Source organism: Dasypus novemcinctus, chromosome 23 (genome assembly GCF_030445035.2).
Source record: "Dasypus novemcinctus isolate mDasNov1 chromosome 23, mDasNov1.1.hap2, whole genome shotgun sequence".
NCBI classification, from domain to species: domain Eukaryota; kingdom Metazoa; phylum Chordata; class Mammalia; order Cingulata; family Dasypodidae; genus Dasypus; species Dasypus novemcinctus.
This window is the reverse complement of record NC_080695.1, coordinates 13,806,726-13,950,904: the sequence shown is the minus strand read 5'-3', so window position 1 is coordinate 13,950,904 and position 144,179 is coordinate 13,806,726. Positions and strand designations below refer to the sequence as shown.

The 144,179-nt window shown below is 43.5% G+C and overlaps 1 protein-coding gene across 7 annotated transcripts; it reads left to right on the top strand.

The window, feature by feature from the left end:
* Positions 1-33,193: 33,193 nt before the first annotated feature.
* Positions 33,194-142,928, top strand: SMURF1 (SMAD specific E3 ubiquitin protein ligase 1). Of its 7 annotated transcripts, none has more exons than XM_058285806.2 (20): positions 33,194-33,511; positions 115,030-115,068; positions 116,237-116,345; positions 117,519-117,652; positions 117,797-117,862; positions 119,107-119,182; positions 120,828-121,069; positions 121,712-121,796; positions 122,437-122,514; positions 123,369-123,515; positions 124,520-124,718; positions 126,517-126,620; positions 128,711-128,743; positions 131,766-131,880; positions 132,943-133,121; positions 134,268-134,405; positions 135,162-135,282; positions 136,340-136,541; positions 138,056-138,140; positions 139,728-142,928. In XM_058285806.2, exons 1-20 carry the CDS (start codon positions 33,457-33,459, stop codon positions 139,825-139,827), a joined length of 2,307 nt encoding a protein of 768 aa, XP_058141789.1. In that variant the 5' UTR covers positions 33,194-33,456; the 3' UTR covers positions 139,828-142,928. The 7 variants fall into 7 exon arrangements, with proteins under 7 accessions (XP_058141789.1, XP_058141790.1, XP_058141793.1 ...); XM_058285807.2 differs by having other exon boundaries at positions 33,310-33,511; positions 138,065-138,140; XM_058285810.2 differs by lacking the exon at positions 122,437-122,514 and having other exon boundaries at positions 33,310-33,511.
* The last annotated feature ends 1,251 nt before the right edge of the window (positions 142,929-144,179 follow it).

Below are 144,179 nucleotides of genomic sequence, written 5' to 3'. Positions count from 1 at the left end.
GATGGATCTGGGTATTGGGGTGAGAGGAGTAGGGGTATCTGTCCTGTAACTTTGAAAGTATTTCAAAATAAGAAGAAAAAAAAAAAGATTTCCATCTAAAATTGTTGCCGCCTTTCTCTACCCCTCCTCCCCTTTCAGCCCCCGCCGTCCTTCCCGCCAGTCCCACCCTTATTGCCAACCTGCCCTCTTCCCCAGTAACTGCTTATGGCAGACCACCACAGATCTGCCTGCCTGCCTCAGCCTATCTACAACCACCCCGTAGCCTGCCCTCCCTTCATCACACTCCTCCCTCGACCCAACCCTATATAACTGAGTGTACTTCCGCAATAAAGCAGACCTGTTCCTGCGCTCAGGCGGTCTCCGTGGTTCTTTCCTAACTGCGCGTCCCCCACGCCTGGAGAGCCCCGGGGCTCTATCCCTGGAGCACCCCCCGCCGGCGGTTCGGTAGGAGCTGACCCCCCCCCCCGACTCTTGGGCCTGAGCGAGACTGAGACCTCCCCGCTCAGCAACAACTGGCGCCCCCAACATGGGGCAGCTCCTCCCCTGGCCCCTCTCTGCTGCTGCTGCTGCTGTAATCGGCGATCATCCTCCTCTCCAGGTAGGGACCCCTCGCCGTTGTCCCGTTCCTATCCCGTCATGGGCGCCTCTTTGTCGCTGCGTCAGGCGCCACAAGTCAGGGCCCTTGCTGCCCTGCTAGATGCCAATGGAGTCCGCGTCTCTTTGCGGCAACTCCAAAAGTACTGGGACCTCTTACTCCCCTTTAATCCATGGCTCGCCACCTGCCAACTCTGGAGCCCGGATACATACTCACGACTCATAGATCGAGTCACTTCCGCCATGGAGCACGAGAAACGCGCCTTCCCAATGGGTCTCTTACCCGTTCTCATTGCCATTCGCGCTTGTCTCCTCGGCGCTCCGACCGAGGCCGTTTATGAAGCTTCTCCCAAACGGCCTCTAGACTGTGATCCCGATGAGCCCGCCGACACTGACTCTCTGTCTGACCAACTTGCTGCTGCTCTTGAGCGCGAACCTCCCCACCCGAGCTCCCCGCAGCCGACAGAAACCACTCCTGCCGCTCCCCAAGATGGCGGACTTCCGCCTTCTTCCCCCACTTCTGCCCAAGATGGCGCACATCCGGCTTCTTCTCCGCTGGTATCCTCCTCCTCCCGCCTCTACCCGCCTCTTCCTGCCCAGTCAGCATCCGGTTTGGGCCCGGAAGCTGCGTGGTAGCCATCTTCCACTAAACCGGAAGCGCCCCTCATGCCATTTTGTCCGCCACCGGATGTGGCTGGTCCACCATCTTGGCCGGCGCCCGGAAGGGTCCCGCCGCCATTTTGTTGTCACCCAGAAGCCGCTAAGTCACCATTTTCTCACCCGTGTTCCGCTTATCCCTCGCCGCCGTCATACGGCAATAGCCCTTCACCTGCCTTGGCTGCTCCATCAGTCCCCAGTGCCGCGCCTTCTCAAGCCCCCCAGCTATATCCGTTGAATCCTCAGCCCACACAGCAGCGACCCCAAACTTGGTTACCCTTTACAGCAGAAGAGGTCAGAACCCTCCGCAAAGCTGTAAAGGAAGACGGGATTGGCAGCCCTTATGCGCAACAACTACTTGAGGAGTTGGGGACCCAACTCGTTCTCCCATATGACTGGATTGCACTAGCCCGTGCCATCCTGACGCTGGGTCAATTTATTGAATGGCGCGCCCATTACCAAGCGGCTGTTGACCGGCAAATCGTGGAGAATGCCCAAGCCAGCGTCCTCGATCCCTCCGACTCATACACGGGTACCAACAATTATGCAAACCCTCGTACTTATCTCGAAATTGACCCAGGGTTTTGGCATCGGGTAAAAGTCCTCGTCCAGCGGTCATTCTCTCTAGTTTCCACCAAGCAGCCCACCAAGCTCGCGCAGCTGCTTCAGGACCCCAGTGAAACTTTCCCAGCGTTTGTCGCCCGCGTCCTGGAAGCTTGTCAGCGGAAGATTTCCAGCGAGGATGCCCAGTTTGCGCTGGCCAAAGAACTTATTATAGATGGGTGCCTTGCGCCGTTCCGGGCTGTAGTCCTTCCCATACGCGACAAAGCTCTGCACGAATGGGTCCTTGCTTGCCGTGACGTCGACCCACAAGTCAAAACACTCACCGCTGCCTTTGCCTCTGCCATGGCTGTTTCATCCGGCCCCACTTCTGTCTGCTTTCGGTGCAGCCAGCCCGGCCACTTCGTCCGCGAGTGCTCCCAGCCAGGCCCAGCGCCTCGCTCAGACCCGCCGTTGTGACGGCCAAAGGGCCCTCCTACGCCGTGTCCGCGCTGTGGGAAAGGATATCACTGGGCCCGCGACTGCCGTGCCGCCCAAGGTTCCCAGCAGGCTTTAAAATCCCAATGGGGCAGGCCTCAGCCCCACCCTCAAGAGGCCCCCAGGAGAATTCCCAAGCCATAATGTGGACAATGCCCATCACGCGCCGCCAGAAACCCTCATTAGAGCTTAAGATTAATGGGCAATGGCTTGATGGGCTTCCGGATTCTGGCGCTGAAGTCTCCTGTGTTCCCTTCGAGATCGCTGCATTCAATCACTGGCCCCTCGAAACCGGCCCTCAAGTCATCGGCGCCACAGGAGCCGCTGCCTCCTGGAAAACATCCCAGCCTCTGCATTGGAGTGACCGAGAAGGCCACGAAGGCCAAATTCGTCCACTCGTCCTCTCGTCAGTCCAGACCATCTTATGGGGGAGAGATGTCCTCAGCCAGCTAAAGGCCCGAATCACCACAGAAGCCTTCTCAGCTGCGCTGCCCCCCCCCCCCCTTCTAGGGGCCACTGCTCCCATCTCAAAACCTGACCCTATCCCTCTGGAATGGGACACAGAGGAGCCCATCTGGGTCGAGCAGTGGCCCTTGCCAGCTCACAAACTGCAGGCTCTCTCTGCCCTCGTCGAAGAGCAGCTACAAGCAGGGCATATAGAGCCGTCCACTAGTCCCTACAATTCACCAGTCTTTGTCATTAGCAAAAAGAACACCGGCAAATACCGCCTTCTCCACGACCTCCGTGAGATCAACAAACATATTAAGCCTATGGGGTCACCTCAACCAGGATGCCTGCACCCCACCGCAGTCCCCCAGCATTTTCATGCGGCAACCATCGACATCAAGGACTGCTTTTTCTCTATTCCTCTTCACCCCCGGGACTGTCCGAGATTCGCATTCACGGTTCCACGCATCAACAACCAAGGCGCAGCTCAGTGATTTCAGTGGCGCGTATTGCCCCAAGGCATGCGCAACAGCCCGACTATGTGCCAACTGTATGTCAACCATGCTGTTGAGCCGCTGCGCTCCAAGTTCAATCCGGAGCACACATACATTCTCCACTACATGGACGACCTCCTTTTAGCAGCGAGCTCCAGTGCGCTCCTCAATGATCTGCTCTCGGCAATAATAACAAACCTCTCCAGCCTCGGGCTTACTGTGCAGTCTGACAAAATAAACCTCCAGCCTCCTTTCCAATTTTTAGGCTTTCATTTTCATCGGTTTATCCAGCCCACAAGCCCAAAAATCCACCTCTCTCCGAAGATGACATTAACTGAGCTCCAACAGCTCTGCGGGCAAATCAATTGGCTTCGCTCGGTGCTTCCCATCACAACAGCGCAAATGCAGCCTCTCTTCGAGCTTTTGCAGACAAGGGACAGCCCTCCAACAGCGACCACTCACAGCATCATCATCACTCCTGAGGCTCGAGAAGCCGTCCAACAAGTCAGCGCCGCCCTGCAACAGTGTCGCCTAGAGCGGTTCTCCCCCACCCTTCCAATCTTGGCTTTAGTTCTGCCAACGCCAATCACTCCCACAGGTCTCTTGTGGCAAGATGGCCCTCTCCTTTTTCTGCATACGTCAAAGAGCAAACTCCCGAAAATCTGCCCTTTTATAAGGGCCTGGATCGCGTTGGCCACTGACTTAGTACTTCTCTCCATACAAACGTATGTTATCCCGCCACACACCATTGTTTGGCCTTTAGATGCCAAGGAAGTTACCTCCCTCATCATGAACAATGCCCAAATGCAGAGCCTGGTAGAGCTCTTTCGTGGCTCCTTTGACAACCACTATCCTCATCACCGATTGCTGCAGGGAATGTCTCAATTGGCGTTTTCCAACCTGTTCCGTCCATTGCCCGCACGGAACCCGATCCCTTCAGCCATCACTGCCTTCACAGATGCCTCAAAAACGGCGTTTGCTGCCATCATATACACTCCTGGGAATCCTGAGCCACGGCAACTGCTGTTCGCAAATGACTTTTCTGTTCAAGTGGGCGAGCTTCTAGCTGTCGCTGCAGTCCTCAATCTCCACCCAGACCAACCTCTCAACATCTTTACTGACAGCCTGTACACTCTTCAGGTGTGTCGCAGCCTCCCGCTTGCCACTTTCCTACCAGGTGACTCAAACATCGATCGGGCGCTCGCCTTCGTGCAGCGGCTGCTTGAAGAAAGGCAGCAGCCCTGGTTCATCGCTCACATTAGAAGCCATTCTGGCCTACCAGGGCCTCTGGCTCAGGGAAATGACCTTGCTGACGCTTCAGTGTCCACCCATCGAATAAACCCAGTCACGCTTCATGAAGACTCTACCGATGGACCGTGGCTTGGAGACTTTGTCAATCAAGCCAAGCTCTTGCATTCCCAATTTCACTTCTCTGCGCGGTCCATCCGAAAGCTCTTTCCAGACATACCCATTGAAACTTGCAAGCACCTTGTGCATGCGTGCCGAACTTGCGCGCCCTTGCTGCCACTTGGACCTTTACAGCCTCAGGGCGTCAACCCCCGCGGCCTCCGCCCAAACTCGAGATGGCAATTAGATGTCACTCATGTCAGCGCCTTCGGCCGCCTCAAATATCTTCATGTGGCAATTGACACCTTTTCGCATCTGTGCTATGCAGTTCCTCTTGCGGGGGAGAGCGCCAAACATTGCATCAAGGCACTTCGCCAAGCTATTCTGTTCATGGAAATTCCATGGGATCTCAAAACAGACAACGGACCTGCCTATCGCAGTGCCGCCTTCGCCAGCTTCGTGCAGATGTATCACATCACGCATCATTTTGGCATTCCATACAATCCACAAGGGCAAGGAATCGTCGAGCACACTCACCAACAGCTCAAGCTACTCATTCAAAAAGAAAGGGCCTCCTCTCCCCACAAGGCCCCAGCCGACGTCGTGACTGCCTGCCTCATTCATCACAATCTCCTAACCTTCGATGACCGTGGACTCTCCCCCACCTATAAGCACTGGGGACCCATGTGGCACCCCTCACAAGTCCCCCTTGTCCATTGGAAGGACCCTGCCACAAATCACTGGCAAGATCCGGCTCCTCTCCTAGCCCAAGGGAGAGGTTTTGCTTGTATTTTTCCTGACTCGGAGCCACAGCCGCTCTGGGTTCCTGGGTGCTGCATCCGGCCGGCCACTGACCCACTAGTTCCACTGAACGATCAGCACCCTATGCCTTCCGTGAGAGATAATATCGACAGTGGGTATGGCCCAGATGTCGCCCCGTTCACCCGGATCCAGCACCAGCCACCATCCAAGAACGCCCCCTCTTAAAACGTTTTCAAGCCCTTACCCCGTTCTCCTTGCCCCTTTACGCTGCCCGCTCGCCATGCGTGGAGAGCGAGGAATTTTCCCTAAACTCCTCCCACCCCAACCTCACCCGGAGCTGTTGGCTCTGCCTCTCCCCCTCCCTTCCCGTCTATGAGCCTGTTGCCGTTAACTTCACGTTCAATGAATCCACTGCAGACAACCCAGACAAGTGCAACTGGAACACTTCCTTTGTTCCCCTAACCTTCCAATCTGTTTCCTCCACAGGGCACTGCGTTCATTCCCGCCAAGGTTCTCATCCTCTTGTGCACGCCTGCTCTAACTACTCCTCTCCTAGCGCTTCCGCCAAATTCTTAATCCCCCTTAACACCTCCCAGTGGCTTTGTACCTCCACGGGATTAACCCCCTGCCTCAATGTTGCCACCCTCAATGCCACCAATGAAACTTGTCTGCTCATCCTTCTCGCCCCTCGAGTCCTTTACCACTCTGACACCGATTTCTTCCGCCACTTGCTGCGCAAACAAACCTCTCTCCAATTACAGAGGAGGGAGCCAATCACTGCAGTCCTAACAGTTGCTTCCCTTCTGGGTATTGCGGGAGCAGGCACAGGGATCGCCGCCCTCGCCACACAGTCCTCTGCCCTCTCCTCTCTCAGGCAGGCCGTTGACGAGGATATCACCTATCTTCGTAATGCTGTAAAATACCTAAAAGACTCTCTCAACTCTCTCTCTGAAGTAGTTCTCCAGAACCGCCGCGGCCTCGACCTCCTCCTTCTTAAAGAGGGGGGTCTATGTGCCGCCCTTGGAGAAGAATGCTGCATATACGCCAACTCCACCGGCCTGGTCGAGGACAACGTGAAGAAAGTCCAAGAGGGACTAGATAGACGCCGCAAAGAGCGAGAAAACGCGAACTATTTTTCCAGTGTTTTCCATACCCTCCTCCCATACCTCCTTCCATTCCTAGGCCCACTCATCATCATCATCTTAGCCCTCACTGTAGGACCTTGGGCCGTAAGAAAAATTGTCCGCCTTGCCAAAGACCAAGCCAATGCAGTGTTCAGCTCCTTTGTACAAGTCCACTACCAACGCCTCGCCACCGCTGAGTCCCCCCCCAGCCGTCCACCACGCCCCTTCCGCCCACGCCACCTACTCCAAACCGCACGCCTGTAACCTCCTGTCCCTCTCCCTGCACCTCTCCCCGCCTTTTCTACCCGTCGGGCAGGGGTGTTCAGGGACATCGCGGGCCCGTTTCGCTGGCAAGGCTCGGCGCGCGCCAGGCGCCGGCGTGCGCCGACCCTAATGGCGGGCACATGCGTCCTGGCCAGATGCTATGTCGTCCGCTCACGGCCGGCCGGTCCTCGTGGTCTCCCCCCACCCCTCGCCCTATCCTAGTACACGTCCCTATGATCCCCTTTTCCTCCTCCTCCTCATAATCCTTGTCTTTTGTTGCTGTGCACGCTGAGCCATTCCCACCCACCGTGCACACCAAAACTTGTTGCTTCAATTTCCTTTTAAAACAGAAGGAGCAATTGTTGCCGCCTTTCTCCACCCCTCCTCCCCTTTCAGCCCCTGCCGTCCTTCCCGCCAGTCCCGCCCTTATTGCCAACCTACAATCTGCCCTCTTCCCCAGTAACTGCTTACGGCAGACCACCACAGATCTGCCCGCCTGCCTCAGCCTATCCACAACTGCCCCGTAGCCTGCCCTCCCTTCATCACACTCCTCCCTCGACCCAACCCTATATAACTGAGTGTACTTCCGCAATGAAGCAGACCTGTTCCTGCGCTCAGGCGGTCTCCGTGGTTCTTTCCTAACCGCGCATCCCCCACGCCTGGAGAGCCCTGGTGCTCTATCCCTGGAGCACCCCCCACCGGCGGTTCGGTAGGAGCTGACCCCCCCCAACTCTTGGGCCTGAGCGAGACTGAGACGTCCCCGCTCAGCAACATAAAAGAATAAATTTAACCAAGGAGTTTTAAGACTTGTACACCGAAGACTATAAAACATTACTGTGGGGGGGTGGGGTTGAATGGGACCTCATATATATATTTTTAATGTAATATTATTACAAAGTCAATAAAAAAAAAGAAAAAGAAAAAAAAACATTACTGAAAGAAATTAAACAGGGCCTAAGTAAATAGAAAGACATCCTATGTTCATTGGTTGCAAGACTTAATATTGTCAAGATGCAATACTCAACAACCGTCTTCAGATTCAACAAATTCCCTATCGAAATTCCACCACCTTTTTTGCAGTCATGGACAAACTGATCCTGAAATTCACAAGGAATTTCAAGGGACCCTGAATAGCCAAAACAATCTGGTATCTCTCCTTGGCAGGGGAGATACCAAGACCACAGAAGCCGTTTTCCAAGGGCAAGGCTGATCCATTGCCCTCTGGACGTGCAGACTCCTGCGATGGGAAGCTTGACTGTTTAAATCGTGGTAGTGGAGGACTGTGTTTCTGCTCCCCCCTTAAAAAAAAGAAGGAAAGAGGAAGAACAAAGTTGTAGAACTCAAACTACCTGATTTCAAAACTTACTGCAGGGAAACAGACTTTGGCCCAGTGGTTAGGGCGTCCGTCTACCACATGGGAGGTCCACAGTTCAAGCCCCGGGCCTCCTTGACCCGTGTGGAGCTGGCCATGCGCAGAGCTGATGTGCACAAGGAGTGCCATGCCATGCAGGGGTGTCCCCCGCGTAGGGGAGCCCCATGTGCAAGGAGTGCACCCATAAGGAGAGCCGCCCAGCGCGAAGGAGGGAGCAGCCTGCCGAGGAATGGCACCGCCCACACTTCCCGTGCCGCTGGCGACAACAGAAGCGGACAAAGAAACAAGACGCAGCAAAAAGACACAGAAAACAGACAACCGGGGGAGGGGAATTAAATAAATTAAAAAAATAAATCTTTAAAAAAAAAAAAAAAACTTACTGCAAAGCTACAGGGATCCAGACAAGTGTGGTCCTGTTTTGAAGACAGACATATAGATCAATGGAATAAAATTGAGGGTTCCTAAATAAACCTTTGGTTTACCGTCCATTGATTTTTTTTCTTCTTTGAGGGTCTGGGGGACGGGAATTGAACCCAGGACCTTGTATGTGGGAAGCCGGCACTCAACCCCTGAGCCACATTGGCTTCTTCTGAGTTAGTTTTTTTATTTGTTTAGCTTGTTGTTTTTTCTGTTTTTCAGGAGGAACCAGGAACCAAACCTGGGACCTCCTATGTGGGAGGTGGGTGCTGAATCACTTGAGCCACATTCACTCCCTCAATTGATTTTTGACAAGGGTGTCAAGACAATTCAATGAGAAAAGAACCATCCTTTTTTTTTTTTAGCATGAAGAATTCTTTTCATAAAAAGTGATTGAAGTATATGATTCGTACATGAATATGCATAAGCAATAAAGGTATAATGAAAGTTGTGAGCTTTTATTATACCTCACCCCACCACCAATACCTGGCATTGTTGTGGAACATTTATAACAAATTATGAAAGAGCTTCCTCAAAGTATTACTGCTAACTACAGTCTATCCCTTATATGTGGTGTATTTTCCTCCCAACCCACCCTATTATTTGTTCATAAGTCATACAATTTATCTAAAGTGTACAGTCAACGTATTTGGTATAATCACAGAGTTGTGCATTCATCACTTCAGTCAATGTTAGAGCATTTTCATTGCTTCAAAAAAAGAGGAAAAAATCAAACAAACCACCATCATACCCATATGTTAGCATTACAAATTACACATCCTATGTTGTGCTTTCACCATTTCTATTCATTTCCAAGATTTACAAAAACGTTTTTACCGGTTCTGTACAGATTTAAACCTCAGCTTTCCATTCTCTAACCACATTCTATTCTCTGGTGACTTACATTCTAGCTATTAACTCCATGAATTTGCTGATTAAATTTAGTTCATAATAGCAAAATCACACGGTATTTGTCATTTGTGTCTGGCTTGCTTCACTCAATATAATGTCCTCCAGGGTTCGTTCATGTCGTCATGTGCTTTACAACTTCATTTCTTCTTACGGCTGAATAATATTCCATTGTGTGTATAAACCATGGTTTGTTTATCTATTCGTCAGTTGACACTTGGGTTGTTTCCGTCTTTTGGCAACCATTAATAATGCCTCTATGAATATTGATGTGCGGATGTCTGTTCCTGTCTCAGCTCTCAGTTCTTCTGGGTACTGGTATTGTAGGCTCACGTGGCAAGTCTATATTCAACTTCCTTAGGAATTGCCAAACAGTCCTCCCCATGGCTGTATCATTCTGCATTCCCACCGATAGTGAATAAGTGTTCCTATCTCTCCACATCCTCTCCAATGCTTGCAGTTCTCCATCTTTTCAGTAGTGGCCATTCTAATAGGTCTGAAATGCCAGCTCATTGTAGCTTTGATTTGCATTTCCCTAATCACTAGTGATGTTGAACATTTTTTCACGTTTTTTGTTTGTTTTTTGCCATTTGTATTTCTTCTGTAGAAAAATGTCTATTTGGGTCTTTTGCCCATTTTTTAATCAGGTCATTTGTCTTTTCTTGTTGAGCAGTAGGATCTCTTTATATATCATTGGTATTAGACCTTGTCAGACATGTGGTTTCCAAATATTTTCTCCCACTGAATAGGCAGCCTTTTTACCCTCTTCGAAAAGTCCTTTGAGGTGCAGAAGTGTTTGATTTTGAGGTGGTCCCATTTATCTATTTTTGTCATTGTTGTTACTCATGCTTTGGGTGTAAGGCTTAAGAAACTCCCTCCTACCCTCCTACCACAAGGTCTTCTAAATGTTTCCCTACATTAACTTCTAGGAATTTTATCATCCTGGCTTTTATGTTTAGGTCTTTGCTGCATTTTGAATTGATTCTTATATATGGAGTGAGATAGGGGTCCTCTTTTATCCTTTTGGTTATGGATATCCAGTTCTCCCAGCACAATTTGTTGAAGACACTGCTCTGTCCCAGAAAGGTGAACTTGGTGGGCTTGTCAAAACCAGTCAGTCGTAGAGGCAAGGGTCTATTTCTGGACTCTCAATTTGATTCCATTGATCAATGTGTCTATCTTTATGGCAATACCATGCTGTTTTGACCACTGTAGCTTTATAATATACTTCAAGGTTAGGAAGCATGAGTCTTCTGACTTCGCTCTTCTTTTTTAAAGATGTTTTTGGCAGGAAGCGGACTTGGCCCAGTGGATAGGGTGTCCGCCTACCACATGGTAGGTCCAAGATTCAAACCCAGGGCCTCCTTGACCTGTGTGATGAACTGGCCCATGTGCAGTGCTAATGTGCGCAAGGAGTGCTGTGCCATACAGGGGTGTCCCCTGCGTAGGGGAGCCCCATGCACAAGGAGTGCGCCCTGTAAGGAGAGCAGCCTGATGCGAAAGAAAGTGCAGCCTGCCCAGGAATGGTGCCATACACATGGAGAGCTGACACAGCAAGATGACACAACAAAAAGAAACACAGATTCCTGGTGCCGCTGATAAGGATAGAAGCGGTCACAGAAGAACACATAGTGAATGGACACAGAGAGCAGACAACTGGGGGGCAGGGTGAGAGGGTGGGAAGGGGAGAGAAATTAAAAAAAAAAAATCTTTAAAAAAAAAAAGATGTTTTTGGCTATTCAGGACCCCTTTTCCTTCCAAATAAATTTGGTAATTGACTTTACTATTTCTGTACAGTAGGCTATTGGAATTTTTGTTGGGATTGTGTTGAATCTATAACAAAGTTTGGGTAGAATTGCCATCTTCAGGATGTTTAGTCTTCTAGTCCATGAACACGGAATGTCCTTCCATTTGTTAGGTCTACTTTGATTTCTTTTAGCAGTGTTTTTTAGTTTTCTGAATAAAGATCATTTACATTCAAGGTTGAGTCTTTTTGTTACCATTGTAAATGGAATTTTTCCTTGATTTCCTCCTCAGGTTGCTCATTACTAGTATGTATAGAAAAACTACTGATTTTTGCATGTTGATCTTGTATCCTGCCACTTTGCTGAACTCATTTATTAGCTTCAATACCTTTGTTATATTTCAGAATTTTCTAAATATATGACCTTGTCATTTGCGAATAGTGAGAGTTTTACTCCCTCTTTTCCTATCTGGATACATTTTTTTTTTCCCCTTTCTCTAATTGTTCTAACTAGAACTTCTAACACAGTGTTGGATAACAATGGTGACAGTGGGCATCTTTGTATGGTTCCTGATCTTAGAGGGAAAGTTTTCCACCTCTCTGCATTGAGTACTATGTTGGCTGTGGGATTTTCATATATGCCCTTTATTATGTTGAGGAACTTTCTTTCTATACCTATCTTCAAAAGGTTGTTTTCTGTTGGTTTGTTGGTTTGTTTTGTTTTATCAAAGGATGCTGGATTTTGTCAAATGGCTTTTTCTGCTTTAATCGAGGTGATCATGTAGTTTCTTTCCTTCAATTTTTTAATGTGGTGTATTACGTTAATTGATTTTCTTCTGTTGAACTATGCTTGCATACCAGGAATAAAACCCTCTTGAGGAAAGCGGGTGTGGCTCAGGCTTTTGGGTGCCCACCTACCACATAGGAGGTCCCAGGGTCAGTACCTAGTGCCTCCTGAAAAAGAAGGCGAGCAGACAGCAAATGCAAACAAACAGGGGCAGAAATAAATAAATAAAATAAATCTTAAAAAAAAAAAAAACTTCAATTTTGGTGCATAATTCCTTTAATATGTGGTTGGATTTGATTTGCAAGTATTTTGTTGAGAATTTTTGTATCTATGTACATTAGAGAGATCTGTCATTTTTATTTCTCATATCTTTATCTGGCTTTGGATTTAGGGTGATATTGGCTTCATAAAATGTTGGGTAATTTTCCCTCCTTTTCAATTTTTGGAAGAATTTAAACAGGATTCTTCTCAAAAGGTTTTGTAGAATTCACCTGTAAAGCCATCTGCTCATGTTGGAAGATTTTTGATGACAGATTCAATCTCTTTACATGTGATTGGTTTGCTCAGTTCCTGTATTTCTTGCAGAGATAAAGTGAGTTGTTTGTGCATTTCTAGGAATCTGACATTTCATCTAAGTCATCTAATTTGTTGGCTTACAGTTTCTCATAATATCTTCCTTTTTTTTATAATAATAATTTTTGTCTTTATTCATTTTTTTAATATTACATTTGAAAAATATGAGGTCCCCATATACTCCCCACCCCCCTCACCCCACTACTCCCCCCATAGCAACATTCTCCTCCATCATCATGACACATTCATTACATTTGGTGAATATATCTCTGAGCATCGCTGCTCCTCATGGTCAGTGGTCCACATCATAGCCCACACTCTCCCACAGTCCACCCAGTGGGCCATGGGAGAACCTACAATGTCTGGTAATTGTCCCTGCAGCACCACCCAGGACAACTCCAAGTCCTGAAAATGCCTCCACATCTCATCTCTTCCTCCCATTCCCCACACCCAGCACCCACCATGGCCACTTTCTCCACACCAATGCCACATTTTCTTCGATTACTAATCACAATAGTTCATGAATAGAATATCAGTAAGTCCTCTCTAATCCATATTCTGTTCCTCCATCCTGTGGACCTTGGATTGATTGATTGTGTCCACTCCACATCTATATCAAGAGGGGGCTTAGATTCCACATGGATGCTGGATGCAATTCTCCTGCTTTCAGTTATAGGCACTCTTGGCTCCCTGGTGTGGTGGTTGACCTTCTTCACCTCCCTGTTAGCTGAGTGGGGTAAGTCCAATAAACCAGAGTGTAGGAATTGCAAGTCTGTTGAGGCTCAGGGCCTGGCTATCAAATGGTCAGTCCAGACATTCAGGTCCCCTGGGTATACATTAAACCCCAGCACCAACTACAGTTCCGATAAAAGTAACAGGAGAGGCTTGTCAACAAAGATCATATCTGAGTCCAGTTCCATCACACAGAAACACAAACTCCAAAGTAGGGCCAACTGACATGGCACTGAACTCCATCTGCCATGACCATAGGACCTGTGGGTCTCTGTAGCCCTTAGAAGAACCAATACCTGGGGCTGTATCTACTTTATCTGTCTCTGGGACTCTGCTCAGGTGTGCATAAGGGCAACCCCTCTGATAACCTCCCGGCTCTTTTCGGAGACTCATAGCCACATAAACTCATTTGTCCTTTCCATTTCCCCCTTGATTTAGGTCAAAAAGAATGTTTAACTCCTGTTATTATATGTGGACAGAGATATTCTGCTGGTCTGAGTTGAACCTTTTATTCAAGGTCATTTTCTAGTTACATCATCAGCTGGTACTTGGTAATGATCCCTCAGTGCCAGGGTTCATAATATCTTCTTATGATTCTTTTTATTTCTCTGGGGTCAGTCATAATGTTCCCCTCTCATTTCTGATTTTATTTATTTGCATCATCTCTCTTTTGTTCTTTGTTAGTCTAGCTAAGGGTTTATTGATTTTATTTATCTTCTCAAAGAACCAGCTTTTGGTTTTGTTGATTTTCTCTAATTTTTTTCTCAATTTCATTTATTTCTACTCCAATCTTTGTTATTTCTTTCTTTCTGTTTACTTTGGGATTGGTTTGCTGTTCTTTTTCTATTTCTCCAGGTGTTCAGTTAGATCTTTGACATTTAGTTCTTTTTTTTTTAAAGATTTATTTATTTATTTTAAATTTATTTCTCTCCTCCCCCCGCCCCCAGTTGTCTACTATCTACTAATTTCTCTTGCAATTTCTTCTTTGACCCACTGATTGTTTAGGACTGTGTTTAGCCTCCACATATTGTGAATTTCCCCCTTTCCCATCTATTATTATTTCCAGCTTCATTCCATTATGATCAGAAAAGTTGCTTTGTATAATTCCAATCTTCTTAAATTTATTGAGAGCTGTTTTGTGGTCCAACATATTGTCTATCTTGGAGAAAAATCCATGAGAAGAATGTATAACCTGCTGATTTGGGGTACAATGTTCTGTATATGTCTGATCAGGTCATTGTTTATCACATTGTTCAAGTTCTCTGTTTCCTTTTTGACCTTCTGTCTAGTTCTATCTATGGATGTGAGTGCTATGTTGAAGTCTCCAGTTCTTATTGTAGAGATGTCTGTTTTTCCTTTCAGTTTTGCCAGATTTCCTCATGTATTTTGGGGCACCCTGGTTATGTGTGTAGATATTTATAACTGTTACTCCTTCCTGGTGGGTGGTGCCTTTTATTAATAAATAATGGCATTCTGCATCTCTTATCACTTTTTTTACATTTAAAGTCTGTTTTGTCCAACACCAGTATAGCTATTGCTCCTCTCTTTTGGTTACTGTTTGTGTGAAATATCTTTTTCTAATCTTTCCCTTTCAGTTTATTTGCATCCTGGGGTCTAAGGTAAGTCTCCTGCAGACAGCATATGGATGGCTCATATTTTCTTATCTATTCTGTTAGCCTATGTCTTTTTTTTGTTAAGATTTATTTTACTTATTCTCCCCCCTTATTGTTTATACTTGCTGTCTGTATGTTGTATGCTCTCTTTGTCTGCTTGTCCCCACTTTAGGAGGCACTAGGAACTGAACCTAGAATCTCCCCTGTGGGAGAAACATACTCAATCACTTGGGCCACCTCAACTCTCTGGTTTGTTGTGTCTCTCATTGTCTTTCCTCTTTGTGTCTCTTTGATGTGTCATCTTGTTGCATAGGCTTGCTGTGCCCGCCCATCATGCCAGCTTGCCATCTTACTTCTCTTCTCCAGGAGGCACCAGGAATCAAACCCAGGACCTCTTGTGTGGTAGGTGGGAGCTCAATCGCTTGAGCCACATCCTATGTCTTTTGACTGGGGAGTTGAATCTATGAACACTCAATACTTTTTACTGTAAAGGCATTATTTACTTTAATTATTTTATCCTTTTGCTTTCATATGTCATATCTTATTTTTGTCTATTTACCCTTTTGGTTACCCTTCCTGATAGTCTTCACTTCTACCCTCTCCTCCAAACTTCTCTCTCTTGTCTTTTCTCCTCTGGCTGCAGAACTCCCTTTAATGTTTCCTGTAGAGCTGGACTCTTGTTTATGAACTCTCTTAGTTTCTGTTCATCTTGAATGTTTTAAACTTACCATCATATTTCAAGGATAGTTTTGCCAGATTAAGAATTCTTGGCTAGCAGTTTTTTCCTTTCAGTACCTTAATTATATGATACTCCTGCATTTTCACCTCCATAGTTTCTGAAGAGAAATCTACACTAAATCTTACTGAATGCCCCTTGTATGTGATGTTTCACTTCTTCCTTGCTACTTGCAGAATTTTCTCTTTATCTTTGGCATTTGGTATTCTTAGTATTATGTGTTTTGGTGTAGGTCTATTTGGATTAATCGGGGTATGCTGTGCTTTCTTAGGATGTATATTCATGTCTTTTATGAGAGTTAGGGCATTTTTAGTCATTACTTCTTCAAGTACTCTTTCTGCCCCTTTTCCCTTCTCTTCTCCTTCTAGAACTCCCGTAATATGTACATCTGTACATTGGTGTGCTTCATGCTATCGTTCAACTCCCTAAACATCTGATCAATTTTTTCCATTCTTTTCTATCTTTGTTATTCTCTCAGTTCCAGCTATTCTGTTCTCGATGTTGCTGATTCTTTCTTCCATGATCTCAAATCCACTCTTGTGTGCCTCTATTGTATTTTTAATCTCACTTATGTCTTTCACTCCCATGAACTCTGTTAATTTTTCTATCCAAGATTTCAATTTTTTCTTTGTGCTCACCCAGTGTCTTCTTAATGTCTTTATTTCATTAGCCATGTTGTCCTTCAACTCCATGATTTGACTGAACCTCATTGATTAGTTGTTTCAAGTCCCATGTCTCATCTGGAATTTGATTTGCTCCTTTGCCTGAGTCATATCTTTCTTTTTCTTAGTATGGCTTATAATTTTTTGCTGATATCTAGGTATCTGATTATAATGCTGCTTTACTCTGATGTTCATTTTCTCTCTCTTGCCTAGGGTTTGACTGGTTCTTTGGTTCTTGGTTCAACTTGTTCTAGATATTTAAGATTACCCCTTTTATCTTCTCAAATCAGGGCTAAGGACCCAGTAATGGGGTACAGACCAGTTTCCAAGGGCCTTGGAGAGGTGCAGTAAAGGCACCCAATTGCCTCTTTCATTTATTTATTATTATTTTCCCCTTTTTTTCATGCACTTTTCTGGTCTTCCCTCAAACGGCTCTCTTTGGGAGACCTCTCAGCTCAGATCTTAGATCTGGGGGAGGGAGGAGGAATGGATTCATTGTAACCCTGCCCAGGTGGGTAATGCAGAAGCAATATCCTCAGGGTAAGCCAAACCTGGAAAACAAACTTTTTCAGAAACTGTTCTCCTTCCTTGGCCAACCACACTCTTCCTCCCTCCTTGTCTCGGCAACCAGCTCAGGGCAGTAGGGAAGGTGTTTTCGAAGGCAAATTATCTATAGCTCCCTGCAGGTTGTCAGGGCAAACAATGGCACAGTCCCACCAGGCCTGGAAGCTTGCCAACCCTTCAATGCAACAGACAAAGTTCACTGGCAAAAATCTGAATTTGCTGTAGACTGAGTCCCTCCCTCTCCCCTCTCTGGGGGAAGAGGACCCCTGCAACTCTCTCAGGCCACAGCGACCTGCCAGGGGCCAGAGGACCCCTTGCTATTTGCTCTGAGGGGAGGGGGATGGGTGCCAGCAGCTACTCCTGCAGCTTTATTCATGGGATTTTTCCAGACAGCTGTGACTCCTTTCTTTGTGCCTTTCTTTTCTGGGTGTTATCTAGCCTTCCCCTGATGTCCTAAGCCCCTGAACAGCCTTCCATAGAGTCTCCACTTGTCCTCTAGCTATTTTTCCAGGAGAGAAGTGATCCTTCTGCCTCTCTAATCCTCCATCTTCCAGAAGTCATGAGAGAATAATCTTTTTGACAAATGGGACTGGGACAACTGGATGTTGACATGAAAAAGAAAAAATTCATCCCCTACCTCATACCATATTCAAGAATGAACACAAAAGGGATCAAAGACCTAAATACAGAGCTAAAACTAGAAAACCCTTAGAAGAAAACAAAGGAATGAATATTTGTAACTCTGCACTAAGTAAGTTTCTTAGATATCACACTATATCACAATGACAAAAAATAGATATTTGGACTTCATCAAAATGAAAAACTTTTGTGTACTAAGGAACTCTATCAAAAAGTGAAAATACAACCTACATAATGGGAGAAAATATTTGCAAATCATATCTGATGAGAGTCTAGTACCAGAATATATCAAATATTCTTACAATCCAACTACAGACAACTCCATTAACAAATGGGCAAAGGACTTCCCCCCAACCCCCTGGGATGGTTCCATCATCTGTCTGCTCACTGTGTCTGCTTGTTGTCTGTAAGTTGTTTCTGCTCATTGTGTCCACTTGTTATCTGCTCATCTTCTTTTAGGAGGCAATGGGAACTAAACCTGGGAACTCCCATGTGGGAAGCGGGTGTCCAACTGCTTGGGTCACCTCTGCTCACTGCTCATTGCATCAGCTCATTGCATCTGCTCATTGCATCTGCTCATCTTCTTTAGGAGGCACTGGGAACTGAACCCAGGACGTCCCATGTGGGAAGTAGGTACCCAACTGCTTAAGCCACATCCATTCCTGCAAAGGACTTTAATGGTACATTTTTTCCAAAGAATATATACAAGTGAGCAACAAAAAACACATGAAAAGATGTTCAACATCATTAGTTATTAAGAAAATTCAAATCAAAATCACAAGATACCTCTTCATATTCACTATGTCAAGGAAAAGAATAATAATAGGGAAAAGAGCAATATTAACAAGATTATAGAGAAATTGGATCTCTTACATATTGCTGTTTGGAATATAAAATAGTACAGCCTCTCTGGAAAAATGTTTGGCAGTACCTCAAAAATTTCAACATCCAGTTACCATAGGACCCAACAATTCTACTCTTACATATACACTTAAGAGAATTGAAAACATGTGTTCACTGAAAAACTTGCACGTGCATGTTCATATTGGCAATGTTCCCCCACATTGGAACAGTGTCAGGGGAGGCGGATTGGAGAGTCAGGACTTCCAGCACCTAGCAGTAAGAAGCCCCCTCATTTGATCCCTGAGGTGTCAGTGGAGACCCCATGGGAAGCCTGGACTTACACCTTCACCTGGCAGTAACAAGGCAGCTCCTCTCCTAGCGCAGTATCAGAGAGGTCAGCTAAAATGGAAGATTTAAACGAGACCCAGACTTTCATAAAGCAAAACTGAAAATGTCCAAGATTTGATAGAAAATCATTCATCATACTAAGAACCTGGAAAATCTCAGCTCAAATGAGAAAACACAATCAACAAAAGCCAACACCAAGGGAAGCAGATGTGGCTCAAGCAGTTGGGCACCTGCTTACCATATGAGATGTACTGGGTTTAGTTCCTGGTACCTCATAAAGAAGATGAAGAAGACAACAAGCTGATATGATGGGCTGGCGCAGCAAGCTGATGCAACAAGAAGACACAACAAAGAGACACAAGGAGGAAACACAATGAGAAACACAAGAAGCCAGAGTGAAGGTGGCTCAAGCCATTGGCTACCTCCCTCCCACATCAGAGGTCTTGGGTTAAGTTCCTGGTGCCTCTTAAAAAGAAGATGAGGGAAGCAGATGTGGCTCAAGTGATTGAGATCCTGCCTACCACACGGGAGGTCCCAGTGCCTCCTGGAGAAGACAAGCAAGACAGCGAGCTGGCACGATGGGGTGGCACGGTGAGCTGATGCAACAAGATAATGCAGCAAGGCAATACAAGGAAGAAACAATCAGAGACACAGCAAAGCAGGGAGCAGTGGTGGCTCAAATGATTGAGAACCTCTCTTCCACATGGGAGGTCCCAGTTTTGGTTCCCAGTGCCTCCTAAAGAGAAGAGGAGCAGACACAGATGAACGCATAGCACATGGACACAGAGAGCAGACAGTGGGCACAAACAACAAGGGGGGGACACAAATTTTTTTTAAAAACGAGCACACAAGGAGCAGACAGAGCAAAGAGCAAGTGCAAACAATGAGGGGGGGGATAAATAAAAATACATCTAAAAAAATGAGCACACAATGAACAGACACAGAGCAGACAGTGAGCACAAACAATGAGGGGGTGGGGAAAATAAATAAAAACAAATCTTAAAAAAAAAAAAAGGCCGACACCAAGATGACAGATGTTGGGATTATCTAAGGATTTTAGAGCATCATAAAAAAGCTTCAATGAGCAAATAAAACCACATTGGAAACCAGTGGAAAAAAATGGTTTTGGCAAAGAAATAGAAGATATAAAGAAGATATGCATATTTTAGAACTAAAAAAATACAGTCACTGAACTAAGGAATTTACTGTGTAGGCTCAATAGCAAATTGGAGGAGACAGAGGGATGAATCAGTGAACTTGACCATACAACAGTGGAAGGAAGCAATTAGACCTCTAGATCCAACTACCATTTTCAGGAAATACAGAAGAGAAGACAGAGAAAAATGTTAAACTACCCTTCAGCAAAAAAGAGACTGAGAAATTCTATAGGAGAACAACTCAGTTTCTTCCTCTAATAATTTCCAATTTAAAAAGTGCTCATGGAGAACCTATGAATTAAGAAAGACTTGAAAGACATATTGACCAGTCCCCTAGTATAGGTCTTATTTGTATTCTGACTCAAAGAGAAAACATTTTTGTTGACATTTATAAGACAAATGGGAAGTTGAACATTGAATGGATGTTTGATGATATTGAAGAATTATTGCTATTTTTTCTAGATTTAATAACGGTGTTGGGGTTATGTTATAAAGTCCTTGTCTTTTAGAGATATGTTCTGAATTATTACAGATGAAAATGATATGATGTTTTGAACTTGTTTCAAAATTGTATGGGACAGGGGAAGTGGAAGAGATTTATATGGAGCAGGATCAGCAAAGTGATTTAAGGCTGGTGATGGTCCATGGGGGTTATTGTAACATTGTTTATTTCTGTAGGTGTTTGAAACCCTCCCTAATAAAAAGTTCAAAAGAAAAAATAAGCTTTTGTATCGCCTTACTCCATGTAGCTAATCAGCTGCCCTTCCCTGACAGTAAACTGGAAGTTTATTCTCTTAGCAGGAAAAAAAAAAGTCTCTGTACTGGAATACATTGAGCATAGCTGTAGCTGAAAGGAGATCTAGCATGCTGAATGCAGGGGAATTAAGTAAATTACTCAGGTAATTTGAGTGGGATACCCTCTCTGGGAAATCTGACCATCCCAAGAAAAAAGATCCAAAGACAATGGCATTGTGGGTTCCACAACCCAGCCAGATTACCCCAGGCCACTGAACTTCTGCTCAGCTGTTTAGTACCTTACTCAAATGAACAGACCACCAAGAAATACAAACCACTGGAGGAAAGTCTCAGCCACGATAGAAATGAAAACAAGCAAATAGGGTGGGGCAGGGAGCACTTTGGAGGAGCTAGAAGTCATGCAAGGAAAAGAAAATTTGAAAAACAAACTAAAAACCATTCTAGTATCAATAAACTGCTCGAGAGATAAGAGAAGAAATTGCTTCGGCGAAGCAAGACTAGGATCCAATTTTTTAAAAAGGCATTCCAAAGACAAAAGGGACTCTTGCAAATTACAAATATGACAGTAGAAATGAAAAACTCAGAAGTAAAGCTGGAAAATGAAATTGAGGAAATCTCCCAGAAAGTGGAATGAAATCATAAAAGACGGAAAATAGGAAAGATGAGACCCTCTATATAAAGTCTCGTCTTGGGGGTTCAGAATCTGAGTAGAGAAGTTCCAGAAGTAGAGACTGGAAAAAACATAGGAGGAAAATTTATCAAAGAAATAATTTAAGAACTTTTCCCAAAACAGAAGAAAACTTATTTCCAAATTTAAAGCATATAATGAGTGCCCCCCCCCCTCAAAAAAATGATGAAAATTGACCGGTGCTAAAGCACATTACAAGGAAATTTCAAAACGCTGGTAAGACAGTATTCTACAGATTTCCAGAGGTTAAAAACAAGCCACATATAAAAAATCGAAAATCAAATTGGAAGCTAGGAGACAATGAAGCAATGCTTTCAAAATTCCAAAGGAAAAATATTTCTAACCTAGAATTCTATACCCAATTAAGCTATCAATTGCGGAAAGGAAGAAAACATTTTTCAGATGTCCATGTTTTAAAACCTTACACCACGTAGGCCACAAAAGAGAAGTTCAAGTCTTAATCAGCGTTCCTGTGGGTGTGAGCTCATTTGTAAATAGCACCTTGTGAAGCTATTTTATCAGTTCAGGTGTAGCCAACGTGAGTCAGAGCCATATGACTGGAGGCCTTATAAAAAGAGGAAATTTAGATACAGTCCATCAGAGAAAGGCAGGAAAGAAGTCAGAAGTCAGCAGAAAGTAGAAAAACAGACACAAGGAGAGGGATTGCTTATGATGGGATGTGGAGATGAGAGCCAAGTACCCCAAGGCCTGCAGCAGCCACCACCAGAGCCCTGCAGGCTTTGGGGAGAAAGCACAGCCTTGCTGGCGCCTTGATTTTGGCCTGTGGCCAGCCGTGAGCAAGTCAGTTCCTGTCCTTAAGCCAACCAGTGGGTGGTATTTGCCGGAGCAGCCCTGGCAGCCTCAGACACCTACGCTGAACACTTTATAGGAAGTTCTTGAAGGATGGGCTCCACCACAAAGATGGAATAAACCAAGAAAAAGGAAGACAGAGGATGCAAGAAAGAAAAGATCCAATGCAAAGTAGAGAGGAAATGATTCCCAAGATGACAGCTATGCCTAGGTATAAAGAGCAGTCAGTCTTGTTTGGAGCAGGCCAAAAGGCTCCATATGTCTCCAACAAGATAAAATGGTTAGAACGTCTGATGTGTCTGAACATATTGTGAGAGTAAGACAAATGGCAGCGCGTTTAGAGTTGAATTAGGGATAAATACACAAAGAGAACTAAGAAAAAAAAATTATATATATGTGTGTATATTAGTAACGCTAGGAGAAGCAAGAGTGTGCAGGAAAGGAATAGTTAAAGGAGTCACAGTTTATTATGTGAGCCAGCTACGAATGCACATAATGCTGTAAATGCTGAATACTGATCTAACCGAAAGTATCGTATAATTCAATTGGGAAGAGGAAGAGTGTTAGAGGTAGAGGAACTGAAGGAGAACTAAATCCTCCTCTTCCATTTTGGGAAGTCATTACTAAGGCTTACCAATGAAAAATCAAGAAGTAGCAAACGAAGCAGACCAAGCAGCAAACCACATATGCAGAAGAGGATGAGAAAGTTGCCAGCCTTGACACTGTCAAAGTTCAGCTGGCAGATGACGAAGGTGGGAGTGTAGAAAGTCGGGCAGAGGTTAGGGCTATCAGTGCCTTCATCTAACATGGAAGGGATCATAAAGTACAGGCTGATGGAACAGGAAACACAGGTTCAAACAGATTATTTAAATAGAAGAACCTGAAAATAGTAACTATAAAAATGGCATGGGGGTGGTGGAGGAGGAAAGTATTTGCTATCTAAATCATCATCTCTCGTAATGGGGAGCCAACAGATAATGCCTTCAACTGGTGAATCAAGAAATAACAGTGTAGGGAGGTGGATGTGGCTCAACTGATAGGGCGTCCACCTACCATATGGGAGGTCCAGAGTTCGAACCCAGGACCTCCTGGCCCATGTGGTGAGCTCGCCCATGTGCAATGCTGCTAAGTGCAAGGAGTGCCATGCCACACAGGGGTGTCCCCTGCGTAGGGGAGCCCCACGCGCAAAAAGTACATGCACCCTGCAAGGAGAGCTGCCCCGCATGAAAAAAGTGCAGACTGCCCAGGAATGGTGCCACACACACAGAGAGCTGATGCAGCAAGATGAGGCAACAAAAAGAAACACAGATTCCCAATGCCGCTGACAAGAATGCAAGCAGACACAGAAGAACACACAGTGAATGGACAGAGAGAGCAGGCAAAGGGGAGGTGGGCAGTAAGGGGAGAGAAATAATAAAAAATAAATCTTAAAAAAAAGGAATAACAGTGTACATCTATTATTTGTAAAAACTGTGTTATCACATATCTGGTAGTACATGCATAGAAACCATATTCTGGAAGATTATTCACCAAGCTGCTACCCTCTGGCTAAGAGAGAGAATTGAGGCGGGTGGAAGATGTCTCAGTTTCATCATTGGTAGTTTTTCTAGTAATCACTTTTTTAAACCTTCGAATCCATTAGAATTGTGCAATCTCAGGGTGAACTGCATGATTATGGATTCGAGACTTAAATTCCTGAAGCATAACTATATACAATAAAAGTCTGATAAATGACGTGGGAGTTACAGTAATAAAAAGGAGTTTCTGTGTGTGAGTTCCTCTTCTCCAAAGCAAACACCCTTTTGCTTAGTTTGGCTGAATCATAAATGGGAAAATGTTCCGCATCCCTGATTTACTTATCATTGAGAAATGTGATTGTTTAGAAAACCTTTAAAGTTTGCTGTTTCTTTTTTGTGGTTTATAAGAACTTCTTACAATTGTTTTAAATTATGGATATATCGTTTTGGTCACTACCTATGTATTCAGTTGAGTAAATGTTAGAAGGAAAGCCTTCTCTGGAGGCTTGCAGTTTTAGGCAGAAATACCCCAAGATCAGGAGTTCTCATTCGTGTGTCGCTTTTACCAAAGACTTTCATGGTTCTCACCGACTAGCCCCCGGATTCTTGTAAGATGCTGCGAGTTGCCATTATCTCTATTTTACGGATGTGGGAACCGGGGCCCAGAGCTCTAAGGGTACCCCCCCCCCCAAATCTCACAGCAAGTAGGAGAGCACTGACCCCACTCTGCTGACCCCAAGCCCACTCCAGGTTATCTGTCTCAGGTGGAACTCTCCAGGGAATTCATTGCTCTGGAGGTTATTAATTGCTCCCATTTTTATATGTCTTGGATTTTAAGTTTGTGTGTTTTGAGGGAAGGCGTTCGTTGCCTTTTTACAAAACAGTTCGCCGTAGGCCTCTAGTTTTGAGGGGGAGGGTGGGGAGAGTAGGTGACTAAGGAAGCAGCGGCAAGGAAGCCCAGTTCTTCTGAGCCTTCTCTGGAAAGCTGTCCGGGAGTTCACACACACCTCCATAACCACGCTGTGCTGGACAGAGGCTTTCTCTGTGCCCACAGCCGGGAATCTACCTGCCTAACGACACAGGGACTCTTTTACTGGTGGCTCTGTTACCTAGAGCGGAGGCAGCAATTTTTTCTTTTGAACTTCCAGGCCAATTCTCTCTCACTTTTTAAAAAGATCTATTTCTTTCTCCCCCCTTCCCCCATTGTCTGGTCTCTGTGTCCATTTGCTGTGTGTTCTTCTGTGTCTGCTTGGATTCTCATTAGGTGGCTCTGGGAACCGATCCTGAGTGGGAGAGAGGCAATCATTCTCTTTGCGCCACCTCAGCTCCCTGGTCTGCTGCGCCTCTTATTGTCTCTCCTCTGTGTCTCTTTTTGTTGGGTCATCTTGTGCATCAGCTGTCCGCGTGGGCCAGCACTCCTGCGCGGGGCAGCACTCTGCATGGGCCAGCTTGCCACATGGGTCAGCTTACCTTCACCAGGAGGCCCTGGGCATCGATCCCTGGACCTCCTATATGGTAGACAGGAGCCCAATTGAGCCACATCTGCTTCCCCAGGCCAATTCTTTAAGAGAAACAGCTCTTGGTCAAAACAAAAACCTAGTGCCACCCAAACAGCTTTCATACGTCATCCACTCTTGGCCCAGCCCCTCAATAGCTCCCTTCCTCCCACTTAAATAGGAATAATTCTGCAAAGGACTGCATTTAGAGAGTGGAAACTCCATCAGGATGGGAGGTGCCCCCCCTTCTGCCCCCATCAGGCCAAGGGGCTCCGTGAAGCTTCCGGAGCAATTCCAGCAATACTTTTCTTCCTGTGTAAGCATAAGACAGTGGGCTAAGACTTGCAGAGAACCTCTTTAGAAACTTGCTGCCTAAGGGACAAGGCAAAATGCCAGCCAGCACTTCTGGGAAAGCAGCAAAACCCTTCCCTCTCTCCGCTGACTTCCCGCCACTTGGGTGTCCGTGGGGAAAGGGGAGGCTTCAGCCTGGCTCCTCTCCCTCATTTTCACATTATACCTTTTTTGGGGGAGGCGGTATCAGGGGCTGGGGCTTGAACCCAGACCTCATTTGTGGGAAGCCGGCGCTCAATCTCTGCGCCACATCAGCTCTCCTGAGTAGGTTTCATCGTTTGTTTTGCTTGTCTGTTTTTGTTGTTATTTAGGAGGCACGGGGAACTGAGCTTGGGCCCCCCCTTCTGGGGGCTCAACCGCTTGAGCCACATCTGCTCCCCCACGTTACCTTTTTGTTTTGTTTTCTTTTAAAGATTTATTTTTATTTATTTCTCTCCCCATCTCCCCCGCCCCCAACCCCGTTGTCGGCTCTCTGTGTCCATTCGTGTGTTCTTCCGTGTTCTCTTGCACCCTCGGTAGCGCCGGGAAACTGCATCTCTTTTTTGTTGCGTCATCTTGCTGCGTCAGCTCTCCGTGTGTGCGGTGCCCCTCCTGGGCGGGCTGCGCTTTTTTTGCTCAGGGTGGCTCTCTTTGCAGGGCACACTCCTTGTGTGTGGGGCACAGCACTTCTTGTGCGCGGCAGCACTGCGCATGGGCCAGCTCATCACACGGGTCAGGAGGTCCTGGGTCTTGAACCCTAGACCCTCCATATGGTAGGCGGACACTCTATCATTTGAGCCATATCTGCCCCCCCACATTACCTTTTTTTTTTTAAATTTCTCTCCCCTCCCTGCCTCACCCCAGTTGTCTGTTCTCTGTGTTTATTTGTTGTGTCTTCTTTGTCCGCTTCTGTTGTTGTCAGCGGCACAGGAATCTGTGTTTCTTTTTGTTGCATCATCTTGTAGTGTCAGCTCCCCGTGTGTGCGGCACCATTCTTTCGCGCTGGTTGGCTCTCCTTCTGGGGCGTACTCCTTGCGCGTGGGGCTCCCCTACTCGGGGGACACCCCTGCTTGGCAAGGCACTCCTTGCACACATCAGCACTGCGCATGGGCCAGCTCCACACAGGTCACGGAGGCCCGGGGTTTGAACTGGGGACCTCCCATGTGGTAGACAGACACCCTAACCACTGGGCCAAGTCCACTCCCTCCCACATTACCTTTTAATGATTTGTTCTACGACCATCTCCACTACCAGATGTGAGCTCCAGTATGTCAGGGATCAGAACTTCTTGATCTTATTTTAATGCCTGGCACGTTAGCACCTTGCCTGGCACACAGAAGATTCTTGATAAATGTTTGCTCGATAGTCTACAAATGGCAAAGAGAGGAAAAATGAACAATATTATCCGTAGGTGTGTACAAATGGACAAAGGTGTGTTTTTAAAAACATGGTTCCTGGGAAGAAAGAACCAAAGTCTTTAACTATGAAAGGTTAAGCGCCGTTCATCAAGGTAGGTGCAGGGCAGCTAGAGGATTGATGCAGGCTAGAGAGACAGACAGACAGGAAAAGTGTCTGCTTTAAACTACAGAGCTATGACAGGCACCTAAAAAAGTGGATGAGCCCGGATTTGAAATATCTATCCTTGAAAATCTCTATCATGTTCACTAAGCAGGAAGAGTAGTGAATAATTATATATCATCCCTCGCACAAACCAGATGCTGCTATTAAACCCCCAATTAGCTTAATTTGTTTATATTAATGCCTTTAAATAATGAGGTACAGCTCCCACCCTTTTCTTGGTACTAGGGAAATCTCTGCCACATTTATCTGCCCTTGCTTCTATTTTTGCACAATCAGGGTAAGATTAGAGCCTTGTGGGATGCCAGGGAGAGCTGAGTTGGATTTACATACTATGCAGGATGCAGAGCAGTGACTCGGTTACTGGTTCAGCACATCTGTGGGCCTGGAGAATTAGGTCACCTCCTTGCCAGCAGAAACTATGGCTAATAGTTGCCACAGATGGGTTCTTACTACAGTTCTTTTTTGCTAATTGCTGCAAGAGTGTCTGATTCATGAATTTCCCAGTTTGTTATAAATCACAGACCTACTTCAGCCTTTCCTGTTCAGCTGCCTCCATCCTTACAGGAGAGTCAGTGTGTTTGCTTGGGGGAGTTTGATTTAAGGTTTGATATGAGTTGAATCAAGCGATAGGAAATGTAAATCTGCTGCCCTCCTTCCCCCATCACATGCCCAAGGGGAATATTTGGGGACTGTTTGGTATTGGGTCCCCTTTCCTGTTTGGGAGAAAGCACTATTGTGTATGCATGGGGCAGGTGGCACTTGCTACTACAAAAGGAAAAGGGGCCTTATCTTTCCTTCTCGCTGTCCCCAGGCTGCCAGGCCAAGTGGACGACTGATCAGGACTCAGCTGCCTGGGAACTCTTTCCCGGACTTGCAATCTGGAGACAGTGACCCCAAGGTGAAGGGACAGATGGTGTCAATTCATAGGAGAGCAGGGGTGTCGCCCTGGCCCTACTGTTTCTGTTGAAAGAAGTTGCTCCTTGGCTGGGGAAATGGGTTGATCCCTGACCCTTTTCTAGCTTGGACTTGGAGACTTCTAAGGATTCTGTGATCCCCTGAAATTTTTCTACACATTGCATTTTTGCTTGTTACCCACAGTCATTTTTAACATTGCAACCATAATAACCGTGTTTTGGATTTTGTACTTCCCTGCTCTCTTCCTTTAGTAAAAATAATAGAAAGTTAATTGTGTGTTCTAACAGTGTTTCTTTTGTTTTTTTTAAAGATTTATTTTGAAAATTTATTTCTCCCCAACCCCTCGTTGTCTGCACTTGCTGTGTCTGTTCGTTGTGTGCCCATCATCTTCCTTTTAGGAAGCATGGGGAACTGAACCAGGACCTCCCAGGTGGGAGGGAGGCGCCGAATCACTGGAACTGTCTCTGTCCCCTACTTTTGTTGTCTCTCTCATTATGTTTTCCTCCTGGTGTCTCTTGTTGTGTCATCTTGTTGTGTCAGTTCACTGCACCAGCCCGTCGTGTCTGCTTGCTGTCTTGTTCATGTTCTTTAGGAGGCACCAGGAACTGAACCCGGGACCTGTCATGTGGCAGGCAGGAGTTCAATCGTTTGGGTCACATCTGCTTCCCCTAACAGTGGTTCTTAAACTCCATCCTGCAGCAGAATCACATGAAAGGCTTGTTAAAACACAGGATTTGGGGTCTACCCCTAAATTCTGGGGCAGGGCCTGAGAATTTGCTTTTCTAACAGTTCCCAGGTGTTGCTGCTGACAAGCTGATGCTACTACTCTGGTGATCCCATTTTTTTTTTTTTTTTTTGGAGGTACCAGGGCCAGGGATAGAACCCCAGACCTCATATGTGTGGAAGCTGGTGCTCAACCGCCGAGGCACATTTTTGAGAACCATTGGTCTATCTCGTAGAATTTCCTCCAACCTTGTCCAAAAAGTAGTAAAAAATTTAGCCAGTAAATAATGATTCAGAGTCTTCTTTGGGGTGATTGATTTTCCTGTTATTGTTGCTTATGTAGTATAGGTGCAATACAATGAATTTGGAGAAACTTTTGTCCTATTCTCCTGAAGATTAGAAAATCTTGAGGGAGTAGTGGACCAGAAGCCCAGGTATTTCCCTTGGTTATTTACAATAAAAATGCCATTTCTGAGTGTTTTTCTTTTAAATTGAGATTATTATTAAGCATCTTAATTACTTTTATTACTTTATTAAGATAATAATTTTAATTGTTTAAAACACTGTTTATCTGAGTGGGAACTATTTTATAAACAAAAATCATATTTTTTATTGAGAGACAGCAATTCAATAATTTTATTTTTACTCTTGACCTTCGCTGTTTCTGAATGTAGAATGTGGGCTTCAAAAAGGGTCTTTTAAAGAAAGACTTTGCAGTTATTTTTCTAGGCTTGTTCCCAATTACCTGGCTGCATATATTTGAAGAAATCATCTATCTCAAATATTTCCACAGTCAAAATAACTACATTTATCAGAATGGCTAAAATTAAAAATAGTGACAATACCAAATGCTGACGAAGGTGCAGAGAAACTGGGTTACTCATAGCTTGCTGGTGGAAATGTGAAATGGTACAGCCACTCTGGAAAACAGTTTGGCAATTTTTTGTAAAGATAAACTTGCAATTGCCGTATGACCTGGCAAGTGCACTCTTGGTCACTTATCCCAGAAAAACGAAAACATATTTATTAAAAAAACCCTGTACACCAATGTTCATAGTTATTTATCTGTAATAACCAAAAACTGGAGTCAGCCCAGATGGCATTTCACTGGGTGAAGGGTTAAACAGACTGTGTTACCCACTCACCGTGGGATACTATTCAGCAAGAAAAAGGAACAACTTGGAAGAATCTCCTGGGAAGTATGCCAAGTGAAAAAAGACAATCCCAAAAGGTTATGTAATGTATGACTTATTTATATAACATTTTTGAAATGACAAAATTTCAGAAATGGAGAGCAGGTTAGCAGATGCCAAGGTTTAGATGGGGGTGGGTTACAAAAGGGCAACAAAAGGGATCTTTGTGATGGTGGCACTGTTCAGTATCTAGACCCTGGTGATGGCTATATGAAACTACACAGGTGCTAAAAGTGCAGAATTTAAGACACCCTCACAAATCAGCACAAGTAAAACTGGGGAAGTCTCAGGAAACATCATCAGTCGTATCAAAGTCAACATTCTGATTGTGATATTATCCTATGGCTTTGCAAAATGTTTCCATTGGGGGAAACTGGGCAAAGGGCACAAGGATCCCTCTGTATTAGTTCCACCAACAATTTATCTCAATTAAAATGTCAATGAAGAACAGGTACATTATAAACCTTACCAATGAGAATAATATCGGCAACCTTGCGTATTGATAAAAAGCCTGGTAAATCCCAGGCTTTTTCCACGCATTTTCCGTGTACTAGGTCTGTAACTTAAAGACCCCAAAGGCCTCTGGGCATAAAAGGATAAAGACATAAATGTGCTAATTAGTCACAATTTTGTACATCCAATTATTTAAAAAACTTGAGGTTCAGGTGAAAAGCAAAATAAGCTTAGAGCCTACCTTGAGAGAATCTAAAAAGCTGATCTGATCTAGCCATTGGCTTCAGAGGCACCAGCTCAGGAACAGAAACGTGCTTTCAAGAGGCATTTGTCACAGCTGTCCACTCCCACCACTGACACTCTGTACAGTATGCCAGACTGGTTTTCCCAAAAGTATTATGGTTGCCACCTCCCATAGCAGGTGTCACAGCAAAGAAGGGCACACACATTTCATCTGCACTACCATTTGCCGAGCACTTGCTCTATTAGGCTGCTAAGTCCACATCCAGGATTTAACTTAAACCTCACACTGACTTTGGGTGAGAGGCATTGTTATTCCCATTTAACAGATGAGCAAGGTGAGGCCTGGAGAATTTAATGAACTTGCTCTGTTGCCAGCTGGACATGTGGCGGAGCCAGGGTCTGTGTGGTTCCACGGGAGTGGATTAAGAACATGTTTTTCTGGGGTATATAACTCCAAGCCACCACACTGTTTGTTCCAGATATCTTTAGGAGATAGTATTTTTGACAAAATTTGATACCCGATGAATGGATTTCAAGGTAGACCTTAAGTTCAATATGAGGGCTAGAACAAAACAGTGGCTGATGAGTTTTAAGTGGGCAAATATCTTTTATCGGTTTTATCAACTTTCAGGGGAGCATGGGTGGAGGACGCAGCCCCTACGATTGGCTTCGCGACGGAAGCTGCTGGAAAAGGCGTTCGCTTTCGTGACTGCACAAGAGGCTCCTGCTGCCTACAAAGCCCCTCCCCCCTGCCCACTGCCTCCAAGCCTTAGACCAAGGCCCTTGGTGAATCTTCTGGGATGTCCCCATCCCATCCCCCTTGGCCATCCTAGCTGTCTACATCTACAGGTATCTCTATCACTGGATCAGTGTCAATTGTTTTCGTCTGTCTCTTCCAGGCAGCTCAGCTTCTGAAATGCTGAGGCTATGACTTGGGTCCCTCAATAGGTGAGCAAAGTTGGCTGAGTGAATGAAACATTTGCTTTTGTTTAGGAAGGTCCTCACAGGGCAGGCATGGTGCAAGACACTGCTCTTTGTCTCCAGTTAAATGACATTAACAAGCCATCACTTGTTAATGAGTAAACAAAATGCCTTTCAGTAACCTCCAGAAGGGACCTCCAGACTGGGGTGGGGTGGGGTGGGGTTGAGGACCAAGCAAAGGAAGGTGCAGACAGCTAGGCAGGTAAGAAAACAATGGGGTTAAAAAATAAAAGGTTTCTAGGCCAGGAATGGCTGGGGATCAGAACACAGGCCAGTGTTCACACAAGGAGAGAGACAGTGGGTTTTGTTGAGAGAAGACTTCTTGACTAAGGGAATAGAGGAGGCAGACATACTGACAGGGCTGCAAGAATGGAGGTTACCTGGGGGCCACTAGGCAACAGGCTCTAAATGGATTTATTCAGATCAAGGGATAATTGCCTGCAAAATTGAAACAGCTCGATTCTGGGTCTACTACCCTATAGCTTAAACATAGAATCATTGAAAATCTGAGCAGCCAGAAGCCAAACAAGCCAGGCCCATCTTTTTACTTGAGGGGTGGAGGCCAAGACAGGTGAAGCAGGACTCTACTTTCCCTGGGCTCAGACTGAGGAAGGCAGGCAGGGTAATGTCAAGGTGGCTCTGATGACAGGGCTCTATTCTAAAGACTGACTTCAAACAAGGCCCAAGGCTGCAGGGGATGGCAGCGACTGCCCAGGGCCCGGTTTCGTTAGGACACAAACCAGATAAAAGGATAAGAATTTGTGTTAAAATTAGGTAAGTGGGTCAAAGACAAGTTTGGTAAACAACCAGCTTTTTCTCCCTAACATATTTTTCCCCTCTCTATACCATATGTTTGCTGGAGAACGTACGAGATTTTCGTTTTAACCTGGGAGGAGGGGCGATATTAGGCAGAAGGCAGGGAAATAGAGGCAGTATTGCTGCTTGTTTGGTCAAACTGTAAGCTGTCTGGATTAAACCCAGCATCTTATCTACCTCTCAACTTTATCCCTCTCTCGAATCTTGTTTACCCTGTCTATATATGGCACTTCCTGCGCGGTTCTGGCAACTTCGCTGCGCGTCAACAGAGCGCACAGGCTGCACCGAACACACCTCAGGGACTTTGTCTCCCTGAGCAGTCCCGCCCTCGGATCAACTGCATTATCTTTACTCAAACGTTCTTGAGGGCCTGCTGGAGCTCGGGGCTCGGGGCTCGGTCTGGGAACGGGCCACGGCTGCACGCGGCGGCTCAGCGGGAGCCCGGAGCCCCGACGCAGACCTGGAAGAGGATTCCGATCCCGGAGCCCCCACGTCCGCACGTGCCCACCGGTTCCCGCAGAGGGGACGGAGGGCTGAGGCGCGGGCAGCGCTGCCCGCCCGCCTCACGCCACGGGCCGGGGGCCTCCGCTCCCGGGGGCACGACTCCCCTTCCCGGGCCGCATCCCCTCTCCCCGGGGCGCCTCTCCTCTTCCCCGCGGCTGAGGAGGCGGGAGAAGCCCCGCCCACGGGCCCCCAGCCGGGGCGCGCCGGCACGCGGGAGACGTAGCTGCGCGTCCCGCCCCGTCGCGGCCTGGGCGCGCGCACGCAGGCGGGGGCGCGCAGGGCCGGGCCGGCCAGGCAGGCGGCGGGCGCGCGCGCGGCTCCGGGAGGCGGCGGCGGCGGCGGAAGCGGCGAGCGCGGCGGGCGTCCGGCTCTGAGGTGGAGGCGGCGGCTCGGGACTGGGCTCGGCGGGGCGCGCGCGAGGCTCGGGGCGCGGGGTCGAGGGCCGGTCCCCGGCTCGACCAGCCGCCCGCCGCCCGGACGCCTGGGCCGCGGAGTTGGTGCCCCGGCTCGGACCCCGGCGCCCAGCCCGGAGCCGTAACCTTGAGGCGGCGGCGGCGGGGCCGGGCCGGGCCGGGCCGGGGGGCGGCGGCGGCGCTGGATCCGCGGCTGCCCGATCGCTGGCGGGAGATGTCGAACCCCGGGACGCGCAGGAACGGCTCCAGCATCAAGATCCGTCTGACAGGTACGGCCGGCGGGAGGCCCGGGGAGCCCCGCCGGCTCCCGCTCGCCCCGTGCAGCCCCGGAAGCCCCCTCCTGCCTGCCCGGGAAGCGGCCCTCCCCCACGCCGGCCGTTGTCCCGGGACCTCGGCACCCCCCTCGGCCTGTGCCCCTCGCTTCGCCCCCGGCCCCGCCCCCTCGCTTCGCCCCTCGGCCCCGCCCCCTCGCTTCGCCCCTCGGCCCCGCCCCCTCGCTTCGCCCTCGGCCCCGCCCCCTCGCTTCGCCCCTCGGCCCCGCCCCCTCGCTTCGCCCCTCGGCCCCGCCCCCTCGCTTCGCCCCTCGGCCCCGCCCCCTCGCTGCCCTCTCCTGGCCCCGCCCCTCCCAGCCTCCCCCTCTCTTCCCTCCCTCTTCCCCACCACCTGTCTCCTTGCTTCTCCCCTCACGGCCCCCTCCCCGCATTTCTGCCTCGTGGCCCCGCCCCTTGTCTCTAAGGCCCACCCCCTTCCCTCTCCCCGGCCCCGCCCCGCCCGCTCCCGGCCCCGCCCCCTGGCTTCTCTCCGGAAGCCTCCACTCTTTCCTGGAGCCTCGAAGGCCTCGGCCCCGGCCTCTCCCGCCGCCGGTCCCCCCGCGGCTCCTCCCCGCCCAGCCCTCCGCAGTCTGGTCCACTTCCTCTTTCAGCGGCCTGGGCCACTATCTGCCCTCGACTCCGCCTCTTCAGTGCTCACCTTTTCCGACGGGCATTTTGCCACCTTCCTCCCCTCAACAGCCCCTTCTGGGTGTCCCCCCCCGACCCCCGTGCACCCACCCCGGGCGGCTGCAGGAACGCACACTTCCCGGTTCCCCCTCCTCTGTCTTCCATGAATGGCAGTTTTCTAGGTGGCTCTGTAGTGCCACCTTCGAGGGTGAGCGTGAAGCCGCGGCCCTGCGGCGCGGGGGCCTGGGTGGGCGTGTCGGTGTGAGGTGTGTCTGCCGTCGTGCCCTTCCCCGGGGGCAGAGAGACGACCCGGGCTTGCGGGCGGGTCTGCACCGCAGCCCACCCGCCGGTTCTCGCTGTGCCGGGTGCTGGCGGGCTGCAGCTGCGTCTCCCAGCACGCCCACCAGGACTCGCCCGTTGAAATTCACACCCGAGGCAGCATGGTAGTCTCGCAAATACAGTTCTGCTGGGGGACTTTCCGAACCAGAATACTTCCAGCTCTGGAAAGGAAATAAAAAATTCGCTCTCATCCCTGCCAGGAATTTCCCTCTCGATTTTTCTTCCTATCCGTGGCGGAATCTAATGAGGACTGGTCCGGTCCTTTCTGAGGAGAGAATGGGCATCTGAACACCCCATGGCAGACACACAGCCATAGACGCATCTGTAAATTCCATGAAAACAACAATGAATAATTTATTATTTTTTTTAGAACTAAAATCTGAAAAATCCAAAGTTGTTTGATCTAGCTTTTGTTTCAAGAATAGGGTTGCACTATTTTTTAGAACAAAGATATCAGATGGGATTAATTGGACACCAGGATTTTAACGTGACAGGTAGATCCCAGGGATCTTTGCTTTTGGAGAGATATGATTTTTTAAACCGGGGTGTGGATAGGAAACACTTCTCACTGGGCAGACATAAACAAGTTATTTTTATGGTTACATAGAAGTCTTGTTTCTGACGTTGTGATACTTGTAAAACTTTTAATTACTGACAGCCTAAATTTGGTTCCCATTTACAATGTAATTTGTAACTGACAGCAGATCCATTTCTGTTTTTTGTTTGTTTGTTTGTTAAAAGTTGCAATAACTGATTTTGTGAGTTTTGGCAGAAATGTGATTAATATTTTAGGAGGAACAGGTTTCAGTTACAAATGTATGCATCAGGTGTATATGTATTTATCAATTCTAGTTGGCAGGTCCGGGCCTGGTTCTTTTCTGCTTAAAGGAGAGGACTTGGTTTGTACTCCTCCCACATTATTTTTGGATGCAGGACTTTAGATGTCATAGATACAGAAATGCTTACGGAGGTTTTGGATGGCATTTGCTATTAAAGGCGCAGGTGATGGGTGTTCTTTCCGAAACAGCTTTTCCCTTTGAATGGATTGGCAGGAGTGACGGCCCCTGCAGCAGGTTTGAGAGTAGAGAGTTCAGTGGCGCTGTGGGAGACACCTGAAGGCAGTTGTCTGTTGACCATTAACTTATGCGGCTACATTGAAACGAAATATTTTTAAGGTTGTAATGGGAAGTTGAAATCACTACACTTTTGGCACGTTGTACAGCTATTTTTCAATAGTTGAATATTTTTGTTACAGATTTCAGAGTTTATTTCCACGTGTGATATTTGGAAATAGGCATTTTTAAGGTGAGGGTTATTCTAACCAGTCAGTACTACACAGAGCGTAAGTAATTTGCAAAGTATGATGACATTGGAGTTGTGAAACAACATTTAGGATTGTTGGGTACACAACTGTGTCTGGTTGTGAGGTGATCATTTAGAGTTAGGAGACATGGATACTGGTCATGTCTACCATTACCTGCATGATATGAAACATTGTTTAATCGTTCCTCATATATAAAATGAGACTTCAACCCCATTTTAACATTCTTTGATTCTACTTTTCATGGGTCATATAAATTTGTCTACCTACTTATTTCAAATTACTGTTGGGTGCTTGTGCTTTCTGTTGGTAAGTCTCAACCCTGATATTCAGAAATTTGCATTAAGGCAAAGCACTTGTATTTGATTTATGCCAAGCATTAGTTTAGTATATTGATTACATTTATGGTTGCTTTTTTTTTTCTTCCCGTGGACGCTTTTTGATTAAAAAAATTATTGGGTAATATAATGTTGATCGGCTTCATCACCCTGGCCTATATAGTAGAAGAATGTTTAATTCTTTATATTTAAAAGAATATAAGTTTAAAGAGTGTCTTTTTAATATTTTATTAGGAAAGTTTTAAAATAGTTTCATTGGGTTTGTGGGTATAATATGAGCAAAATCAAGCGATCTTTGTTAAAATCTTGTGGACATTTTTGAGCTCACTGGCAAATTGAACCCTTTGGAAACATTTTCATATCAAATTCTAGGAAGATTTGCAAAAACTTTTTCTTATGTGGTACACAAATGAATCCCAGATTCGTTACTTTGGCCACTTTGGGTAAAAGAATGGAATTTTCAGCTCTAAGGGTTCCACAGTGCTCTTCAAGAAAATTAAACCAGTTAGTTGAAATATCAAATACCTAAATATTTTTTTGTGCTTTTGTGCCTTGAAATACTGTCAGACCTCCTTACGTTTTTATATCTTTTGGAGCGTGTTTCTGTATTGGAAGGAGGGAGAAATTCTAATTCCAAGCAAAGAGGGGGAAATACTTTCCTTGACAGCCTGTGGAAATGAGGCTATTTTTAAAGTTGCCCCATAGGTGATGTAAGGCTGACTTGAGTTTTGGCATCCAGATGATGCAACATGGAGAACTGTAGTTGTAGTAATAACTGTTAATAACTTTAATTGAGCAATAACAGTTAGGTGACCTAATTGATTAGAAATAATTCAGTTTCTTTTAAAGATTGGGTCATGATTAAGAGTGTTGACTTTGTCAATTTGTACCTGCAGAGAACCTCACTTAGGTAAGTCAGGCAAAACTTTTGCTTCAACAACTGTGACACAGTTGCTGTGATAAGATGGAATGAGTGATCAGGTTTTAGCCATGCTCTGCATGGACATTGGGATAACATTTTCCTTAGGGTCTGTCTCAAGTTCTGTAAGGCACAGTCAAGGTGCTTCTTTGAACTGAATTATTAGTGTCAGATGGATTATAGCAAATGCTCTTGAAAAACTTAAACTGCAGCCATATTTTAAAAAGAAATCACATTCTGCCAAATATAGGTTCTAGCACTGATTTTATTTGATTTAATTATATTTGTGTTCTTTAAAAAAAGAAAAACCTTATTTTTTCAAGTTCATGTTTTTCTCCTTTGAATCTTACTGACCCATCTACCTGAATTTAGAAATGAAATAGTTCATTTACTCTCTATTTTCATTTTTACAGTAATTGTAATTTAGCAAACATTTTCACAAACACAAAAGTCATTTCTGAACCTGTGGTTCTCCTTGTCTTCCACACACTTCATTTTCTCTCTTCAGTCACATTGGCATGTTCTAGTTGGAACATTGGGTTAAAGCGGGGCGGTTCTGGGACTGAGTCACTTGTGAAGAAATGTTTCCTCATGATTAAAAAAAAAGAAAGTCTGACCCATAATATTTCAACATCAGCTCAGTGGTCCAGCTAACTAGACTGGCTGTTTTGTAACATGTTTTGCTGGCACTTGTTAAAAGTTAAAATAGCTGAATTGTACATTTTATTGAGTGGTAAGAGAGAAAGGGAAGTTAGAAAAATCTTCTCAAATAAGTGAAATAATTTGATAACTTCACTGTGTTCTGATTTTTCTGGTTGAGAGAGTGTAACTTTTAGGATTCTTATTTAGATCTTTTTGTGTGTGTGTGGTAATTTCAAAACCATTTTAGAAGTTAATTATTTAAAAATAGGGAAATAAAAAATGTTTGTTTTTTTCCACCCGACGATTTAAATTGCTGGTTTCCTTGCTGTTTTGTAGGTGACTTTTATGGAGAAAAAGCCCCTAACTTAAATTGGCTTGTTGTCAAGGGCACTCTTCCCCCTAGCTGTGTAAAATCCCTAAGGCCGTTCTATTCAAAAGAGAGCCATAGAGCAATGCTGGAAAAACAAAAGCTCAGGGCCCTGTGGATGGGCAGATCTTCTTTTTAAAACCTTAGCATGACTGTTATGGCTACAGATACAGTTTCATCCCATTTATTGTATTTGGAATGCCATTGCCACATTTCTGGATTAAAGGAAAGCATCCTTTGATAGTTTTAAAAGAAGCCTTAAATAATGTACAACCTATGCGCCTGGTGATGCGCGGGGCTCTGTGTTTCCAGCTGTGTTCACCTCCACTGCTGCTGAAAGGCATTCTAATTGGCTGAGGAATGTCGGTACCATCGTGCATCTCTGAAGCTTGAACCTATTATGCTGGCTGCCGGCTGATGCATTTCAGATGTTTTAAGCTCAGGAGTCCAACTTGGAGGCGGCTTTCAGGAGTCTGGGAAAGAGTGCAATGAAGCTGTGGGTCGTGGCCTGCAGCCTGCCTTCCTCTTTGTATGTTGGGCAGCCACTGAGTTCTCGAAAGGCCACACTGCTTTCTTGTGGCTTGAGCATTGGATTGGGAGTCAGAAGGTCCTGATTTCACTTCTAACTCACAGAAGGGTCACAACGAAGACAGCTGAAGAAACATTATAATCTTTTCATGTTTCAATTTTCCTACCTATAAAGGGGGATACCTGCCTGTTTATAGCTCACAAGCACTCGATAACGATGGATTAAATATTTTATTGGGTAGATACTTGAAGTACTACCATGTAAATGCAGAGTCATCGATTCTTGTTATTTCTTAAATAACCCATGCAAATATATGATAAAGCTAATGATGTACTTAAACATAGAAAAACAATAATTAAGAATTGTTAAATTCTTTCTAATCAGAAAGTTCCATAGAGAAATAATGTGATAAGCCAAAGCCAGCATCAATTTTAATGGCAAAATCTTGGATGCATTCCTATTAATATAAACAATATAGGGATGTACATTGTTGCAGTTGGTATTAACTAGAGGAAGACAGCAGAAAAGAGAAAACAAATTTGCTGTTATTTGCAGATGGTATGATAGTATATCTTGAGAAACCTAAAAGAATGAGCTGAAAAACAATTATAAACAATAAAGTACTTCAGCAGAGTTGCTGGGTGGAAAATTTCTATGTAAAATTATGATAGAATCAATATGCAAAGACTAAGGAAAAACAATTTTCAACATATATGACAATGAAAGCCTGGTTTCATTAACATATAAAGAGCTTTAAAAACCAATTAGATTTATCATGGATGTGGAGGCAGTGGCCACTGGAGGTTTTGAGGGGAGAGAGAGGGAAAAATAGGTGTAATTTGGGGGCAATTTTTGGACTTGGGAATTACCCTGATTCACATTTCAATGACAGATACAGGCCATTGTATATCGTGTAATAACTTGCAGAAATGCAGGAGAGGGTGTAAACTACAGTGTAAACTATAGTCATCGCTTAGCAGCAGTGCTGCAAGAATCTTCATCAATTGTGACAAATGTTCCACACTAATGAAGGATGTTGCCAATGTGGGAAAATGTGGGAGGGCTAAGGAGCGGGGCATGTGGGAATCCCCTTTATTTTTTGTGTAACATTTATGTAATCTAAGTTCCTTTTAAAAAATAAATAAATAAGTGTATTTTTAAAAAAAACAACAATTAGAAAAAGGCCAATAACCTTTTGGTTATTGGATTATTCACAAATGATTTGACAAAATGATATGGATAAGTCACAGAAAAGAAAATGGAAATGGTTTTAAACGTATGGAAAGATGTTTAATATGTTGTATTCATTAATAACAAACAAAATACAAATTAAAACAGAGTGAAACAATGTTTTTCTAGTAGATTGGCAGAGACCAAAAATTTGGGAAAATTGCAGTGGTGACAAAGGCGTGGAAAATGGAACTCGTATACTGTTAGTTGGGAATAAAAACTTATACAGTAGGTTTGGAGGGTAGTTTAGTATTAACTATCAGATAATAAATGCATATACCGTTAAATCTAGTGATTCTGCCTCTAGGGTTTTTTTTTTTTTTACAGATATATTTATGTATTTATGACCAAGAATATTTACTCCAGCATTGTTTGAAATGATAAAAGACTAAAAAAACTAAGTGTGTATCAATAGAGAACTAGTTAAATAAATTATGGTATAGCTCCATGGTAGAATACAGTGATACAGTGTAGCCATTAAAAAGAATAAGTTACTACTTTATATTCTGATACACAACCTTCCCCAAGATACATTGAGTGAAAAAAAGCAAGGTTAGAACAGTGGAGATGATATGCTACTACTTGAGTAATAAATAAAGCAAAAATAAAAGGGGGGAATTTATAGATGTAGTTCTATGGACCGTCACTGGAAGGCTACTGGTGAAAAAAGGAAGACAGTAGCTCCCCCTGGGGGGGGGGGAACTGGGACCTGGAGGTGCGGTGAGAGAGGGGGAGAGACTTTTTTTCACTGTGTTCCTTTGGACCGTCTAATCTCTCTCTCTCTCTCCCCTTACTCCCTTGAGTGTGTATTACTTTTCAACAATTAAAAGTGTTAAAAACAAAAAATTTATATCTCTTAAAAAGAAAAGTGTTTCTTAGAGCAACTAGTATATTAGTTGCTAGTAGCAATTGTTTAAAGTCTAGGTGTTCAGAAAAGTGAAAATGATTGTGTCAAATGTATTTTAAAGGGCTAAACAGTATTCATATCCAAGCACATACACCCATTTTTATGTATGTCCTCACCAGAAAGATTCCGAGAGTAAAATATTTTGTATACCTGTCCTGGAGGTCTGAACAAACTTATTTTCCCAAAAATATGTGTATTCTAATACTGAGATACCCCTAAGGAATTTGTCCCAGCATGATATTAAAGTAAACCCAAGTGATTCTTGCCAGATTCAGAAACTTAGTTTTTCTTAGATCTGTTTTATATGTCATGTCCTGAGTGTTGACTTATGTCATTTTTTGTAATGTCATTCGGGGTTCTCTCGGGACTATTTTTTGTAAAAGACGCTCACCCCTAAAAAGAGGGTAAAAATGGTAACTTGTATAAGCCAGTAATAATAATTTAGAATTTTTTCCAAGTATTTATAATCATATTGAGTTTGTTTAGAACCTCTTTAAGGGGTCATTTGTTAATTTCAGCAGTACCTAAAAAAGAAATATTGGCATCTCACTATATAAAAGTAGAAAAAGTGTAACCACGTGTAATATATTGCATTTTTTTCCTCTTAGCTCTTTGGGAAAAATCCAAAGTTTTACTCAAATTGTATTTCTATATATTTTACTGACAAATTTATAGGTTTGAGAACTGCTTGGTGCCTCTTCATACATGTCACAAATCTTAATGTCTTAGGTCTACACAGCATTTCATAGTTTCCAAAAGGTTTAGTAGACATTTCCTCATTTGAGCCAGGATATCAAGCCAGGCTCAAAAAGGGCTTTCTGTGTGTGTATGTTTTTTTTTTGTCTTTAGATTAAAAAAAGAAAGCACAAAATTTGTTTTGTCCTTTAAGAGCACATTTTACAGGAGAGAATAGGACAGTTTCTCTAGTCTTAGATGGATAGCCATTTCACGTGCAGATACAAAAACACCCAGGCACACTTAATCCAACTGTAAAACATTTATAAGCTTTACAGTAATCAATAGCCACGGGCTGGCCTAAATTAACTCACCGGACACTAACTCTTCTTAGGATTTCATGAAGATAATCCACACTCAAAAAATTAGGTAAGCTTTTTTTTTTTCAGGTAGCCTTTTTTTCTTAAATTTATACAAGGTTGGGAACTTGACATTCCTCCCCCTCACACTTCCAACCTTCCCACGACATGCCTAGCAGACGCAGGTTAAGACAGCATGTCCGCGACAGCCTTCATGGCCCTCCTCCCCTTCTTGTCCCCTCCTCTCAGTCTCCCTACTTTATTAAATCTACCCAGTTACTCAAGCTCCAAACCAAGAAATCATTGTTATTTGTCATGTCTCTTCTATGCTCAGGTCTGCCTATTTTTGTCACCAAAGCTTATCTGGAATTTGTCTTCTTTCCATATCCATTGCCCCATCCTAGTTCAAACCATGGTCATCTCTTGCTTGGACAGCCGCTTCTTGCCCTTTTTTCCTTTTTTATTTAAATGTTACTTGTCCCTCCCCCCCCCCCCCCCCAAAAAAAGTTACTTGCAACCCCAAACATCCTGCTACAGTATTATTTCTCTATTTCAAAGATGTTAAAGATTAGTTATAAGAGTCTAATTGTAAAGTAGAGACAGAGATTTGCTGTTACCACCACTCTTTCTCCTCTCTTTGCTCTCTGCTTTTTTCCCCCACCAGTTTCAGCTTCAGGAATGCAGGTGAGGATGGGCAATCATCTTTGTTTGAGTAAGGTGGAACTTCTCATGGTCAGATGACTCAGGATGGCCAGAAAGCTCAGTTATGTCCAAGATACCAGTTTACAACAGTGGAGAGAGACCAGGAGGCCAAATTGAAGGCTTCTATTGACGACTATTTGTAAGAGTCAAGAATGGGAAATATACAGTCACCTGTGGTTCACAGCACATGTTACGTTCTGTTGTACAGGAATAGCACATCAGTTACCTCTGGATAACTCATGATTTTACCCCCCCTCCCCCCCAGTCTTCTCCCTAAGCTGCTCTGACCCTAGTCTGCCCCATCTTCGTAAACAGCCTCACCAGCCAGCCAGCCAGCTGCTCAGACCGAAAACCTTGCTGTCCCTCTCGACTCCCTTCTCTCTCATCCTCTGACGCTGTCAAGTCTGCCTGCTAAGGCATGTCCTGAATCTCTCCACTTCCTCCCATCTCCAGTATTACCATCATCCCCTCTCAGTTGGATGTCTGCAGTAGCCTCCTAAGTGGTCTCTCTGCATCTGTTTTTGTTTGTTTCCCCCCCAAAAAACTTTTTATTGAAAAAAGTTCATACGCATACAGAAGAGGACTGTACAGTTTAGTTTGCTCATATTTCATAAACTGAACTCACATGTGTAAGCAGCCTTTAGATTAGTGGTTCTCAGTCAGGGGCAGTTTGTGTACCCCCCACCCCCAGGGACATTTGGCAATGTCTGAGGACTTTTTTTAAAAAAAGATTTTATTTATTTATTTATTCCCGCTCCTTGTTTGCGCTCGCTGTCTGCTGTGTCCAATCACTGACTGCTCTCTGTGTCTGCTTGTCTTCTCTTTAGAAGGTACCAGGAACTGAAACTGGGACCTCCCATGTGGGAGAGAGGTGCTCAATCGCTTGAGCCGCCTTAGCTCCCTGGTTTGTTGTGTCTCTTTGTTGCGTCACCTTCTTGTGTCAGCTCGCCGTGCCTGCCAATGATGCCAGCTTGTCTTCTCCAAGAGGCCCCAGGAACTGAACCCAGGACCTCCCATGTGATAGACAGGAGCTCAATTGCTTGAGCCATATCTACTTTCCAGAAGACATTTTTGGTTGCCATGACTTTGGGGGTGCTCATAGATAGGGGTTAGTAGATAGAGGCCGGGATGCTGCCAAACACTCTGCAATGCTCAGGACAGCAGCCCACAACAAAGAATTACCTAGTCCAAAGTGTCAGTAGTGCTGAGGTTGAGAAACTCTGAGCTTGATCAAAAAATGGAATATTACCAGTACCTGGAAAACCCCACGAGCTCCCCTCTTAGTTACTACCCCGCAGTCTCTAAAGAGAACTCCTGTCCTGACTACGAACTTCAGAGTAGTGAAATCATACGCTCTTTTGTGACTGGCCTATTTTGCTCAACATTGTGTTTGTGAGATTCATCCATATTGTTGTGTGGTTGTAGCTCATTCATTCTCATTGCTATGTAGTATTCTGTTATGTAAATATACCAGAATTTATCCCTTTACTTGTTGATGGGCAATTGGATAGTTAATAGGGTATTTTTAAGAAAGAAAATACATGTTAGTTGTTTGTAAATTGAATTCATGATATATATAAAGAAAAAGAGAAATTAGTTTTTATACAAAAGTAATTTTTATAAAATAGATGATTACCAGCCCTTCCTTAAAATAAGTGCTTTGAATTAATACCTGTTCTTAATATTTATAGCTCTGTATTTTCATACCTATATTCCTAAATAAAAGTGCTTGTGAAATGCTTGGCTGAGGTTTGAACCCACACTCCAAGGGGGTTGGCTTTCTCAGATCACCCTCCCCACACTTTTCCCTCTGTGGAGGCAGGAGGCAGGGCGATGCGGGGCGGTGCTGAAGCCAGCCTGTGACTTGAGGCGTTACTGTATCCCTTGGTTTCCTTGGCTACAGAAATGGGGAAAATAGCTGGAGCCACTTCAGAGTGGTGTTGTGGGCCTTCAATGAAATAATCCATGGGCAGTGTCTGGTACATGGTAAGTGGGAGCTGATAGTAGCATCATTGTATTTCAGTGAATCTAAGATGACATTGATTGAAAGTCACACCAGTGTTTTATGTACCACTAAAAAGAAACACTGATAATTACACTACAGTGTGCGATTCATTTTAAGATTTCAGAGATTTTAAATATGAAAAATGTGTCTAAGAATCAATGATATATGGTATAATGGCTGCCTTTGGCTTGAAAGTCCTGGAAATTGTTTGCATACCCACAAATTAATGCCATCTGTCTTTAGTTTAAACATAACACAGTGTGATCTAAGGGTTCTTTCCATTTGTGTTTTTGTCCTTAACTTATGTTGATTTTGGCCTTCTGTGTTCCAATATTGGCAATTTAATACTCATTAATTCATTATGTAGATTTTAATAATGGACCTAAGACAGATTTGGCAACTTTGGTTATTTATTTCTTTCAGCGATCTTGAAAGACTTTTTGAGCTAAGTTTTTGGAAATCTTTAATGTTGGTTGAATAAACCTATTTATTGAAGCTGAAGGCAAGTTAAATAATAGTGCCGTAACCTTTTGGAATGGCATGAGTTACTGAGAGAAAGCCTGCTTAGGAAAACACTTTGGATTCACCCAAACGCATTCAGTGTGGAAAGCATAATATTGATATTTGACAGCAATGTGTGGTAGTTGATTTTCCACTAAAATTCAAATGTGGACAGTATATTGTAGAGCTTCAGAGATAGTCACAGGCTATTTAAGGACTAACTTGGCATTGTAAAAAGCTACTGTGTAATATGCTCATTATAAATTTAGGAGTTAAACCCTGGAAGGCTACCATATAGCCTTGCTAGAACAATATTTCTCTCAGGAGTCTGGTGTTTACAATTTGTGATGGAGTAGTATGGGTTATATGGTATATTGAAGTGAATTATTAAAGTCTTTTTGGGGATTTGACCTAACTGTTTACTTGTTGCATTATTTATGGCTTACCTCATCTATTGAATGTCAGCGGGATTCAACTTTTGTTTGAGATGACCGCACAAGAGGTACAGATGTCCCATTGGGTTACCTTGTCATAAGCCCCAGAAGCTGTCCCCTAGCACATCTAGCATGAAGTATGTAAATATTAGTTGAGGGTGTTGGCTGTGAATTTGTAAAAGACTGTATCCCAGTGCATTTTGGATTTTAATGCATTCTGAAAAGGCAGTGCTGTTTTCTTTTCCGAAACCCAGGAGGGCTTATTTGCTGTATTTTGAATGCGGTTCAGCCTAACAGTGCAAAGCAAGACATTTTATTTTGGAAAAGGAGTTTTACTTTAGAAAATGATACCTACATTGAAATAAGAGGGAAATTATTTCAAGTCCTTTTCTCATCACCTGAATAGTAGTCGTGTTTATATTTAGAATAGAATCCAGTCCAAGATCTTTTAGCAAGGCTTTCCATAAAGATATGATTAGGTCAGCATTCCTCCAGGTGTTTAATTTCAAGAAGTACGGATCAAAGATTTAGTGTTTCTTATACTAGAATAGATTGTACTTTATTCAGAAAAAAAAACTCACTAAGTTGAAATATATATCAAAGCCTGAAAGTTATTTTAGTTAGTATTTTTAAATAGTTAGTGAAGGCATATGATCCAGAAGGGTATCACTGAACAACGTCTGCCTTCTCCCTTCTGCTTCTCAGCCAGTTCGTCTCCAGAGAAGTGACTGTTATTACCACTGTGCTACTGGCTTCTCCAGGCCTCCTGCGGAGGTTTTCTGTGTTCTGTCTTTCTTGACCACTCTCTTTCAACACAGACAATAATATGCCATGCACGCGTTTCTTCACATGAAGTGCATCACGGATTGCTCTTTTTATATCTCCAGGGCTGTTCCTGTGACAGAGACATTTACTGCTCAGTGACAGCCCTGTCCTTCTCAGCAGCTCCCAGCTGCTGTGCAGTTTGGTGGGCCCATGTGGCTAGTTTTGGAGAGTGAACCATGAGAGGAAGTGACTTGTCCTGCTTCTGGGCTGAAGTGCTAATACCCCGGCTCTCTCTTCCCCTGCCAAGGAGCACCCTGAAGCTGTGTAGTCACGTGGTGGAGCCTCTTACCAGCCTGGGTCCCTGAGGGACTGTGTGGAGCAGAGACCTCCCCTGCTAGCCCTCCCCCAGGAGTTCTAACCCTGTTGGACGTGTAGTGACAGCAGGGACTAATGTTTTGTTATGTTCATTTGTTTCTACAGCTTACTAGCCTCTCTTGACTGATATGGCCTATTTCTTCTTTTTTTAGGAGGTACCGGGGAGGGAACCCAGGACCTCATACATGGGAAGCAGGCCCTCAACCACTGAGCTACATTGGCTCCCAATGAGAGCTGGTTTCTTAATTCGTTTGTTTGTTGTTGGTTTTAGGAGGTAACGGAGATCAAATCTGGGATTTTGTATGTGGAAAGCAGGCATGCAACCACTTGAGCTACGTCTGCTCCTATTTCTTCTTAACAGCTGTGAAATGCTTAACATTTTGACTAAACCCAGTTCAGATTATTTGATAGTTTGTTAAAGAGCAAATATAATTTAAAATAAACAGATATCAAAGAAATACATTTTACTCCAGTGTGTTACTACTCAATTGCAGCAAGTATGTTACCTATAGGTAAGTTATATATGTTATATAATTATAAAAAAACCAAAAAGGAGAAATAAGGTCTTTATTTTTTTAATGAAGTGTCATTCTTTAATCTCATAGCTCATAGTTTTTGCCTTGTAATTTGACATTGATTTTCTTTTTTTTTTTAAAGATTTATTTTATTTATTCTGTCCGTTCCCCCCCCCCCCCATTGTCTGCTCTCTTGTGTCTATTCGCTGTGTGTTCTTCTGTGTCCGCTTGCATTCTTGGCGGCATCATGAATCTGTGTCTCTTTTTGTTGTGTCATCTTGCTGTGTCAGCTCTCCATATATGTGGCGCTGCCCTGGGGTAGGCTGTGCTTTTTTCGTGTGGGGTGGCTCTCCTTGCAGGGCGCACTCCTTGTGTGTGGGGCTCCCCTATGCGGGGGACACCCCTGCGTGGCATGGTACTCATTGCGCACATCAGCACTGCGTGTAGGCCAGCTCACCACATGGGCCAGAAGGCCCTGGGTTTGAACCCTAGACCTCCTATATGGTAGGCAGATACTCTATCAGTTGAGCCACATCCGCCTTCCTGATATTAATTTTCTAGTCGGGTTATTTTAAAAGCAGAATAGGCAAGTCACAAAGCCATATGCATTTGCATTACTTATTATTGAGAACGATACTTAAGGATGAAAGGAGTCCTTTTTTTTTTTTTAAGATTTATTTATTTCTCCCCCTCCCTGTGTCCCTGTTCTGCTCTCTGTGTCCATTTGCTGTGTGTTCTTTTGTATCTACTTCTGTTTTCATTAGGCAGCTCCAGGAACTAATCCTGGGACCTTCTGAAGTGGGAGAGAGGTGATTACTCTCTTGTGCCACCTCAACTCCCTGTTCTGCTATGTCGTCTTATTTTCTCTCCTCTGTGTCTCTTGTTTTGTCACCTTGCTATGCCAGCTTTCCGTGTCAGCCAGCACTCCTGCGCAGGGCGGCTTTCCCATGCTGGGCAGCATTCCCACACAGGGTGGCACTCCTGTGTGGGGTGACATTCCCGTGTTGGCTGGCACTCTGCATGGGCCAGCTTGCTGTGTGGGCCAGCTTGCCTTCACCAGGAGGCCCTAGGCATCAAGTCCTGGGCCTCCTATATGGTAGACGGGAGCCCAATTGGTTGAGCCACATCCTTTTTCTGAAAGGAGTCTTTTAAAAATATACTAGCCATCCGCCAGAAACTTGACAGTGCATAAGGAAGTAAGACATTCACTCGGAACAGTTAAGTAATTAAAAAGTGTCAGGTCAAAAGAGAGCTCCTTCTGGGCTAGAGAAGTCCAGCTGCTGGGGAGGTCCACTCTGACCTGGATCTGGAAAGATTCGGGTGGTGGAGAGGGACCGTGTGGTGACAGCACAAGCCAAGACACCCAAGCCAGTGTGTGGCCTGTTGGAAGTCCAGACTGGTTAGAGATGCTGGAGAGGACCAGAGCACACAGAGCACTCAGCAGCAGGCTGAGCGGTAGCTTGGAGTCTTGGAGGTTGGCAGGTATTGGGGACATTCCATCAGGAAGTGAGGTGATAGGCTCCTGAGTTTAGAAGCCTGTCCTGTAGAAAGGACTTATTCTTTCTTGCCCAGAGGACAGCACAGGGTGCAGTGAATGGAGTAGCTACTGGCTAAGTGACAGGCCTCTGGAGGCAAACGGCCCAGGTTCCAATCCTACTTTATGCTTTGGAGCAGCCTCCAGTGCTTGAAGCAGTGCAGGGCAAGCTCTGGGCCTGCTTCTTGGGATGACTCCTGCCGCCGCTGCTGCTGCTACTTGGAAAGCAGCTTAGTAACAGGGAGAGCTGCCCAATGAGGACTCAATGAGGCCTCTTCTCAAGGTGGTCAGTGTTCTGTTTCTGTGTTTATGCAAATACCCCATGACAGTCTTTCTAGGTTGTTTTACAAGGAATCCTTTATTGAAGCTAAATTTAGACTAAATGGTCGACAAAGTTCCTTTTAACAAACATCTATTGAATAACTGCTGTGTGCTAGGGCTTCAAGCAAGTGGCATAAGGGCAATAGTGAAGGGTTAGACCCAGAGGAAGGAATTACTTTTTGTTTCCCCATTCTGCACATCGTTACAAAGTTAAAATCAAGTTCCTATTCAGCTCTTGAAAAACCATTCTAACTAGAGGCTTAAGAAGTGTCTGCAAAGCCAGTTAAACTTGGTAAGTGCTAGATGATTGTTGGACATCCTGATAAAATGCAGTAGGCGTACACAGGAGAGGTTAGCTCTTCTCCCACTTACTTGTGTATCTTGTAACATGTTTATTTAAAGCCTTTTGAAATTTCTAGTTGGAGCCCAACTGTGGCTCTTCCAGTCTTGATGATAAATCCGTGTTGGTGTAGTGAATTCCTCCCTCCCTCTCTTTCTTGACATTGAGCCCACTTCCATTTACAATTGGGTACTGTTTAAGAGCTTTTTGTGGGCAGAGTAGGCGAAAACTGAAGTGCATAGCAGAGTCTAGCTGGAGGGGGGGGGGGGGGCGGGGCAGGTGCTGTGGCGATGCCTGCTGCCAGGCTTCCCTTCCCTCCACGCTGCCCTGCTGGGCTGTGCAATCTTCCGACTCAAAGTTTGAAGACTCTCTGAAAATATCCTAGAACGAGATACTGCCAAGGTCTAGCTTTAAAGCTTCAATGTTGGAACATAGTTCTTTGGGAAGGCCTCTTCTGGCCTTCGGCCTTTAATGGAATCTAGGGCTGGTTTTCAAACCCTTTACTGTGGAATTCTAAGGCGAACACTGGGGTTAGGGTATAGGTTTTAGAGGACAGCTCAGTAGCTGGGTGGCTTTGGGCTATAATAATAATAAAGCTATTTGTCAATATATTGAAGCTTTTACTACTTGCCAGGCATGCACTACGCTTAAGCACTTTTCCTGAATTACCATATTTCCTCCTCTCTAGAAACTTGGTGCAGTGGAATTGGCTGCCCCAGATCTACCACATATCACTTGCCTTGGGCAAGTCACACATTTCATCTTTAAGCCTCTGACAAAAGCTACCTCTTAAGGCTGTTGGAAGGAATAAATGAAGTAACTCAAGGAATAAGTGAAGTAACAAGCACCTGGCTGCTGGCCAGCTTGCTTGAGGCCTCAGTGAGTATTTTGTGAATGGACTAAAGGTGAAACGTTCTGTGAAGTTACTTGGCTTCTTACTTTATAAATCTGCATAGAGACTGTTTCTGAGTTTAGTTTTCTTTTGTTTACAAATTAAACTCTTACCACATTTCATCTAAGAGTTTCCAAGTTCAATCAATGACCTTTCCAGAAAGTGAGCAGTTCAAGGGACGTTATATGGAGGGAGAAAATGGCACACTAGCTTTACTGACACATGATAAGTAAATATGAAAGGGAAAGAGAATATTCGTTCTCCCTGCATTTCCACCCCTTCTTACCAACCTAATATTTATATCTTATTGCTATTTTCAACTTGATCTACATCCCTGTGGATTATTTACTAAATATCAGAATAAACTTTGCCCTTTTTTTATTTGTTGCATATATATCATTGAAATGTTACTCCATAATTGTGATTCCCACTAAAAAAATAAAATAAAATTTTGGTGACATCCAAAAGTTGGAAAGTCCATGATTTAGACTAGGCCTGTGTTGTGCTTCTACTTGGTTTGGACCCAAGCCTTGTCCCCACCCGTTCTCTGCGAAGAATGTGCTTCACATAGTCTTTCTGCTCTTAGGAAGCTGTTGGTCACTTAGAGACAGAGTGTTTTGTGATTCTCATGAATCAGCCTTTGAACTAATGAACCAAGTTTGGAGACTATGTGCTAGTCTAGATAACTGTTGGGTCTTGCAGACATTTTGAACAGTACCCAAGTGCAGCACCAGTGGTTCTCTAAGAGACGTTAAGAGTAGGGATGTGAAATTATGGTTATGTGAAAAAATGCCCCACAGTGTAGTTGATGTCAGTGCCATGGAGTTGGTGTTTTTTGTGGTGTAGGGTCAAGGCCACTAACATTTCAGAAATTCTAAAAACAGGCGATTCTACCTGGTCTCATGTGCACCTTCATTTGTTGCTGGCAGCCTCGAGCAGCTTCCGAGGTGACTTGGTGGTGGCCCCTGGCACAGTGGTGCCCGCGGTGGAGGCTATCTCCGCCCCCCCCCCCCCCCCCCCCCCCCCCCCCGTCCTGCAGGGAGTATGTTGCGGGTTCCTTTGAACAATAGTTTTCCCTGAAGTTGTAGGAGCCTGTCCTTGGGTGTGGTGCTTCCCTCTACCATCTGTATCATTTCCAAACGGTTATGATTTTATTTCTCAACAATGTTCCAGGAGGTTTCAGTGAAAATATAAAACTGCCAGATCGCCTATCAAACTGAGTTTGAAAAGAGACCTCTTGGGAAAGGACAAATGAAGTATTCTAAGTGGTCTGTGAGCCAAGGCATTTCCTGGGCTGAGTGTTTATCAAGGCTGAGCTTTACTTCCAAACTGAGCTTGAGAAGAATCTGGGACTGTGTCCCAGCTGACTGGGGGTAGGGAGAAGAGGAGGATACAAGTCTTAAGGAACGGAGAAAATATCATTTGCTTCTTTTCATCTCTTACACCCTTAGCTGCTGACAGCTGTCTGCAGATACAGCTTGCAAAACAGAACCAGCCTTGGGTTATGTGGCAGGATAGGGCTGCTAAATATTAATTTTGAAATTGCCTAAGTTATTTTAATTTTATTTTGGGAATGGAACAGTGGGTAAGATTAGCTTTTAAATGGGTCAGCCTTATTCTTCAAGGTTTAACACACAGAGAAAAATGTGTAGAAAATCATATAATCTCCCTGCTAATTGTCATTGATTTCAAGTCACCCAGGTTTTTGCTGTGACATTTATCATTTCAGTGTTCAAGGTCTAAAGTGAGACATTTGGGAAGTGCTAGGTGTTGAGGAAATAGTCCTGGTAAGGAAGTAGATGGTCTTCCCCACCTCTGATTCAACCTCAGAGAACTCTGTTCTAGACAATGTATTGATTTCAGTATCTTGATGCCTGATTATACCATTACAGCCATCCTGGAATGCAGATTTGTCCCTTTGCTCTCTTAGTAGAAATCTTGTGGAGAACTGTCTCCCTTTATTTTACTGTTTCTTTCCATAAGTTTTTGTAGGTCACTGTCGTTTTTATCAAGAATTAAGATGTTGGTGATGCCAGAAAAAAATCTTTGTGCTGAATAGTGCCAGCTTCACTTCCCTCAACTATGATCCATTTATATGTATTTTAAAGATTTTTTCTCTCACCACGCTGTTGTGTGTGTGGGTTCCCTAGCTGAAGAGGCTGGCGTGGATGGTGAAAGACTAACCTAAATTTAGATTCTTTTCAGAGGTTTTATAGAATACTTCCTTAAATGAATTCACAGGCCACGAAAGCTGCTGCTGAGTGGGGCTTCCAGGTTTGTTACATTTTTCGGCTCTAGCAGGATTGGTTTTCACTTCCGGCTTCTTCAGGAGGTTCTGCCTTTTTAGCCCAAATCAGTCAGTAGCAGCTTCTCTAATGAATTTGAAGATTAGGAGACAGGGTTTTGTGATAACCTGACAGAAATGGAAATAGTCATGTATCTGAGGGAGTATAGGTAAGACAAGTCACTTTGTTTGGGTTATATTGTAGCCTGTAGGTAACAGTGGATCAAGATAGGACTTCTTGTCCACATGAGTACATGTATATATAATACCTGGAGACTGATAGCTATCACTTAAGCCAGTGCACTTAATTTTTAGAGACAGTGACACAGTTGGAAGAGCTTCGGAGTCAGGAGAAAGAGTTGAAAATGGGGTGTTGGACCATAGTCATGGATATTTTATCCAAGTGCGTTCTCTCTCTCTCTCTCTCTCTCTCTCTCTCTCTCACACACACACACACACACACCACACACCACACACCACACACACAGCAGAAGTGGTGTTTCCATGCTCCTTCCAATATGGAGAAGGCCCTTGTCAGTGCCCACAGGCCCCAGCTGGAGAGATCTGAAGTGGAAGGAGGAAGCTGCCCAAGCTTTTCTTGCGTCCGGAGGACTGCTTGCTGGGTAGCATTTATTTACAGCTGGGCCAGCCTGTTGTCACCACAGTAATAGCCTTCAGTTTCTGTTATGTAAGGACCACACTATTTACATATCTTATATTGGGGAAATGCCCAACTATAGTCTTAAAATTATTCTAATATCTGTCACTATTAGGTAGACATATATAGGATCTCCTTCCCAGTCTTTTTGTCCCTAGCAGGATCAACAACATTGCAGTGAGTATATTTTCATTATATAATCCCTTCCTTTATTTAAATGTTTATTCTTTTAAAAAGTTTGTCTTTTGGAAAAGATAATGTATACACAGGGCAACATTTAAAATGTATAAGATGGTTTATTTTGAAAAGGAAGTCAGTCTCCTTATACCCCTCACCATCCAGTTCTCTTCTCCAGAAACAATCCACTAGTAACAGTTTCTTGCATGTTTTTGTAAAGGTATGTTCTTCCTCTTGCTACCACCTCCCCTTTTTCTTTGAGGGGCAGCATACTATGCATAGTTCTTTATCTTGGTTTTCACTCAATAATATGTCTTGGAGATCTTCCCATTTTAAAAAATGAATCAAGGTAAAATTCACATAACATAAAATTCACCATACACTATTTTAACCATTTTAAAGTGCACAGTTCACTGTTTTTTTTGTTTTGTTTTGTTGTGCTGGAGTGGGGGATTGAACCTGAGACTTCCTACGTGGGAAGCCAGTGCTCAACCACTGAGTCACATTGGCTCCCCTGAATTTTTGTTGTTGTTTTTTAATTATCTCCCCCCCCGCCCTTGTGGCTTTTTGCATGCTGTCTGCTCTCTATGTCCATTCGCTGTGCGTTCTTCTTTGTCTGTATTTATTTATTTTATTTCCCCACCCCCTTGCGGCTTGCTTGCTGTCTGCTGTATCCATTTGTTGTACACTCTTCTGTGTTTTTGCTTGTCCCCCTTCTTTGTTGCGTCACCTTGCTGAGTCGGCTCTCTGTGGCATCTGTGGGTTGGGCAGCACTCCGCAGTGTGCGGGCAAGCCTGCCTTCACAAGGAGGCCCCAGGACGCAAACCCAGGGCCTCCCATATGGTAGACGGGAGCCCAACTGATTGAGCCACAGCCACTTCCCCCCTGAATTGGTTTTATCATTTGTTTGCTTGTTAGTTTTTGTTTTTAGGAGACGTTAGGAACCAAATCTGGGACCTCCTATGTGGGAAGCAGGAGCTCAACCTCTTGAACCACATCTGCTCCCCAAGAACGTGGTTTCTTTTTTGTTTAATTGACCTTTTTCCTTCTGATTCTGGATAAATACCTTTCGCATGTCATTTACTTTTCCCCGCTCTAAACTTGTCTTTTTATGTCATTGATCTTTTTCCATTGTCATTTGCTTCTTTATTATTACTTATTTTACTGTGTTATTATTTTTTGACTAGGTAATTTGCATTTATCTGTTCCAAAAATCAAGCTATGTAAAAAGGAGTACTCAGTCTCACACCAGCCTTTACCCATTTGTTCTGTTATCTCGGTCCCCTACAGGTGACTATGGTAACTATTTTATGAGTTTTTTTAATCCATCCATGACTTTTTAAAATGCAAGGACAAGCAATTACTAATGTACTTATGATCTTCTATGTATACTGTTTTATACCTTGCTTTTGTAACTATTTCCCTGGAGATCCTTTTCCCTCTTTTTTTCTTTTTTTTTAAGTAGCTGTGTAGTATTCTGTGGGTGTATCAACATTTATTCAACCAGTCCGGGACCACTTGGGTTGTTTCCAGGTTTTTGCATTTCAGTGATGTGCAAGTGAGCCCATGCATATATCATTTCTATATGTGTGCCAGTTTGTGTATGGCACACATGCCCAGAAGTAAGATTACTGGAAAGGTTAATACATTTAAAAAATATGCTTGTTATTGCCAGATTTCCCTCCATAGGTGTTGTACCATTTTTGCATTTGTACCAGTCTGTTTTCCCACAGACTTTTCAATAGAGTATCAAATTTGGCTTTTTGCCAGTCTGGTAGGTGAGAAATATGTCTCGGTGTAGAGTTATTTCTGTGCTTCTTTGAGTGAGCTTAAACATCATTTCACATGTTCACAGGTCATTTGTACTTACTTTCTGTGTGCTGTCTAATTGATATCTACTTTCCCTTATCTTCTGTTCCCCCAAGAAAAGTCCCTTTGATATTTTAACAGGATTGCATTACATTTCTAGATTAATTTGGAAATTGATGTTTATGGTGATGAATCTTTTTTATCCATGATCTTAAGTTTTTCCATTTTTCAACTTTCATCTTTCTTCATAAAGTTTTCTTTATTTCTTTTTTTTTTTTTTTTTAAAGATTTATTTATTTATTTAATTTCCCCCCCCTCCCCTGGTTGTCTGTTCTTGGTGTCTATTTGCTGCGTCTTGTTTCTTTGTCCGCTTCTGTTGTCGTCAGCGGCACGGGAAGTGTGGGCGGCGCCATTCCTGGGCAGGCTGCTCTTTCTTTTCCCGCTGGGCGGCTTTCCTCACGGGCGCACTCCTTGCGCGTGGGGCTCCCCCACACGGGGGACACCCCTGCATGGCACGGCACTCCTTGCGCGCATCAGCACTGCGCATGGCCAGCTCCACACGGGTCAAGGAGGCCCGGGGTTTGAACCGCGGACCTCCCATATGGTAGACGGACGCCCTAACCACTGGGCCAAAGTCCGTTTCCCTCTTTATTTCTTGTTAAAGTTTATTTCCTGGAGTTTTATTTTGGTGGTGGTATTACTGTAAATGAGGTCTTTTTTTCCTCTCTTACCACATCTTTCTACTGAAGTTGTTGGGGTATTCAGGCTACTGAATTCAGCATTTTGTGTTCTCTGTCACCTTGCTGAATTATTTTCATTCTTCATTAAAGTTTTTCAGTTGCTTATCTTGGTAAATAATCATATCATTGAAAATAAAATATCTATTTTTTTATTTTAAGGATCCTATTTTTTTGTTTGTAGCTGTTTGTCTTCTCCGCTTAAGTCATCATTGCCTCTAAAAAACTCTTCAGCAATATTAGCAGCGGTGTTGATGGTGCTGGGGGATGTTTGTGTTTGCTCCTGAATTTGGTGGAAATGCTTCTAGTGTTTTCCCATGAAGCCTGATGTTAGCTTTTGAGTTAAAATACATATATTTTATCATGTTAAGGAAGTAGCTGTCTATTGTATTAAGATTTTTAAAATTTTGACTAGATGTTGAATTTTATTGTTTGATATCTTTGGTAATTCAGTCAGAGTCCCGTCAGGAAAACAGAAACTCGGGCAGATGTTTCCGATGGGGAAGTAATACTAGACTTGGGTTATGCAGTTTCTCGAAGGCTGAAACACAGAAGGGGGCTGCTGCACTGGCCTAGAGATGGATAACTGCTGCGGGCACTGCCGCCTCCAGGGCTGGGGGAAGGCAAGAGGTTGCCTCAGCCGCCGAGCTGGGTGGGGGCTCCCGAGCCGATGCTGCCCAGGCCTCTGAGGGAGGCTCTTTGCAACTGGAGTCCGGACTCCTGAGGACGTGGGTGCCTCTCAGGGAGTGCTCTGACCCCTGAGGAGGACCTGCGTGACCCTCAGTCTGAGTGTCCACTGGGAGTGGTACCGCCTGGGGGGTGTTGGATGGTCCGGGATGGGGCCCGCAGGCCAGGGGTGAACAGCGAGGTCTGCTACTTTGACAGCCCAGAGGCAGGCTCCTGCTTCTTCTCTGTGGGGGGATGTCGCACGGCAGGTGCTGAGAGTCACCGAAGAAGGGGGGAGCTGGGCCAGCTGGCTGCTGCTGCTGGAGTGATGTGACTGAGGGAAATGGGAAAGAAGGCCCTTTCCTCCCCTCTCCTCTTTCAGCCTCTCTCCCGGACTCCCCATTGGCAGAAGCTAAGAGGGAGCCGGCCAGCACTGGGCCTGGGAAGTGCCTGCCCAGCCTGGTAGAGTGGGGCACAGCAGAGAGGGCCCGAGGGGAGGGACCACTGTAAACAGCTCACACAGGGAGTTGCCCAGTGAACAGAATATTTACAACACGGTAAACTGGCTTCTGAATATCACGTTCTAAGTTATAGGTCACACATAAATTTGTTAATTTTGGAGACACTACTGCCATGTGGTCCTCTTACAACTCTTGCCTTCAATTTAAGGTGCCCATCTGGTGGGAGGCTTGCAGCTGTGTCTCTAGTGCAGTCACAAAAAAATGGCCCTGGAAAGTGCTGTGCATCTAATGGACAACACTGCCACGTAGTTTTGCAAAGACTGGATGAGCATAATGCTATCAGGTCCTGCATTAGTTTGTGGGAAGTACATTGTATTTCAGGTCTTAGCCATATCTTGCCTTTCTTTTCCCCCCTTTAAAAAAAAATAACATGCCTAAGAGGAGGTGAACTGTGGCATGGCTTGGCATCTGTAGAGCAGTACAGATATCTCTGGAACATTATCTGTAGGATATATTCAAAGGTGACTATATATTTCACGTCTATCCAGAGCAATTCCATTTTAAATCTGTTGTCCTGGCATAATTAATAATAACACCGCCCCTCCCTTTTTTCCTAAGAAGCACCCTAGTTTTATTGATATGTTCACTTTACGTAAAGCTTATATGACCGTTTTCCCAGCCTCTTCCTGGTATAAGTCTACCCTTAGAAATTGGAAAACGTAACCCGTCTGGTTTTTAGCTTTGTTTCCTCATTGGTCACCCTGTAGGAATCCAGGCAGAGAGAGGCTGACATTTGGGGTTGGAGCTGATGAATAGGCCCACAGTTGGAGGTGGCTATGTGTATATGCAGACATCGTATCCATACACAGGGTCCAAAACCTACATGCGTGCACAGGTGTACACTCATGTCCAACATGCACACATCTCTAAAGGGAGTTTTTCTGTCTTAAGAATTGTTGCTCTTTAGTGGAGGAAGGGTTCTCTTGGAGATGGGAGAGCCTAGTCGTCTATTTCAAGTGGAGAGGCTTAAGGATGAGGGCGTCCCCGTGAACTGGTTGGTGAGGCTCCCTGCGGACTCGATGGCCAAGGGCGCTATAGGCCAGGAGCAGTGGTGTGAGTGCTTGGTGGCCTGGTGCGGTTTGCACTGCTGGTGGTGTTCACCCACTTACAGGGGATTGCCATAAACTTTTCAGTGAGTTTGGAGAGGCCTCTTATGAATGCTTGAATTTTTAAGAAGAATGACTTTTGAAAGTGTTCTTATGTAGGCAAATTAGGTTAATCACTTCACTTTTCATCCTTCACATGCTTTTAGGACATTTGTCCACATATTTTCTGGGACAAGTGTGTAGAAATGCAGATAGGTTTGCTGTTGAGGTGGATAATAAAATGTCTTAATACTCAGCATTTTTACTAATAACTGAAGAGAACAAGTTTGAGGTGACCTTAAGGTAGCCTCTTTTCTCAGGGAAGGCCTTTAGATGCCGCTTTGGAAATTGGCTTCTGGAAGGCGGGGCCAGCTCAGGATTTCTTGCTTCCCATAACTGTGTGCTGTTTGGTGTAGGGCAGCCCTGCGAGGAGGAGAGAAACAGCGTTTCCAGGACAGGTTGTTACCCAGCTTTCTCTGTGTCCAGTTAGAGTTGCTTTCTTGTTGTTAATTGTGTTAGGCCCAAGGGATTTCCAGAAACCTCCTAATGAGTCCTGATCGTAAGGAATCAACTGAGCCCCGTAAGAAATATCTTAATGCTGGTTTTACATTTTTCAAAGTGAAACTTTAGTTTTCCTGAAGCAATGTTTTCTTGGAGACGCTTCCCCTGGTGAGGGTTCTTGCTGGTGGCAAAGGAGTGAACGTGGACAACGTAAGGGTGTCTGTTCTGCAGGTGGTCTGAGCAGGGTGTTGGCTTCGTTAAATCTTGTTTCTTCTGGTAACACAGGAATATACCTTTACCAAAAACTCTTCACAGAATCTACATTCTTTTATTGACATTTGTGTAATAATTGCAACTATATTTGGGTTTCTTCCTACCATCTTTCCACATTTACTTGATCCAATATGGGAAAAGTGCAAAGGAACTATTTCATCTTCACTGCAATAGTGCTGGTGATAAATGTAATTATGTGTAGGTGACTGAAAAAGTAAAGTGTTTCTTAGCTTTGATTTAATCCATAAATCTCTTGAGGAAAACTGATAGAAGGGAAAAAAAAAGAGGTCCCAAGGTGTAGAGGGAATTCTTGAAGTGACAGGCCGACTGTCGGTCAGATATGCTGCAGTTACTGCCCTTGCTGCTCCTAATAGTCGCAGCCAGGGCTTAGGCTTTTTCCTTTGTGGTCCGTGTGACCTTGTGGTCCCAGTATTTACCAAATATTTTAAATAGTTTTCCCAAAATTTTCTTCCTTCATTTCACACAGTGTGCATATTCAGACCATAAAAGGACCTACTGAGATAAATGCTAAAATTCTACAAATCACAATGTATCTTAATGATAGGTTTTTAGATTTAGATTTATAGGGGCTTATAGTAGTTTAATGGTAGGCTACATTTTTCTAGATCTTTGATATTTTCCAGTTTGCCTCCTGGGGTTACCACATCTTGATGGAGAAGTCATCAACACCCTGGCTTCCTCAACCTTAGTAGACATTAACTGAGCAACTATTTCTTTTAATAACTTTTTTCCTATATGGTGGAGGATGCCAAATAAAGAAGGAAATTTATGTAAAAAGATTTAGTCCCTGCTTTCTGGAATCTTCCTTTGAGAAGGAAGAGTTAGGGAGGAAAAACAGCAGACAACAATACCTGCTCTCCTGGAGGTAAATGGAGTCGTGGGACGGAGGGGAATAGCAGACTCATTCCATAGGGTTGGTGGAGGACGAGGCATGTGAACCTGGCCTGGCATGATGGGATGGCAGTGGGCAGGCAGGTAATTTGTTGGGAGGGCCGTTTTAAATAATGGGAATAGCTTGGGCAAAGGCCTAGAAGTAGGATGTCCCTTGGCATTTGTTGGGGGAAGCGAAATGACAAGTCGTCCTGTGTACTGCTGGGGTCATAACCTTTGTAGGAGAAGCTGTAGAAGATGAGGCATGTATTCCTTGAAGTACAACTGTGGTAGATATCCCCTTGCTGTTTGGGTCCTGACTGTGACATACAATAATAAATTTTTTTAAACAAATCAATTTTATTGATACATAGTAATAAAGCATACAGTTCATCTGAAGTGTACAATCAATGGTACTTGGTATAATCATATAATTGTGATAAAATTTTTAATATATGATTACAACTCAAATTTTTCATTGTAAGACAATAATCATGAAGCAGTATATATGGTAGTTAAGAGCACAGATTTTGAAGCTGAATCACATGGGTTCAAATCCTTTAGAGGTATGTGACCTCAGGCAAGTTACTCAGCCTCTGTTATGCCTCAGTTTCCTCACATAGAACATGGGGATAATGGTCCTACCTACTCACAGGTTCATTGCAAAGAGAAAGTGGCTAACATGCAAACTGTTTTTAACAGTGCCTTCTATATATGCAGTACTATGTAAATGTTAGTAATGAATAGTAGTATAGTAGTGGTGGTGGTTTTAGTATTAGTGTATGGGTATAATGTGCAGTTTGAATGTTTTTCTCTAAAAAAGATTAGTCTTTCTGTAGCTTATATATTCTATGTAATTTTGCGTTAGTGAAATTATAGGATCCCAGGCTGGTAGTGCATGAAGACTATCATAGCAGAATGTTCACTGGGATAAAAATGTCTGTCTTTCTGAGGTCTTTGTGCTTTGCATCGCAGCTGTGTAGTTTTACTGGCTGCTCCCTGGGACATAGCAGATCGTGAAGGTTGGCTGGTTATGCAGCTCATCATTTGCATATACATATGTGTGTCTGTGTGTGTGTATACGTGCATGGTTTTTCAATGAGTCCATTTTGAAATTAATGTGATAGTTTGGAAGAAAATGACGTTTTGCATATCAGTAGGGTGTTTTGTTTGCAAGCAACAGAAACTGATTTTGATTAACTTAAGCAGAGGAGAATTTATTTGGAAGGGTTTTGAGAACTCCTAGAATGACTAGAGGGCTGGTCACTGGACTTGAGAAAAGGCAGGAACCAAGGTAGCTTGGTGGGCTTAAGCGTCTAGCAGCAGGGCTCTGAGTACATTAGGGAGCAGCCATGCAGTGGAATACATCACAGCCTTAAATATTTTTAAAATAAGAATATTTAATGACATGGAAACTGTTCTTACAATCTATTAAGTGAAAACGGCATGTAGCAAAACTACATGGACAGAATAATTACACTTAGAGATTTGATGAAGTAGGTACAGTTATTATTCTTATTTTACAGATGAGGCATAGAGATATTGACTGGCCCAAGGTCATGCAGCTAGTAAGTGGAGGAGGCAAGATTCAAACTTGAGAGTTAGGGTCTAGAACCGGGCATTCAGCCACTTGCCTGCATGCTCTGACAAAAACAGAAAGACTGAATGGAAAACGGTAGCAATTATAGCTAGGTGGGTGGGTTATGGGTGTTTTTATTTTACTATTATATATTCTCATGATGAACATATGCCTTTTAAAAAGTGACCAAAAACATTCATGTTATTGTAAAAATATGAAGTTTAGGGTACTCTTCTTCTACTTGAAAAGTTTTGTATCCAGAGATACCTGCTGCAAATTTCTTTTTGTATGTAATAAGAAGCCCCAATAATTATCTCTTTGAACTTGTGTTTGCTACACTGTGTGTGATATGCTATAGGAACCAGATATGCTATAGGAACCAGAAAATGCTATAGGAACTTTAAACTCAGTGTCGCTGCATTTTCAGGATTACATAAAAACATGAATAAAATAGTTTGGGTTTCAAATGGAAAAGTGAAACCTGTGAAGCATTTTCGATTTAGATTTATGTTTGTCGTGTCTTGGCTCAAGTTTCTCATTTGTGAAGTCTGGTCATGAAAAGACTCCAGTTTCCATATGCACATTGAAAATACTCTTGAGTCATGGATTCAAATGAGTAATTGACATTATATCTATATCAGATTTTTGCTCTGTCATACCTTAACCGGAAGATAGTGCATTTATTTTAATAATTGCAATAGCAAACACAGTTTTTTTTATTGACTTTGTAATAATATTACATTAAAAATATATATATGAGGTCCCATTCAACCCCACCCCCCCACCCCACCTCTCCCCCCCCAGCAACACTCGTTCCCATCATCATGACACATCCATTGCATTTGGTAAGTACATCTTTGGGCACCTCTGCACCTCATGGTCAATGGTCCACATCATGGCCCATACTCTCCCCCATTCCATCCAGTGGGCCCTGTGAGGATTTACAATGTCCGGTGATTGCCCCTGAAGCACCATCCAGGGCAGCTCCATGTCCCAAAGACACCTCCACCTCTCATCTCTTCCTGCCTTTCCCCATACCCATCAGCTACCATGTCCACTTTTCCCAATCCAATGCCACCTCTTCTATGTGGATATTGGATTGGTTGTGTCCATTGCACCTCTATGTCAAGAGGAAGCTCAGATTCCACATGGATGCTGGATGCAATCCTCCCACTTTCAGTTGTAATCACTCTAGGCTCCATGGTGTGGTGGTTGTCCTTCTTCAACTCCATCTTAGCTGAGTGTGGTAAGTCCAATAAATCAGATTGTAGGTGCTGGAGTCTGTTGAGGCTCAGGACCTGGCTATCACATTGTCAGTCCAGAGATTCAAATCCCCTAAATATATCTTAAACCCCAACACTAACTGCACCTCCAGCACATTAGCATGAAAGTCTTATGAAGAGAGATCCCATCTGAGTCCAGATTCATCACACATAAACACCATTTCCAAAGAGGGGCCATCTGACCTGGTAGTTAACCCCATCGGCCATGACCATAACTCCCATGGGTCTCTTTAGCCCTCAAAGGAACCAATATCTGGGGGTTGTATCTGCTTTATCTATCTCTCAGACTCTGCTCAGTTGTACATAAGGACAATCCTTCTGCCAGCCTCCAGACTCTTTTTTAGAGACTCGTAGCCATATAAACTCATTTCTCCTTTCCATTTCCCCCTTACATTAGGTCAAACAGCATTTTAAAGACATGTTATTTTATGTAGACAGGGATATTCTGCTGATCCGCATTGAACCTTCCGTATAAGGTCATTTTCCAGTTGCATCATCAGTTGGTAGTTGATAGTGGTCCCTCGGTGCCAGGGAGGCTCATCCCTGGGTGTCATGTCCCACGCTGGGGGGAAGGCATTGCATTTACATGCTGAGTTTGGCTTCAAGACTGGCCACATTTGAGTAACATGAAGGCTGACAGGAGGAAATTCCCAGGCACAATGCTGCTCTAGGCCTTGTTCTTATTTTAGGCTTATCAACTCACAAGCATAGTCATTAGCGTCAGGGGCTCACTGTTGAACCCTCACTCCCTCCCGGTCCCCACCGCTGCACCTGGGAGACTGTCGCTGCTCCCCTAGGGACCACAACAGAGCACCACCGGCCAGGAACCCAGTACCCCCCCTGCTGTGGTTTTTAATTGAGCAAACATATTTAATTGGCAAAATGGTATTCATTTTAATTACTGTTACCACCCAATTCTTGAAGGGCACGAGTTGGGGTGGCCACAAGACCAAAGAACACACCTGAAAAAAAAAAAAAAAAAAAAAAGAACACACCTGGAATTTAGTCAGGCATAAGCTTTTTTTCTTTTAAGATTTATTTTATTTATTTCTTGCCCCACCCTCTTCTCCCCATTGTCTGTTTCCTGTGTTCATTTGCTGTGTTTTCTTCTGTATCTGCTCTTATTCTCATTAGGTGGCTCCGGGAACTGATCCTGGCATCTTCCGGCGTGGGAGAGAGGTGATTACTCTCTTGCACCACCTCAGCTCCCTGTTCTGCTACGTCTTCTTATTTTCTCTCCTCTGTGTCTCTCGTTGCATCATTTTGCTGGGTCAGCTCTCTGTGTTGGCCAGCACCCCTGCACAGAATGGCTTTCCCGTGCTGGTCGACACTCCTGCGCGGGGTAACATTCCTGCGTGGGCCCACACTCCACGTGGACCAGCTCGCCGTGTGGGCCAGCTTGCCCTCACCAGGAGGCCCTGGGCATCAAACCCTGAACCTCCTATATGGTAGATGGGAGCCCAATTGGTTGAGCCACATCCGTTTTCCCAGGTGTAAGCTTTATTGGGATTTATTTACAGGAGAGATGCTTTGATGGTGGCTGGTCAAAGAATGAATGAAGCTAGCACTCCGCAAAGAGAAGAGAAAATGAGGGGTGCTGTATAAGGGGTTTGAGAACAAGGACTTTCCATACGGTATGAGAACAGAGTTCCTGCCAGGGTCACAGGAAGCATACACACAGGGTGTGGAAGGACGATTACTGCTTTGGGGAGATCATAGTTTACGATGACATCTGTACCTTCTCTCACCTCTGGGGAGGGTTGTTAACCTTTAAACTAAGTCTAGGTCATGCAGGCGGCTATGTGCTGACTTAAGGGGTACCCCTGGGTCCCCACAAACGCCTACCCCAATGTTTTTTTAATATTACTTTCAGAAATAGCTTTATTAGGGTGATTTAACAGGAAACTCAGGAAAAGGACCCACACATGTATACTTACAGATGGATGTTATGGTCTCAACTCAAATCTAAAACCATTCTAATTATTTTATGCACCACTAAAAGAGGAAAAATGCTATGGATTAAATAATAACTGTACTTTGTTGTCTTTGATTTTATTTTATTTTATACTTATCAGAAGAGCAATTTATTTAAACATAGATTTTGTCATGTATTTTTCTTGGGCATATATATAGTTTTAAAAAAATATATGCAAAATAGATGAAAGAATTCCTAAAATATCTTCTCTTCTGAAGCAACCCTTTGACACAGAACCGACACTATTTGTTCCTTTCCACATAATATGTTATCATGAGTGTTGGTAGTGCAACTTTTTTAGATGACTGTTCCATTCTTATCCCTGCAAGATTGAATGCTGGCACATGCAGATAATGACACGTGCAGGCAATGACAACTATGTCATGACTGTCACTGGCAGATTGTGATGCGTCTTGATTTCAGAGATGTTAAAATGCAGTTCTCAGAATTGATGAAATATTGTGTTTTGATATTCTATAGGGTGGAATACCCTTTAAGGATGTGGTGGGCCAAAAAACCTGTATTGGTAGATTTTCATCTAAGTGTATCCTTTAAAAATAATCTATTTTTTAAAATTAAGTTTCCCATTACAAAGGAATATGTCCTTATTGTACAAAATTTGGAATAATAGAAAAGTGCAAAGGAAAAAACACAACTTGCCCATTTTCTTTTTCTGTCTCTTAGAAGTAGGAATATTAATATTGTACTCTGATTTTTATTTTTTGGATATTTTTCAGGCATATAGGTTTTATGTTTATATTCTTTATATTTGAAATTCCTGACAAAAGTAATATATACTCAATTTTTAAATTACAGCATAATTTACTATAGAAAGCAAAAGCCACCTGCTTGCCCTTTCCCCTTCCCTCTACAACATGTCATCTCCCTAAGTATCTCATTGGCTACAGTTTGGAATGTGAGATAACAGATTTTGTTCTATGTCCGTATCAATGTTTATTATTGCTATCCTTTTATTGTCATTATCGTCATGAAATCATATTAGCATATTTTATAATTTGTTGTTCAAAGTAGAAACAGATCTATATGTCTTTCCATATTAATACATATAGATATACCCTGGGATCCAAAGATCTAGCAATTTCATTATATTCATTTTTAAATAAAATTTTTATTTAATTAAAATTTTTATATTTTTATTTAAAAATCTAATACCTGCATATCTTTTTTTTTTTTTAAGATTTATTTTTATTTATTTAATTCCCCACCCCTCCCCCGGTTGTCTGTTTTTTTCTGTGTCTTTTTGCTGCGTCTTGTTTCTTTGTCCGCTTCTGTTGTCAGCGGCTCGGGAAGTGTGGGTGGCGCCATTCCTGGGCAGGCTGCACTTTCTTTCGCCCTGGGCGGCTCTCCTTATGGGTGCACTCCTTGCGCGTGGGGCTCCCCTACGCAGGGAATACCCCTGTGTGGCAGGGCACTCCTTGTGCGCATCAGCACTGCGCGTGGGTCAGCTCCACACGGGTCAAGGAGGCCCGGGGTTTGAACCGCGGACCTCCCATATGGTAGACGGACGCCCTAACCACTGGGCCAAGTCTGTTTCCCTGCATATCTTTTAATAGTACAGAGGAGATGAGGCTGAACAATTGATAATACCCTTTCCTTCCTTTTTCCACTCTCTTAAATTTCTATTTTGAGTTCCTTTGGTAACTCTAGATAATAGAAATATACTTCTAAGTGCATATTTAATTCTGTAGAACAGCATAACTGTGCTTTGAGAACGTCCACACTTGCCTAGATGCTGTTAGAAGGTGGCTGCCCTCTAGTCTTAACTTTTAAAACCTGCTGCCTCCTGCCCTGCCCCCTTTTGTTTAGACGAATCACACCTGCAGATTAGACCAGGTTCTGTAGTCCCTGCTACGTTCCTGAAGGTTTCAACACCTTGTTCTTCTCCCTACTCCTGGGTTTACTTAACTTTACAGCTAAGAATAATACCCTCTGTCGTATAGCATTTCTTTGTCTTAATATTGACATGACTATTGAGTGGATACAATTTTTTTTTTAAGTTTTTAAAGAAGCTTTAGATTATATAATGTTAGCAAAAAATATAGGGGATTCCCATATGTCCTACCCACTCCCCCTCCCACACTTTCCCACATTAACAACCTCTTTCATCAGTGTGGTCCATCTCTCAGTTGATGAACACATATTGAAGCATCGCTACTAACCTTGAACTATAGTTTACATTATAGTTTACACTCTGTCCCACACGATTTTATAGGTCATGACAAAATGTATAATGCCCTGTATCCATCATTGCAGTATCATGCAGGACAATTCCAATGTCCCAAAAATGTCCTCATATTACACCTATTCTTCCCTTTTCCTCCCCTCAGGACCTCTGGTGGCCACAACCTTTATATTAATGATATATTCTCTTTTAAAACTCTCTAGAGATGTATGTATCAGATGTTAGAGATAGGTACAAAGAATGGAAAAATACTGAGAAGAATCTCTTAAAATGTTAGTGAGATTTCAGAATGTATAAAAATATTTAAAATTCCAAGTTACTATTTATAGAGGGATTATATTTTGGCTTTCCTTTTGTACAGAGTACAAATTTAATTGGGGTAAAAATTCAAAATCCTAGTATGCATCTATAAAATCCTAGTATGGCCAATTTTGATTATTTGTTTTTTTTTAATTTTCAAAATACACACCATAATATCACATTAAATCACATTAAAAGTCTTTGAACTTGTCTAGTCGTGAAAAAATGAAACCTAAATTATTATACTTTTATATATATCATTTTTCCCCTTTAGAGTGAGGGTGAAATGTCTAGACCCTCAGGTATGGAACTCCTACCATCTCCATTTACAAGAATTGATTTGTACACTGTACAATGAATTTAAATGTATTGTGTTTCATTTGAAATTTAATTGTGTGTGTCTCTTGTAGTGTATTTATTTGCATGTCTAAACCTCTGTTCCAAATATGAACCAGGAACAGTATTCCTCAGTTTTTAAATTTAGCTGAAATTGCATTTTACATTAATGGTAGATTCTTACTACTTGACCCCTCTTCCCTCCTGCCCCCTCCATTTTTTTAGAGCATAGCAAGAGCATTGCTCATTATCAAGAATCAAATTAATTGGTAGCTTTTCAGAAAATTGAACTGAGTTCTAAACTGAAAAAGATGGCTGAAAATTTTAAGTACAGTTAAAAATTGGTTACCTCTTCCTCACATTATTAAAAAAAAAAAGGTCTCAGAATCACTTTACTATGTATAGCTTTCTTTTTCCTTCCAGGTTTATCTCTGGGCCATTGTTTCTTGGATTTGGATTTAACATCTGATAAGGGTCATCTGTTTCTCTCTTTGACTCTGAATATTCATGTTGCTTCACAAAATATGTATGTTTGATCTTTATCTCCTTCCCTCTACATCCTGAAATTTTCCTTCTCTAGTCTTTTATTTCAGCCTCAGTTTGATCATTGATAGAATGTATCTAGTATTAACTTATAGGCTAGGGCTGTGAGTTAATGATTGCTGTTCAGACAAACATAGGAAAAGATATGAATATAAATATGCTTCTTTACAGAAATTTCCTGGGAGGCTGGGAAGAAAGTTCTTTAATATTGTAGGGCTCAGAACTTGGGAATTGCACTTTTAAATTAAGGACAAGTGCTGCTTGCTCTCTTACTTTCTTAATAGATGAACTGCAACATCTTTCCCCTACTAAACTTCCTGCCATTTGGCCTATTGTCACCCTCTGTGCATTTAAATAAATCTGACTTTATTCTGAGCCCCAGTTATTAACAATGTCCTCTGACCAATTGCTTAAAATAAAAGGCAGTGTCCTCTGACCAATTGCTTAAAGTAAAAGGCAGAGATTCAAAATCCTCCCGCCATGGAAATAACCCCTGTACTTCCAAGTTGTTGGAAGTACAAGTACAACTTCCAGTTGTTTCAGCCGAGGCATTTGTCGCTTAGGTGCCCCTTTTAGCGTTACTTAGCCCTGGGGACTGAGTAGTGCTGTACTTTACAAAAACAGAGACTGCTGATCAAACTGAAGAGTTTGATTTTTAAGTGGATATTGCCCTATATAATTAGGAAAACAAGAGTTTGAAATAATGTTGGCATTATTTTAGGTTAAAAATCTTTCATAGAAGGGAGCAGATATAGCTCAGTGGTTGAGCACCTGTTTCCCATGTACGAGGGGTTTCAATCCCGTGCCTCCTTAAAAAAAAATCTTTCATAGTCATATCTCTTTGCTCTTGTTCACCATAGCTTTCTGGGATTTTCTGGTTCTGTATTTTTACAAATAATTCTTAAGCTGATTGTTTATGGGGAAAAAAATACCCATTAACCCAGATGCCAATTTAGTTGATTAACAGTAGGCGGGTAACAACAGCTTTGAGATATAATTCATATACTATAAAATTCACCTTTTTAAAGTGTACAATTCAGTGGATTTTAATATATTCACAGAGTTGTACAACTATCATCTAATTCCAGAACGTTTTTATTACTCTTAAAAGAAACGCCATACCCATTAGCAGTCACTCCCCATCCTCCCTCTCCCAAGTACCAGGCAATCTTCCTTTCTCTCTGTGATTGCCCATTCTGAGTATTTCATCTAAATTAATTATATAATATGTGGTCTTTTGTGATTGGCTTTCAATTAGCATAACTTTTTCAAGGTACATCCCTATTGTAGCATGTATCCAAACTTCTTATTGCCAAATAATAGAATAACATTCCCTTGTATAGATATGCTACATTTTCTTTATCCATTCACTCAGTTGATGAGCGTTTGGATAGTTTCCACTTTGGGGCTTGCATTAACGATGCAGCTAACTAACAATCACATACAAGTTTTTTTGTAGATACATGTTTTCACTTCTCTTGGATATAGAACCAGGAGTGTGATTGTGGGTCATATGCCAACTCTATGTTCACTATTTCAAGGAACTGTCAAACTGTTTTCCAAAGTGGCTGAACCGTTTTACAATCCTACCAGCAGTGTATGAGGCTTCGATTTCTACACATCCTCCCCAGTGCTCCCCAATGCTTGTTATTGTCTTTTTTTTTTAAGATTTATTTTTATTTAACTTCTATCCCCCTCCCCCATGGTTGTGCACGATGTCTGTTCTCTGTTCATTTCCTTTTCGGAAACCGAACTCAGGACCTCCCATGTGGGAAGAAGGCACCCAATCACTTGAGCCACCTCTGTTCTCTGCTTGTTGTGTCTCTCATTGTGTTTCCTCACTATTTCTCTTCATTTCATCAGCTCACTGTGTCAGCTTGCCATACCAGCTTGCTCACCTTCTTCAGGAGGCACCAGAAACCGAACCTGGTACCTCCCATATGGTAGGGTGGGCACCCAACTGCTTGAGCCACATCTACTTCCTATTGTCTGTCTTTTCAATGTTAGCTTCCCTGGTGGGTATAAAGTGATATCTAATTGTGGTTTCAACTTGCATTTCTTGGATGACTAATGATGTTGAGTATCTTTTCATGTGCTTATTGGCAGTTCATATATCTTCTTTTGAGAAATGTCTGTTCAGAGCCTTTGCCCATTTTTTAATTGGGTGATTTGTCTTTTTATTGTTTGAGTTGTGAGAGTTCTTTGTAAATTCTGGACACAAGTCCCTCATTAGATAATATGCTTTGCAAATATTTTCTCCCGTTCTGTGGACTGTCTTTTCACTTCAGAGTGTCCTCTGAAATTACAAAAGTTTTAAATTTTGAGGACGTTCAAGTTATTATTTCTTATGTTGCTTATTCTTTTTGTATCATATTTAAGAAACCATTGCTTGTGCATATCTAAGAAACCATTGCAAAGTCATGAAGATTCACTCCTTGTCTTAGTTTGCCAGCTGCTAAAACAAAAACCATACACTGAACTCATGGTTTAAACAATGGGAATTCACTGGCCCGTGGTTTTTAGACTAGGAGAATCCAGAATTGAGGCATCAGCAAGGTGATGCCTTCTCCCCAAAGACTCTGTGCTTTGGGCTGGCTGCTAGTGATCCTTGGGTCCTGGGCTTTTCTGTCACATGGCATTGCACATGGAGAGGTCTTGTCCTTCCCCCTCTGGGTTCTGTTGACTTCTGACTTCTCATTGCTTTCTCTATGTCTGATTTTCATTGTGCTTACAAAGGATCCCAGTAATCTGGAGTCCAACCTGATGCGTTTGGCCACCTCTTAACCAAAAATAGCACTGTCAAAAGTTCTATTTACAATGGGTTCAAACCAACGGGAATGGGTTAAAATTATGTTTTCCTCAAATGTTTCACAACAATGCAAGGTGTTGATGGTAGGGTGATGTATAGGAGTCCTGCATGATGATAGGCATGTTTGTTTTATCGGTTCACAACTTTGGCTATACACTTATTGCTTATGTGTGTTCATGTATGAATGATATACTTAAATATAGTTTTTTTTAATGAAAAAAAAATTTTTTTTTCTGGGGTACATAATTCAACCTACCACACTCCTTTACTTTCTTCTAAGAGTTTTCTAGCTTTAATTCTTACATCTAGGCCCTCGATCCCTTTTGAGTTGTCTTTTGTGTATGGTGTGGGGAAGGGGCCCATCTTCATTCTTTTCCTTGTGGATATTGTTTTTCCAGTACCGCTTGTTGGAAATACTATTCTCTTCCCTTTGAATGGTCTTGCACCCTTGTCAAAAAGCAATTGATGGAAAGCAGCTGTGACTCAACCGACTGGGCTCCCGTCTACCATATGGAAGGCCCTGGGTTCGCATCCCGGGGCCTCCTTGTGAAGGCAGGCTGGCTTGTGTGCCGTGCAGCGCTGATGTGCGCCGCGGAGAGTTGACGCAGCATGATGACACAACGAAGGGAGACAAGCAGACGCAGAAAAAATGCACAGTAAATGGACATAGAGAACAGACAGCAAAAAACAAGCAGCAAGGGGGGGGTAAAGAAATTTTTAAAAAAAATTTTTTAAAAAAGCAACTGACCATGAACATAAGGGTTTATTTGTGGACTGTCAACCCTATTCCATTGATCTATATTCTATCCTTATGCTAGGATGACACTGTCTTGACTACTGTTGGGAAGTGTGAGGCCTCCAACTTTATTCTTTTTTCAAGATTGTTTTTGCTATTCTGGGTCTTAGCATTTCCATATGAATTTTAGGATCAGTTGTCAATTTCTGCAAATAAGCAGCTGGGAATTTGATAAGGATTGTGCTACAGGGCAGAGAGGAGTATGATGCCATCTTATTTTAAATGGTCTACCAAATGTCTACTGATAATTGCATTCTCCTCCTGGAACAGGTCCCAGTTATTGAGAGGATGCATGGAAGCCTTGTATCTCTTTGGATAGATTAATGCCAATCACAAACTGGAATTCTTTGAAGAAACACTGAACCATTTATATATTTAACTCTTTGCTCGATTTATATTATTTAAAAAATATTCCTGGCATCCTGTGGTCAGAGGCTTTGTAGTATTTTACTCTTTCCACTAAAGTTTTGAGATTAGTGAAAATCTGATGACATGAAGATAAGGAAAATCTGTGAGAGCTGGTTTTCCAGGCCTCAGCTATATATTGTTAGAATGGTGTAAAAGGCACAGGTGGACTTATCAGAGTGTACATAATGTGGCTTACTTATTTGTTTTTCCTGTCTTGGGAAAGGAACTACTCCCTATACCTTAGAAAGCTGCTAAACCAGTTTGTATAAAGTGTATGTGTTTTGCCCTTCGAGTCAATTCAGTTCATGGGTGTTCTTTTTCTAAGCGGAAGGCCCTGTGTTAGATGCCTGCCCCGGGGCCCTGCCGGATAAGCCCTCCCTGGACTGCTGCAACAGCCTCCAAATGGGGCGGTCTCCTGCCTCCTTCCTCTCCCATTCCTCTTCATTTTCTATGCCAGTGCCAGAGCTCAGCTTTCTGAAAAAACTAATGAACCTGGTCATGTTTGGCTCCTCATCACCTACAGATAAGGTCTAGGCTCCTTAGCGGTGCTTATGCACCCTCTTCTAGTCTGGCGCTAGCTTCTGCTCCTGCTCCTGAACCGCCCACTCCTCCCTGCGTGCACTGCACTTCCCCAGCCTGGCCTGCATGTGGTGCTGCTCTGCAGAATGACCTCCCCAACCCCAGCCACTTGGTGGGGGCTGGCCCACTCTCTCGCCACTGCACAGCAGTGTGTTCATAGCCCTGTTCGTCTTGTCCATTTCCTTGTCCTTTTTGCTGTTGCTGTAGAGGAGAGGTGGCACCTTAAGCCTGTTTTTCTCCAGGGGCCCAGTGCCTGGTGCAAAGCACTTATTAAATGATATTTTAGATGACTGATGGAGAGTACCTGATTAAAGGGCCTGATAATCTAGCGGGGAGAGAAGATGGTCAAAGGGCCGAGGATAACCGATCCGTGGCCGAGGGGCAAAAGAGCAGCGTGTTTGTTACTCAGCTGAGTTTGCAGGTTCTCTTGACCAGATACGGTACACGAACAAGCCTGTCCGGTGTCCGTCACCATACAGCTTAGTGTTCTGTAAATTTCTCCAAGTGCTGTGTTGTTCTCTGTGATGCTCAGCCCTGTGTTCAGTAAAGCTCCAGACAGAGTGGGGCTGATGTGTTTGGTGACTCAGAGCAGAAATGTTAGCCAATTAGTGATGAAAATGAGAAAATGGACTGTTCTACATTATATGCATAGTCTTGTCAGATTAAAAAAAAATTCTCTTTACATTGTGAGACCACTTGGCAATTCATGTTTTAGCATCTCCCTTTGATTAGCATCATTTTTTCTCTTCCAGCCAGCTAGCATGTTCTTAGGAAGTGAGTCAGTCCAACTCACTTGCCTATGGTAATGTCCGTGAGGAGGTGTTCATTTTAGAGTTCAAATATTATAGTCTTCTTCCCCTGCCTTAGTTTCTTTGTCTTACCAGAAAACAAGGTAATTTTCTGCTATATTTATATTTTGAGGATCACATTTAGCTCCTGAATATAAGGGGAAGAAGGTAGGTTATTTTATTTATTATTGTAGTAAATTTAGCGTTATTATATAACTATTTTATAAAATTTCACTGGCTGGGAATTTTTTGTTTTTTGTTTTATGTGTGTTTGAAGTAAAAGCTCTTTAGATCAAAGATGAAAATTTTTCTCACAGCTCTCTCAGTTTTTGTTTGAAAAGATCTTGATTTCATTTTGATTTTTCAAAGCTATTTTTGCTGAGTAGAGAATTCTAGGATAGCGGTTATTTTCCTGATGACATCCCCTGGTCTGCTGACTTCCACAACAGAAGACTCTTGAGAAGTTGATCATCAGTACTTGGAAAGTAATCTTTCCTTCTGTATGTGCATGTGTGATTGCTTTTAGGATTTTTCTCTGGTTTTTAGTTTTTACAGTTTCACTTTCACGTAGCTAGATGTGGATTTCTTATTTATTCTGTTGGGCCTCTTAAATTTATGGATCGATAGTTTTAATTACTTCTTGAAAATGCTCAGGCGTGCTCTCTTCCATTGTTGCCTTTGTCCTATTCTCACTCTCTTTTTCTGGGAATCCAATTCAACTTAAGTTGGACTTGCTCACAGTAACAGTTTTCTTTCTGTTCAAAATAGTCTATAATTTTCCATGACGTTCCCTTTCACTCATGGATGATTTTGAAGTGTGACGTTTAATATCCAAGTGTCTGGAGATTTTCCTGTTATCTTTCTGAATGGGTTTCTAGTTTAATTCGATTTTTGTCAGAAAACATACTTTGTATGATTTCAGTTCTTTTAAATTTGTTGAGATGTGGTCCATCTTGGTGGCTATTGCACGTACACTTAAAAGAATGTGTGTACGGCTGAGGTTGTGAGGAATGGCCTGTATATGTCATTTGGATCCAGTTAGTTGATGGCGTTTTCCAGTTCTATATCCTTGCCAACTCTCTCTCTACTAGTTCTATCAATTACTGAAAGGAGTGTTGAAGTCTCCAGCTATAATTGTGAATTTGTCTATTTCTCCTTTTGATACTGTCAGTTTTTGCTCATGCAGTTTGAAGGTCTATTGTTAGGTGTATATACATTTAGGATGAATTGACCCTGTTATCATTATGTAATGTCCTTCTTTATCTCCCATAATTTTCTTTACTCTGAATCTAATTTGTCTAATATATAGCCTCTCCAGCTTTATGATTAGAGTTTGCATGATGTATCCCACCCCCACTCCCCCAAGTTGTGATTTTCCTGGTTCTCCATATGCTGAGTAATTTTGGATTGTATCCTGGACAGCATCTTGAGTCCTCTGGAGACTGTTGATGAATTTGTCTTACAGGCATTTACCCGATTGGGCTCAGGACACATATTCAAACCTTTTGTGGGTTGTGGCTTCAATTTCAGTTCTTTTTTCACAAACTGCACAGTGCTATTTGTATCTAACCCATCTGTCACAAGCAAAGGTCACCTGGGACCTGGCCAGTGATTTACCCCATAGTTCAGGGGGAGTGAGACATTTGTATTTGAAAATCATGCATAGTAGTCTGGAACCAAAGCTTGAGATTTTTTTAGCCACTCAAGTGACATAAGGCTGAGCTGCTATCTGCCCTCCAACTCCTGGGCTCCTGCCCTTTCCACTGCTAGCCCAAGCAGAGAGAGTTCTCCAGGCACCCCATGCTTCGCCATCACCAGACTCCAGCCCTGGTCCAACTCCTCACAGGACATCTCAGCAAATGCTCCCAGTGCACAAGCAGCTGGACTTCTGGCTTCTCTCTGTGTCAGAACTTACTGACTTGATCCAGGCTCAATAATCCTCACTACCTTGATGGCTTAGTTGGTACTTTTTGGAAGACATGTTTTGTCTTTCTGTCAGCTTTCATTGTCTTCAACAGATCGACTTGCCTCATCTGCTGTAAATTACAATTATTTTTACGTTTTCCAGTTTTTGAATTGGAGGTGTTCGTATTCTCCATCTCCTCCCGTGACTAAGTTGATGTCTTTAAGAAAACATATTATTTGGATCCTTCAATTTAACGTCAACTACCTAGCTCATTGCTTGTACATAGTAGCTGGGTACATAAAATATGAATAGGGATTTCTGCTGTAATGAAGTATTTTATGCTTGGAGAAGCCTAGCATTCTGCAAAATCATGCACTAAAAATAAGTATTTTATGAGAAAAGTGAGATTGTAGCAGATCTCTGAAAATCTGTGCAGCTGGGTAACTACTAGGAAAACATTGGTACCTCAGGCGGTTACCAGACCACTGGGGCAGGCATCTCATCGTGGCTGGAGATCGCTCAAATGGTTATTAAAATGCGCCAAAACCAGTAGAGTAGAAAGGCTGGCGATACCTGAGTTGCTACGGGGATGGTGAGTGTAGAGACACAGCAAGTGGGCGTAGTGGGGGCAGGGGGTGCTCTCCCATGGACATCTAGCCCAGCTGGGGGAGGCCTCTGCCTGGCTGGGGCAGACCCGTACAGGGAGTTCAGGCTGTCTAAATTTTACTACTTTCTTGAAGTACAGCTACTCACCAAAGCCAAGCTAAGTGAAGGCTTTTTCCTTTCTTGCCTAAGATTTTAATTTCACTCCCTCTACTTAGGAAACTCACAAACGAATCGATGCAGCCAACTTCCATGCTCTAATGATGTCACTCCCACTTCACAATCAAACATGAGCTCATTTATGCTACGGGGACACATAGCAGAACAGGTGGCTTTTGAATTGAATTGAATTCCCTTTTGTTTTCTTCAGATTCACCTGTTAGTCTCCTAAGCAGCTGCTGATGTTAAAGTCAAGTGACTTAAAATACACTGAATTAGCCAGAGCAGGAAGAGTTTTAAGAATTACCTATGGAGTTGTTTAAAAATTAAGTCAACATATATATTGCCCTAAACTTGTTCAGTTATTCCTAATTCATTTTTAGGAGACATTCTCTTTCTGATTATAAAGTAACTTATTCCTATTGATTTTCTTCCTTACAAGGGAGTTGTTTATGAATTTTTGGTTTGATCCTGATCATGCTTCTAATATTTTTAGTTTGCTGCCCTGGAAAATTTAAGTTATACTTAGGTAATAGTTATTGGATTTTTTTGGGGAAGGGTATTGGTGTCGGGGATTGAAATCTGTACCTCGTATGTGGGAAGCCAGTGCTCAACCACTGAGCTACACCTGCTCCCCCATGTTGGTTTTTTCATTCATTTGCTTGTTCGTTTTGTTTTTAGGAGGTACTAGGGATCGAACTGGGGACCTTTTATGTGGGAAGCAGATGCTCAACCACTCGAGCTATATTTGCTTCCCTGGGTTTAATTTTGAGAAATTGTATATATGGTTGTTTTTGGGTTTTTTAAGATTTATTTACTTATTTCTCCCCACTCCCTTGTTGTTTTTTACTTGCTGAGTCTGTTCTTCCTTGTTTCTGTAGGAGGCACCGGAACCTGAACCCGGGACCTCACATGTGGGAGGGGGGTATCTAATCACTTGAGCCACTTCAGTTCCCTGCCTTGCTGTGTCTCTCATTCTGTTTTCCGATGTCTCTTGTTGCATCATCTTGTTGCGTCAGTTTGCTGCGCCTGCCTGTCGTGCCAGCTCTCTGTCTTCTTTAGGAGGCACTGGGATCCGAACCAGCAACTTCGCATGTGGTGGGAATCCAGTCGCCTCAGCCATATCCGCTTTCCTATATATATGGTTTTAAATAACTTCTTTCAGTTGTTTTTAGTTTTGTTAATCTGTGCATAAATTTCAATTGAGCAATTAATGAAACAGTTGGACCTTTGTGGAATCTTTATTATTTAGACTGTAAATATTTTTTATTTTAGCAGATTTTCTCATAAGCAACTCATAATTGAAGAATTGGTTTCTTATCTCTGTTCAAATGAGGTATATACTTTTTTCCTTTCTTTTCTGTTTTTTAATTGGACTATACATATAAAAAATATAGGTAGATATACTTTGGAGCAGACTTAGTTTTCTAAATAAGGAAAATTTCTTAGAGACCTACACTCTATATGAGGAGAAAATGAATCATAAACTACACTTAGCTTGGCATAAAATGCATTTTGCATAAAAATTTCAAGGCGGAAATTGCAAAAAACAGCTTAGGATTTGGGTGCCATTCCTATAAAACTGGCAATTTGGCTGTAATTTAATGCTATTACAGGGTAGTTGCTTTGTTGTATTATATTGATTTTTTGGCAGTAAATTCCAGGGCAATCTTTATTTTCTAGGCAAACCACAATTAATCTGTATGGTGATAATACTTTCCATATTTTCACCAAATTTCTGTAGTTAGAGCTAAAAATGGAATTTGGAGCACATCCTTGGAAATGAGAGAGAAGGAAATTTGACAATTATTAAGAATGCCAGACTGAAGGCAGCTTATTTTTTGATTGATTAATTTGTAATCCAGTTTTGGCAGTGTTTCTTCTGTATAAGGATTTCGGAGATCACCAAAGCTTCTTATAATTCATGAAATGAGGAGGAGCAGAAACAAGATGAGTGAGTTTTTAGTGTGCAGCTTGCACGCTCTCCTCCCACTTTTCGAGCCGTCTGAGATGATTTGAATGCCACCTTTACCACTCTTGTCCTTCCTGTGCCCCACCCCGCCCCTTGCAGTGTGTCTGCTAGAAGGCGTGTATATTAGTCAGCCAAAGGGGCACTGATGCAAAATACCAGAAATTGGTTGGTTTTTATAAAGGGTATTTATTTGGGGTAGGAGCTTACAGGTACCAGGCCATAAAGCATAAGGTACTTCCCTCACCAAAGTCTATTTCCATGTGTTGGAGCAAGATGGCTGCTGACATCTCTGAGGGTTCAGGCTTCCTGGGTTCCTCTGGGCTCAGCTCCTCTCTTTTCTCCACAAGGTCAGCTGTAGACTATGAGACTCTCTAGACTTTGCCTCTCTCCACAAGGTCAGCTTAGACTATCAGGCAAATGGCTTTGTCTCTCTCCCTGGGGTTTCTACAGTGTCTAAGGAACCATCTCTATTCCTCTGTGTTCTTCTCCTGGCTCAGGTCCTCTCTTCCTTCGGCTCGCTTCTCTTTCCTCTGCGTGCTGACTTCCCAGGGCTCCAGCTTAAGTCTTCAGCATCAAACTCCAATATCAAAATTCCAACATCTGAAACCCTCAACTCTGTCCTTGGCCATGCCTTTTATCCATGAGTCCCCACACACCAAGGGGTAGGGACTCAGCACACTAATGGTGTGGCCCAATCAAAGCCCTAATCATAACTTAATCAGACCAGATTATAAACATGATCCAATATCTATTTTTGGAATTCATAACCACATCAAACTGCTACAGCGTGTGAAGGCCCTGGAGTGAGACGTGCCCTGTGTGAGTCTGTGTGAGTCTGTGTGGCATCCCCGAGCTGGGGCTGGGGCCGGCTCTGAAGCCAGTAGGAAGAGGACTGACTACTCAAAAGACCAGCATTGGAGTCTTGACTCCACTACTTTATAGATGGACAAGTGTAACCGCTCTCTGCCTCAGTTTCCACATTGTGAAATGGGGATAAACGGTTACACTCCTGAGGTTGTAGTTTTAAATGAGTAAAGTCGATAGCACCTTGCCAGGCACATAGTACACCTTCAGTTGGTGGTGGTGCCGGTGGCATGGTGTTGTCGTAATACTAAGACAAGTTAAAAATAATAAGAGCTGCTGTCTTTGTTGAGTACCTATTCTGATCCTCACAATAGCCCTGAAAAGTAGCAGGTATTATCTCTAGGGTACAGATGAGAAAATTAAGGTCCTGAGAGATTAAGTAATTTGTCTCATGTCACCCATCTGGTAAATAGCTGAGTTGGAGTTTGTGGCAAGAACTTCAGGATTTTTAAATCCATGAATGCTTTTTGGCCTGGTGTAGTGAAGAAAGATTATAAGGCTTCAGGTCCCAGATAATCAAATTGGGAGCCATACATCCAGGTGACGACAGAAGAGGGTTGGGGAAGGAGGAGGGAGTAGTGGCAGGAGCAGGTTTTACTTGCTCCCCAGGGTTGAAAAGGCAGAGGAAGAGCTCAGAGCAATCCAAGTGACAGTTCTTGGGGTGCAAAGAAGTAGAAAAATCCTAACTTAGATTAGGGTAGAAATCAGGAGCAGTTCGAGAGAGAACAGAGGATCTAGATAGGGTTCAGCTGGGAAGAGGACTCAGGCGAGGAACATTTTGTATTATAGGGAGTTTAATGCATCTGGGACTCCTTGGTATCCGCTTTTTCTGCGTGGCATCTCCCTACCTGTCTGAGGCTGGACGTGTGCAGAGCAGTACTTATAGTTGCCTTCCTCTCTGTATTTCTGACCTTTGTAAGTTCTTCTCTCTGTAGGAGAGTTAGCATTTTGTGAGAGCTCCTTGTTTCTCAGGGACTCCAAATGACTGCTCCAGAGTGTTATTTCCATCAGTCTTATGCCTGAGATGGGATCTTTCTTTGGGTGCTTGGAGAAGGGCTTCTCATACTGGCACGGATAGCATTCATTAGTGTAGTGGATTGGGAGCCAGCCTAGCTCTCATGTAGCCCTAACTCTGGCCCTTTGGTAAATAAAGGCCTCCCAGAGACACTCTCACCTTAGTCCCTGACAGGTGCATAGAGATTTGTCTGAACCCAAACTGAGCAGAATGCTGTGGAAGCCCACACTGTTAGAGAGATGCAGGGAAGCTTTCTGTCATTTTCTACTTGTTATTCTGCCAATAGTTTTCATTAGACTGGAGCATAGCAGTTCGGAAGAAATGCTTCATGTGTTCATGCGGAATGATTATTTCTTAACACTGGTTCAAGTTTGGGTGGGTATGTATTACATGAATGCCACCAAATTGTGTGTGTTTAAAATCTATACAAATCAACAAATAAGTAGTCACAAGCCAGGGTAGTATTTGGTGATATGTTTTTCTTATTTTATGGGTCCCTAAAAAGTTTATCCTCTGAGGTTATGTCTATCCAGCCAGTGCTACCATACAACTGGAGCAGGGGTCAGCAAACATTTTCTGAAACGCCCTGAGGGTAAATATTTCACACTTTGTGGACCAGACAGTTTCCGTTGCAAATACTCAACTCTGCCATCATAACATGAAAACAGGCATAGATAATACGTTAAGCATAGCTGTGTTCCAATAAAACTTTATTTACAAAAACAGGCAGTAGGCTTGTTGATAAACCTTGGCCGTAGAGGCCATGGTTTGCCAACCCCTGATCTAGAATATAGCTGTTATTTTAAGATCTGTGTAGCTTCTTTGTCAGGTTAAACCCTTGTAGAATTTTGCCTGTGCAACATTTTAAAATTTGCATTATAACTTTGTGGGTAGGACAGTGAAAGTAATGTTAAGTTTAAAAAAAGCTCCCAATCTCCTTTGAATTTTGCTTTAAGAAAGAGATTCTAATATCAAGGCACTGAGTTTATCAAACCTTTTTCTGTTGGTGTTAGGAAAGGAAAATTGAAGTTAAATATCAAGAACTCTAACCAGCTTGCTCACATCATATTCGTTTTTCTTTTTCTATTACACACCTAACATTTAATGATAAATTTGAGGGCATTTATTATTTCAGGAATATATGGCAGAGATTGCTAGTTTATTTTCTTCCCTGTGGTGGGAGGTTGGGAATTTGACAGTCAGGGCATGGATTTGTGTGGGAGGAAGAGGCCAGGAGGTTATCATAGCAAGATGCCACCACCTCGACCCTGCCGAGATTGTAAGCTGTAGGGCAAAGGCGAGGCTTAACAGTTCTCCGCCCAGGAGCCACTTGTTTGACCTTGATGATTATAGATCATGATGGTTTAGTAGAGGATCCATTTTTAAAGAGTTTTGCTTTAATGCCCCCTTCTCGATGCACTTTAGGTAACACCCGAACATCTGCCTCCACCTGCTCCAGGAGGCCACCAAGGAGTCCGTCCCAGGGTCAGCATGCACTTCCTGGTGGAGAAAAATAGCACATGTGAGAAGCAGCAACAGTTAGCCACCTGCTTCCCACCATCCCTTTTCAAACTAACGTTTTCTAATTCATGTCCATGAAAATGTGCTTTTCTGTAGCTATCAGTCTTCATAAATTGATGTTTTTGTTTTCAGGGTGTACGCCCTTTTCTTTTAAATGCTCTTTTAAATTGAGATTTCTTATTAACATGAAGAAAGAGCCCCTTCCCCCCACACACACACTTTCCATTTGGGGATGTAAGTTAAGTGAACAGAAAATAGTGTGATAAACAGATCCATCCAGGTGGTTTACAGTATAGTTCACCCAAGGTCCTATTATAGGTGAATAACAGACCAAAATCTTCGACTTCTGACTCAGTCAGTGCAAATCATGAGTGGTTAAATAACTCAATACTAGTTTCCCTTCCAGCATAATTCTGATGAATCATGTAAAAGTTTGAAAGCCTTTCAAAGACATCTCGCTTGTCTCTGTGTCTGGATCACCCTGCTCCAGGCAGGCAGTTGACACTCATCCAGGGGCTTGTCTCCTCCCCCCGCTCCTGCCACCTGGGTCATGCCTGCCTCCCCTGACCTCTGATTTTTGACAGTCACCTTTCTGCTCCTCTTCATAGGCCCTTTGAAACTCACGTTGTCTTACCTCCACAAAAATAAACAAGATAACCAAAAACTTTCTAATCATTCCCACAATATTATTCTTTCTCGGGATTCTTGCAATCTGTCTGTTAAGCTCATTTCGGAAATGGATTTCATATGTCAATATTTATTGAGCAGGATGTTAGTCTTAGATTTACCATCCTGGATTTACTCTCAGTGAGTTTAAAATCTGTTTGGAGGGTGATCTAAATAACTAATAAAAATGTAAGTACCTTTACAGGGCAGCAAAGGATAGGTGACAAATGACAGCAGAAGGGGGCTCTGACCTGGGCCTGGGACATAGCTCTCAATGGGTGACGAGGAGACAGAGAGCCAGGGCAGACTGAGCAAAGGAGTACATTAAAAAAATGCAAGAGGGAGATGGGGAGACGGTGATTGTGAGAGTGGAGGCGCTTGTAAGGGGGTGATGGGCCATCAGATCGGAAAGTGTGAGTATGAAAGTAGAAAGTTTTAAGTGCTAGATGCGAGGGGGTTTCTAGTCTCTTTTTAAAAAGAGCTTCTGTTTTATTCTGTAAGTGATGCTGACCTCAGGGGTTTATGTTTGGGGGGGCTTATATAATGACAAGTGTTTTATTCATTTATCCAACAAATGATGGTTTCATGATTAAAATGAATTAGACAAAAGAGATGGATGACAGAGTCTACTGTAATAACCCGGGCACGAGATAAGAGTTGCTTGGAATTGAGCAATCGCAGAGACTGAAAAGAAGATATTTAAAGGATATTACAAAAGATTAATTGATATGACTTGATGAGTGAGTGAGTGTGATTAGCAGAAGGGAGCCCCTGGCACCACTCTTTGGTGTTCCTGTGCCTTCCTTCTGCCTGTGTAAATTGTAGCTAAACTGTAACTTCACATGGAGCACATGCTCCATCTTATCCTCCTTTTATAGTAAGTGTCCATTGCCTTTCTATTGCTTTTAAAGGTTTTGGTTAACATCTGTTATTCCACACTGCATGGCATTTTAAATGCTGGTATAGAACTCCCTGATAAGATAAAGCTAACACTGAAGGGTTTGTCTTATTAGAAATGAGAAACACACTTACATTTAGTCTTCAAATCATTATTGCATTTAAAAATATTTCTATTGAGATAAAATGATCATGCACTAAAATTCACAGTTTTAAAGTGTACAACTCAGTGTTTTTAGTGTATTCACAGAGCTGTGCTACAATCATCACTACCTAATTCCAGAATATTTTCTTCACCCCAAAAAGAAACTCACCTATGTTAACAGTTGCTTGTTATTCCCCCACCCCAGCCCCAGATAATCATTACTCTGCGTTCTGTCTCTATAGATTTGCCTCTTCTAGACATTTCCTATAAATGAAATCATACTACATGTGGTGCTTTGTGCCTGGCTTCTTTCACTTAGCATAATATTTTCAAGGCTTATCCATGTTATAGGATGGGTCACCTTTGCTGAATATTGTTCCATTGTATGGATATACCACGTTTTGTTTATCCATTCATACCACATTGTCCATCCATTTGTCGTTGTAGACATTTGGGTTGTTTCCACTTTTTGGCTACTGTGAATAATACTGCTGTGAACGTTTGTGTACGTCAGCCAAAGGAGTGCTGATGCAAAATACCAGAAATTGGTTGGTTTTTATAAAGGATATTTATTTGGGGTAGGAGCTTACAGGTACCAGGCCATAAAGCATAAGTTACTTCCCTCACCAAAGTTTATTTTCATGTGTTGGAACAAGATGGCTGCTGATGTCTGTGAGGGTTTAGGCTTCCTGGGTTCCTGCCTTCCAGGGTTTTGCTTCTCTCTGTGTTCAAGGTTCCTTTCTCCCTAGGGCTTGCTTCTTCCTGGGTTCAGGGTTCCTTTCTTCCTGGGGTTGGCATCTCTTTCCTCTGTGAACTTACTTCCTGGGGCTCCAGCATCAAACTCCAACATTAAAACTCCAACATTAAAAACCCTCAACTCTGTCCTTTGCCATGCCTTTTATCTGTGAGTCCTTACCCACCAAGGGGTGGGGACTCAGTGTCCTAATGATGTGGCCCAATCAAAGCCCCAATCATAATTTAATCATGCCCAGGTACAGACCAGATTACAAACATAATCCACTATCTATTTTTGGAATTCATAACCATATCAAACTGCTACAGTGTACAACTCCTCATTTTTAATTTAAAAATTTCTTTTAATTATTTATCTCCCCCTTCCCCTCCTCCCACCCTGCTGTTTTTGCTGTCTGTGTTGTCTTCTCTTCTCATTTTCTCTCCTCTAGGATTCACCAGGATTCAATCTTGGAGACCTCTAGTGGGGAGACCCTGTCAATTGCATCACCTCAGTTCCTGGTTTCTGCCATGCTTCACCTTGACTCTCCCATTGTCTCTCTTTCGATGCATCATCATCTTGCTGTGTGACTCACTTTGGTGGGCACTGGCTCACCACATAGGCACTCACGCGGGTACTCGCGCTCACCACGCGGGCACTTGTGCAGGCACTGGCTTGCCGTGCGGGCACACTTTCTCTTCTTCTTTTTCACCAGGAGGCCCCAGGGATCAAACCTGGGTCCTCCCATATGGTGGGCGGAAACTATCACTTGAGCCACATCCGCTTCCCTGTGTACGACTTTTTGTATAGACATAGTTTTAGTTCTTTTGGGTATATACCTAAGAGTGGAATTTACTGAGTCCTAAGGTACCTTATGGTACGCTTAATATTTTGAAGAATTGCCAAACTATTTTCAAAGTGGCTGCACCATTTTACATTCCCACCAGCAGTGTATGAGGGTTAGAATTTCTCCACCTCTTTGCCAACATTTGCATTTGTTCATCTTTTTTATTTATTATGGCCATTCTATGGGGGTGTAAAGTAATAGTTCCTTGTGATTTTGGCTTGCATTTCTCTAATGGTTAATGATGTTGAGCATTTTTATGTGCTTACTCATCGTTTGTCTATCTTCTTTGGAGAAGTATCTCTTCAAATTCTTTGCCCATTTTTAGTTGTCTTTTTATTGTTAATTTTTAAGAGTTCTTTATATATTCTGGATACAAGCCCCTTTTCAGATATATGATTTCCAAATATTTTTCTCCCATTCTGTAGGCTGTCTTTTCACCTTCTTGATAGTGTCTTTTGAAGCACAAAATGTTTTAATTTTGATGAAGTCCAATTTATCTTTTTTCTTTTGTTGCCTGTGCTTTTAGGTAGCTTATCTAAGCAGCATTGCCTGATGTCATGAATGTTTAATGCCTATGGTTTCCTCTCATTTTTGAATGTAGTGAGAGGTGGGAGCCCTTGCATATAGATATCCAGTTGTCCCAGCACTATTTGTTGAAAAGACTCTTCTTTCTTCATTGGGTTGGCATCGTGATTACATTTTAATTTCCATAAATTTGACAACACCTTCATGAAATAATATATAGGTATTTACTGTGTAATCAGATCCACTTAGGCAAACTCTGTTGTCCTAAATTGTTTATTGGGTTTGAATTTTACAAATTTTGCTTCAATTAGTAGATTTGGAAAGCATTGTGCCTTTTTCAAGCAATACTATAAAAACCATGTATAGTGCTGTAGAACTTGGGGTCCTTTCCAAGCCACGGTTACTTGCGGCTAGTAGATGTCATGCCACACCTCTCATGTTTATGGATCACCTTGGTAATCCCATGATTTCTTCTAATAGCTCTAGAGACTGATCAGTGAGGATAGCTTCAAAGAACTGATATGTGGAATCTTTACCAACCTGGTAGGAGTTCAGGACGCTGAGGGCCTCAGTGGTATCTAGCGCAGACCTCGGCAGTAGATCAAAGGTTATGTGTAAACTGCAGTTGGCTGGTGCCTTGATGGCTAGGTTTGCCAGGGGTTGCCCTCTGGGGAATTGGTCACTTGCCTCCACCACAGCAGACACAAATCTGATAAATGACATAACCTGGTTTAGCTTCGTATCCCAGGCTACATGCTTTATTGGGCAAGGTTGGGGTTGTGAAGGATTGGGAGCTCAGGGAGCTGGTACACAGCCCACGAGCCTGCTTTCTCCTCCATAGCTCCTGGTACACTGGTGATTTGCCCATCTGACTTAACTGATGGCTGGCACTACACTGGAAGGCCACCCACTGTGGGGTTTTTTTGTTTGTTCGTTTTATTGGCGCTGAAATATGTATAATAATAGCACAAGTTTTTAAAAAGATAGTATTTTTAATTAATATAGTTTCAGCATCACACCCATTGTTTTTTGCATGATTAATAGGAATTTTCATTGAAATTAATTTAAAAATTGACATTCCTTTCCAAGCAAAGCAGCATGACTTTTCAAAATAACAAAATATTTAGGTCTGATTTTGGAAGACATAAAAATATGAAAATTATAAAGCAAGGTAGTATAGGTTTATGTGTCCAAGGCAGGAAGTACAGGTAGAGGTTCAGAGAAGGGAGAAATCACTGTTGACACTAAAGATCAGGGAAGAAATAGGATCTGAGCCATAACCAAAGAATGAATAGGATTTCAGTCCTTGGACAGTGGTTCAGCATGTGTAGCCTTGGGACAAGTAACCTCTCAACTGGTAGTTTCTTCACAGGATTTGTGGGAGGATTACTCATGATAATACAGGTGAAGTAGTTAGCACAGACTCCAGCAAAAAGTAAGAAATGGATTAAGCCCCTACTTTGTGTCATGTGCTGCTGTTGAGCCCACATTCTAGCTCATGTTGTTAGACGTCTTAGGGGATAACATGCAGCAGGAAGCCGGGAGGTAAAAATGGCTACATTATGGTCTGGAAAGTAAACCATGCTGGGGTGATAAAGTGGAAAAGTCAATCAAGAGAAATTGTATTTTTCACTTTGCCCTCCAAGAAAAATAGTTTGAACTTGCTCCTGTAGGCAGTGGAGACCTGTGAAAAGCAATCAAGACAGATTTTGATAATGTTTTAAGAATAATTTGGCTTTAAATCAAAACAGGAAGCAGGGCTTTCAGTTGAGAGCCTGTTCATTGGAGATGACTTTAGTTGGTTTGCTTATTGGACAAGTTAGTTATCCAAATTATTAAACATTCCCTTTAATAATTGACAAAAGCAAATAGCAGAGATTTTTTTCTTCCTCTAGTTTAATATAATGGCAATCATTACCTAACCTTTGCTTCAGACTAATTTAACAGGAGTTAATGTTTCCAAGGAAATCACTCATATCTTACCTGTGTCTTTTAGGGGAAATGGAACTTCTCCTATTGAGGTAAATGAAATGTAGTACAAAATGCAAAGAGTTTGCATCATCAACCCAATAGGGTTCTTTTTTTTCCCTAATGTTTTTATTAAGATACAATTTGTGTTTTTTTTAGAATTAGACAAATTGTAGGTGTACCGAAAAATAATGCATAAAATACAGAGTTCCCACATACCCCCCTACTATTAACACTTTGCATTACTGTACTACATTTGCTACAATTCATGAAAGAATATTTTTAATTGTACTATTTACTATATTTGATCATTTACATTAGGGTTCATTGTTTGTGTTATATAGTCCTATGTTTGTTTTTTAATGCATTTTAAATTTATTTTAATAGATACTTAGATTACGTAAAATGTTACATAAAAAATTAAGGGATTCCCATATGCCCCACTCCTCCCACTTTTTTTTTTTATTTAATTTTTATTCTAATAACATATACACCCTAAAACTTCCTTTTAATCACACTCAAAATGTTAGTTCTTTGATTACATTCACAATATTGTACAACCATTACCACCATCCATGGCCAAAACTTTTTCTATACCAACTAAGCAATTAAGGGTGTTTTTTTTTGCATTTTACCAATTAATCAATTAGGTTTTTTTAAGTCAGCTGTTTTGAAATATAATTTATTTGTAAGATACGTTCTTTTTTTAAAATCTATTTTAATGATACATATTCATAAAACATACAAAATCCATCTAATATGTACAATCAATGGTATTTGGTAAAATCAGAGTTGTACATTCATCACTTCAGTCAATATTAGGGCATTTTCATTTACTATAATAATCATAATCTTATTAAACAAAAAAAACAACAACCAAATCTAGACAAACAAAAAAACTCTGCCCCTTAATAATCACCTCAATCATTCCTCTGACATACATAGCTGCTCTTCTGTTTTCATCTCTCTAATTTATTTATATTTATACTTTGTATAGATATAGTCAAACAATATATAGGACATTTTGCCTAGTTTTTTTCGCTTACTGTATTTCCTTTTTTCTTTTTTAACTTAATGGAAGATTCTTAATATATTACTATGCATCACTGTCCATAGTTTGCTTTGGTTATATTTTTGCCTGATACTAACATCTTGTAACATTAACATACACTTGTTCTGTTTAAAAAAAAAAACAGTATTATATTTTACCCTACTTATTTCACATGAAGTTTTGCTATGCTATACAGTCCCATGCTTTTTAGCTTTTCTTCTGGTAGTTCATAGGACCTTAGTCTTGCCCTTTCAAACACTGTCATACCCATATATAACCACTGCCAGTTATAAACACCTTTCATCATTTCTCTTCATTTCCAAAAATTTACAAACAACCTTTGTTCCAGTTCTGCCCAGATTAGATCACTGCTTGCCATTCTCTAGCCTCATTCTATTTTCTGGTGACCTATGTTCTAGTTATCACTCCATGATATATTTAGTTCATAATAGCACAGTCATACAGTATTTGTCCTTTGTGTCTGGCTTACTTCACTCAACATAATGTCCCTCAGGTTCATCCATGTCGTCATAAGTTTCATGACTTCATTTCTTCTTACAGCTGAATAATATTCCATCATGTACACAACAATTTTGTCCATTCATCGGTTGATGCACACCTGGATTGTTTCCATCTTTTGGTGATTGTGATTAGCGCCAGTATGAACATCGGTGTGCAGATGATGTCTTTTCTATGTCACTACTCTCAGTTTTTCTGAGTATATACCTAGTAGTGGTATTGCCAGGTCACATGGCATATCTATATCCAACTTCCTTAGGAACCACCAAACAGTCCTCCACAGTGGCTGTACCTTTCTACATTCCCACCAGCAGTTAGCATTAGTGCCCACCAGCAGTATATAAGCATTGTTCCATGAGCTTGAATTGAAATTCAAAAAAACATTATTTTTGTGGGGATGTGTTGGTGCAGGTGTGATATATCTATTAAATAATACACAGTGTAGTGTGGACTTAGTAAGGGGCCTGTGGTTTTTACCTGACTGGCAAAGGGTTCTGTGGAATAAAAAAGGTTAAGAACCCCTGCTCTGCATCCTCTCCAACACTTGTAGTTTTCTATTTTTATAATAGTAGCCATTCTTATAGGTGTACAGTTATATCTTACGTTAGTTTTATTTGTATTTCCCTAATTGCTAGTGGTATTGAACATTTTTTCATGTGCTTTTTTGTCATTTGTATTTCTTCTTTGGTCAAATGTCTATTCAGGTCTTTTGCCCATTTTTTATACCTTTTTTTTAATTTTAAGATTTATTTTATTTATTTATTTTTCCCACCCCCTCATTGTGTGCACTTGCTGTATCTTTTCATCTTCTGTGTTTCTTTAGGAGGTACCAGGAACTGAACCCATCGCCTCTGATATGGGAGGGAGGTGCCTAATCACTTGAGCCACCTCCATTCCCTGTTTTGTTTGTTCTGTCTCTCATTGTGTTTTCCTTTTTGTGTCTCTTTTTTTTTTTAATATTTATTTATTATTATTATTATTTTTTAATTACATTAAAAAATATATATGAGGTCCCATTCAACCCCACCGCCCCCGCCCCCCACTCCCCCCACAGCAACACTCTCTCCCATCATCGTGATACATCCATTGCACCTGGTAAGTTCATCTCTGAACATCACTGCACCCCATAGTCAATGGTCCACATCATAGCCCAGACTCTCTCACGTTCCATCCAGTGGGCCCTGGGGGGATCTACAGTGTCCCGTAATTGTCCGTGAAGCACTATCCAGGACAACTCCACGTCCAGAAAACGCCTCCACATCTCATCTCTTCCTCCCGTTCCCCACACCCAGCAGCCCCCATGGCTACCGTTCCCACACCCATTCCACATTTTCTCTGTGGACATTGGATTGGTTGTGTCCATTGCACACCTATGTCAAGTGAGGGCTTAGATTCCACATGGGTACTGGATGCACTCTTCCCGCTTCTAGTTGTAGACACTCTAGGCTCCATGTTGTGGTGGTTGACCTTCTTCAACTCCATGTTAGCTGAGTGGAGTAAGTCCAATAAGTCAAAGTGTAGGAGCTGAAGTCTGTTGAGGCTCTGGGCCTGGGTGTCATATTATCAGTCCCGAGATTCAAATCCCCTACATATATCTTAAACCCAGCACCAACTACAATTCCAATAAAGTAGCATGCAAGTCTTGTGAAAAGAGATCCCCTCTGAGTCCATTTCCATCACGCAGAAACACCAGCTCCAAAGAAGGGCCATCTGTCATGGCAGTGAACCCCTTCTGCCATGACCGTAGAACCCGTGGGTCTCTTTATCCCTCAAAAGAACCAATACCTGGGGTTGTATCTACCTTATCTGTCTCTTAGACTCTGTTCAGTTGTACATAGGGGTATTCCTTCTGACAACCTCCAGACTCTTTTTTAGAGACTCACAGCCTTATAATCTCATTTCTCTTTTCCATTTCCCCCTTACATTAGGTCAAACCGCTTCCCGAAGTCATGTTATTATATGTAGATAGGTATATTCTGCTGTTCCGCATTGAATCTTTAATTCAAGGTCATTTTCTAGTTGCTTCTTCAGCTGGTATGTGGTAGTGATCCCTCGGTGCCAGGGAGGCTCATCCCCGGGTGTCGTGTCCCACGCTGGGGGGAATGCATCACATCTACACGTTGAGTTTGGCTGTGAGAGTGGCCACATTTGAGTAACATGAAGGCTGTCAGGAGGAAACCCCCAGGCACAATGCTACTCTAGGCCTTGTTCTTATTGCAGGTGCATAGGCTCAAAAGTGTAGCCATTAGTATCAAGAGCCCACTGTTGGGCCCTCCTTCCTTCCTGGTTCTTGCCGTTGCACCTGGAGGATTGCCGCTGCTCTCCCAGGGCCCACAACAGTGACCCCCCGGCCAGGAGCCCAGTACCCCCCCAGCTGTTGTTTTTAATTGTTTCCACTATGAGTATATATAGATATTACCATATACCCTGGGCATATGCCCTGTATAACTCCCTGTCAACCATATATATCCTGTCAATAACATCCCATATCAGTATTCCTCCGCTGCCATTGTTGAACCACTCTGTGATCCAAAACTTCCCGTAAAGTGAATCCCAACATAATGTCAGCTTCAGAAGAGTCTTAGATCACCAAAATTCATATATACAATATACAGTATTTCCCCAGATCCACCATAAAACCTTTTCCCTTCCACAGCAATAATCTTTTAACTTATTCATATCATATTTCCTGAAACTGATGTACAGATTCCAAAACTATAGTTTTCAAACAAGGTAACATTTGTGCTTACTATGTGGTCCATACTTTAGGTTGTACAGTTTTCTAAATTTTTTAGTTATCCTATGTTTTGTCTTATGGTTTTCATTATTAGTCTGTCGTCCCCTATATGTTTTTGGTGTAATATTAGCTGTTTTATATTCATCCTCGTGTACTCTCACATAACTCCTCTTTTGCCCCCTTATTTACCTTTGTTCCATCCATTGCACATCCATTTTCCCCTCCCCTTAGGGCCCACAACGCCTGCCAATCTAATGCCCTGGGAGCCGTCCTTTCTCACGAGAGATACAGTTCTCTCTATTCGACGGCATTAGTCTTCCCCAGGATATGGGTCCACCCCACCCAATGGTAGAACCCACCTTGGCAAAATGAGCCTTCAGCTATTCCCTCCGGAGTCCTCCCGCATCAGACCATACCCCCTGAGCGTCCTAACCAGGTAACCCTCCTACTTATACTTTGATACGTTTTACTCAACATTTAGTTCTCAATGAACTTCTGGCACTCTCCCATGTTTGTATGTTGCCCCTCCCTCCCACCTATTTCTTGGACCATATTTCCCCTCTTCCCATCCCCAGCCCCCCTCAAACCCAGAAAACCCCACCCGAAGGTAACCCCTTGCCCCCATTTTGTCCCTTCTTTGTGCTCATACTTACCCCCAGCTCATCACAGATTCCACCCCTACAGACATTAACTCACATCCTTCCTCCACCCCCCGATTTCCAGTAAGCCACTTTTCCAGACTCTAGCTCTCTGAGGCAGTTAACTTATTTCATATCATTGAGGTCATATAGTATTTGTCCTTCAATGCCTGGGTTGCTTCACTCAACATAAGATTCTCAAGGTTCATCCATGTTATCACGTGCGATTGTAGTGTATTGGTTCTTACAGCTGAGTAGTATTCCATTGTGTGTATATACCACATTTTATTGATCCACTCATCTGTTGATGGACTTTTGGATTGATTCCAACTTTTGGCGATGGTGAACAATGCTGCTATGAACATTGGTGTACATATATCGGTTTGTGTCCTTGTTTTCAGATCTGATGGGTATATACCCAGCAGTGGTATTGCTGGGTCATATGGCAAATCTATGGATAATTTTTTGAGAAACCGCCAAACTGTCCTCCAGAATGGTTGGATCCTTCTGCATTCCCACCAGCAATGGATGAGTGTTCCCCTTTCTTCACATCCTCTCCAGCATTTGTATTCTACTGTTTTTTTCATGGCTGCCAATCTTATGGGAGTAAGATGGTATCTCATTGTAGTTTTGATTTGCATTTCCCTGATAGCTAGGGATTTGGAGCATTTTTTCATGTGCTTTTTAGCCATTTGTATTTCTTCTTTGGAGAAGTGTCTGTTTAAATCTTTTTCCCATTTTTTAAATGGGTTGTTTATCTTTTTGTTTTCGAGATCTATGAGTTCTTTATATATGCAAGTTATAAGTCTCTTATCAGATATATGGTTGCCAAATATTTTCTCCCATTGTGTGGGTTCCCTTTTTACTTTCTTGACAAACTCCTTTGAGGTGCAGAAGGCTTTAATTTTGAGGTAGTCCCATTTATCTATTTGTTCTTTTGCTGCTCGTGCTTTTGGTGTGATATTCATGAAGCCATTTCCTATTACAAGGTCCTGTAGATGTTTCCCTACACTGCTTTCCAAGGTCTTTATGGTCTTGGCTCTTATATTTAGGTCTTTGATCCATCTTGAGTTGATCTTTGTATAAGGTGTGAGATGGTAATCCTCTTTCATTCTTCTACATATAGCTATCCAGTTCTCCAGGCACCATTTGTTGAATAGGCCATTCTCTCCCAGTTGAGAGGGTTTGGTGGCTTTATCGAATATTATATGGCTATATACATGAGGTTCTATATCTGAACTTTCAATTCGATTCCATTGGTCTGTGTGTCTCTCCTTATGCCAGTACCATGCTGTTTTCACTACTGTAGCTTTGTAGTATGTTTTGAAGTCAGGAAGTGTGATTCCTCCTATTTCGTTTTTCTTTTTCAATATGTCTTTGGCTATTCGGGGCCTCTTTTTATTCCAAATAAATTTCATAGTTAGTTTTTCTAGTTCCTTAAAGAAGGCTGTGTTGATTTTTATTGGGATTGCATTGAATGTGTAGATCAGTTTTGGTAGGATAGACATCTTAATAATATTCAGTCTTCCTATCCATGAACAGGGAATATTCTTCCATTTATTTAGGTCTTCTTTGATTTCCTTGAACAATCTTGTATAGTTCTCGATGTATAAGTTTTTTACATCTTTAGTTAAATTTATTCCTAAGTATTTGATTTTTTTATTTACTATTGTGAATGGTATTTGTTTCTTGATTTCCTCCTGATCTTGCTCATTATTGGTGTATAGAAATGCTACTGATTTTTGCGCATTGATCTTATAACCTGCGACTTTGCTAAACTCATTTATGAGTTCTAGGAGCTTTGTTGTAGATCTCTCAGGGTTTTCTATATATAGGATCATGTCATCTGCAAATAATGAAATTTTGACTTCTTCCCTTCCAATTTGAATGCCTTTTATATCTGGTTCTTGTCTCAGTGCTCGAGCCAGTACTTCCAAGACAATGTTAAATAGGAGCGGAGACAATGGGCATCCTTGTCTTGTTCCTGATTTTAGAGGGAAGGATTTCAGGATTTCGCCATTGTAAACAATGTTGGCTTTAGGTTTTTCATATATACTCTTTATCATGTTCAAAAAGTTTCCTTGTATTCCGATCTTTTGGAGTGTTTTTATCAGGAAGGGGTGCTGTATTTTGTCAAATGCCTTTTCTGCATCTATAGATATAATCATGTGGTTTTTTTCTCTCAATCTGTTTATATGGTGTATTACATTGATTGATTTTCTTATGTTGAACCATCCTTGCATACCTGGAATAAATCCCACTTGGTCATGGTGTATAATTCGTTTAATGTGTTGTTGAATACGATTAGCAAGTATTTTGTTAAGTATTTTTGCGTCTAGGTTCATTAGAGAAATTGGTCTGTAATTTTCCTTTCTTGTGGTGTCTTTGTTTGGCTTTGGTACTAGGGTAATGTTGGCATCATAGAAGGAATTAGGCAGTGTTCCTTCTGTTTCGATTTTTTGGAATAGTTTCAACAGGATTGGTGTTAGTTCTTTCCGGAATGTTTTGTAGAATTCACCTGTGAAGCCGTCTGGCCCTGGGCTCTTCTTAGTTGGGAGATTTTTAATGACTGATTCTATCTCTTTGCTTGTGATTGGTTTGTTAAGATCATCAATTTCTTCTTTTGTCAGTATGGGCTGCTTATGTATTTCTAGGAATTTGTCCATTTCCTCTAAATTGTCATTTTTGTTGGAATATAGTTTTTCAAAGTATCCTCTTATGATAGTCTTTATTTCTGTGGGGTCAGTGGTGATTTCACCTTTCTCATTTCTTATTTTGTGTATTTGCATCTTTTCTCTTTTTTTCTTTGTTAGTCTCGCTAAAGGTTTGTCAATTTTGTTGATCTTCTCAAAAAACCAGCTCTTGGTCTTGTTTATTTTTTCAAGTGCTTTCTTATTTTCTATTTCATTTAGTTCTGCTCTTATCTTTGTTATTTCCTTCCTTCTTCCTGTTGGGTTACTTTGTTGTTGTTTTTCTAATTCCTTCAAATGTGCAGTTAATTCTTCAATTTCTGCTCTTTCTTCTTTTTTGATATATGAATTTATGGCTATAAATTTCCCTCTCAGTACCGCTTTTGCTGCATCCCATAAATTTTGGTATGTTGTGTTATCATTATCATTTGTTTCGAGGTAGTCATTGATTTCTTTTGAGATTTCCTCTTTGACCCACTGTTTTTCTAAGAGTGTGCTGTTTAATTTCCAAATTGTCGTGTGAAGTCTGGGTCTCTGTCCCTTGCAAATTTCCAGCTTGACTCCACTGTGGTCAGAGATATTGTTTTGTATGATTTCGATCTTTCTGAATTCATTAAGCCTTTCTTTGTGGCCTAGCATATGGTCAATCTTGGAGAATGTTCCATGTGCGCTTGAGAAAAATGTATATCCTGCTGTGTTTGGGTGTAATGATCTATATATGTCTATTAGATCCAGCTCTTCTAATATACTGTTCAAATGTTTTGTTTCTTTAGTGATTCTCTTTTGAGATGTTCTGTCCAGAGTTGATAGTGGTGTATTAAAATCCCCCACTATAATTGTAGATGCATCTATTCTTTCACTTAGTTTTTCCAGCGTTTGCCTCACATATTTAGAGGCGCCCTTGTTAGGAGCATAAATATTTATGATTGTTCGATCTTCTTGACAAATTGTCCCTTTCACTAAAATATAGTATCCTTCTTTGTCTCTCACAATTGTTTCGCATTTAAAGTCTATTTTGTCTGATATTAATATAGCTACTCCTGCCTTTTTTTGGTTGTTGTTTGCTTGTATGATTGTTTTCCAGCCATTCACTTTCAACCTCCATGAGTCTCTGGGTCTAAGATGTGTCTCTTGTAGGCAGCATATAGATGGGTCGTATTTCCTTATCCAGTGTCCCAGTCTGAATCTTTTGATAGGTGAGTTTAATCCGTTGACATTCAGTGTTATTACGTTTAGAGAGTTATTTATGGTAGCCATATTTTGGTTGGATTTGTGTTTGTTATATTTTGTTTGTATTATTTTATTTTCCCCTTCTATTTTTGTCTTTCTTGTTGCTTTTACACTCTCCTCCATGTCTGACTGTCCTGTTTTTTCCTTTCTTCCTGCAGAATTCCCTTAAGAATTTCTTGAAGGGGAGGTTTCTTGTTGATATACTCTTTCAGTTTCTGTTTATCTGTGAATATTTTGAACTCTCCATCATTTTTGAATGCTAGTTTAGCTGGATAGAGTATTCTTGGTTGGAGATTTTTTTCCTTTAGTACCTTGACTATATCATACCACTGCCTTCTTGCCTCCATCGTTTCAGATGAGAAATCAGCACTTAATCTTATGGAGTTTCCCTTGTATGTGATGGTTTTCTTTTCTCTTGCTGCTTTTAGAATTTTTTCTTTGTCTCGAGCATTGGATAATTTGACAAGTATATGTCTTGGGGTGGGCCTGTTGGGGTTTATGACCAGTGGAGTGCGCTGTGCTTCTTGGATATGTACATCTGTCTCTTTCAGTAGATTTGGGAAGTTTTCATTCATTATTTCCTGCAACACTCCTTCTGACCCCTTTCCCTTCTCTTCTCCTTCTGGAATGCCTATAATACGTATGTTTGAGCGTTTTGCGTTATCATTCAGGTCCCTAAGTCCTATCTGGATTTTTTCTACCTTTTTATTGACCACTTCTACTATCTGTTTGATTTCCAATGCACTGTCTTCCACATCACTAATTCTCTGCTCTGCCTCTTCTAGTCTGCTGATATTTGCTGCAAGTGTATTTTTGATTTCTTGAATTGTGGTGTTCATTTCCATCATATCTGTTATTTTTTTGCGCATGTCTGCAATTTCCCCTCCAAGTGTTGTCTTCACGCTGTTAACCTCTTTCATTACTTCATCAAATTTGTCGATGATAAATGTTCTGAGATCTTTCATTGCTTGTGCGAAGTCCTGCCCCCCTTCCTGATTTTCAGTTTGTTGATTGGATTCAGCCATGTTTTCCTGATTACTGGTTTGGTTTGTAGATTTTTGTTGCTGTCTTGTCAACATTTTTTCTTGACGGGTTTAATCAGTTCCTTAGCTTCTTTGTCTAGTCTTGGAGATTAATTAGCTGTTGTTTTTGCGTAAGTGTTATATCTTCTCTTTGTCACTTTGTTCTTCTTATTCCAATTTCTTATTGCTAGTTAAGCTCACTTTAAAGGAAAGTATTAGTGCTGGGGAAAGTCAATTGTGTAAGGAAGGAAAAAGTGTGAAGTAGTATTGGTGATATATGTTTACAAAGCAACAATATGAGTTCTGGGAGGATGGAGGTTAGATCATGTAAATTGTGTAGAGTTATAGTAGTAGGAAAGTACCTATAATGAGGTAGACGACTGAATATGGGAGGAATGTGGTACGTACTAAGAGGCTATTGTTTTCGTGAGAGAGGGAAAGAGAAAAGAAAGGTAATAGTTTCAGGGACGAATACCAGATGGAAAACTAAACAAAGGTATTAGAAATTAAGAGTTAGACACTTTGTGGATCAAAGAAAGGGAGATGGAATATAGGAGAGATAGCAGATGGTGGAGGATATCAAGTTGTAGGGGAAAGGGGATAGTGTAGATAGGCTAAATCTATTCACAGAGAAATGAGGCAGTGGAGGGTGAGGAAACCCAGCAAATGTGAGGTATTTCCTGTAGGACCTATTGTATTGTTAAGGTAAAATAGTATAAGAAGAATATTGGGGACAAGAAAGAGAGGATTGAAAAAAAAAAAAAAAAAGAACAACAAGAACAACAACAACAAAAAAAAATAAAAAATAAAAAAAACCCCAAAGAACAGAAACCCCGCCGCCAGGCTCGGCTGGGCTCAGCTGGGCTCCGGTCCCCTGCCCGCTGCCCGCCGCGGCTTGGCTGGGCTCGGCTGGGCTCGGCCGGGCTCGCTTTCCCGCCCGCCGCGGCGCAGCGCGGCTCGGCTCTCCCGCTCGCGGCGCGGCGCGGCTGGGCTCGGCTGAGCTCAGCCGGGCTCCGCCCCCCCGCCCGCCGCGGCTCAGCCGGGCTCGGCCGGACTCGGCTACCCTGGCCGCTGCCCGCCGGGGCTCCGCGCGGTGCTAGCTGCCTCGGCTCCGCCTACCCAAGGAGGGAATCCTCCACACGTAGCTGGGATCTCCGTGTATATTTCACAGATGGATCCTCTCTGTTACCTTCCCTCCAAATCGATGTCCAGACACCTCCGGACCAGGAAAAATCCCGAAACAGCCGGTCCCAAAGAGTCTCCGACGCCTCCCAGCCGATTCCCCCCAGGAGCTAGTAACCGGGAAGTTCACTCAGCTGCCATCTTGCCTCCCCCTCCTGAAAAGTCCCAATTTATATCTTATAGACCAGTCCTTTCCGTTACCTTCCCACCAAATCGATGTCCAGACACTTCCTGCCCTGAAAAAATCCTGAAAAAGCCTGGTCCCGGAGAACCTCCAGCGGTGCCCAGCTGCCTCTTCCCAGGAGAGACGGCAAGGCAAGCTCACTCAGCCCCTTTTTGTGTCTCTTGTTGTGTCATCTTGTTGCATCAACTTGCCACACCTGCCCATTGCGCCAGCTCACTGTCTTGCTCATCTTCTTTTAGGAGGCACTGGATACCTCCACTCTCTTCTTTGTTGTGTCTCTCATCATGTTTTTCTTCTTGTGTCTCCTGTTGCATCAGCTTGTCAAGCCAAGTTGTCATGCCAGCTCACTGAACCAGGGACCTCCCATGTGGTAGGCAGAAGCTCAGTCACTTGTGCCACATCCACTTTCTGTTTTGCCCATTTTTTAATTGGGTTGTTTGTCTTTTCATTGTTGAGTTGTAGGATCTCTTTCTATATCATGGATATTAGACCCTTGTCAGATGTATGATTTCCAAATATTTTCTCCTGTTGAATTGACTGCTTTTGACTAAGTCCTTTGAGATACAAAAGAGTTTAATTTTGAGGAGGTTCTATTTATCTAGTTTTTCTTTCATTGCTTATGCTTTGGGTGTAAGGTTTAAGAGATCCCCCGCACCTACCACAAGATCTTGAAGATGTCTCTACATTATCTTCTAGGAGTTTTATGATCCTGGCTTTTATGTTTAGGTTTTTGATCCATTTTGAGTTGATTCTTGTTTAAGGAGTGAGACAGGGGTCCTTTTTAATTATTTCAGTTATGAATATCCAGTTCACCCAGAACCATTTGTTAAAGAGACTGGTTTGTCCCAGTAAAGTAGACTTGGTAGGCTTGTCAAAAACTATTTGGCTGTAGAGATGAGGATCTATTTCTGGACTCTCAAATTCTATTCCACTGATTAATGTGTCTGTCTTTATGCCGATAGCATGCTGTTTTGACCACTGTAGCTTTGCAGTATGTTTCAAGGTCAGGCAATGAGAGTCCTACTTTGCTCTTCTTTTTTGGGAAGTTTTTGACTCTTTGGGTCCCCTTTCTCCTTACAAATAAATGTGGTAATTACCTTTTCTATTTCTGTAACGTAGGCTTTTAGAATTTTGATTGGTGTTGCAATCGAATCTATAAATCAGTTTGGGTAGGTTGATATCATCATGATATTTAATCTTCCAATCCATGAACACGGAATGTCTTTCCATTTGTTTAGGTCTTTGATTTCTTTTAGCAGTGTTTTGTAGTTTTTGGATATAGGTCCTTTACATCTTCTTTTTATTTGTTTGTTTATTTATTTACTTTTGAGGCACCAGGGCAGGGATTGAACAGGTTCTTTACATCTTTCTGTTTGTTTATTTTTGAGGTACGAAGGTGGGGATTAAACCCAGGATCTTGTATGTAGGAAACTGGTGCTCAACCTCTGAGCCACATCCGCTCCCCTGAACTGTTTTTTTTTTTTTTGCTTGTTGTTTGCTTTTGTTTTTAGGAGGCACTGTGGATCCAACCTGGGACTTCCCATGTGGAAAACAGGTACTCAACTGCTTGAGCTTTACATCTTTGGTTAAATTTATTCCTAGGTATTTGTGTCTTTTTGTTGCTATTGCAAATGGGATTTTCCCCCTGATTTCCACCTTAGATTGTTCAATACTAGTATGCAGAAACATTACTGATGTTTGCATGCTGATCTTGTATCCTGCCACTTTGCTGAACTCATTTATTAGTTCAAGTGATTTTACTTCTTTTCCTATTTGAATGCCTTTTTTTTTCCTTGACTAATTGCTCTAGTTAGAACTTTTAGCACAATCATTAATAACAGTGGTAACAGTGGGTATCCCTATATTGTTCCTGATCTTAGAGGGAAAGCTTTCAACCTTTCCACATTGAGTAAAATGTTGGCTGTGGGTTTTTCATATGCCTTCTATCTTTTGAAGTGTTTTCATCAAGAAAGGATGCTGGATTTTGTCAAATGCCTCTTCTGCATCGATTGACATGATTTGTTAATGTGATGTATTACGCTAATTGATTTTTTCATGTTGAACCATCCTTGCATATCAGGAATAAATTCCATTTGGTCATGGGGTATAATTCTTTTAATATGCTGTTTGATGCTATTTGTAAGTATTTTGTTGAGAATTTTTGCATTTATATTCATTAGAGAGATTGGTCTGTAAATTTTCTTTTCTTGTAGTGTCTTTATCTGGCTATGGTATTAGGGTGATGTTAGCATCATTAAATGTGTTAGGTAATTTTCCCTCCTTTTTGAAGAGTTTAAACAGGATTGGTGTTAATTCTTCTTGAACTGCTTGGTAGAATTCACCTGAAGATGCACTAGTTTTAAGGTGTATAATTTAATGAGTTTTGAACAAATTTATGATGTTCATCCACGATCCCAGTCAAGATATAGAATATTGCTATTGCTCTAGAAAGTTCCTCATGACCTTTTGCAGTCTTCCCACCCACCTAAAACCAGTCAACCACTGATTCACTTTCTATCATTATTGATTAGTTTTAGTCTGTTTTATATGCAAGCATTCACGCAACATGTACATTTTTGCATATCCTGTTTCTGAGATCTCTCCATGCAACAAATGTGTATCGATAGTTCATTCTTTTTATTACTATATTGTATTCATTGTATGAATATACCTCAATTGGTTTACCCATTCACCTATTGATGTACATTTGGGTTATAGTTTTTGGCTATTATGAATAAAACTGCTGTGGACTTACATGCACAAGTCTTTTTGTGAACATATGTTTTCATATCTTTGGATAAAACCTAAAAGTAGAATTACTGGTTGATAGGGTAGATGCTTACAAAATAGTTCTCCAGGGAGGCTGTGCCATTTTATGCTTCCACAGCAATGTATGAGTTGTAGTTCTTCCACATCCTCACTGACACTTAATGGTCATTCTTTTTAATTTCAGTCATCCTAGTGGGTGTATAGTGGTACCTTACTGTGGTTTCATTTGCATTTCAAAGATGATAGTGATGATGAGCATGTTTTCATGTGCTTTTTTGCCCATTTTTTATTGTGTCGTTTGTCTTCTGGTTATCATGTTGTCAGTGTTCTTTATATAACCTGGAAAAAACTTTTTGTAAGATACATATATTGGGAATATTTTCCATCCCCTCTCCAGTTTGTGTCTCGCCATTTCATTTTTTTAAATGGTGTCTTTCAAAGAGCAGAAGTTGGGAAGGGGATTTGGCTCAACTGATAGAGTGTTTGCCTACCACATGGGAGTACAGGGTTCAAACCCAGAGCTTCCTGACCCATGTGGTGAGCTGGCCCACGCACAGTGCTGATGTGCACAAGGAGTGCCGTGCCACGCAAGGGTGTCCCCCGCGTAGAGGAGCCCCACATGCAAGGAGTGTGCCCTGTAAGGAGACCCACCCTGCGCAGAAAAAAAAAAAAAAGCAGCACAGCCTGCCCAGGAGCAGCACCGCACACAGAGAGCTGATGCATCAAGATGACACAACAAAAAGAGACACACATTCCCAGTGCCGCTGACAAGAATACAAGCAGACACAGAAGAACACAAACAGCAAATGGACACAGAGAACAGACAACGGGGGCGGGAGGAAGGGGAGAGAAATAAATAAATAAATAAATCTAAAAGAAAAAAAAGAGCAGAAGTTGTAAATTTTTATGAGATCTGGCTTTTTTGTTGTTGTTGATGCTATTTGTATCCTAAGAGAATTTTGCCTACCCCAAAGTCATGAGGATTTTCTTATATTTTCTAGAAGTTTTATCGTTTTAGGTCTGTGATCTATTTCAAGTCATTTTTTTGGTGAATGATGTGAAGTAAGGATAAAGGTTAATCCCCCCCCAATGTGGATATACATTTGTTCTAGCACCATTTCTGGAAAAGCATATCTTTTTCTCCCCCTAATTGAATTATCTGCGTACTTTTGATGAAAATCAATTGATCTTATACCTATAGATCTATATTTGAACTTTCTATTCTGTTCCGTAGATCTTTATATTTATATGATTAGATTTAAATATTTTTATTGAAGTAAAATAATCCTTATGGAAAACGTACATAAGTGTACAGCCACAGAATTCTCACAGACTGAACACACGTGTATAACTGCACCCAGTTCAAGAAAAATAATACAGCCAGTTCCCAGACACCTTTCTTGTATCCCTTCGGTCATGACTATGCCCTGTTAAAGGATAATTACTAGCCTGACTTTGACAGCATACATCCATGTGGCCTGTTTTTGTGCTTTATATAGATGGCATCAAGTAATATGTACCGTGTGTCTTTCATTGAATATCACACTTGTGAGATTCATTACTGTGTGTTTGTTATTCTCGTTGTGTAGTGTGCCAGTTTATGAATCCCACATCTTCATTAGACTGTTGACAGGCACCTCGCTTGTTCTCAGGCTTTGGCTTTTCTGAACTGTGCTGGTGCCATTTTATTACACAGTCACCACTCGTACATGTATATGTGCATTGAGTACATACCTAGCAGTAGAATTTCTGGGTCATGATTGATTTTTTTAAAAATTTTAAATAATCTTAGAATCCATTGTTGGGCACATTGGTTGGAGGATTTGAATGTCATGACACATTGCGTCATTCTTACCAACGTAGTTGTCTTGATAAAAGTAGCATATTTTCATGAACTGTGTGGTTTTCCTTCATGAGGAGAATTAGTTCTTACCCGCATCACAAACTGTGCCAGGTCACCTTGCGCAAGTTGCTTAATCTCTGGGAGTGTCTATTATTCCCCCATTACATTGAGCATGATTTTACCCTGGTTTATTACAGTGATGTGAATAATGACTAGCAAAATAAATATAAAAGATTTTTATTATAAAACCAGTGCAAAATAATATCATTAAATATATCATTGCTTTAGAATCTGGCATTATAAAGTGACAACTAGGAAATAAATTATAAAGGACTTTGTTATAGAAGATTGTGTATTTTATGGGTTTTTCGTAACCATATGTGGGATTTTGAAATATACTATCTTGGTAAACTTTGTGATTACCTTTGGATTTCTGTTGACCTTTCCATACATCAAATTTGGCAGCATAGTAACTGAAAGAGTGAAAATAGGTTGGCCATGCTATCCCTTGTTATAATTATTTATTAACGATTGCTTTTATGTCCTTACCTTCTTGTTTAAGCTCCAGTCTGTACATTTCTAGCTCTCTTCCCTTCTTCCCACAAAATCTCTCAACTTTCCCTTAACCCTCAGCACTCATCACCTTGCAGATTCCTCCCATATTTATAGCTCTTTTAAAAGTCAGGTGAGTAGGATGTGTTTGGATTTAAATGGGAATCTCTTCCCCATTAACCTTGGATTAGCTCCTGTTAGTGGAGTTAATTTGGTTTGCTTCTAGGGTGAAGATCAAATCCATTTCACCTAATGTTAGGCTTTTTGGGGGGTTAAATTTCTTTCTTTCCTGACAAAGTTTAGTTTGTTTTATACTGTATCACCTAAGGAAGATATTCCACGCTTGCTCCGTCAATTTTAAGCTGTAGGAAAAAGATGATTTTAGTTTACTTCCCTTCAAAATCAAACCCTTCAGCCTGGAAAGTGCCCCAGGCTGGGCTCCACAGGAGAATCCTGATCCTGCTTAGAGCAGTAAAGGTTTGTCACCTGCATCCGTGGAGCTACTACCCAGAAACAACAGCTTTGACTAGCCGTGGCTTTGCTTGGTCACGTCTCGTAATTTTTTACGCCTCTCTTTTCTCATCAGTAAATGACTATCCTACCAGTGGGAACTCTGGTGCTGGTGACGGCGGTGGTGCCTGCCAGGTACGGGGGAGGGGGGCCTGGTTACATTGTAGCATTCATTAAGTTTTAGCTGCTGTTATTAGTGATACTAAAGTGAATTAGGTTGTGGTTTTTAAAGTTTCATAAAACAAAGAGTTTCCAGACCGCCCAGTGTGGTTCCATTGGTAGGTTTTATCCAGTGTTTTTGGCAGCTGTACTGGTCAGGTGGTTGCCTGGGAGACAATCTGTTTTCCAAGGTGGTTTTAGAAGCTCAAGTTGCAAACAGCGCATTAGTTCCTGGTTGTAAAGTCACCATGAGATTTTCAGGGGATGCCACTGCAGACTCTGGGGGCCGAAGCGTTGGCATTAACAAATGTGGTCGTCGCCTCTGGTGTTCGAATGAGGGACCTTTGAAAGGAATAAACTCTAAGTAACGAACTGTCCAGGAACTGATTACTTTTGGATTATAACTTCAAGTATTTAGACGTAAAACTTTCTCTAATGAAAACCTGAGTTTTCTTATGTTCAAAGGCAGGAAGATATTTCTTCTCTTCCTGTAAAAATTACCCTGATGCCCTTTTTTAAATTAGAGAAGTTGATTTACGGAAAAATCATACAGAAAATACAGAATCTCCGCACTACCCCCCGCCCCGTTTTCCCTGTTATTAACATTTTGCATTTGTGCAGTACTTGCGTTACAACTGATGAAACGATATTATTATAATTAGACCGTTCATTAGAGTCCATAGAGCATATTAGGGGTCACTCTTCATGTTGGCTAGCCCTGTGTTGTTTTTTGGGAAGAAGCCAAACAAGAAAACAGTAGCTTTGGAAATTGCTTCCCGTGAGGCCTGTCTCTTTCTTCACCCAGGAAGAGGTGGTCCTCCTTAGGAGAGTGCAGATTCTAGGCTGCAGATCCGGGATACTAGGAAAAACAATATGGGAAAATTCAAATTTGAAAGTTTTCTTGGAATGTAATGGCCTGACAAATCTTTGGAAATCATTCCTCAAGATGTAAAAATTAAAAACGACTTTGTTTGTCAGTAAGAGCTTTTGCTCAAATAAAAAGTTCTGAATTCCCTGTGGACTTTATTCCTTCTTTTTTGACATATGCTTTATTTCTCTGCCGTCGTCCTGTGACCTCTGACTTGAAACTGCAGGGGAACATTTTATTTCCTTTGAGTCAAGGAAATGTTGCTAATGATACCTTAAGAAATCCCATGAACACATGAAGAATGAGCTCTGCCATGAGGCAGTGGGCACAGGCTCAGGGCGCTGGGCTCCTTGTGGCGTGGGGCATAGGAGGTGAGAGTGACACTGCGAGGCGCTTGCAAAGCCATCTCATCTCATTCATTCGTTCATTCACTCATTCATTCAAGCAATTCTTCATTTATTTCAACAAGCCTTTATTGAGTTATGCCAGATACCTAGCTAGGTGCTAGAAGCACAGTGATTCAGAAAACAGTCTGAATCTTGGCACTTACATTCTAATGGGTAACTGACTTTTAAAAAAACTTATTCCCTAATTCATTTATTCAAAATAACCTCTGTGTGGGAGGCACTCTGCCAGGCTCTGAGGCTCCAATGAAGGACAGAAAGGCCTCAGTGCAGTGGAGCCTGCATTCTCGGAGGGGCGAGGCAGACATCTGGCAGTATACAAATAAAAACAGGGTTTCCTTTCTGACTCTGATAAGAGTATGAAGATGTGGTGCTACCATACCATGGGGGTGGGCCTGGAAGTGGAGGTGGCTGCCGAAGCTTTCGGTCTCAATGTTTCCATCTATGAAGTGGAAATAAGGACACCTGTCCTGTATGTCACCTGCCCCATGCTGAGAGAAGCAGAGAATAATGCGTATAAAAGAGCATTTCAGATCAGAAACGGCCCCACAAATGGTATTAGTGTTTGCTGCTGGTGGGCCCCAAGAGGCCAGGCAGGGGGGCCCGGCCCCTCACCTCCTAGCCCTGGGCTCACTTGGCACCCAGGAGGATGCCGCCTCTGCTCCAGCAGCCTCGGAGTTTGGGAGAAGGAGCTGAATTCTGTCACATGCCAGTGATTGCAGGTCGAGTGAATGATTTTGAAAACTCACCTCAGGATTGTTAGTTTACTAGAGATTCACCCCACCCCAAAACCAACAGGGGCGGCTGATAGTTGCTCAAATTTGTTGTGCTAATGTAGACAATCTTTCCTACGAAGAAGAAATCATTTTGTCATCTGCTGGTGTCTCATTAGCAGGAACGTGTGTGTATGTGCACGTGTACTTGTAAACTTATGGAGGAGGACCGGAAAGGGTGTTTATTTCGGTAAGCACATGATTGAACCGAGGTGGGGGAGAGCTCAGTTCTACTGTATGGGCTTACAGATTTAGGCCTGTGAGTCTGTCGATGGGGTAGAGATGTGATTTTTTTTTCTCTTAGTGCAAATGCGAGGATGTCCTAAGCCTATATTGGAACTGAGAACTTATTGACTCTGTAGAATGGCCTAGAAAGTGGCACAGTGGTGAATCACGCAACCAGAAAACCTTACTCATCGCCCATAGCACGGATTCCCCTTTTACCCCCTTTCTGTAGCTTCAAGGCTCCTCCCCGCCTCCCAGCCCTCCCAGGTAGATAAAAAAGTGCATTTTAGACTAAAGTCTGAAAGGAAGCTAAGACAACGTTAGGTGCAGACTCTGTGTTGGCCTTTATCCTAAGTGACCAATTATATTTTCTAATAAATAAAAGATGTACTTAGGTGTTTTAAGTTATTGAAATGACACCTTAATTTTCTATTTCTGTCACTGTTATTCTCTTTGGCTTAGTTTTTGTTTCTTGCTCATCACAAAGCCTCTGCTGTGTGCCTGTTATGTAGCTGGCACCAAAGGAAGCCCATGTGTAGAGGGGTGGGAGACGGAGGTCCTGCCTTCAGAGGAGGTTAACTGAGCTGGGGACAGAGCCACCTGAGGAAGAGATAGAGTTCTAAACTTTTAAGTTCTTCGAGTAAATAGAATAAAAAAGAAGGAACAGATTGTAGATGGCTAGAGTAGTGATTCCCAGCTCAGTTGAAACATTTATTTAAGTGTGGGGCCAACCTACAATTATCAACTTTTTATTTTGCCAAGTCATTGTTAAAATGAATCCATTTTTGGCCACCTCATAAAAAGGACTTTTACTACCACAAAATGTAGGAGAGACCTAACCTCAGAACAAAGGACAACCAGTTATAATTTAATAGTTCAAATACTACACCATCTTATTTTTCTCATTTTGGCTCTAGTAAAAATGTCACAGAGTGACATTTGGGAAACACTGTCCTGAATGAGGAGGTTTCACGGAGCAAGGGGGCCTTCCTGGACCTTGAGGGTGGAGCATGGAGAAGAGAGAGGGGTTGTCGAATGGGTTGAGGAGCAGGACTAGCCCAGCGGTAGGAGTGGTTGGGGTGCAGAAGAGAGTAATGAACTGAACTTTACTTTGAGTAGTGGTGGGAAATGAAAGTGACACTAGGAAATGAAAACCTAAAAGCCCAGGGAAAAATGTAGGCTTGTAGTGAAGCACAATATGGAGCCATTGTAGCCATTGTAGGGTTTTTGTTTTTGTTTTTGTTTTTGTTTTTTATAAAGGATAGTTGCAAAACTTATAAAACCCATGTAGAAAACTCCAACATCCCCCCACCCGATACCAAGATCCCCAGCTTTAACATTTTGCCACACTTGCCGAATCATTCTATCCCCGACCACTCATCCAACACCACTGCAGTTTTTTGAGCCTAAGAAAATGAAAATGACATTTCAAAAGATTAATCTGGTGTCTATGTGGAGTATGCACTGGGGAGGCTTGAGTGGGGTGTGGGGAGGGCACCGTTGCTCTTGGATTAAGCTGTGAGTGGCAAACCAAGAATAGGAAAGGTGGTGTGCAGAAGTAAGGGAGAGGACAAATTCAAGAGATGTTGAGAAGAGAGACATTATAGGGCTTGGTGGCACATATAAACTTAAGAGTAAAAGGGAGGAATAAAAAATGTGTTTTTAGCCTTGAAGAACAGAAAAATACTGGGAGTATTAATACAAGTTAAGAAGTTTCCTAAATTGATATTATAAAGCACTAAATTTGTGTTGTAGCTCATTCTGAGAGTGGATGAACCCACAAAAATAGTATTCTTGCAACCCTTAGGCTCTTGTAGGGTACCCAGTAAAGAACTTTGTCTTATTAATTGAATGTTCCTCAAGTCAACAAAACCCTTTCCTTCCATGTATTTTCAGGTTCTTAGTGAACATTAAGCAATTTGCTCTTAACCATACACCCAACATTAAGAAATTATGGGATGTAAAAGACATGATTTGTCTAAGGTTGAAGATCTTGAGTTGGAAGGGAAACAGCCATGCGGTGGTCTACACTGGAAAATAAGCTGCTTTTCTGTAAGAGGAACACGTGATACTTTCTTAAATTGACATGCACAAACTGTGAGCGCCACAAAGGGTAGGACAGTGTCCCTTTGTTCATTGTTGTATCTCCAGAACTTTACTCCTAATTGGCATATAACACTTACTTGTTTAAAAATGAGTGGTAAAGCTAGATAGAGCACGATTTTATGCTGTGCAATAAATTACCTTTTATCATATCTCCTAGAGAGGACAAAGGATATTCTATCTCAGGATCACAAAATTCTTTTAGTAAGGGACATCATCAGCCATTAAGTAAATTAGATTCAGCATGACCCTAAATGATCTTTGCATAGAACTGAGGCAGAATTTTCTTTGTGCTAGCAGTACTGAGACCTGCTCCACTTAATGACGTAACCAAATTCCACTGGAATGAGCCTTCAATTAAAACATTGCTGGTAGCCTTGTAAATATGGACAAAGATTAATGTTTTTTGAGATATGTGACTAGAATGATTCCAGACAGAAGTAACCCTGCACCAGCACTTCAGGATTCAGACTTGCCCACTCGAGTTGGTGGATGATAATCGAGGCTGAGGGAGGTAAGGCAGGAAGGGTCAGAGCAGGAAAAGTCTAGAGTCTTGCGGTGGAAGCCACTGCAGGATTTTAAGCAGGAAAGGGACATGAAAGATGTACATTTTGAAAAGATCACTGTGATTGGTGAGATGAGAGATCGCGGGAGCTTGAACAATGATGGAGACTGCAAGAAGTCAACAAATTTGGGAGCTGCTGAGAGGTAAAGGGATGACACAGGCTTCTGGCCTGTGCAGTTGGTGGTGCTGGTGATGTTTCCTGAAGTAATGCATCCTGGGAGAGGACCAAGTTGTTAGGCAGAGTGGCAAGACCACAGCTTCAGGTTTGGATACTTTGAGTTTGAGCTGAAGAACCTTGGAAACATTAAAAGCTTTGGAAAAGAAAAAGGAACCAAAATATCATAGGCCCATTTGTGGAGAGTTTAAAAGGTAGTTGAATTTAAATTAATGTGAGAAAATCAATCATTTTCCTGTACCCAAATATCAATCAGGAAATGTCCTGAAAAGAAAGATCCTTTTCACAACAATTAACAAGAACCAAAATACTGAGGAAATGTGCAATTAGAAATGTGCAAAATCTTTATGAGATACTTTAAAACTTCACTGAAGGGCATTAAAGAATTTAATACATGGAGAAATACTACATTCAAGAACAGGAATAACGCGCAGTTTTCCCTTTGGCCTCTCCGCCTCTGCATCCCCAGTCCCTCCTGGACGATGGGTGTGGCACTTTCCTCGTTTACAGGGGTCCCCAGGGCAGCTCCCTGGGACTGCTTCTATGACTTCTCCCCTATTAGACAGAAGAGCTGTGCCCTGCCTGAAGTACCCCAAGGCCATCTTGAAGCAGACACTGCTGATGTATGGATGTGATTGTGGCTGAACCAAGCAGTCTAGGAAGAGTAATAGTAATTGGAGGACAGCTGGAAGGTAATATTGGGAAGGTGTAACAATGATTTTGAAAGAAGATGAGGATTGAGGTTAATATAAATACAGGAACGTTCTTCCACTACAGGGTGTTAAGAATGTGGTATGCATGGGAAAAATATAACTAATGTAATTTATGAACTGCGGTTAACAAATTGATGGTAATGTTTTTGTAGTAAAAGCAAAGTTGGTACTATATTCTAAACATTAAAAAAAAGAATATGGGGTTTGGTTTTGTGAGATATGAATACGTTTAAGCCTTTTTTTCCCCTCTTTTTTTTCCCATTAATAAGGAGACCTTATTGCATTTAACTAATCTGCGTTCATCTTTCTGAACACCAGAGGAACAATTGAATTAGCAGTTGGAATTAGATGAGATAAAAGTACCTGAAAAAGGACTTTTTAGGAGTATTATTTCCATAACTTCCCAAGCTGCCCTTTTCTGTTCTTTTGTGTGTGTGTGTGAGTTTGAAATAAAGTTGCTAAAAAAAAAAGTATGGGAATTTTCAATATAGTAAAGAAGGAAATTCTCAAATTTACTTATGTCTTCTTTTTTTTTTTAAATTGCCCCAAATGATCTGAAAGTTCAATGGGAAAAATAAAGCATGTGAGAGTAGTCAGGAAAACGCTGAAAAAAAGAGTAATGGTGAGGTTTATGGGGCATGAGTTTTCTACTCACAAATTTCTATATTTTAATTTTTATAATTATATATTACTTTTATAAATAGAGAAGCAAGAAATAAAGTACCAACAGGAGATGTAATAAATTATGATCTATTTACCAAAAAGACTAAGGTAGATTTATATATTTTTTCCATTGGAAAGGAAGGGTTTAATGATTATACTGAAGAGGAGACATTACTAACAACTTTAAATAAAAAGGATTATCAGGGCATGCCATGAACAATTGTATGCCAACAAATTGACAACTTTGATAAAATAGACAATTTTCTAGGACATGTACTACCAAAACTGTAGAGACCTATACCAAGTAAAGAGATTAAATTAACAGTTAAAAACTTTCCACAGGGGAGCTGGTATAGCCCAGTCAGTGGGTGAGTGCTGGCTTCCCACATACGAGGTCCCAGTTTCAGTCCCTGGTCCCAGTACCTCAAAACAACAACAACAAACCCCAAAACTTTCCACAAAGAAAATCCCAGGCCTAGCCCAGATGGCTTTATTGATAGATTCTATACCAAACATTTAAAGAATTATTATTACCAATTCATCACAAACCTTTTCAAAGTGGAGAGGTGTAGAAGAGGAGGGAATACTTCCCAATTCATTCTCTGAGGCCAGTATTACCTAGATAACAAAACCAGACAAAGTCACCACAAGAAAAGAAAGCCACAGAGAAATATTCCTTACAGATATAAATACAAATTCCGTAACAAAATACTAGCAAATTGAGTCCAGCAACATATTAAAAAAAAAAAAGACATTACACACCATGACCAAGTGGAATCTATCCCAAGAATGCAGAGTTGGCTTAACATCTGAAAATCAGTTAATGTACTACATCATGTAAAAATGTAAAAGGAAAACACATACGCATAATAGATGCAGAAAAAGCTTTTGACAAAATCCAGCACCCCTTCCTGAAAAAACCCTTCTCCACCCAGGCATCTGTGAAAAACCCACAGCTAACAATGTATCTCATGGTTGAAAGATTGAAAGCTTTCCCCCCTAAGATCAGGAACAAGACAAGGATGTCTACCACGTCTATTCAAAATTGATATTGAGCAATTAGGCAAGGAAAAGAAATGAAAAGCATTTAGATAGGAAAGGAAGAAGTGAAACTGTTTCTATCTGCAGATGACATGATCTTAAATATAGAAAATCTGAACGAATCTACAAAATAACTATTAGAGCTAATAAGCCAGTTTAGCAAGGTTACAGGATATAAGATGAATATACAGAAATCAATTGTATTTCTGTATAGCAGCAATGAATGATATGAAAATGAGATTAAAACAGTTTTATTACATGAAAAAGAATAAAATCCATAGAAATAAATTTAACAAAAGAAATGTAAAATTTATACTCTGAAAACTACAAAACAACATTGAAAGAAATTAAAGATATAAGTAAATAGAAAGAGATCCTATGTGTATGGATTGGAAGATTTAATATTGTTAAGATGGCAGTACTTCCCAAAATGATCTACAGATTCAGCACAATTCCTATCAAAATCCCAGTTGGGTTTCTAAAGAAATTGGCAAGCTGATTCTAAGATTCATAAGAAAATTCAATGGACCCAAAATACTCAAAACGATCTGGAAAAGGAATGAAGTTGGAGGACTCACGCTTCCAAATTTCACAACCTACTACGAAGCTGAAGTAATGAAGATAGAGTGGTATTAACATAAGGATAGACATAGAGCAACAGAATAGAATTGAGAGTCTACAACTTGGCCAATTGATTTTTGACTCAAGGTGCCAAGACAGTTCAATGGGAAAAGAATAGCCTCTTTAATGGTGCTGGTACAACTGGTATAATTGTATATCTACCTGCATGTACCCCATACACAAAAATCAACTCAATGGATCATAGACATAAAGGTAATAGCTAATACTATAAAACTCTCAGAAGATAATGTAGGAGTGAATCTTCACAACCTTGGGTTAGGCATAGCCTTCTTAGGTATGATGCCAAAAGCACAAGCAACCAAAGAAAGAAAACAGGTAAATGTTTCAAAGGACACCTTCAGGGAAATAAAAAGACAACTCACAATAGGAGAAAATATTTGGAAATCATATATCTAATAAGGCACCTAAATCCAAAATAGATAAAGAACTCTTGGAACTCAATAATAAAAAAGACAAATAGGGAAGCGAATTTGGCCCAACGGATAGGGCGTTCACCTACCACATGGGAGGTCCAGGGTTCAAACCCAGGGCCTCCTGACCCATGTGGCGAGCTGGCCCACGCGCAGTGCTAATGCATGCAAGGAGTGCCGTGCCACGCAGGGGTGTCTCCCGTGTAGGGGAGCCCCACATGCAAGGAATGCGCCTCATAAGGAGAGCCACCCAGTGCAAAAAAAGTGCAGCCTGCCCGGGAGTGGCGCCGCACATACGGAGAGCTGACGCAGCAAGATGATGCAACAAAAAAGAGACAGAGATTCCCGATACCATTGACAAGAATACAAGCAGACACAGAAGAACACACAGTGAATGGACACAGAGAGCAGACAACTGGGGGTGGGGTGGGGCAGGGGGCAGGGAAGGGGAGAGAAATTTTTTTTTAAAATCTTAAAAAAAAGACAAATAATCCAATTAAAAATTAGGCAAAATATCTGAAAAGACAATTCTCTAAAGAGGATATACAAATAGCCAATAAGCACCTAAAATGTTCCACATCACTGTCATCAGAGAAATGCAACTCAAAAAACCACAGTGAGGTGCCTTTCACACTTACTCAGATAGGTAAAATAAAAGACAGACAATTGGTAATTTTGTTAGATCAGCCAGGATGTGGAGAAATTGGAACTCTTGAGCACTGCTGGTAGGAACAGTGTAACCACTTTGGAAAACAGTCTGGCAGTTCCTCAAAATATTAAAAACAGAGTTGCCTTATGAATACCAGTAATTTCACCCCTAGGTATACCCAAGAGAAATGAAAACACCTGTCCCAAAAACTTGTACACGAAAGTTCATGGCAACATTATTCACACAAGCTCAAATGGAAGCAACTGAAGCGTCCATTCCATCCACAGAAGATGGAGAAACCAAATGGGGTCTCACCATACAATGCATCATTATTTAGCCATAAAAAGGAATGAAATAGTGATTTCTGCTAAAACATCAATGAGTCTTAAAAACATTACTAAGTGAAAGAAGCTAGGCACAAAGGGCCACATATCGTATGATTCCATTTATATGAAATGTCAAAACAGGTAAATCCCGAGTAGAGGGTAGATTAATGGTTGCCTAGGCAGGGGGTGGAGGTGGAGGTGGGGTGGGGAGAAATGGGAGTGACTGCTGATGGGTACCGGGTTTCTCGGGGGTGAGGAGAAGGTTCTAACCTTGCTCGTGGAGATGGCGGCACAACTCGGTGGGTATGCTAAACACCACCGAACTGTGTACTTAAATGGGCGAGTTGTATGCAGGGTGAACTATCTCAATAAAGGGGTTTTATTTAAAAATACACTCATAAGTGAAAAGCTTGCAGACAATGTATCTTATGAACACATTTTTGTAAATCGTGTAGTTATAAATTCATAATAAAACATCATACTCTTAAAAATTGGCAGAATTTGTGAAGCGGTGCAAAAAGGGAAAATAAGTTAATGTCTTCTCCCTCGATTCAGGACCTCCGGCGTGTAGCAGTGTGCTGAGAAAATGTCCTGCCGGTAGTTGATAACCACCTCATTAGTGCAGTGATAGCGTTTATTGCCTTCTCTTTATGTCTCCACTGTGCTCAATTGTGAATGTACGTTTGTCATTGTTTTTCACAACACCCAGAGGCTGGCCCCATATTTTCTACCACTCTCCCCTTGCTTTCTCTGCTCCATCATAGCAAGTTTATATTTAGGTAATTGTATTAATTATCAAAATACCAAAAATGCAACGTTCCTTTTGTTATTGTCAGCAATGGCTATAAAGGTTAACGTCCAGGTCTTTATTCGAATTGGTTTTCAGTGTGATGCTGAGCAGGACATGAGCATATTGATAAATCCACCTGTATGTATTCAATGAAGATTTTAAGTTTAAACAAAAACATTTTGAATTTGCTTTAGTGAATCTGTGATTTGAGAAGAAAACACTTTTTAGTTGTCATTTTTGTTTGTTTAATGTGGTACTAAATTTGAAAGACAAATCATTGACAAAGATAATTAAAAACTTTTTTCCCATTGTAAATATAGACTCGTTAAGGTGGAAATTGTATTCATAAATGCTAACCCTAGTTTTTTGTCTTTTTTTTTTTAGTATTATGTGCCAAGAACCTTGCAAAGAAAGATTTCTTCAGTAAGTAAACATCCATTTTTGCTTTCGTACAATATTAATATTCTTTACATATTTCTGAAATGTTAAACTTTTAAAAAACACTGGTTGTATATTCTAAAAGTCCTGCCCTTATCTGAATAAGATAATGGTGTGATGAACTTCATTTCCCAGTTGGCTACAACTGAGGGGCTCATTGCCTCAAAGGCTCAGAACCTATAAATCATACAAGAAAAGCTCTGTCTTATTCTCTGTTCAGCCCACACCCTTCTCTGCCTCTCTGCCCATCAGTATATTGCTTTCTGCTAGATCAAGTATTCCTCCACTCAACTACAAATGGGGACATTTTTTATAAAATAACTCGGCTTGAGTAAATTTTTTAACCAAATTTTATAAGTCAAATCATATTTTAAATGCCCCGCAGCGTAAGGAATTGTAGAAGTAAATATAGAGGAAGAATCATTTTCTAAAGGAAAGAATTACCTTTTAACTTAAGCAATTTACCTACTCGAAGCAGGTGCTTGCAGCACTGAATCTTTCTCACCCTTACCAATCCTTCTGGAACGCAGCTCAGTTCACAAGTGGTGTCATTCCCATTTGAGAGGTGAAGAAACTCAGGCTCAAAGGCTTTATCCAAGGAGCTAGGCAGCTCTGGAGCTGTGCTCAGATCCAGAGCTGCCTCATGACACGCGCACACCTGGCTGGCCACATGTCTGATCTCAAAGCTGTCGAATTCAGACTCTTGGATGTAGGAACTTCCCCATATAAGGTTTGGCAGATACTTGCTTCCATCAATAAAATAAAGATCAGTAAACAAGATTTCTGAGTATCATGATTTTTCAGAAAGTATATATATAATTAATTACAGATACCTTTTTCTACATTTAACTAGATCCACTTAGGGAGCAGAAAGGGAATTTTGAATGTAAGCCTCTTTTTATAGTTTCATGTTCTTTTCGCAGCCTCAAAAATCTGAGGGCAATGTCATATTAGGTTGCCTTTTTAAAAAACAAAATAGAAATAGCTTATTTGCTGACCCAAACTAACCTTAATTTAGAGAATAAATTACACAGGTATAATCTTTACCAAATCAGATGCCCTTGAATCTCTCCTTGGCCTGAGAGACCGTGCTCTGTGCCGCCAGTGATGGAGCGGTAGTCTCATCCAGGCGTGGCTGTCCCCTCTCCTCTAGGACTTCCCGACCCTTTTGCCAAGATTGTCGTTGACGGGTCCGGGCAGTGCCACTCAACCGACACTGTGAAAAACACGTTGGACCCAAAGTGGAACCAGCACTATGATCTGTGAGTCGCACATTCCGTCAGCCATTTGGGGAGCGGCAGGAAAGCAGGGATCTAGCTTTCAAGAAAAGAATTTCAGGGGGTAGAGCAGCATCGGAACTGCTCGTTGATAATGATGTAGGTGGCTACACGAATACTTATTGCTAATTTCAGAATTCATAAAGAGACTTAGAGTCCTTGCATTTGCCATTTTCATCGATTTTTAGGTTTTGCCTCTGTGGTGGTGGTCCCCCATCTTTTCCGTCTCCTGGCCATTTTAGCAGGGAGGAAGGCCAGAGGGTTCATGTCCACTACATGCTAATGTTTTCCAGTGAAAAACCCTAAACTCAGTTGTAGAGTTTTTACCAAAGAAAATACAGTATCATGATTATATATTTCTTTTGGTGTTGTTTTACTTGTACCAAATATTTTTTGTAAGACAAAATAAAGTTTTGCATGATTGGGTGTATATAACCCCACAGACCTTCAGACAATTTCTTTTATTCATTCACAAAAGCCACTTCAAAAGCCACTGTTTTTTATGCACTCATGTTTTCATATCCCTGCTAAGAAATTTTCATCAAAGTATTACTGAGTGGTTCTTGTTTTATTTATTAATGCAAACTATACCATGTTTGGGTGGGATTTTTAATAGTGCGTTTCTGAGATTCCGTTTCAGTTATACTGAGCTATCTACCTTAAGAGTCCTAGAAAGTGGTTGTTAATTCTTATCCTGAAAGCTCCCTTCTGCAGTTGATTTGTACTGAGAATAAGTGGGTGTTTAATTTCTTTGGATCCTTCTGTGCACTCTGGATGGATCTGTGGGCTTATATATACAGTCCTTTGTTGAAATGAGTATTCAATGTTAAACCTAATTGGTAGGGATTTATAGATCATGTCACTGTGCTAGGGGACTATTAAAATATCGTAAATCTCTTTTATGAGATTGTTATTCTCGTGTAGTTACCTGTATTTGCTCCTTACATAACTGGTTGCAGTCCTTTCCCAGCCTGCTGAAATTGGTAGACGTGTATTGATTGTGCACCTGTTCCCCGAGGAGTGCAGAGGCTACGTTATTTTCTAAGGATTCCTCTGTATTAAGATAAAGCTAAAGTAAATTGTATTCAGATAAAATCTGAAGCAAGTATCATAATTCGGACATAAAATTCAAAAGGAGGGTTGTCTGTTCTTTTTCAGATACGTGGGGAAAACTGATTCTATAACCATCAGCGTGTGGAACCACAAGAAAATTCACAAGAAGCAGGGCGCCGGCTTCCTGGGCTGCGTGCGGCTGCTCTCCAATGCCATCAGCAGGTTGAAAGACACTGGCTGTAAGAACCAAACGCTTTTCTGCCTCTTCATGCAGCTGAAGAAGGCTGATGAGGCATCCTTCCCCCGAGTGCTGAGCGCAGAATTGCTGCCCTGCTCCCTAGTTAACACTGCCCTGGGTTAAGTTTTGAATTGTTTGTTTGCAGACCAGCGTTTGGATCTATGCAAACTAAATCCCTCAGATACTGATGCAGTTCGTGGCCAAATAGTGGGTAAGAACCTTCTCATCTGTATAAAGAGATGCTTTTACAGAACTGAACAGGCAATGCCACCGATGACATACTTCGAAGGACAAACCACATACGGGGGCCATCTCTTCAGTACTAAAATGCTTCATCTCGTGGGGTTTTTATTGTTTTATCTAATTCCCTTCATCCGGTTATTTAAAGTTGAGTTAAAATGATTAAGGTCCAGACACATTTAGGGTTTTACTTTTAAATGCAATTCCAAGCATCACGTCAGTGTTCATTCGTCATTTTATCATCGAGGTGTAGCTGACAAGACTGGTGGCCACACATGCCAGAGTTGGGAAATAGCTTCTTCTGGAAGGCCCATTATATATGTAAAAGGCAACGATGATTTGAGAAGAATTCCATGTAATTAGAGTTCTAAAGTCAAAGGATCGCACTGTTTAGAAGGAAAAAATACAATGTGTTAAGGTTACAGAGTGTTGACTGGGATGTTCCGTCAGAAGTGAGTTATCTGTGGTGTAGCTCAGCCTATTGTGCACCCCAGTTTCATGAGCATTTTAGGGTAACTAAATGCACTGTAAGGAATTAAAGGAAACATAGTCTCTCAGCAGCACATCAGAGCAACTTTAGGACTCCAGATCTCTCAGGTATTATCTTACCTAGACTTGTCCCAAAATACATGTACAGTGGATTAAAAAAAGTGGACTCTCACACAAATGGAAAAGTTCCTGCTAGTGCTGTTCTTTTTGTGATGTTATCTTCTTTTCTTTTTTTTTCGTGGAGGGATGTGCCAGGGGTGAAAAATTGAATGACTGTATCATCCAGTTATTATTAAAAAAAGACTTTATAAGTGTCTTTGTTACTCAGAGTAGGGATAGAGAATATTTATTTAGTGTCATCTCTATTTTGCAGATACTGACAGTGCTATGTTCATATTAAGCACAAGTCAAAATTTTCTTAAAAAATAAGGTAGCAGAGAAATTGAATATTGTGTTCTGTTATTTTTCTGAATAGCATGAGAAACACAGCGTCTCTTTCTGTCCCATTTTACAGAGAATATTCCAAGGGGTATGTAGTGGTATTCAACTAGTGGAGTAAAATGCTTCATACTATAAACAAATATTATATGGATGGGTGTGTATGTGTGTGTATATATATGCCTCATTTAAAAAAATATTGTACACAATCTATAAATTTGTTATGGCTCACTGTATTATAATTGTATAAAGAAGTACTGGCTTTTAATGCAAGGCATTCTTTTTCAGTCAGTTTACAGACACGAGACAGAATAGGCACCGGCGGGTCTGTGGTGGACTGCAGAGGACTGCTAGACAATGAAGGGTACGTATGATCTGGTGACGCTGCTGAGCTGCTGCTGCCTTAGACTCTCAGCATATGTGAATTATCTTCCAGCCCTTACTTTATTGTGTTGAAAGTTTTAGACCAGTGAAGGACTTTAGGAAAAACTATGATCCAGTTTACTTGTTTATAAAGGAAGTTAAAAGACTCTTTGAGGTTGTGCCCAAAAAATTCAGGATCCAATTTGAAGAGGCTCCCACTGGCCCAAGATGGGAGAGTTTGAGCATCAGTGCGAATTATAACACAATAGCTTGAAAGATGTCAATCATAGTAAAGACTCATGAGTTCATGGTGAAACTTAGGGGAAAGCCCTCCAGAACACTAAAAGCAATTAAAAAGCACTCATTGGGCACCTTTGGAAGATACCAGGGAGCTTCTTATTCTGAAAACTGTTAAATAAAGGAAACAGGCATGCATTTACCATGCCTTTCTCGTGGGAACTGTACTTCAGGGTCACCAAATCATTGATGAGTAGTTTTCCAGCTAATAGTGAAGACGGGATGATAGAATTAGAGCATGACGATTTTATAATCCCCAGTGAATTAATCAATCTAGGCAATAATCGCTAAGAGTTGCTTAAACAAAAACCTTTCGATGAAAGTATAAAGCATCCTCTCTGAAATAGTTTCGCCAAAAAAAAAAAAAAAAAAAAAGGAGTCTGCATCCATTTGACCCTCTAGGTCTAACTGCCACTTCTAGCAGGCCCAGGGACAGAAGAATGTGTCCCACAGCCCCAAGGGAGTGCAACAAGCAATATCCAGAAGGGACGCTGCAGGGCAGAAAAACCAGGGTATATTTGAAGGAAAAGAGACAAAAGAGGGAAGGCAAGCCTATAAAATTAATATTAAAAGAGGCTTCAGTGTCGTGGCTCTTCACTGCCCCGTGCAGATCTTTGGATCCTGACATGTGACAATCAATCACAGAAATTTGAACACTGGCTGGTATTTGAGGATAATAAAAATGTGATGTACACTTTTTAGTTATGATAGTGGAAAAAGCCCTTCTCTTTTAGAAACACATACTGAAATATTTAAGGGTAAAATGATAAAATGTTGGGATTGGTTTCAAAATAATCCGGCAGTGAGGAAGCACTGGCGGCCTGGGCCCGAGGTGCCCGTTGCTGCAGCTTTGGTGATGGGACGTGGAGATCATGGTGCTCACCTCATGTTTTGTGCATGTATTTGAAAATTTTCCATTAAAAAAAGATTTTTTGAAAGTACTTGTTTATAGCTGTATTTTGTGTAGCCAGTAGTCCTATGACAGTAAAATGGCAGCAAAAATGGAGTATTTGGATTTGATTTTAAATCAAGAAACATGAAGACTCACTTCACTAGCTCCTTCTAGTATGCAGTTGGTTTTTTGCACTCACTGCTACTATAGGATGAAACCCTATAGGTGGCCTCAGTGACACTCTGAATATGGCTCCCTTGGGCTGCTTGTTCCTCTTGAAAGAGCCTGTCTGAATATTTAAGGGGCAAGAGGGATATTGTGTCGCTAAGCATTGCGATAGTCTAAACTGTTACAGGAAAGCAAAGTAGGCCTTGTGGCAGCATGGTGTTTGAGTTTGAGATGCTGGTGTGGTGACCCTTGAACCGTGTTCCCGCTGGGCTCTGCTCTGCCCCCGCAGAACGGTGTATGAAGACTCGGGGCCCGGAAGGCCGCTCAGCTGCTTCATGGAGGAGCCTGCGCCCTACACCGACAGCACGGGCGCCGCCGCGGGGGGCGGGACCTGCCGCTTCGTGGAGTCCCCCAGCCAAGATCAGAGACTTCAGGCACAGCGCCTTCGAAATCCTGAGGTCCGAGGTTCGCTCCAGACGCCCCAGAACCGGCCACACGGCCACCAGTCTCCGGAGCTGCCCGAAGGCTACGGTGAGAGCCAACCTGCAGTGTTTCCAGGGGCTTGTGCATGCCGGGACCGCCGCCGTGTGCTGTGCCCTACACTGTTTGTGTCAGTGCAAAGGCAAGTGGCTAGAGAAAGGTGGCAGTAAATCTTGCCAATCCTGAATTGTCCGCAGTGGCGCCACCCTCCCAGTTTAGATACTTTGCGAAGATCTCACATAAATTAATAGCAAAGAAGGCAAGATGATGCCTCAGCTGCATCTCAGCTGCGATTTGAGTGTGGAAAAGACAGCGCAGGCCCGAGTGAAAAGAAGCCGTCATTTGACAGCCACAGAGAGGACACCGTGCAGCAGGAACATCTAGATGTGGCAGACAATGCCAGAAGTAATAGCAGGCAGCGCGGCTCTGAGGCGGGCCAGGCGGGAGGCAGCCTCGCCCACCCAGAGCGGTGTCTCACAGGCGTTCAGGGGAGAGGAAGAGAAGCCCCGATATTGGTATGGAGGCCTGTGACATGAGGTCAGGCAGAGGGCACTCACTGCCCTCTCAGATTCCTTTTTCTGTGACCTTAAAGAAGCTTAGAATCGTGAAGGTAGCTAGCAGATATAGCAGATGGGTTGAAAACCCTTCTTTGAATTGGATTAAACTAATTGTATTCCCCAATTTTTTGTGCAGAGCAAAGAACGACAGTTCAGGGGCAAGTTTACTTCTTGCACACACAGACTGGAGTTAGCACGTGGCATGACCCCAGGATACCCAGGTAGGCTTTCCAGATTGGGCCCTATCCAAGCCGCTTTTCTAGCCGTGGCCTGGAGCTCCCAGTCGTGGATGCTGGGGCCTGTGTGGTGTGGAAATGTAAACTTTGACGAGTGGCAGCGCCTGAGGACTGTCACCTGGGTCTGCTCTGTGTGTCTCCCACGCGTAGCTCTGCTACCCCCACCAGCCTCAACCTGGTGAAAACGAGCAGCTGCTGAAATACGGTGGGTCATGTATAAAGTGATCGAACATAGTGAAATCAAACCATTTAACGGAAAAAGACCTTTACTCCTGGATGAAATAAGATGTACTTTAGAAAGTTGTTCTTATTTGAAAAGCCAGTGAACCCTCGAAGATGTGTTGTTCTCATTTTACACTAAAAATCCTGACGGAAATGGTGTGATGCTTGGGATTTGCTTCATATAAATTAGGCTGGGGTGGGGTGGGATGGGGAGAGCAAATAGGGGTATATTTGAATTAGGATTGACCAGAAGTTGATAATTGTTGAATTTGGGTACCTGGAATTCATTATGTTCTCTCTACTTTTTAATATGCTTAAAATTTTCCATAATAAAAAGTTAAAAGAAAATATAAAGACTCTATTACCCTTTCTCTCTTCTACTTTACTGTCCCTCTTGCCTCAGTCCCTTGGGGACCATTCCTGGGGGAGATGAAGCTTTTCTATACGAATTCCTTCTACAAGGCCATACCTCCGAGCCCAGGTCAGAGAGACCCTCCCACCCCACCCCGTAATGGAATTAAGAATTAAGTTTCTTTTTTTCTTTGCTTTGCTTTCCTTTATTTTTCTTTTTAAGAAGAGCATTACTACCAATAACATTTTTAGTAATGCTCATTTCCTTTATTCGTACTTTGTTTCTTCTGAGTTTAAGCTTTCTGTCTTTCATTTTCCAAATTTATGTTGAACTTGCCATTCTGTTTCTATACTTCGAATGGAAATGTTACCTGCAAGTGCCTGAGGGGTCTCTGCAGTGCCCACTGTAGGCAGTGCCCGCCTTCGTGCCACATGGAAGGGCGTCCTGGGCAGTAATGCTTGCTCCCCTGTGACTGCTGAGCGGGCCAAAGAGTTATCAGGAGGCTAGAACTAGAAACACTTGCTGGACTCTGCAGCGAGAATGCCTTCTTTCTGATACAAACGTTTGTGCATTTTTGAATGCATGTACCCCCTTCAGCTTTAAAATCTTGGGTGCCTTCTGGGAGCTTTTCAACTGAGAAACTTTTCTGACCTTGAGTATTTAATTTATCTTGTAAATTAAGATAGTTTTCTGCCAGCATTCAGATACTTCCTACCACGTACAAAATGGTATTCCCTGGGTAGATTGTGCCCCCATCCTGGTTATAAGCTCGGAAAGGCCCATTTTTGCCTGTCGGACTTTGCTGTTGCCTACAGCATAGTGGCTTGGACTGGGGGGGGGGGGGGGGAGGGAGGGGGTTGGTGTAAGCCGCAGGAGGAGCCGAGGCACCTCGTTCAGGGCCTCCGTGGCTCCTCCGGTGGGCATGTGGGCCCTGCCCCTCCAGGCTCGGATGGACAAACCGCTCTGTGTCTTCATTTTGGTAGAGACCTGAACAGTGTGAACTGTGATGAACTTGGACCACTGCCACCAGGCTGGGAAGTCAGAAGTACAGTTTCGGGGAGAATATATTTTGTAGATCATAATAACCGAACAACCCAGTTTACAGACCCAAGATTACACCACATCATGAAGTAAGACTTTTTTTCACCTCTGTTGACCTCTTACATTTGCAATATGATGTTCTATACTTAATAGTTTCCTTAATTTATCTACTGCATTGTTAGTGGAGCAGAAGCAGAAGCAAAGTATGACAGATGCTTGGTAGATAGTTGTATCTTTCAAACTCCTAAAGTACCTGTAAAGAGTACTGAAGCCATCTGTGTTTGCCACCTTTTTCTTAGTTGCAGCCTAAACAAAATTCACTCAGAAGACAGTTTTAGGTGGTGTCCTTAATAAAGCTTCTGCCCGCAGCCCCTAAGTGCGGTGTGTCACCCTGCTGGTGCTCTCTGTAAGGAGGCGTGCCCACAGGTTCTTCCGTACTTCCCATTCAGCCCTCCCTTACAGTCGGCTGTGTCCCTGGCTGGGGCCGTTTCTTGGGCCCGTCATTCCTGGATAACTCTGAGCTGGGAATTAGTTTAGATGCCACAGTCATTGTTCCAAGTTTGTTGTATTTGCAGAAGAAAATACACACCTAGCTCTTCTCATTGTCAGCTGACATGAAGCAAGACACATACCACTCCGTGTCCTTTTATTTTACTGGAATTTTACTTTTAATGAGCAGATGAAAAAATCTCTTTCATTTTGCAAATGAAGACTGATTACATTTAGCTTTCATTTAAAGTTGTTTGTTCACACACACACATCCACTTTTACCTCCTTTTAAAATTGTTTGTGTCCTTGCCATGTAACTCTTAACTGCTCAAGTGCATCTAATATCACATCAGGCACCACACAGGATCATACCAGACCCACGGTAAATGGTAGCAGGTCCGATTTTTATCTCTCGTACTAAGAATGCACGCATTAAGTAGATGTTTGGCCACCAGCAATTTTTCCATATCTGGGTACATAGTTAGGCTTCCTGCGTGAAACCCAGCATACTAACCCGTAGACAGTTCCTTCTATGTGAGGGGCACTGCTCGCAGCCTCCAGAGCCGTTGCTTTGGGGGCAGCTAATGCTTCTGGTGTTCCGCAGCCACCAGTGCCAACTAAAGGAGCCCAGCCAGCCGCTGCCCCTGCCCAGCGAAGGCTCTGTGGAGGAGGAGGAGCTGCCTGCCCAGAGATATGAGCGAGATCTGGTCCAGAAACTCAAAGTCCTCAGACATGAACTCTCACTTCAGCAACCCCAGGCTGGTCATTGCCGCATCGAAGTTTCCAGAGAAGAAATATTTGAGGTACAGAATTCAGGGCAACTAACAGTAACGCATGGGCTCTTCTTTTCCTGCTAATGAACAAACAAGGTGGTTCCGTCAAAGGGCTCACCCTCTGTGATCCCCTCTGTTTTAGAGGGAGCTGCTTTCAGCGGAGTGCTCCAGAGCCAGGTTTGCCTTTCCGTGAGCAGTTCTCCCCACTTGGTGTTGCAGGTCTCAGCTTTATTAGGGAGTGAAATGCAGGAGTTTATCAAGGGCAAAGCCTCTGGAGAGAGAGGAACTGTGTTCCTCCAAGGGTAGAAGTTTAAACACTAGTTACCTTTTGAGGCAAAAACTTACAGGTCTGTACAGAAAAGAGTAATACACTAGTGCCGTAATTCCCCCTATCTGCGTTATCCTGCAGTCTGCACATTTTCCTGAGAGTCAGCCATTTCTTCTGCTGTTACCAGTGGCACTTCCTTCCGCCAGAGGCTTAGTGACCACCCTGTCGTCTTCTCTGTAAACAGGGAGAGGAGACGGTTCCTGAGAAGGGCCCTGTCCCTCATACAGCTTCCCCGCAGGGTCCCTAACAGGAAGGGTGGTCCTTTGTAGAGACCTTGGCAGAAAATACAGAATGAGATAGAGGAAGAAGTAGACATAGATTCAGCCGATGTGCTGGGTGAGGGAATCCCTCAAAGCAGCCAACTGGCCCCTGGGCACTTGCCGGGGGAAGGAAGAGAGCAGAGCTGCTGACATTTTGCTGCCAGATAAGGTCCATGCAATATCCTCTTTCCCATTTGGGGTGGTAGAGTTTGAGCTACATTAAATTTGACGCATGAAAAGCTGAAGGGCCTTATCACCAAAAGATCTAACAACATTTAGCTGAACCTGAGGGGGTACCAGGCTGGCCACGGGCTGTGTAGCCTCGGGATGTGCTGCTCTGTGCTCTGTGCCCTCTTTTGCTTTTCTCCTCAGTGGGAATCCTGCGTTATTTTTTTACTTCAGATATAAAAACAGGCTCAGAATTCTTACAATATCCAGACAGTTTAATGATACCTTCACTTTGTTTAAAATATATAAATTGATTATGAGGTGCATTGAAATTAAGGTATGCAGAGAAAACCAACTCTAGTGAGGGATATTTTGTCCTTGTGTTGCTCGTGATTGAACTGAAAACAAATATAGGTTTTTCCTCTCAATAGTATCCCACAGCATTGAGCTTATTTTATGGTTTCTGAGAGAGAAAGTGGAAGAAAAGAGAAGCTGCAGTGTGCTGGGTGCTAAACCAACATTCTGAATAGGAGCTGAATAAAACTCGGATTTGAACAAATGCTTATTTTCAATTGTGCTCCATAATCCATAACCTTTCATCTTTTTATAATCTTAAGAATAACAAGAGGGAAACGGACTTTGGCCCAGTGGTTAGGGCGTCCGTCTACCATATGGGAGGTCCGCGGTTCAAACCCCGGGCCTCCTTGACCCGTGTGGAGCTGGCCATGCGCAGTGCTGATGCGCGCAAGGAGTGCCGTGCCACGCAAGGGTGTCCCCCCGTGGGGGAGCCCCACGCGCAAGGAGTGCGCCCGTGAGGAAAAGCCGCCCAGCGTGAAAAGAAAGAGCAGCCTGCCCAGGAATGGCGCCGCCCACACTTCCCGAGCCGCTGACGACAACAGAAGCGGGTGCTGCTGACGACAACAGAAGCGGACAAAGAAACAAGACGCAGCAAATAGACACCAAGAACAGACAACCAGGGGAGGGGGGGAAATTAAATAAAATAAATAAATCTTAAAAAAAAAAAAAGAATAACAAGAGTTCTTCTCTCTGAAACTGTCATTTTGGTGTATAGGAGTCTTATCGCCAGATAATGAAGATGCGACCAAAGGACTTGAAAAAACGACTAATGGTGAAATTCCGTGGAGAAGAAGGTTTAGATTATGGTGGCGTGGCAAGGTAAGATGAGTCAGAGAGTCACCCTATCTTCTTTTAAGGGCCTGTCATTGAGGGTGCAGGCAGGCCAGTGTGCTCCGTTCAGCGGGTGTCCTTGGAGTCAGTGTCCTCGGAGCGCACATCCGCTCGCCTCTGGCTCTGACCACGCAGAGCATAGGTGATTGCCACCATTAAGTTACCTCTGGGAAAGCTCGAACTAAGCTTTTAAACTCACTGCCTTCTTCCTCCAGCAAGTCTGAACCTGAAACATCAAGGACCTGCTACTAAAATTAAGTAAAATTAATGGGAGGCCTTGCTTTTCTCCTTAGAGGACTTTCAGGGAAAATGAGGCATGTAAAATACATTTATTTTATTATTTTTAAATTTAATTTTATTTATTTCCCCCCTCCCCAAATACATTTATGTCAAAGGAATTTTTTAAAATAAAATTTTGAAATTTTGATCAAAATAACTCATGCACATGATTGGAAAAAATAGAATAAAAGCTACTACTTCCTGTCTACTTCTTATCACCCTTGAGACAATTGCTTTGTTACTCTTTTAGCTGTTTCTTCTGATAGTTGTCTCTATAATCCTTCAATTGATCAAGTTCAGGTGTTAGCTACTGATTCAGTGCATATGGTCGTAGTCACAGTTAGACTGGATAATGGTGGCAGTGAGGATTTCCTGTAATACTCTCCCCCTGCCCCCAGCTTTGTTGTCTTTGTAATGTTAAGTAATGTGCTTTTACTTTTATTTTTTGGTTCATCAACTAGAGACATTATTTGTTTCATAAGAAAAGGAAATGAATACTCTTAATTTCCCCTGCAGCATTCCTGCCTCCATCTTTATCTTTATGTCTTTATAACACCTCTTAAACTTCAGCGTTCTCAAAGATCACATTATATGTTGCATCTTTTGACATTTGCCTCGGGCCACCTCCTCACCATATCTCCTTCTTGGAGACCTCTGCCCAGGCTGACTGAGAGCTCTCCAGGCCTTCTACCCAGCTCTCATCCTGAGGCCTCTCTTCATGCTTTCCTGACTTAGCTCCATTGTTTTGTGGATCCCATACCTTCCTCTTTCTTAACTTACTCCCTTGTGTTACTGGAGTATATCTTCAAGTAGCTTTCTTAAAAAGGGCATGTAGGAAGTGTATTTTCCTCAATCTTGAGTCTTTTAATGGCTTTTTAACACTTTGGTGGTTTGGCTATTTATAGAATTCCTGGAAGAAAATAATAATTAAGAGCTCTGAAGTTGTTGCTGTACTCTATCTTCCAGCATCTAGTGTCACTGGAAAATGTTCTGAGGCCGGTCTGATTTGACAACTCACTTCCTCACCAAAGGTTATTTGACCCCCTCCAGGACCACCAATCCATCTTTATACATCTTTGGATATAGATCACATCACCTTTTTTTTCTGTCTGTCACCCCCTCAAGTCCTCACTTCCTCCTTATCCAGAATCCAACATTACTATCCCTTGCATCTACTCTCAACCCCTTGCTCCTCTTTCCATTTGTTGTACTTGCCTGGAAACACCCCATCGGGCTGTCCAAGTCTCACCTGAACAGCCAAATGTGTCTGGAGAAAGAGAAGGGCCAGTCCCCCTGCTGCTGGCCCTTCTCTTCTGTCCTTTGGTGGCCACAGACCTCACAGGATCTCACAGCCCCTGCTGTGGTGTTCCAGTTCTCTGGTCAGCTAACATCCTGCTCTCCAAGGTAACTATGTCACACCTTCTCGTTCCTCAGATCTCCATCCTCACTCTTCCTCCCCTCCTCACTCTTCATTGCTGATGTTGCTTGCTATCAGGAAAAAGAAGCAATCAGAAGAGAATTCCCTGTCCACACCAAAGGTGCAGCCTACCAGGATCTTTGCCCGTGCAGTCAGCCTTCCCTGCCCTACCCTGCGTGGCCCCGGGTGTAGATGAGGGCGCCGTCCTCCCCTTGCACTGTGCGTCCCAGGCCCTCTTTCTTCTGCTTTATTTCATGTCGATCTTGTTTCAGCAAAGTGTTCCTCTCTCTTGAGCCATCCACACACAGGCGAGTAACAACTCCCTTCTTAAAACAAACCTGCCCTCCACACTGCCCTTGACACCATATCCCCTTCCTTTTAGGCTTAAGGAAGCAATAAAGGCAGATAAAACAAGGTAAGAAAAACATTCCCTGACAAAAGGCTTAGGCTGTCCCTCTTTTTCAGGTGAGAATCTTCTTTCTTGATTGTTCATATTTGTCCAGACAATTCAAATAAAAATATTTCCATTTTCTCTGCTATGCTTTTGCTTTTGTAGGCTCAAAATGACTCAAGAGTTCAGTCTCTCAAGCTGTTTCAATTTACCATTTTTCTTTTGCATGGTTGATACTATATATTCCAAGACATGTGCACGTGAATAGCTCTGTTTGGTTTGGTAGGAGTAATAGACCTTTTGCATTTTCTACAATAACCAAATTTTTAACATGGAGATGAGTTCTTTTGATTAACATGATGCTATATTGGAAAGAGCTTTGAATTTTTTGTTCCACCATGTCAAGTTTGATCTTGGATTGTTACTTTAATCTCTAAGCCATTCTCATCTATAAATGGGGATCCTTCCTATCTCAGAGAATTGTAGAGATTTAAATTATACATGGATGACATTGTGTGTGGGGGGGTTAATTATCTGCTCTATGGGGTCGTTTTTACACTACTTTTCCCAGTATTTGGCCCTAAAGCCATACCGATCCTCACTTTTCTCTGTGTAGTCAGTTAACTCTTCCCTTATCACTTGCAGAACATTCCTGATATGCCTCTTTACCTTGATCATGGGCTTCATCAGAATGTTTCTTTGGGGGAATGTATGTAGCTCAAGTGGTTGAGAATCTGCTTTCCATGTACGACGTCCTGGGTTTAATCCCCAGTACCTCCTAAAAAACAGTAAAAACAAACAAAGAATGTTTGTACTTTAATCACTTCCTGTGTAGACAGTTACAGGTCCTTGGCTTTTTTTGAAAATTATTCTTCTCACTCCAAATTCCAAACTTGGGGATGAAACAAAGAACTTCAATTGAGCAATTCTGCATTTTTATTTCAGAGGTTTTATGAGATTTGGAATCCCATCCTTTTTAGCATTTCCTCAGTTCTTCTGAGTTTGGTACACAACTTTGATCTGGCCTGATCATATTTTGTATAGTCTTAGAATATTCCTAGGAAGTGGACTTGGCCCAATGGATAGGGCGTCCGCCTACCACGTGGGAGGTCTGTGGTTCAAACCCCGGGCCTCCTTGACCCGTGTGGAGCTGGCCCATGCGCAGTGCTGATGCGCACAAGGAGTGCCACGCCACGCAGGGGTGTCCCCAGCGTAGAGGAGCCCCACGCACAAGGAGTGCACCCTGTAAGGAGAGCTGCCCAGCACGAAAGAAAATGCAGCCTGCCCAGGAATGGTGCCGCACACACGGAGAGCTGACACAACAAGATGACACAACAAAAAGAAACACAGATTCTCGGTGCCGCTGATAAGGATAGAAGCGGTCACAGAAGAACACACAGCGAATGGACACATAGAGCAAACAACTGGAGAGGGGGGAAGGGGAGAGAAATAAATTTTTTTAAAAACCTTAAAAAAAAAAAGAATGTTCCTGGGCAAATTTGTTATTTACCATTTGTGCTTATTTCTTCTCTATTCTGTCTCAATTCCATGTTGGTTTTGTTTTTTTCTGTTTGAAGGAGTAAGAAATTCCAGAATAAAATTTGGGCCGGCTCTCTCAATGAGATGTATCCATGTGAAAGGATTTTTGAGAAGAATAAAAGGCTATTTGTAGGGCTGCAACAAATGGTTGTGTACAATTCCCCACTATACCTGGCTTATCACAACCTAGCCAGAGTAATTGAATCATACAGTTACTATTTTGAGTGCTTCTTTGGTTTGGTTGTTTTGATTTAGGGTTTTTGCTTTTTTTTTTTTTGACTATCAGTTTTTATAATGAAATGCTTCAAACATAAAGGAATTCAGAAATATAACTCTTACTTATATACTCCATCCAGATTTAAAAATTCTTAGAATTAATGTTTTTAAGTTTTAAACTAGTTTTTTAAACTATAAAAGTGATAAATGTTTATGGTTAAAAAAAAAATTCAACAAGACAAATTGTGAAGGACAAAATTCATCTTAAACTCCCTTCCCTACCTACCTCAAAGTTGAAATGTTTTCTCCGTATTTAATATGTTAATAATATTTTTACTGTAGAAATTTTTGAAAACTAGAAAGCAAAAGAAAAAATAAAAATGACCTAGTTTTCTAATTCCCAGGTTAACTGCTGTTGACATTTTAGTGTGAATCCTTCCAGTTTTTTCCTATGTGCTATATAATTTTCGATGTTTTACATATGTATACATGTACAGATGGACAACTTGTAAAATGCAATTGGGAACCCACTGATTTTTTTTTTTAAGATTTATTTCTCTCCCCTTTCCCCCCAACCTCCCCCCCCCCCCGTCCCAGTTGTCTGTTCTCTCTGTCCATTCGCTGTGTGTTCTTCTGTGTCCACTTCTATTCTTGTCAGCAGCACTGGGAATCTGTGTCAGTTCTCTGTGTGTGTGGCGCCACTCGCGCCACTCCTGGGCAGGGTGAACTTTCTTTCGCGCTGGGCGGCTCTCCTTACAGGGTGCACTGATTTTTATTGTACTTTTATCAGTTAGTACTATATCATTAACATCACCTGAGATTTTGAGCTTTGCAAAGTATTGAAAACTTTAACCGAGGCATAAGAAAGCAACGAGTAAGCTGCGAGAACACTGTACTTTTAAGATGATACTAATTCTAGCCCTCCGCAGCTCTTTCTTGGCTGCAGATTTGTGGTTGGGGTTTTGCTCATTTTGTGGTAAGTAATAATAATCGGATGTCTTTGAGTTGGTACCATTAACTTTAGACGATGAAATTGGTGCTTATTCCATTTCTGAGACCAGAAAAAGTATTTCTGATACTATGAGAGGCGAGCTTTTACTTTGTGAGCAGGCTTGCATGATCACGTGTCCAGTTACACTCTCTCAGCCAGGTTGCCTCACAGCTTCCTACTGGACTGTGTGCTGTCTGGGTCTTCTCGGGCAGAGGAATCAATCCCCTTTCTCGAAAACAAAAAATTGTAAAACCTGAAAGCTAGAAATGTCAGCACGCTAAATGCTTTTGTTCTTCCTAGGGAGTGGCTTTATTTATTGTGCCATGAAATGCTGAACCCCTATTATGGACTCTTCCAGTATTCTACCGACAATATCTATATGTTGCAAATCAATCCAGATTCTTCAATCAACCCTGTAAGTATCAATAAATCAAGACATAAGGTTGGAGAATTTTTTAGAATGGATTTTCAGTTTCTCTCTCAATTCTTTGTCTAGTCACAGTGGACTTACTCAAAGACTATAGTAGATAAGATATTGAAAGGTGTAGAGTGAGAACTTGTCTGAGATGGAGGATTTCAATCCCACATTTGCGAGGTTACCTTGTTGACTGAGAGTGTCCTTCTGAGCATGGGTTGCCAAGTGTTGTCTTTCCTCCTCCCAGTCAAAATTGGGATATTTCCATAATTGGCCTTTTGAGCCACAAATGCTGATGCTCTTGGCCTGCTTGTTTTGGAGAGGAGGAAACAAGCTCCCAAGGCCAGGCCACGGGCACGTGGAGGAAGTCTCTTCCCTCAGGGCTGTGTCCTGTAGGCACACTGCCCCTGAGAAGTCAAGGGCAAGCTCTTCTTGAGCATCCAGAAGTGAAAGAACCGTTACCAACATGGAAAGCAAGCTTTGACTAATTTTCTGAGATGATTATAATTCACATTGAAATGTAGAAATATGAGGTCCCCTAATGAATAAAGGACAGCTCTGGTTTTAGAATGGTTCTTTCACTTGGCTTGTTGGCTTTCTTCTCTTCCTTTCTGGTGGGACTGGAGGAGGGATACAGAGGGAGACATGGAATTGCCCTTGGCTCTTGGGAACTTTGTAGTGCGGTGGGAAGAAGCTGGACCAGCTTCGGGTGTGCGAGCTGTGCGAGCTGGCAGGCCCACAGCGGGCAAGGCCCCGGGCTCACTTTACCGCTCTGTTGCTGCCCTGTTGAAATAATTTTCATTTTGCACCGGGCTCAGTAAATTATGCAGTGCTTGCAAGGAGAGGGTTTTTGGGCTAGGCACACGAAATGTGGTTCAGTTCATCTATGGGAAGGTGTGCTCTGGATTTCCACCACCTCAGCAGCCTTCTTCCCTTTGATGGTGAGAGCAGCCAGTGTGTGACTGACTGTTCTTTGGGGCGGTGGGACAGTCCTCCCAAGATGGTGGGAGTAGTTGGCTGGCATTTTTCTAACGAACGCGTGTTCTCTGGCGCCCCCTCCAGGACCATTTGTCTTATTTCCACTTTGTGGGTCGGATCATGGGTCTGGCTGTGTTCCACGGACACTACATAAATGGGGGCTTCACGGTCCCCTTCTACAAGCAGCTGCTGGGGAAACCCATCCAGCTCTCGGACCTGGAATCGGTGGACCCAGAGCTCCATAAGAGCTTGGTGTGGATTCTGTAAGTATCGCCTCCCTGCCGCGCTAACGAGCACTCACAGGCAGTGGCAGAGCAGACCCCGAATGCATCTGGGTGTGTGTGTATGTGTGTGTGTGCGCATGTGCGTACGCCCGCATTTGTTTTGGAGGTGAATGAGAAACCAGAGAAGAGAAATAAAGAAACCAGGTATTAGAGCCAGAAACAAAAAAAGCAGATTTTACAAAAAAATACTTACTGGGCTTGTGTTCCTCATAATGTTCAGCCTGCTTCTCCTCACAGACTAGTTCTTCTGTTGTTTCTTGACTTCTTAAGGTTCAGTCATGGGTGCTAATAGGGCAACATCCCCAGTCCTCTAGCCTGTCTCCAGTTTATCTCTAGAAGGGTCAAGAAAGTATGAAAATAAAATTAATATTTAGTCACCTTCGTTTGAGAATCCTCTTCAAAGCCATAGGCACAGTGACAGGGTGAACTTGCACGTGTGGCAGGTCCTTGTCACTGGGCCAGCCTTGCAGGAGAGATGCTCCACGCCATGGCGAGGGCTTCCTTGACCAACTCGTAGGAACAGCTGCTGGGCCGACAGGAGTCGAGGCCCCCCTTGTGTACTGAGCCGCCTAGTCTTCTCGTTTCCCCTGTGCCAACTGGACTGGGCAGTCGGAAGAGTGAGGTCTTTCATCCCATGGAAAATCTTTCAGTTTTTTCCCAGAAATACAGCAAATTAAGGCACGGGTTTTAGCTCTCCAAGTGCATTTTTTGTTTGAAGTGGTACATTTGAAAGGACTGCCTTTGACGGCAACATCATTAAACGTGGCATATTTCTCAACGTGGCTTTTCCAGGGTGCTTCCCCTTTGGCTCCATTTCTGCTCACAGACCCAGTTGGCAAAGCGATTAGGGCGCTCTGTCTTGTAATGCCGCAGAGTGGCAGAGCTAGCCATCACCTTCCCTCCGTGCCTGGGCAGCCAGGAGTCGAGACACCTCCGGGTCTCGAGCTGTGGCCCTGGCTCTCTCCTGTGACACTGCGTCCGCCCCCTGACCTGCCCTGCCATCTGCAGCTCGGCCTGGCAGTCAGTAAAGGCCACCTCTCTCTCCCGACTGGATTGTTCTGTTTCCTACTCCATTCCGGTCATTGCCACCCGGTGGCTGCTGACACCCATCTCCTGTCCTAACAGAGAGAACGACATCACCCCTGTGCTGGACCACACCTTCTGTGTGGAACACAATGCTTTTGGGCGGATTCTGCAGCATGAGCTGAAACCCAATGGTAGAAACGTTCCTGTCACCGAGGAGAACAAGAAGGAATATGTCCGGTAATGTCCGGGGACATTGGGGTCCCCTATGGGGAGCTCAGGTGCCTGGGACCGTCCTGGGCACAGCTGGGTTCATGTTTGGGTTGTGGTGGCTCCTCTCCTCAGGACCTGCAGTCTCGTGGCACAAACGGGGGCCCTGGTGAGGCTTGCCTGGCCCTGGCGGAGGAGACTTTGGGAAGCTGCTGGGTTCAGCTGGGGAGCCCTGGGTGATGGTGGCTGAGGTGTTGAAGGGAGAGTGACAGCCCCACTGCCTGGGGGAGAGAGCTTCCAGGGGCTCCCAGTGTGGGGCGTGAAGGCAGAGAGCAGGAGGCCTGGCAGGGGAGACCCCTGCGGTCAGTCTCCAGGAACTCTCTGTTGTAGCCTCTTTTTACAACTCTTAAGGAAATCGAAGTGAATGGCCCGTCCCTTACATGGGACACGTAGGAGTGTGCAGGCACGTCCGTGTGCCCATGCGTCAGGCGCTGTGTGGTGTGCGCATGCCTGGTCTTTTGTGTTCGCCTGGACTTTCACATTACAGTGATCGCTATCGCCCGTCACGTTAGAACTGATAGGGGCACGTGCGGATTTGTTGTCCATCCAACCCTTGCTCTAGGTACCCCAATTGCCAGAGTTTGTTCAGTAGGGGGGTGGGGGTGGGATCTGGCTGGGTTGGAGTCGCACGTCTTGGCTCGAGACAGCAGAGCCTTCTCAGGGAGGAAGAGCGTGTCTCCCGGGACTGAGTTGGTATTGCTTCCAACTTGGGACTGCTTCTTTCAGGTTGTATGTAAATTGGAGGTTTATGAGAGGAATTGAAGCCCAGTTCTTGGCTCTTCAGAAAGGGTTTAACGAGCTCATCCCTCAACACTTACTGAAGCCTTTTGACCAGAAAGAACTGGAGGTACGTGGTGGGCAGGCCGAGCCCAGCCAGGCTGTCGGGGCCTGCGGGTCTGAAAAGCTCGCTGCAGAGAGAGGCGCGTGTTGTGTCCCGGCAGGCCAGGGTGTGCCCGGCTGGTACAGTCAGGCTAGAGCGAGCAGGGGTGTTGAGGGTGCTTGTGCTAGTTTTTAACAGGGAGAGGTGTCCACTGGGTTGGCAAGGATTCTGGATCATTCTTTGGGAATTGCTCAGGGTATTTTGTGGCTCAACCTGTTTTTCAGGATTGCTGGCAGTGAAGATTCCATAACCTTGTGTTACCACCTCAGATCTCAAAGTATCTTGTCTATGATCAAGTTCCCCTACAATGTCAGCTTTTTGGTTTTTAATTCCAGTTATTGTTAGAGTAAGAACAAAGTGTTATTGTCCCCTCTAGTCACACTTCATGTTCTTGCCAACAGTGATTCACTCATCCCTTGTCCATTTGTTTGAAGCCAAATAGCTCAACCCTTTAAAACATTTCTCAGAGTCTTTCTGCCACCAGTGGGAGACCAGGGGCTGGGGAGCCAGGAGCACCTCCCTCGGCTGGGGAGTAGCTCTGGAGTGAACTTTTTCAGCACACTGAGCCCACGGAACTCTTGCGGCCTTCCTTTCTCTGCACGGAACGTGGAGTGGCCTGGAGAGCCCTGTAACGGGGTCCCATTTTCCAGTCACCCCGTCCAGTCTTGCCCGTTAATTTCTTCCTCCTCATTCCACACGCCGGGTCACGGCGCAAGCACATAAACACAGAGCGCTGCCGGGAGATCGTGCCAGCGCGCTGTGTGCACTGTTGTCTCGGGTTGTCACCTGGCCTGGAGGTAGAAGGCAGAGCGGAGCCTCAGGCTGCGGGCGTTTTATTTCCTCTTTATTCCTGCCCAAATGGGGCCCTGAGCTTATCTGGATATGGTGGTGGCTTGGCTCTGGGAGCCAAATTTTTCATTCCTTTTCACGTATGGGAGCTAAGAGGTCATTGGGAACTTTTGAGGTGCAGCATGGTGTTTGTTGATACATTTGAGAAATCATTTGCCCTTGAACACCTTCCCAGTTGATCATTGGAGGCCTGGATAAGATCGACCTGAACGACTGGAAGTCCAACACCCGCCTGAAGCACTGCGTGGCGGACAGCAACATCGTCCGCTGGTTCTGGCAGGCGGTGGAGACCTTCGATGAGGAGAGGAGGGCCCGGCTCCTGCAGTTTGTCACCGGCTCGACACGAGTCCCCCTCCAAGGCTTCAAGGCCCTGCAAGGTGACTGACGTGGCGGCGGGGCTGCTGGCACTGTGTGTCCAGCCTGGGCTGGAGGAACCAGAGTGGGGCTGGGGGGCTTTTCGGAGCTGTCTACCAGAAAAAGCCGTGAGGGGTGTTCTTTATAACAAATGCTCGGCCCTGCTGAGGGCTCGCCAGGCAGATGCCGTTGGTGAGCAAGCGGGGGGTCCCTGCTGGGCAGAGGATCGGGGGGCTGCTCCAGGCACGTGGTTTCCCACCTCTCCGTGCGCTCCAGAGAGCACAGGGCTTTGAGCAGCTCAGTCCCAGGAGGCCCTGAGGGAAGGCGAGGTGCAGCTCACGCCCTGCCTGGTTAGCGGCCACTGCTGTCAGGAGCTGGGCAGGAGGCCCCGGGAGTGGGACCCTGCCTGCCCCGGGGAGGGCAGCCCGAGGTGGCCTCTGGTGCACTCAGGTTCCGAGGGAGTCTTGTGCCCGCCGGAAGGAGTGGAGGAAGGTCCTCAGGAGATTCAAGTTTCTGGACGCGACGTCCTGCCAGACCTGACGCTGCCAGGACAGAGTCGCCACTCCAGTGTCATGAACCTCCTTCCCAGCTGACTTTGATCCCAAGGGCGTTTGTGTCCTTTGTCCCCGTTGTAACCTCCACCTGTGGAATTGCTGGTGGGGAGGGAGGCACAAACACAAACGGGGTTCTGTGCCATGCCCCCTGTCCGGGAGCTCCTGCTTGACTAGCCTGGGGGGGCTTGGGCCCTTGCAGGCCACCCCTGTGACACAGCGGAGCAGGCCTCTTAGCCCCATTGCGCAGGTGGAGAAACTGAGGCCTCTGTGCCTTTCAAGGAGACTGGGGGCTCACGGGCAGGCCCGGCCCGCCGGGCGTCTTCACGGGCTTCTTCCTGGCCCTGTGATCTTGTACAATATCTGATTTTTGCCACTTGATGGCTCTGATAGCCAGGAGGAGGAGGGCAAAGGATATTATCATATTAAAATTTAGTGACTTGAGCATTACATGTTAATAGTCACAGCAGATAGATTTCACGTGCAGAGCACTCAGCATGGGCTTTCCTTATCTCAGGATCCTCTTTGAATGAGAGAAGTTCCTTGGGTTCGGGGCTTTGCCCTCAGATGGTTTTCTTTTTCTTTTACCCTTCTCCTCTGCCTGGCGAGGCTGCCTGACTCCACATCCCACTTATCTCAGAAAAATGCTGCTGTCCTCTGCCAGCACAGGCCCACCTGAAAACGTTTCTGTGAAAGAACAAATCCCTAGTGCTTTAGGGGCTAGACTCTGGCAGTGCCTCCACAGGAGGGGGCCCCAGGTCAGGGGCGTGGGCCGAGCACTGGCCGTAGCCCTGCCCCTGGGACGGTCTGCACCGGACCTCTGCCCTCGATCCTGGAAGCAGGCAAGGGTCCGCTGCCCCGTGAGTTCCACGGTTCCTGCAGCAGCCCGCCAGGCAGCGCGGTGCGGGGGGTCGAGGTGGGGTCCGGCCCCTGGGATGCGCACGGCCTGGCCTGGGAAGCGCATTAACTAGAATGTTCTGTGTAAGGCTCCACAGGCGCCGCAGGGCCCCGGCTCTTCACCATCCACCTGATTGACGCGAACACGGACAACCTCCCCAAGGCCCACACCTGGTAAGGTGCACCCCTGTGCATCAGTGCCTCCCGGCAGCGCGCCCCGCCACGGGTGCTGTCTTTCACGTGATGTTTTTGAAATCCGGTTTCAGATGGTAGCGTACCGCATTTCACCTGTAGGGTCCCAGGTAGTGACTGGCGCTGGCACACGCTGGGGTAGATGAGGGCGCTCAGGAGCCCCTGTCGTGAAGCTGGTTAGTGTGAGACGCGTTGTCCTCAGCAGCAGCCTCTGGGTCCCACTCGCGTGGGGGCGTCATCTTTGCCATGACGTGGCGGTGGTATTTGTGTGTCAGCAGGGGAGGTGTGCAGTTTCTCATGTGGATTTATTGGTTCTTTGAACTTTGCCTACAACTGATGTAACATATCTATTGAAAAATATTTTCTCCATCAATTTTAACTTCAAAATATCTGGGGGAGCAGATGTAGCTCAATGCTGAGCACCTAAATCTCATGCGTGAGGTCCTGGGCTCAATCCAAAGTACCTCCTAAAATTTTTTTAACGCCTGGCTTGGTTATTTCCTATGTGGCTTAAAACTCAAATCCTGGGCCTGCACTCTGCCTGGGAAGCATCTGCTGAGCAGCGGCCTCCCCTCCTTCCGGAGAAGAAGCGCCCGTGCTGCCGCAGCACAGCGCGGGGTAGCCGCACGGCCGCTGGTCGGGATTGCAGGGCAGGGCTCCGGCTGCTGGCTGGCTCACCTCCCAGCTGCGAGCCGTGGGGCAGGTTCCACAGTGCTCTGCCTCGGTTCTCCGCTCCATGGAACAGACTCAGCCGGGCTGTGCCTGGCCGAGCGCGAGCACCCACCGCAGGAGCAGCGCCCGGTGACCCGCACCTTGTCACCGCACGCTGGCGCACAGCGGCTGCTCTCCTCCCCCAGGCGCTGTGCCATTTCATAGTTTAGTGCCTAGAATAAAATGGAGAGCAAAAATATCCCTGAGTGCTAAATCTCCAGGAAAAAGACTGCTGTGCCATTTAACCCAACTCTTTCTCACGAAACCCCCCGAGCACGTCGCCCCTGGTGATTTAGTAGGGCGGGCACGTCCTCTGGCTCACGACTTTGACTTCTTAAAGGGTGTCTTCTTCCTTGCACAAAAACTGGAAATGAATTCCCCGTGGAGATAGTGAGCCAATTGGTTAATATCCATTTCATCTTTCAGGGATTTGACATTATATTAGTTTTGATATATTGCTCCTGTTTTTACAGGGCATTTTCCAAACCACCCCATTTTGGTCTCAGATGAAATCATGGAGGGAGGGACACGTGACAAATTGTTAGTGAAGACTTGACCACCAGCCAGCCAGGTTGAATGAAGGGGTCTGCAAAGGTGGTTTCCTGTACAGAGGAATGATTGCTCCCCAAATTAAAAAGCAACCCTCCCTCCCCAAAATAAAAGCAAACCAGTTGAGTACTTCATCCTAATATAATGAATGAAGTCGAATTGGTTTTTATTTTCCTTTTAAAGCTCTTAAGATTTGTTTTCTGGGTGTTGATTGAGGAAATGTGGCATTAGAAGAGAGAAGCTCCCCCTCCTCCTCACCCGCCAAGCAGCTGCCCCCCACAGTGCGGCTCTGGCTCTTGTCTCCTCCAGCTTTAACCGGATCGACATCCCACCCTACGAGTCTTACGAGAAGCTCTACGAGAAGCTGCTGACGGCGGTGGAGGAGACCTGCGGCTTTGCTGTGGAGTGAAGGCAGCGGCGCAGCAGGCTCGAGCTCCTGCGCCACCGGAGCAAACGCCAGCGCCTGCGCCCTCCGTGCGCCTCCTGCAGGCTGGCCGAGGCCCTGGAATCTGAGCTCACCTGAGGGAAGGGGTCGGCTCCCCTGTGGAGGGGCGAGGGCTGGGGGGACTTTGGCTGGTGGCTCCCACCCATGTTTGCCTCCTTTATTACAGTATCCTGCCCCCTTCCATCACCCATCCAATAAAACGCAGCCAGGGCCAGCATTTGGTACCCGGCCCCCAGGGCTGTCCTGCTGTGGCGTGGCAGGGATTGTGCTGGGCCCAGGCCTCTGGGAGGACCGCCTGGCTGGCTGAGGGGCCGCAGCTGGTGGACCGGCCAGCTCTTCTGCCTCAGAACTGCCTCAAGGCCCCTTCTTGAATTCAGCAGCTGGCGGCTATTTTATGAGAGCTGGAATTCCAAATTTCACACCCCAGCAGCCTGCCCTGGGCCGCGGATTAATTTCTACCTGAACAGTATGTGTATAATGTATGCTCATTGGAATTCTGCCGCAGCAGGAAGCTCCAGTGCGAAGCGTTGTTTCCCCTTTGGGAAGATAGCGGAATTGGGGCGGCTTTTCCCGAGGCAGGGGTACTCCTTTTCAGGGTATCCTGGCTGAAAAAATTTTTTGCACAAATTCTCTTTCCTTTTAAGAGTCCCTGTTGCCACATTATCCAGTTTGAAATATTTTTCCAATGAAAAGACCACGTAATGGAGCTTATAGAAGAACGGATCAAAACCAGCCTCAGACCCCACCAGCCAGTCCCAAAGCTGTGATCTCCACACCCTGTTAGACTGGTTACCTGAGATATTAACAGACATGATGGGGAAATTGCTAAGAGCTAAACTAACAAAATTCTGTTCTTATAGCTACTGGCTGGTGAGAATGTGTTTAAAAGGGAGAGGGGGAGCGAATGATCTCGATGGCAAATCCCCCTGAAGTTCTGTTTCATAGGAAGTAGAGCTGGGCCCGCAGAAGGGGGTGATGCCATGTGGCTCTTGGCCCCTGCCCTGTGTCAGCTGGGGACACTAACAGTTGCTACTCAACTCACCCAAATGTCTTCTTGTGAGGAAGGCCAGAGCAAGCCCAGACCTTACATTTCTAACACCAATTTCCAACTTGCACAACAGTTAGTATCTTAGCAAAGTGGCATGACTGAGGATTGTTAAGCTTCAGTGAAAATCAGCAGCCAGTTTTCCCGTATGGTTTTCCGGAATTTGTTTTGTCGAGGAGTGGCTGCATTAGCAAGACCTAGAGCTGCTGTTCAAGCTTCTGGGGTAAGCGTGGGACCCAGCCGTGGTCTGAGACGGACTAGAAAGTACCCTTTGGATGACTCTGCTCCCCCTTCTTTTTGTTACTGATGCCTTTAAGCGGTGGTGTTTTTGGGGTGCTCTGGTTCCTGTGCTTGCCCCGGAAGCAGTTGTGGTTTGATGTAGGAACGTATGGACTTCGATGACACTCCTGTCACCCTCAACAAGAGTTCGGCCCAGTTGGGCAGGCCATGGGATCTGCCAGCGAGCCGCCCTCGTGGGCCACTGAGGTTCTAGAATGGAAGGGAGGCTGCGGGGGATTTGCTTCAGAAGGAAAGTTGAGTCCATTCAAGAGGTCCAGGCCAAACTGGGGGTGTTCCACAACCGCGTTGCCTTGCTGCAGCTGGGCTGCGCCTTGTCTTGTCACGTGACATTATGAGTGCGGGTCAGCATCGGGCTCCCTGGTGGCCACGTCCCGCCTTGCCTTGAGGAGTGAGGAAGTAGAAACTGCTGCCCGCCCTGAGGGGCCTGCGCTCTACAACAAGCCCACGCCGGGAGGGCACGATGCCCAGCAAGAGCCGCAGTGACCTCGAGGGAGGTGGCCCTGGGGCCTTCCTGGTGGCGTCACCCGAATCTGCAGGAATGTGGAAGGAAGCCGGGATCTTGTGGTTTTAGAGGCTTTGAGCAGGAATGGGCACGTGCCACCTGTAAAACAACCTTCTTGCCGTTAGGAGGGAGTGCAGGAACGTCCCACTGTGGTGGGGTGGCCCTGCCCCTCTCGTGTCCGGTGGCACTTCAGCCCTGGTCCAGAGGATGTGTCCCGTGTCCCCCTGCACTGCCCAGCCAGGAAGGGCCTCCGTCCCTCGCCTTGAACTGCATGTGGGGTTTGCGGCCTTCCCTTGAGGCCCTCACGGGCCGCGGGCATCACGGAGCCCGAGAGAGACTTCTTCCACACTCCAGCTCACTTGGTCCAAACAGACCTGCCTGTCGGTGGCGCTGCACTTCTAGAACCTTAACTATCCACGATGGTTTGGTCCTCGTCGAGCCAACCCAGAGAACGGAGTGCTGTCCAGGGGGAAAGCCCCCGTCGCCCACTCTGCACCTGCGTAGACCCTCTCCACGCGTGCTCTCATCCGCCGCCCCTCTCCGTCGTCCCAGGCGCTTCCGGGCCCACGTTTCAGGCTTGTCCTCACCAGCGGCCGTCAGCCAACACTCAGGGACGTAGCAAACCACCATTCTGCTCGAGCTTTAACTAGGGAAAGCCAGAAGGCTGGCTGGGAACGCGTGGGGCCGAGGAAGTCGAGTGCTCGCTTTCTGGAGAGAGCAGCTTGCTTGCTAGATCTGATTTTGGCCCCAAAGCTTGCTCGGCTGTAGGGTCCGAGTTCAGGTTGGAGGTGTCAGGAGCGGCCTTCTGCAGAGAAAATGCCCCCCCCGCCCCCCGCCCCCGCAGCCGGCCCCAGGCGAGCTGCACGGCAGCCTTCCCAAAACAAAGTAGGAATTTTAAAAATTTGTTTATTTTTGTTTCTCAACCACTTTATAATGTATTTTTTAATTTATTTTGTAATGTCTTGTTTTTAAGTATTGCTGCTATCCTTGTTATTCTTCCCACTGTTTTTATTGCTGATTTATTTTGTGAAAGTTGTACACTAATGTTCGGTTTTGTCAAAAATCAAAAGTATTTAAAGAAATACTAGTTCTATTTAATGTGGTTATGGAACCAGCTGGAAACACAAAACAAAACAAAACAGTGATTGTACAGCAGGCTGGACCCAGGAGGGCAGGTTCATTTTGTTACATATGCAATAAACTCACAACTTTACATTTTCGGTGCCTGTTATTTTGGTGTGGAAATGAAATTCCAGTCTCTTGTAATCCCGCAGGAAAGGAAATCGGTGGCCAGGAGTGCTGGCAAGGGCCTTCTCGGGAGGAGGGACGAACTTGGGGATGGCGCCTGGCGGTCGGGAGGGGCCTGGGGAGCCCGGGGGCCTGGGAGCCCTCTGCACGCAGGGCAGCCCCGAGGCCCAGGGACAGACGCCGGCTGCCCGCTCAGCCGCCCGGGAAGTGGCACCGTTTGCCCTCGGGCTCCTGGCTGGGTCGCGGGGGCGTCCCCTGCGGCCCCCCTGCCGCCCGGCCCGTGGCCCCTTCCAAGCCCCCTTGAAGCTCCGCCCCCGCCACCTAAAGCCCGACCCCCCGCAGGAGCCACGCCGAGGCCCCCGCGCCTCCTCTTTCCCTTGGCCACGCGCAGGTGTGTGCAGGTGCGTGGGCGGGTCTCCCTCACGCCGGCTCCCACCTCCCGGCCGCCGGCCCTGCGCTAGGTGGCGCCCCAGTTCCCCCCGCCCGGCCGCTGCGGGGCGTGGCCGTGGGTGCTGGTGTGACGCGGGGGCAGAGCAGGTGGGCAGCCTCGCCCGCCGTGGCGCCCGTGCTTTCTCGTCCCGTCCCGCGGCCTCGCGCCTCTGCCTCTTGCTGCTCCTCAGCGGGCCTCGAGGCCCGGGCCGGCTGCAGCCACCGCCGTCCCCGCCCGGACCAGCCCGCAGCCGTGCTGCCACCCAGGAAGCAGGCAGCCCGGCCGGGGCCACGGGCCCCAGGGCCAGCGTCTCGCCGTCCTCGGCCTGGCAGGGGTGCTCGGCCGGCGCAGGGCGAGGGAGGCCGAGCCGGAGCCGGGGGTCTGGCCAGCCCTGAGCCGGGCTGTGCCGCTCCCTGCTCTGTAAAGTCAGGCCCACGGCGAAGGCGTCAACGGACACGCCACGTGGTGGTTCTCAGAACAAGACAGGATCCAACACGACACCGCCTCGTCGGAAGAGCCCCCCGCCTGGGGAGGGGGCGTCTGGAGGGGCCCGAGGGAGCTGCTGGGGCCCCGGCGCCGCCACCGCTGTGCTGGGTCCGCGCGGGGAAGCGGACGTGGGAACCGAGCGGGCGGTCCCGGGGGGCCACCCTCAAAGCCTGGAGGCGCCACCGCCGGGCCTGCGGTGCCAGTGGCTTGGGGACGCCCGCTCATCCCCATAATGTCCTTAGTCCTCTGCCCCCAATTTTTTGAGCCGAAAAATAAATTTTTTCAAGTTTCTGCCCCCCCCATGG

Coding starts and splice junctions, on each gene's coding strand:
- SMURF1 (XM_058285806.2), top strand. CDS start 33,457: ATGTCGAACCCCGGGACGCGCAGGAACGGCTCCAGCATCAAGATCCGT. Junction 126,621..128,710: donor GATTATGGTGGCGTGGCAAG/GTAAGATGAGTC, acceptor CCTTCCTTTTAG/GCTTAAGGAAGCAATAAAGG. Junction 138,141..139,727: donor CTCCCCAAGGCCCACACCTG/GTAAGGTGCACC, acceptor TGTCTCCTCCAG/CTTTAACCGGATCGACATCC.